This window comes from Sceloporus occidentalis, unplaced genomic scaffold (assembly GCF_023333645.1).
Source record: "Sceloporus occidentalis isolate IW3139 unplaced genomic scaffold, rSceOcc1.0.p SCAF_5, whole genome shotgun sequence".
Classification (NCBI taxonomy): Eukaryota; Metazoa; Chordata; class Lepidosauria; order Squamata; family Phrynosomatidae; genus Sceloporus; species Sceloporus occidentalis.
The window spans coordinates 69317611-69461789 of record NW_028316985.1 but is presented as its reverse complement, the minus strand read 5'-3'; the positions used below and the strand labels follow the sequence as shown (position 1 = coordinate 69461789).

Here is a 144179-nt window from a genome sequence, read left to right as displayed (position 1 = left end):
TCTCTATACACACACACACACAACATGATGATAGTAGTTTTATACCACTATAACTACTATTTTAGGATTTCCCAAACTTGTAGCACTACCAAGCAACGTATCCCAGGCTTCTGAAGTAAGGTGCTCTTTAGAGAGAAGTACCATTTCATGCTACACTACTATAGCACTTTGATACCACTTTAGTTGCCATGATTCCATTCTATGGAATCCTCCAATCTGCAGTTTCATGCGGTACTTAGAATTCTCCACCAGAGAACTCTAGTACTTTCCCAAACTACAAATCTCAGGATGTAGCTATGTCAGTTAAAGTGGAATCAAAAAGCTATAGCTGTGTAATGTGAAAGGAGCCCAGGAGCCTAATTACCTTCCATTTCTATAATCTTGCTCTTTGTAACTTTGAGCATTTTTTGGCCAAGGGAAGAAAAAGACCACTCTGTTTGGCCACACAGGCTTCTTGTCCTCTTCCACTCATTTCTTCCCCAAAAGATAAAAAAAAAAAAAATTCAATTACTATCATCCCTCTAGAAGAAGAGAGAATTACTTTGATACTTGGAACAAAACTGCTGCCATGAGCCAGCACCTAAACCAGTTTGGGTTTTAATACTCTGGGAAAGACTAAGAAAATAATATCCCTTAGCATATGACTGGGAAAATTGTGTCTTGTAAATGAAAAACAACTTAGATTTCTTCTCTTGTTCTTGTAATTCTAGAAACTCTGGGTTAGAATAAATTAAAATTTATTTAAACAATTAAGTCATCACAGTCTTATTTTAATGTGTCATATAACCCATTCTTGTTTTCTTCTTTACTTTATGATAGTCCTAAAACTTTCACTAGTAAAACGGCACCCAGCAAAAGGCATAATGAAAACTGTTACATTCCAAAATATGTTCAAGTAATTAATAATTGAAGAGAATGATACAGAACTGAACAGTTTGCATTACACAATTCCAGCTAGCTAAATGCATATTGCTACTGCTTAGCAACTTCCATATCAACATATTGGAAGAATTGTTTCTACTGGATCATCATATGCCAAAGGATATGAATTAACAATGTTTCATTAATACTGCAACTCAATAATAGTCCAATCTTACATATCTAGAATGTGGAGTAAGTGGCACTCGGTTTGGCTTGCTCCTGTGTAAATGTGTACAACTGTGCATACACTGAATAAAAAGCTTGGGCCCAAACAGACAGGCCAAAATAAAGCTGCTTCAGGTCATTTTGGAGGTATGCTATTTAAATGACATACGCATCTTAAGAGTCCAGAAGCTGCACCAGAGCTGCGCTCCAGTCCTTAAGACTGGAGCGTGGCTTTGGGGTGGCTTCCGGCCTCTTAGGACACATGCACCATTTAAACAGCATGCCTCCAAAGGGATCCAAAGCAGCTTTATTTTGGCCTGCCTATTTAGGCCCCTTATGTATCTAGTTCAAATTAGGTGCCATTTGACTGCTTTCCAATATTCACTTCTGCCATAAACATTCTAAGGTTAAGCATGTCATTACTAAGATAGAAACAAAGGCGGGTTACAGACGGCTGCTTGCTCCGTGCGGGAACGCAGCAGCCACACCGCGCGGCTCCCGCACGGACCGAAAAAGAAGCTCCAAAATGGAGCTTCTTTGGCGGGTTACAGACCGCCAAAAAATACATAGTGACTACGTATTAGGGTTAGGAAGGTGCGGTGCTTCCGCACCCCCCTAACCCTAATATGTAGTCACTACGTATTTTTTGGCGGCGGCCGTTCCAGATGGCCGCCGCCATGTTTACATCTTGGACGCATAGCATCCAGATGTGGCGCGGCGCCTATGACGTCGTGAGTGCGCCAGCGGCGCCTCGCAGTGTCATAGCTGCGCCACGGAAAGAAGCTCCATTTTGGAGCTTCTTTTTTACTCCGTAACGGAGCCGCGCGGTTTGGCTGCAGCGGCTCCCTCACGGAGCAAACAGCGGCAGCAGCAGATCGCTGCAAAGTGGCGGTTTATAACCCGCCTTTAAGCGGCGCCTCTATGACGTCGCGAGGCGCCAGGGGCGGACTCGCGACGTCATAGATGCCACGACACGTGCGGACGCACAGCGTCAATACGTAAATATGGCGGCGGCCATGTGGAACGGTCGCCGCCATATTGTACGTACAGAATACGTACTAGGGTTAGGGGGGTGCAGAAGCACCGCCCCTTCCTAACCCTAGTACGTATTCATTACGTACTAAATGGCGGTGTGTAACCTGCCATATATAGGCAAAATATTCAATGTCTTGACTATAGTTTCCTTCCTTAACACAAGACATCATAAATACAAAAAAAATATTATATCTAGGTTAAAGTATTTAAAATAAATCTGCACACCCTCTAACATTTCACAGATGAAAACCAGGACACCAGATGTAGATAAGCTTCACCAGAATGGACTGGATGGCAAAAATCATTAATAAGGAGAACATACAAGTTAGGAAAGGCTTTAGCAATTTGCCTTTGCCATTGTCTACTAGGAGGGGCACCATTCTGCCTCCTTCACTCCTCTTCCCATTGCTAAGTCAAGTGAGTGAAAACTTGTTTTGTACTTTTGTACGTTTGTACTTTGAACTCATTTTGCACCAATGGAAGTAAATTGAGGTTGTTGTTGTATGCCTCTAAGTCATTTTTGACTTATAGTGACCCTAAGGTGAACCTATTATGATAGGGTTTTCTTGGCAAGATTTATTCAGAGGGGGTTTGCCATTGCCATCAGCTTCCCAAGGCCGCCCAGTGGGTTTTTCTCCTCGAGCAGAGATTTGATCCCTGATCTCCAGGGTAGTTTGAGTGTTGGACTAGGTCTCTGGAGACCAGGGTTCGATTCCCAACTTCGGCATGAAAATTATTAGGTGACCTTGGACATGCCACATGCTCTCAGCCTCAGGGGAAGGTGATGGCAAATCTCCTCTGAACAAATCTTGCCAAAAAAAACCCTTGATAAGGCTGCCTTAGAGTAGCCATAAGTTGGAAACAACTTGAAGGCACACGCCAACTTCAACAACAAAGGTCACAGAATTAAAGGAATGCATTGGGGCCCTCTTTTCCTGTGACTGCAGCAAGCTGACCTGGTGGGTGGTACAGTTCGGCTGCCTTCCAGACACTGAGCTCCTCTGGGCTAATCAGCTTTGATATTTGATTCCCAACGATGAGAATAGCGGAGGTGGAAAGGATGAGCTAAATCCTTTTCTGTTCCACTGCCTAAGGATTTAAGAACACCCACCATGTCTCCAAGTCTCAGGACTATCCTGCTTTGGCTACCCATTTCCTACAGTATAGATATGGGTGAATTTATGTGTATGTATTTTAATCACTTTTGTATTCTGTTTTGATGACCTTAATGGAAAGCAATGATTAAACATGAACCACACCAAAAATAAATTGAAAATGAATGAAATGAAATTTATTATTACGGTCGATGATATAGTATATCTTGATTTCAGTAAGGCCTTTGACAAGGTTTCCCATGACATTCTTGCAAACAAGCTTGTAAAATGTGGGCTAGACAAAGTAACTGTTACATGGATTTGTAATTGGTTGACCAGCCGAACCCAAAGGGTGCTCAACAATGGCTCTTTTTCAGCCTGGAGAGAAGTGACAAGTGGGGTCCAACAGGGCTCTGTCCTGGGCCCAGTGTTATTCAACATCTTTATCAATGACCTGGATGACAGAATTGGGAGCATACTTATCAAATTTGCAGATGACACCAAATTAGGAGGAATAGCTAATACTCCAGAGGACAGGATCAACATTCAAACTGATCTGAATAGACTAGAAAGCTGGGCCAAAGCTAACAAAATGAAATTCAACACAGAGAAATGTAAGGTACTGCACTTAGGGCAGAAAAATGAAATGCACAGATATAGGATGGGGGACACCTGGCTGAATGAAACTACATGTGAAAGGGATCTGGGAGTCCAAGTTGACCACAAGTTGAACATGAGTCAACAGTGCGATGCGGCAGCTAAAAAGGCCAATGCAATTTTAGGCTGCATCAATAAAAGTATAGTGTCTAGATCAAGAGAAGTAATAGTGCCACTGTATTCTGCTCTGGTCAGGCCCCACCTGGAATATTGTGTCCAGTTCTGGGCACCACAATTCAAAAAGGACATTGAAAAACTGGAGCGTGTCCAAAGGAGGGCGACTAAAATGGTGAAAGGTCTGGAAACCTTGCCCTAAGAGGAATGACTCAGGGAGCTGGGGATGTTTAGCCTGGACAAGAGAAGGTTAAGAGGTGATATAATAGCCCTGTTTAAATATTTGAAAGGATGTCATATTGAGGAGGGAGCAAGCTTGTTTTCTGCTGCTCCAGAGAACAGGACCCGGAACAATGGATGCAAGCTACAGGAAAAGAGATTCCACCTCAACATTAGGAAGTAAGGGCTGTTCGACAGTGGAACGCACTCCCTCGGAGTGTCGTGGAGTCTCCTTCCTTGGAGGTCTTTAAGCAGAGGCTGGATGGCCATCTATTGGGGATGCTTTGATTGGATTTCCTGCATGGCAGGGGGTTGGACTGGATGGCCCGTGCGGTCTCTTCCAACTCTATGATTCTATATGATTCTATAACCAGCATAAAATAATATAAAACAGTACAATATTATTAAAAATGAAGGCCCTGTCCAGACTGGCCTGAAAAGCCAGCCTGGGGGCAGAGTTGAGACATAGCGTCCTGATGACACGCACCCGACTCCGACTCCCCAGGGTGCCCTGATGCCGCACACCATTCCTGATGGTGCACAGCATCATGATGTGCCTCTGGCACTGTGTCCAGATGACGCAGCGCTGAAGGGGCGCCATATAGCCGCACTGCTGCAGCTATGGCACCCTGTCGAGGGTGCAAAAAGGAGTCACTTTTTGCAGCTCCTTTTTGCACCCTTGGAAGGCTGGATCAGGGCTGTGGCGTGAGGCTGACACGGCCCCAATCCAGCTGAAAATGGGGTGGCTAGAGGCTGCCCCTTCAGGGTAATATTGACTGTATCGTAGTGGAAGTAGCAATACTAATATTAGTAAGAACAAAAGTATAACAAGTAATAACCATGTGGTTATCCTAAAGCTTAATGAACAAATATGTGCCTAGCATAGTGGACTATTCTGAAATAATAAATGGAATACTAATCAAGGCATAATAGAAGACAAACAGTTTATAGGAAAAAATTAGAAGAAATATAAAATATGAAATCCAAACTTAGTGTAACATTTTATTATTATTATTATTATTATTATTATTAACCTTTATTTATAAAGTGCTGTAAATTTACACAGCATACTGACATTTCTCATCATCCCTACCTTTTTGAGAAATTGTATCTTTCTTTCAAAGCAAGTTGTATGTACTGTGCTTTCCTGAATAAAAACAATCTTAAAGGTTCTTATTATAAATTCTCCACTACCAGTGATTTTTTTTATCATGCTTTAATATTATTTTAGAAGACAGATTCTAGGTACAATGAATCTAGCTGGGCTTCTTATATCTAATACTAAAGAGTTTGTGTGATGCAGTTCTAGTAGCTGAATTCAATATACTGGTATGGAAAATCTAGTTTGTCAATGTCCTGTGCTCATCACCGTAGTGAAGTTAGTGATTCGTATTCTTTCAATAAAGACATTATAAATCTCAGATAATGTAAGGTCATCCAGAGTCCCCTTAAGACAACAATTCATGTTTATATAGTCATCATCTGGGTTTAATTTCAAAACTAATCCTTTAGGCACCAGAGAGACTGCAGTGGAAAACAACAACACAATAAACAGGTTCCAAGAAAAACACTCAGAAAAACATATGAAAGATTGCAATCATCTGGGTTTTTTATGGCAAGGAAATCATTGTAGTATTACATACAAATCAATTTTTAAAAAGATTACCAAAGAGAGAACCAATCCATTACAGAATTACCATATCAAACTATAATTTTGGACTGAAGCTCATAGATAGATAGATAGATAGATAGATAGATAGATAGATAGATAGACTAACACCCCAGCATTAATTTGAATTTTGAACAAGATGTAAATAGAGTCATAAGGCCTGTCACAATTATTTCAAAACAGTAGGTGGTGATTTTATTTTTTAAATCCTAAAAAAAAAAAAAAAAAGGAAAATGAGAAAATAAATAATAATAAATAATAAAATTTTTATTTATATACCGCCCTTCCAACAGATCAGGGCGGTTTACAACAGATTAAAAACAATACAGTAAAACAATAAATCCATACAATAATCCCATAAAAACAAAGACAGAAAAGCCCCGGATTAGCCGATCCCTTTGCCAGTGCGGAGGAAAGAGGCCTAGAGGACTTTAGTCAGGGAATGCGATCCCAAACAGGAAGGTCTTTAAATCCCGTCTAAATTGGGCCAGGGAGGTGGCTGAGCGGAGCTCTATGGGCAGCGTGTTCCAAAGGGCCGGGGCGGCGATGGAAAATGTCCTCCTAGTAGTGGAGACAAACCTCACCCCGGGAACCCTAAGTAATTGCTGCCCAGATGTTCTGAGGGTGTGGGGCGGAATGTATGGGGAGAGGCGGTCCTTCAGGTATCCTGGGCCCAAGCCATTTAGGGCTTTATAGGTCATCACCAACACCTTATATTGCGCCCGGAAGCGAATGGGCAGCCAATGGAGATCTTTTAGCACCGGAGTTATATGGCTGGCCCTGGAAGTACCAGTGACCAGCCTGGCTGCCATGTTCTGCACCATTTGTAGCTTCCGGGTTTGGTATAAGGGTTGCCCCATGTAGAGTACATTGCAGAAGTCCAGTCTCGAGGTTACCAGAGCATGTACCACAGTTTCAAGGTCCCTCTGGGCCAGGTATGGGCGCAGCTGGCGAATAAGCCGAAGCTGATGACAGGTGCTCTTGACCGTCGCATTCACCTGAGTAGTCAGGCAAAGGGACGAGTCAAGAAGCACCCCCAGACTGCGCACAGAGTCCTTCACAGGGAGCGTGACCCCGTTCAGGACAGGTGGAACCACCGCCATTCCTGGACCAGGTGAACCTATCACGAGTACCTCCGTTTTCTCTGGATTCAGCTTGAGTCGGTTTTCCCTCATCCAGCCCATTACTGACTCCAGACAGGCCACGAGAGGAGAGACGCCATCCTCAGTCACTGCATCAGTCGGAGACATAGAGAAGATTATTTGGGTGTCATCAGCGTACTGATAACCCCGCGCCCCATGTCTCCGGATAATCTCTCCCAGCGGTTTCATGTAAATGTTAAATAGCATGGGAGACAGAATGGCTCCTTGAGGGACCCCAGTTTTAAGGGCCCTCTCATCGGAGCACACGTCTCCCAGCTGCACCATCTGGGACCTTCCAGAGAGATAGGAGCGGAACCACTGGAGCGCAGTGCCACCGACTCCTACCTCTGCTAGACGCCCCAGAAGGATACCATGGTCTATGGTATCAAAAGCCGCTGAGATGTCCAAGAGCACCAGCAGGGACACGCTTCCCCTGTCGATGCCCAGACGGAGATCATCGACCAAGGCGACCATGGCCGTCTCAACCCCGTAACCCACCCGAAAGCCAGTTTGAAACACAACAGTTCTCCTGAAAATAGGAACATCTGTAGGAACATCAGACTGGAAAGCCTCCACTGAGCCTAGAAGTTAAACATATATCCCCCACAAAACTAATTGAAAGGGCATGTCTTTCCAGAAACTACTTAGGTAGTCTTCACTTCATACCACTATAGTACACTTCAGATAATTTTCTATTCTACTTCTTCTTGGCTGCTATCTGATAACCCAAGTATAAACAAAGTACCACAGATCTTAGTAAAGCTGGAGTTTTACCTTTTAGCAAATAATGTAACATGAGGGCTAATTGTACCATGCCTTAAACTCCCACAGCCCTTCCTTCGGCTCTTTTTTCCAACATAGTGTCACTACATTTTGGACTGCAGTTCTCATCATCTACAGACAGCACACTCAATAGTTGAGCTGATGGGACTTGGAGACAATATTTGGAGAGTCTCAGCTAGGAAACATTGCTCCATGCTGTCAGGAGGAATACCAATCAGGCTGGTCACACCACTAGGCAGAATGAGATAGCCCATCTGGGTTCTCATGAAAGAAGAGCAAGTCATTAATTGCTTGGTTTTTTGTGGCTTTTCTGGCTATGTGGCCATGTTCTGGAAGAATTTATTCCTGACATTTTGCTGGGATCTTCAGAGGGTGGTGGCATGGAAGTAAGCGGGATATATATACTATGTGAGCCTTGTCTGGGAGGAAATGATTTACAGGTTAATCTGAGTGTTTATTATTGAATGGCAGGGCCTCAGGGTGGGAGGATATGCAGGAGAATATGTGTGTATATTTAATTAGCAATCCATTGTCTGCGGGGGGAAACCCCCTGACCCTGGATAGTGTTCATTTGCATGTGTTGAGTCTTGATTTTGGTATTTTTCAGGACTGGTAGCCAAACTTTGTTTACTTTCAGGGTGTCTTCTTTCCTATTGAAGTTGTCCAGGGCTTTGTAAATCAGGGAATATCATCTGTTTCTCAAGCAGCAAAACATCTTAGGCTATCCCTTATGCCCAGATTGGTGAAAGTGACTGCATCAGTCACGTACTGATCCTGATCCCCATGTTTCAGCCCCTAAAGTTCCTAGGAAGCCCTCAAAGTTTCCTGAGCCCCAATATTTTTATTATGAAACTCAGGCCAGTTTTACCAAATTGGTCCCCTATATGCGCCCCTCCCCATTACAAACTCTACAAAACCTCTACCACAACAAGAACAATGAAAAATTGTGCATTTTGACTAAAAACCAAAATTGGAAATGACACTATATCACTTCTGTTGTGCAGCCCATTGAGAGGGTCCTAGAGGGAATGGACCCGTCCCCTTCACAGGTGCTCACCCCTACCTCATGCTAGTAGGTCCCTCAAGATAAGACTCATCCTCAGAAATTTATTAACCATCCACTGTTGCTGTATCTCTTCTGTTTATTTGGCGAGTGATCCCTAAAAGATGGGTTGAAAATTTCATAATTGTATACAATGCTCCCTGTTACAATGAGGAGTAAGGACCGAGACAGACTGCCCAAAAACAATGGTCTGCAGGTGCCCGTTTTAACTCCAGAGAGATGTCGCAGCTGCCAAACAGCATGACATTCCTTCTGGGTTCTTCTTGAAGCACCCAGGTTACATCGCAAATGCGCCACTGGCGCACTTATGACATAACTGATGCACAGCGATGTGTGGACGCTACACGTCCCTTACGTCAAAATGGCGGTGCCCATGTGGACAAGACACTGCCATCAGGCCACTGCCATTACATACTAGGGTTCTGGACTGTGCAGTTGCTGTGCGGTCCGGAACCCTAATACCACTGCCGCCACACCTCTTTTGGCCCATCTGTCTCGGGCCTAAGTCTGATTTCCAAGAACCGATTGGATGCAGTGACTCATCACGGGAAGTTACAGAGAAGATTTAATACACATTTCTTTAAAAGAAAAAAAACTTTTTGCTTATATTTCTGTAGCAGAGGTCTGGAATGGCATGAGTCAAAAGAAAAATAAATAAAATAAAAATACTGAAAGGCATGCTGGGTAAGGTATATGTCAGGGAGGTGTGCTTAAAGGGGACTCAGGAAGAGAGCAAGAAAGTAGCAGCATCCCGAGTCATGCAATTCCAATATGCCCAATATTGAGACTCTGAACCCAGTTTTTGTTTTTTACTGATGCTATTGTTGCAAGAATTGGGCTTGTGCGGTAAAGCCCTGGGGGCCAAGGAGATTGTCCAAACATTCAATTCAACGATGGCAGTCTTCGCATAGGACCAACCTAATTTTTATGGAGGAGCACATGCGTAAAGCAATCTCTTTTTTAAAAAAAATTCAAGATAAGGAGCGAGTTAGGATTGCTCCAAGGCAATATACTGTAGACTTCTAAAGAGTATTCACTAAATCTTTCACCCTTGATGAGAAGAATCAACAAACATAGCAAGGTTTTGTTTGTTTGTTTGCCTCCTGAGTGACAGTAACATGATGATAACTTTTTCCCCTGTCAATTTCCCTGCCATGTCTGCTTGAGGCCTCTATGCAAAACTAGTCTTTTCATTTTTTTTTTCAGCCCCATACAACAAGCACAGATGAGCACAGTTGTGTTTTCAAAAGACAAAAACAACCCCTCTGAAGCATATTACTCCAGTGCTTTGCAACTGATACAAAACTCATTTGCACAATTTATGCAAACATTCATTTCACAAATGCAAATACTTTTGTGAAAAAGGCTGGAAAATATTTTGTGGCATTACTTGAAACGGATTTTTAAAAATTAGCTTTTTCCTGTGAGAATGAGAAGGATTTGCATCTCTAATCTGCTATATATGCTCCCCATTCTTGAGTCAATATGCCTAGTTCAGAAGGCTAGTCAAATTTTTGTCAGACCTGAAGCAGAAACCCCCTTTCCCTAGCAGTTAAAGATGCTCTCCCTAGCAGAGTGCCTTTCCCTGGCAATTAAAACAATAATATATGAAATAATTAAAAATTTGCTGCCCTTTCATAATAGCCAAAACCAGCTGCCTGAGAGATCCACTTCTCTCTGGGCCAGTCCACACAATGAAAATTATCCTGGTACAATGTGAATAGAATGTAATCTGGCCATAAATGATTCAAACATATGTGCCCTATTGCGGGTAGAGCAAAAAAAGTCCTCACACTCTGAAGAAAAAAGAATCAGTTTTTACCAATTTATACAAAAGTATGTACATTATCACACATGTGAATGACCAATTATTTGCATGGCAGCACATTTTGGCTGAGGGTGGGCAGATAGGTGTTTCTTTACCCCACTTCCAAAGATGATGGGAATTTCAGTAGTTAAAGGTCTCTGGCTAGGGGAGAAATATGAAATGCTTCTTCAACTCAACATCTCCCTCCTCCTCTTCCTCCTCCTCCTCCTCCTCCTCCTCCTCCCCCCCCCCCCCCCGCCGCCACTCTCCAAGTTGCAGACTGCAACTCCAGAAATATATGGTAATTGGTAGGTATAAATTCATGTGAATAATATGAACTAATTAATCTTAAAGAAATTATGTTTTCATACGGGCTTTATATGTTGTCTCTATACCACAATTATAGTAAATCTGTTTTTGTCTATTTTTCAATAGCCCCTGAAAAAGGCCAATTGGTGATAAGGCCAAAACGCATTGGGCTTTTTAAAAAATAAAAGTTTTTGGACCATCACGCAGCACATGGAACTTTGTGTCTTTTCATCATTCTCCTATGCATTTTGTTTGACCTCAGCACTTATCAGTCTTATCCAGTATAGATAATGGGGAGGAATGCTAGCAGCTGTACCCCAAGAACATCTGGAGAACTACATGATTCCTACAGTATTAGAAGCCAAAGATGAAAGAAAACAGTCAGGCCATATTTTTCTTCTTTTGCTTTGATGGAAAAAGAACAACAACACATCTGCCAGCCATTCTGGACTCTCCTTGAGACTCTGGCTATAGAGGTTGTCATGATAAGCTCCATTATTTCATCAGTTATTATATCTGACAAGTATATAAGAGCAGAACACAACACAATTTTACCAGATCACAAAATGTAACCAGGCTAAGTAATCAAAAAGTAGTATGGTTTGCTGAAAAGAATTGCAAACATTACTATTCAAATGCCAATGAGTAATTATTGCAGGTGCAGTTTTAAAACTAACAATTTACATCCCAAATTCCCAAAAGCAACTAAAATAATTGTTACTTGAAAAATCGAATGCTGTAAGCTACTGAACTAAGGTACAAAATACTTCTGTCTAACTCATAGCTGCCTAAACATATGTACCAGTACACAAGCCAGCAGTATGAGCCAGAACGTGAACATCTGATACTGTTTCTTTATCATTCAGTGGATCTATATGACTTTTAATTATAAAATAACTAAAAATTTACAATTATGTCTCTAAAGACATGACATTACGAGAGGACTGATATCTTTCATTCAGTTACTACTGTCATGTAATGTATTTATGACTGAAAAGGGAGTTTACTAAAAGTAACTAATTTATAACTAGTTACTTCCAATACTTTCCCATGTCCTTATCTAATGCTGTCTATAAATACAGCATAATCTTTTCTTATCTAAAAACTGACACTGATAAGTTTCAGTTATGATGCACTACTGGGTAACACAAAAGAGAATGTACTTGAAGCACAGTCTGTGACAGGCAATAACCCTTCCTCTGGCTTTGAAAAAAAAGATGGTAATCTGTAAAAATCTAAAACATCATAAGGAAGTGGATCAACAAAGCCCTTAAATTTAACCAAGATATCTGCATTAGTCTTTTGCTATACCAAAGCAATAAGGCAAGCAGCATCCAGCAGTTATCATATATTTAATTTCTGGCAGTTTTCCTCTTAAAGTATATCAAGTCATAGATAGTAGCCACTAAACCCTCAGTTTTGTAAAGTAATAAAAGTGATTATGAATGAGAGTGCAATATAAAAATAGAAGCATTGGAGGTGGACGTAATGCGAGAAGCAAGAACTCTCCAAATCACTTAGAAGTGTATGGTTGTCTCATATAGTCAAAGATGTTTTTATGGCACTTCACCTATAAAATAAAGTGATTGCACTATAGGTATCTCTACACGGCTCAAAAGAAACACAGAAATATTCTGGCTGCCCTTACAATGAACTCTTCCTCCTGGAATCAGAAAGTATTTCTTGTGTTTCAACAACAGCTTACAATACTTCACCTTGGATATCTGTGAGGGAATGTTATGTGTGTTAAGGTTAGAGCTTCTTCCTTGTTGAGCATGGTTTTAAAAAGAGATGCAATCCAGGTATCACCTGGGTAAACCTGCTGTCTTCCTAGCTTCACAAGCAAAGATAGCAAAAAGCCCCACTCAAGATTTACTACTTTGAAGTACCATATTTATGCCAGCTCTATACTACAAACTATTTTGCTTTTATAAGTATAGTTCCTCTATTCTAGGAATTATGATGAGCAGAACATTCTCTCCCATGGAAGTATAATTCCCAAAGTTCCCAGAGAAAAGAGAATTATTGTTAAAGCAAACAAAGCTTTATCTTATCTTCCCTAATATGCTATTCTTCGGATGTGCGTGACTGCAACTTCCAGTATCTTCCAGACATCAATATAGCTGTTCTCTGGGAGGGGATATGTCCACTTTTATAAAAGTATGGGTTGGGATCGTAGAGGCCTCAATGAACTAAAGGGACAAGATCCCATCTGATCTTGGAAGCTACTCAGGGTTAACTCTGGTTAGTACTTGGATGGGAGACTCCCAACCAATACCAGGTGCTTTAGGCTATATTTCAGAGGCATGAATTAGCAAAACCACCCCTGAGGACACCTTGCCTAAGAAAACCCTATGAAATTTATGGATTCTCCATAAGTCAACAGGGAACTTGAAGGCACAGACAAACAGGGATTCTTGCTATTGCTGCTGGCATGGAAACCTGTCAAAACTTATGGAGAACAAAAAAACTGTCTTAGTGGCGAAAGCTCAGACACACATTTCAGCAAGCATAGAATGCAGCTTCAATAACAAGGAATAACATTCAATAAAATAATACATTACAGTACATTGTTTGCACCACTGAAGGATTACACTGCCCAATTACTGTTAATCAAGTCAGTCCAGACAATTTGTACACTGAAGTATATTGAGCAAAAAACTGGATTTAAAAAAGCTATTGTTTGAAGCTACAACATTATAGTACAGCAACCATCCAGTAAAAAGTAGTCAAGATTACTTTAAACACATTTTTCATATTGATCCGCCAACACAACAACATTCAAGCAAGCACCAATATTTCCATCAAAAAAAGAAGAACTGAAAAAAAGTAACAGCAAAATACTCTGAGGTATCCATTTTGTTAGTACGAAAGTATGTATTAAATACAAACATATTTTTAATGTCATAACACAGAACATTTCCATAACTTAGTTTTTTGTAGTGTTACAGGGGAATTTCCTGCAGGGATTTGTAAATTATGGTGGTACGATGATTAAATGCTGGTACTACAGCCACAACATTTTAAGTTCGAGCCTAGAGGAGTGCTCCAAGGTCCACTCAGCCTTCCATCCTTTCATAGGTCGGTAAAATGAGTACCCAGATTTTTAGGGGAAATTGGCTAATAACACAGATTGTAAACCACTTAGAGAGTGCTAGTTCACTGATACGTGGTATAGAAATATCCTTTTGCTATATGCTTCATTTTTTTAAAAACTGTGGTTAGAGTTCTTTCACATACCTACAGACATTTATCTTACATATCTGCACACATTTTGCTTTCCCATTGTACAAAGCATGTACATAAGGTTAGTGGCCATGTGAATGTAGAGGTTTTTTTCCTGAACGTTTTCAATTTCACATTTTACAAACGACTGTGGATAAACAATGGAAGTATTAAAACATTAGACTACTGTATATATACAACAACATTGTGATCACCACTGAGAAGAATGGCCAATATTATTTCTTAATTTGTCTGTAACTTAAGCTGATAACCATTGGTTTTGACATGCTGCAACAGAGAGAAGACATAAAATCAACATTTAGAATATTCCATCCCTGCATGAATATTAACTGGTCTGATTCATTGATGCTTGCCTAATGACTTGCTCTCTACTAGAGTCATAACTTAGTAATCAACCTTTTGGAAAAATATATCCACATTAGAAGAACTCTCCCCTTTAAAAGGAACTCTTCCTTAATCTATTTCCTCTACTCATAATTTGACTAATGAAGTCAGCTTCTTAGCAGACCATTTTGTTAATTGACAAAAATACTGCTGAGTCCAGGAAATGTCACTAATTTTGATCATCTGTTCTGTTGCCATCATCAGGACACTTAAATAACTTACTCTTCATTCCTTCATTTTCTGTCACTGTTGATAGATAAGGCACTCTAATAGCCTTAAAGATGTTCCTATGGTTTCTTCACTAATGACTGTCTACCAGCATGAATATCTGCCATTAATAATACTGGTTTATACTTTCATGCTAATTTTAATTTACTGTTTGGTTTTGTGCAGTTCCAGCAACTGCATTTTGCAAGCAAACTGTCTGTATAGCATTTTATGAAATAGTTTTCATTCATCTCTTATACGTCCAAACATAAAATGTATTTTTTGCAAATCTTTACAGCTGAACCAAGATAACAATGTAGCTTCTGGTTTTTCAATCTGCTGCATGTGGATGATGCTACAAAAAAGGAAAGCCTTCAACATAAGAAACTCCACTGCATACCAAGGCAGTACATTCTACCACCAAACAGCTCTTGCTTTCCTTTAGTTCTTCGTAATAATTAGTCATAAACAACTTTCTTGCCATTGTAATCTCATTTTTTGTCCTTTGAAGCAGCATAAAACAAATGTTTCTGTGGAAGAGAAAGGCAACGAAGATGTTTGGAACCTCTGTGTGAACAAAAATACATTAAATAAAATATTTTTATATGTTGTGAGTCATATACACAAGTTAACAATGTGATGCGGTAGCACATGAGTCAACAGTGTGATGCGGCAGCTAAAAAGGCCAATGTAATTTTAGGCTGTCTAGATAAAGGGAAGTAATAGTGCCACTCTATTCTGCTTTGGTCATGTTTCACCTGGAATACTGTGTCCAGTTCTGGGCACCACAATTAAAAAAGGACATTGGGAAACTGGAGCATGTCCAGAGGAGGGTGACCAAAATGGTGAAGGGTTTGGAAACCATGCTTAGGGAACTGGGTATGTTTCACCTGAAGAAGAGACGGTTAAGAGTTGATATGATAGCCCTGTTTAAATATTTGAAGGTATGTCATACTGAAGATGGAGAAAGCCTTTTTTCTGCTGTTCCAGAGAATAGGACACAGAACAATAGATGCAAACTACAGGAAAAGAGATTCAACCTCAACATTAGGAAGAACCTCCTGACAATAAGCTGTTTGACAGTGGAACACATTCCATCCAAGTGTGGTAGGGTCTCCTTCTTTGGAGGTTTTTAAACAGAGGCTGGATGGCCATCTGTTAAGGGTGCTTTGATTGTGAGTTCCTGCATGGCAGGGGGTTGGACTGGATGGCCCTTGAGGTTTCTTACAACTCTATAATTCTGTGATTCTGTGCCAACTGAAGTGGGGCACGTCCGCATTTAGATATAAAGGGTGTCACAAGGGTAAAAAGTATGAGAACCACTGTGTTACAGCAAGACATTTTTATAATCAAACAAAACCTAATATTTTAGATTTAAGGCAGGCACTTTTGGTTGAGCTTAGAAATAAACCTATTATACAATTTCATGTCCCCATATATAAATCTTTCAGTGTTTATAAATCACGCTTCTTCCTTATAGGTATGCAAACAATATGCAATGGATACAACCCAAACTAATCATAGACTGAAATCTTATTGGGGCATAAAGCCAGTGTAAATACAGTTGCACAAGAAGTTATGCTTTTAAAAAAAGAGGTGCATAGTCCCTAGTGCAGCCAATTACTGTATATACTCATGTATAAGTCTAGAAATTTTGACTAAAATAACTTGAGTCAAATAACCTGAGTCGACTTATCCACGAATCAATGTAAATACTGTACTTTAACGCTTATCAAAAAAGGAACTCTCCCCTGGCGAAAGGCAAGAGTGTTGTCTGTCCTGGAAGCACTGACCTCCCTCTGTTCTCTTATCCATCCAACCTTTAGTGTGAGCACAGTTATCCTGCTGGAATATTATAAGTTCTTTGGCATTGTTTCCCTTTGCTTCATCCTTTAGATCCTTTGTTGTGTGGCCCTAAGCTTTACCCTCAACTTATCCATGAGTCATATCAAAATCCAAAATTTTGGCCCCAGCACCTTTCTTCAACTTATACCTGAGATCAACTTATAGTCAAGTATATAAAGTATGTTGCAAGCAAGTACACTCGTGTGTTCTTCAGCTTCAGGTCTCCACACCACTGATTATTTTCTTACATTCCTGTTTCCATGGAATTGGCTAGAACTTCTTTCTTTCAACTACATATTGTTCCTTAGCAAGCTTTCCTAGAATTTATCTCCCCATCCACATCATGCAGTCTCTTTTGATGTTTTGTGTTGCAGAGCTGCATCCTTGTTGCCACAATTTTCTGTCTCTTCCGCTTTTAAATTTGACTCTCAAAGCATCCTATCTAATATGATCTCTGAAACTAAGCAGGATCAGGTCAGCTTAGCATCTGGAAGGGAGACCCCCAGAGAATACCAAGTGCTGTGGGCTTTGAGTCTCTATGTTGGGAGAAAGGCGGGATATAATAAAATAAAATACTGTAACAATAATAACATATTCAGAGGAAGGCAATAGCAAAATATATTTTACTATTCCTTGTCTAAGAAAACTCTATGAAATTCATAGTGTTACCATAGGTTAACAGTTGACTTGAAGGCACCTGCTAATGCTATTACTCATTCTCCATATTCAGGTTTATCTGTCTTGGTCCACTGCTATTTTTCCTTCTTACTTCTTCTGTTTCTTAGTCCCAAATGATAGTTTTACAATTCTGGTTTAGTAAGAAGATACCACTACCTGGTATGACCTCTACTAGAAAAAGTCATCAACTAAGCTCCCTTCAAGTATTATATGATTTGAAAATAGGGTCTTTGTGAATTTCATTTTATCTTCATTGCAAAGTTAACCAATGAGATCTATACCTCCTGGATTAAATATGCTCATTGGAATGCTGCAATCTTTCAAATGTGCTTTCCTGAATTTTGTGATACAGTACTAAGTTCAAAAAGCACTGTGTATTTCATGAAAATACACTGAATAACCTAAATGTTAAAACATATTTAAATATGTGTTTTGTGTGGATTTTTTAAAAGTTCTAGGATGGAGTTGATTTATGAAGTAGTGGAATGGACATGGGCTAGGATCCTGATTTGCACATGTGCACCTAGGCTGGCAGAAACATATTTTCCTGCCTTCTGCTCCCCATAGCAGCTCCATGAAAATGCTACATAATGGGTCAAGGAACAGAATGGAACATGCTAGGGTTAGATAGACTCTCAAAAATATAGTGGAAATAACTTCTATGAGTAGTGCCCTTTCAACCACAGAACACAGATTCTGGATCCAAATGATAGGCTAGAAATTTTTATATTTCATTTATTAAGTTTGCATCCTTCCCTTCCAACAAGACTCACAATATAGGTTAAAATAAAGTCCAGCTAAAATCCTAATAATAAAAAACAGAAACCATTAAGTCTATTAAAATGGTAATATATAACAGTTTAAACACATTAAAAGCATAAAAATAAAGGTTTTTAAAATGAACACACCAATTTAAAAAACTGTTCTCCCACAGCCAGTTAACTCAAGCTTGTCTAAGCAAAAAGGTCTTTGCCCGCCAGCAGAAAGAAAACACAAGAGAAGACCAATCAAGCCTCATGGGAGAGGGAATTCCACAGACATGGAGCAGCCAGCAGGAAAGATCTCTGGTGTGTTCACTAAGAACAAAGAAAAAAACTTCCTTTAACGATCTTAAAACTCAAGCGGATGATATAGAAAGATAAGCTACTTTTTAATATATTTTCTTTATTAAATTTAAAATCAAATTAATACATTATTTTCCATGTTTTACATGATTTGTAATATCCACTGTTTACACCTTCTTTCATCACCATCTTTTCAACAAAGAAAAAGTATACATTGTTTACATGTTCATATACTTCCTTATATTTGATAATTCCCATTTTAAATATCTTTCAAACTCAATTGTATCCTTTGACAAACTTTCTCTATTATATGAGACCAACCAATTAATTACTCTTTGCTCTAATCCATTTAACTACGACCCAATGCTTCTTTTCTTATTTTTTTTATAGTTTTCTTTCTTGAATCTTACAGATATTTATAAAATTTCCCTTCATAACCCAAATTTTGTTCAAATGTTTTAAAATTGGACCCCATTCTTTTTCTATTTTTTGTCTATCTTTTATTTATTAATATCATTAATTTATCCATCTCTCTTAATTCACTATTTTTTTGTAACCAATCTTCTATACTTCTATATGGCACATACTCCAGTTTCATTTTCCCCCCGAATAACACTCTTGCCATTGTCACTAAATATAGGTCTATTCTCCAATACTTATTCCCTCTCTCTTTGACTGGAAAGGAAGTCATAATAAGTAAATATACAGTTGCCCCTCCATTTTCACAGACTTGAGATCTGCGGGTTTGATTATTCATGGAGGGGCAACCTCTATTAAAGTTAATGGTGGATGTGCCCATAACACATCCACATGGCCGCACGGAGGAGCACGCGGCCATTCAAAGCTATAGGGCTTGAATATATGTAAATTTCCAAATTCACAGGGGCTCCGGAACTTATCCCCCATGAATTTGGAGGGAGGACAGTATTTCTGGAATAAAAGGATAATGTATCTTCAATATTTCTTGCATTTAAATTATTTTTAACCAATTTTCCCACTTTGGAGCAGTTCCACCACGTATGATCATATAAGCCTATCTCTCCGTGACATTTCCAACACTTATTTGCCCTGAATTTATATATTTTAGCTAATCTCAGTGGTGTATAATAGAAGATAAGGTCGTTCAGATAGTCTGGATTCAAACTGTACATGGCTTTACATGTCATAACTACAACTTTAAATTTTACCCAAAAATGGAGCAGATGTCAATGAAGCTGTTGCAACAAGAGAGACAACAAGATCTGTGCACTCTAACTGGCTCTTCTCAGCAATCTGGCTACAGTATGTTGTGCCTGCTGAAGTTTCCAAGTAGTTTCCAAATCCAAATGGGATATAATCAAGGCCATAATCCAAACAGGATGTAATCAAGGCATGAGTCAACATAACCACATCTCACATTTCCAAGAAGAGGTGCAAGTGGCACATTAGTTTTGGTTGGGCAAACTCACTCCTGACCACCACTGAAACTGGATATCCAGCATAGGACGGAGTCCAGTTATACACTGAAGTGGTGAATTTGAGGTTTCAAGGATATTGTAACCCCTCCAGCACAGAATTATTCATGATTCCTTTATCTGTCTTTCATCTAATCAAGTGCACCTCTGTCTTGCCTATAATAAGCTTCAATTTGCTTGCCTTTCTTCTCTCTGTTACTGACAGCAGGCACTGGTTTAGTAGCTTGGAATTAGATGAAAAGGAAAGTTGGTGTCATCAGTGTACTGGAGACACCTAACCCCAAACCTCCAGGCAACCTCTCCCAGCAGTTTCATTCCTACTTTAAATATGATGTGGTACAGAACTGAGCCCTGAGGAACCCCAGAGGCCAAGAGCCAAGGTGTCAAACAGGCATACACAGCACTACCTTGTGGATTCACTCATGCAAGAAGGTCTAGAACCACTGGAAAACAGTGTCCCAAGTTCCATGGTCTGTGATATGCAATTCCAGCAAAACCAACAAGGACACACTTTCCTTGTCTTGTGTCTGGTGCAGGTCATTCACCAAGGCAATAGAACCTGTCTCCTCCCCATAATCAGAAGCCACAAACCAGAAACCAGACTGAAATGGATCTAGACAGTTCAACACATCCAGGGGTCTTTGGAGTAGGGATTCCACTATGCACACTAAAACCTTGCACAAGAACAGGATATTGGAGACTGGCCAATAATAATTCAGTATTCAGAGGTTCAGGGAGGATTTTCTTCCCCCCAAGAACAACTTCTTCATAGCCTGTTTTAGGCAGGACATGCTGTAGAAATAAAACGACCCATCTATTCATCATCGAAATAGCAATGGGACTTAGCTATTGATCCCATCCTTTCCATCCTATACTTCTCCTTGCCTTGGCCCTTCACATTTCTATAATGAGCAATGGCTTCTGAGCAGAGAAGCCCATGTATGCAGACTAGGAATGAAGAATTTACAGGCCTCCAGATGTCTGCTCTGTCAGTTCTAGCCAATATAGTCAATACTCAGGTAAAATGAAAGTTCAGCAAGATCTGGAAGAGCACAGGTTCCTCGTCCCAGATTTAGACCCTAAATTCTAATGGAAAGTCTATGCATGTGTCAGAGGGTTTCTTGTGTGTGAAGGAAGGGCAGTAAAGGACACATTTAAGTTACTTATGATCTATAAATATACAACTAGAAGTTTCTGCATAAATCTTAGTCTGAGACCAAATACAAGGGACACCCACTTAACTGGAAATAAATTGTCCCTTTCCATTTTTATTTCTTATTTTGTATTCTGTAGATTGTACTGTTAGTTTCAAGTAGTAATTTCAGAGCAAAAATAATGGCTGTTTTTGCTTACAAAATGAAACTAAAGCCATTTAATAAGAGTTGACAGGCAATTTTTCATGAAAGTGTGGCATGATGAAAGCAGCCATTTATGCTTACACTCAAGAAACCATAAATACAATAAGAATTATGTACTTGCTTGAGAATTTAAGTACTACAGATACTCAGATTTTATTAACAAAGACATAAGAGCCATTTTAATAAAACTGGAAAAATTATGGTTATATTCATCCCAACAGTGCAATTAAAGAAGAAAGCAATAGGAATGTGCTCAGACTGGTTGCTGTAATGCCGTGTTGAATGGAAAAGTTAAAAGTTGGAATTGTTTTTTCTCTTTAAGATCAAAGATCTAAATCCAATTGTTAACTCCAACCAGAGTTGACTCTTTGAATTGACAATAAAAAGATTAGTCAATACTTATGTAAGTTTTATTGATTCAGTGGGTCTAATCTAGTTGGGAATAACAATCATAATTAGGTCAGAATGTTTAAACTGCTTGTGAAAACATAAGCAGTGTTTGAGGGATCCTACAAGACTCCTTAGACAAAGCTGTTGCCTCAATTCCTGTTGTATCACTTAGTTTTGTTTGCTTTCCAAGCAAGTGCGAAGTTCTCGGTTGGTTTTCTCATCACTACCAAAAGCATTTCTACCTGCCCTCTTACAAAATGACTGTGTTATTAGGTAGCAATGATATCAGGCTCACTGGATTATCCCCAGCCTTCACAGATGTAATATAAAATCATGTATTCACATGTACATGCACAAAGGTCTTTCCCACACTATCAGAAAGTCTGAAAATGTAGAGGCCTGATTGTATGAATGTTCTAAGGAGAAGTGCAGCTGAACACATCAAAGTTGGGAGGAGGGGAAATTTCTGTGATCCAACTCTCCCTACCCTTCCTCTTCCATCCTAGCCTTTTTCATACATTACAACAGCAGTGGTTAAAAATGAGATAATGAATGGCAGCCTGCCAGGCTATGTTTTAAATGGGTGCAGTACTAGCCATTGTGCAATGCAGATTGTGCTCAGGTTGAAGGAGAATCTGAAGCTTCCTTGGATTTATTAAATTCCATTCATGGCATCATGAAACCTCATGGTTTGGTTGGCTGTTTTTCATCTGAAAACAGGAGGAAAGTAGAACCACACACATAATAAAGAAGAAGAGCAGTGATGTAATTTGCTTATAAGACATGATGACATATCTGCTCCCCCTCCCCTTAGCTTTTCAAGTTCCCTCCATATTTAGGCGAAATCCTCATAATGGTACTGATGGGGTGCATGGATTTTTCCAACTATGACAGTATGATGAGCTATCCATGTTATTATGCAAAGTAGGGGGTCTTGGTGTAGAATGTACAATTAAGACCTATTAGTTTTACAGACAAAGTGGTCCTGGTGGAGATAAATATTGCTAGAGCTAGTTGCTGATATGGGCTGAAAAAGCTGCTTGCATTTTTTGCATCATCCTTGGAGACTTGGCTGTGAAGACTATCCCCATGAAAAACTGAAGTCCCAGCATTTCCCACAACACCACAGAAGGGAGCAATCTTCACTTGGTAGAGATCTGTAGTTACACCTATCTCCCTTCTCCCAGCAACATCGCCTTTGTCACTCACTCACTTTATCAGGGACAGAACCCAGAATTTGAATTACTAATCAGGGAGGCCCACAAACAATACAACTTTACTATAATTCATATCCAGTGTACTCCAGTATAAAGTCCACTGTATTACTACCTTTTCAATGTTGCTTTGTAACACATACAGGGGTATGTATTTCAAACGCCTAGCCATGTTAAGCAGTCTTTGGATGAAGTGGGCTGTAGTCTGCAAAAATTCATGCCAAATAAAATGTGGAGGGTTTTTTATGTGACACAAAGTTCTCGAACAGACAGGCCAAAATAAAGCTGCTTTGGGTCACTTTGAAGGTATGCTGATTAAATAACACACACATCTTAAGAGGCCAGAAGCTGTGCCAAAGCTATGCTCCAGTCCTTACATGTCCAAAGTGACCCAAAGCAGCCTTACTTTGGCCTGTCTGTTCAGGCCCAAAGACACCTTTGTTTTTGAATAAAGATGCTGTTTTAATTCTTATAAAAAGAAATTACTAAGTACCTGCCAGCGGGATCTCACTTATAACTGGAACCCAACACTTTAAAATATAATGCCTGAAGAAAATCCCATTTATTTTAAGGAAACTTACTTCCAAGTATGTTTACAAAGAGAATTTATTCAAATTCCAGCTCGACTAGGAATCGTTCATTTCATTGTATCTCACTGCTATGTCAATGGCATAAAACAACATATTGATGTTCATATATAGCTCCTGTTGTTGTTGTTGTTTGTTATTGTGTGCTTTCAAGTCATTTCCTATTTATGGTGACCCTAAGGGGTTTTCTCAGCAAAATTAATTCAGACAAAGTTTGTAATTGCCTTCCTCAGAGGTTGACTGAGCGTAACGTGCCCAATTACTAAGTCATGCAGTGGGTTTCCATGGCTGAGTAGAGATTTGAACCCTCATTTCCAGCCATAGTCCAATACTCAAACCACTGCACCATGCTGCATCTCTCATATAGTTCCTCCTACTTTTCTTTACTGTACTTTAAGGCAATGAAATGGACTGCTTCGGTGGCTGGTGGACTCTCCTGTTTTACAGGTCTTTCAATGGAGGTTGGATGAGCATCTTTCCTGTTTGGTGGAGTGTTGGACTGGGTGGCCTTTGTAAGCCCTTAACACTCTATGATTCTATGAATCTAAGGCAGAAGAAATGAAGTATAAGATTTCTGTCCTGTCAAGGGAATGTGGATGCTAATTGCCATCTTTGGATAATTATCTGTTTTTCTCATACATTTGTTTACTGTATATAATGCAGAAACTCTTAACATGTTTTCTGTGACAGTCTCTTTCAATAAATTATAGCAATGGCTTGAAAGCAGCTCATGATGATTAATGTTTCCCCTTCTGTTCAATCTTTGTGGCTATCCCATGGCTGAATACCTCCATGCATTCTCTTTCTAGTTACCTGCTGCTCTGAGTGTACCTTCTTTCATTCCTGCCTTGTCTTCTGCCTTCCTTACACTGGTGGACTTTCAGGCTTGCTCCTAGTACATCATGCCTGTCAAGTGCTGGCAGAAATGTCCCTCTGAAGCTGCCATGTGCATACTGTTAAGAGAATGCGCTATTTTACTATTCCCCCAACATAGTCAGGTATGGACTTGGACAAATGAGTCATTTGCATAATTTCTGCTCAAAGCATAGCAATGTTAGCATAGCAAAAGATCTCTTTTGTTCTACTTGCAATTGCTAATCACAGAGATTTGAATTACTTGCTGCCCTCATCACAATATTAATAAATGAGAGGACTAATCGTATGTCTGTGTTTCCTCTCGTTCAATTCTTTGAGGGCAAATTCCTCTGAGGCTGAGAGAGTATGTATTGAGCATGATCACCCAATGGATTTCCATGGGCAAGTGGGGATTTGCACCCTGGCCTCCCAGAATGCTAATCCAATTCTCAAACCACAACACCATGCTGGCTGGTTAAAATACCAAGAGAAAACTGAATGAAATTCTCACTTGTCTTCCCTGTGGGTTTTCCTGAATGTTAGGAAACTCATTTTTTGAGTTGGGATCAATTTATTAATATTATTACCATTCCTAACATAGACACCATGTTTTGCAGTTATGTTTTGTTGTTTTGCAAGCAAGCAATTCTCAGGAAAAGATTAACTAAGGGCCTAAACAGACAGGCCAAAATAAAGCTGCTTCGGGTCACTTTGAAGGTATGCCATTTAAATGACACACGCATCTTAAGATACGAGAAGCTGCACCAATGCTGCATTCCAATCCTTAGGACTGGAGTATGGCTTTGGTGTGACTTCCAGCCTCTTAGGATGCATGCAGCATATAACAGCATACCTCCAAAGTGACCCAAAGCAGCTTTATTTTGGCCTGTCTGTACTGGCTCAAAGTTTCTCTTTAAAGTGCCCCCCCCCCCCCCACACACACACATCTCCTCACTGTTTATGGAAAGAAGTTTAAAAGATATGCAAAAAACTTTGATTATGTATCAGCAAAGTCTGAGAATACAAACTTGATTTTAAAAAGCACCTATAGCATCACCAAATAAAAACAAACTTTTTTTAAAGCAAAAATGGCATTTTTATGTATCTGCTTCACCAGTCAGAAGTACTGTATTTTCTGGTGTATAAGACTACTTTTTAACCCAGGAAAATTTTCTCAAAAGTCGGGGTTCGTCTTATACGCCGGGTGTTGTCTTATAGGGCTGAAACTTCCAAGCCAGACTGGAGAATCTGCGGTCGCTGCATATGGTGGGGGGAGCTCAAAAATGGCTGTGGCCACATACTCTCCATATGTGGTGACCATATGAAAGCAGCAAGGGCAGCGCTGTACAAGTATGGTAGAAGAAAATCTTGGAGACAGGGAGGGGTGGGCAGGCAGGGAGAGCTGACCAATCCAAGCAGGCTTTGTATACAACAAGTTTTCCTGCTAAGTACCTGCATGTCATAAGCATTTGAATTAAAATTACCATGTTGAAATCAAATCTGATTTTGTTAAATTTTTATTTGGTGTGCGTTGGGATATACTCATCTTATATGGCGAGTATATCCCAAACTCTATATTTTAACTGGAAAAGTTGGGGGTCGTCTTATACGCCCAGTCATCTTATATGCTGGAAAATACGGTAATCAAAGCACAAAAATGTTTGGGCAAAGATAAGAGATATATTGTAGAAAGAGAAATAAGAAATTATGAATAGTGTAATTTTGTGCACCAAGTTGCTTCTTTACTTGTTGTGTTTGAAGTGACTTGTGCAATGAAATCATTCTTTTAGGTAATTTTACTGTGTTTTATTTGCTATCTGTCAGTAGTGAGCATACAGCCTTGTTGTGTGCTGGCAGTGAAATAAGCTGGTTGTTTTTTACTACGGAATTCAGCTGGGGTTTCAAAATACTAAATGACACCTAAACAAACCATAATTTCAACATAAACCCCATAAATTAATTGTCTGAATCCTTGCCAATTTTGGCAAGCCTTGATTTTAAATAAATAAATAAATAAATAAGATTTTTTTTTCTCCTTCTGCCATCTCTTTTGGGGAAAGATCAACACCTTTCAGATACACATGTCTCTTTTTTTCATAGAAGTTAAAATGTTAGGCACATCTTCCTAAAATCTAATCAAAGCCACGACTCATCACTGATTTTTTTCTAACTCTTTTTGGGTTAGGTTTTTATTATCCAATACTTCTGTAAGTACAGTCACCCCTGCCAATTCGCAGGGGATCCATCCTGGACCACCCCGCGAATCATAAAAATCACCAATACTGGAGCCCCATTGATTACAACGGAGGTGCACTCCCACACACAGTGCTACAGCATGCCTTAGGCGCACGCGCCATTATGTCCCTCCTGGCTTGCCATCTGCAAAAGATAGGGAGCAAGCTTGTTTTCTGCTGCTCCAGAGAACAGGACCCAGACCAATGGATGCAAACTGCAGGAAAAGGGATTCCACCTCAACATTAGGAGGAACTTCCTGGCAATAAGGACTGTTCAACAGTGGAACACACTCCCTCTGCATGTAGTGGAGTCTCCTTCCTTTAAGCAGAGGCTGGATGGCCATCTGTCGGGTATGCTTTGATTGAGAGTTCCTGCATGGCAGGGGGTTGGACTGGATGGCCCTTGTGGTCTCTTCCAACTCTGTGATTCTACAATGCTATGATTCTATGATTCTATGAATAGCTACTGAAGTTAGCTGAAATTTGTGAAATGGACAAATTAACAGCTAGATTAAATAATAAATATTATTGAATATTATTGAAAAATAATGGAATACCATTGTAGAATTTTGCAAAAAGAAATGGGAAATTTAAACAAATAAATATATAAGGGAAGAATTACTATTAGGAGCTATGCTTAATAGATTTCAAGCTGTTGAGATTATGAAAAGACAGAAGAATCAGAAGTTGTGAATATAGAGCTAAATAAATGTTCTATGAAACCAGATGTAGTAGAAACTTAGAAGAAGTTTAAGTGGAAGTGGAAGGGTTTTTTTCCCCACACACGGTTAATTTTCAGATATGTATATTGTATTCTATATGTAAAGCTGTCAATTTGAATCTGTACAGATTGGTTTCTATTAATTAAAAAAAAAACCTTAAAAACAAACAAATAAACATGGGCACAGCTCCCTCTGTAGTTTGTTTCTTCCTAAACAAACCAGAGAAAGAATCCAGGATTTGTTTTAGATTCCCTTCTTAGTTTTGTAGGAGAGACAACCCAGGATGGGAGCTGCATGTACATTTGGAGAGCACACAAAAGAAAGCTCCATGATTTATTTAGCTGCTCCCGTTTCAAGTGGGAACAATCAAACAGAATGCATCAACATACTGCTTGTAACTGGCAATCTCAGGTTCCCACAGAGGTCTGGTTTGATGTGTCATCCAAACCAGTCCAGTGTTTAGCTCCCCAGTGCTCTGAGGCAATTTAATATAGTTTTCTCTTTCACAACAGCTATTGGCCTATTTAACATTATTTGGCTAATCCAGTCACTGAAGTTTTCTACAGCAAATGAAGCAACACAAACTACCTAAAATTGTTTTGTATACTTTAGAAGAAATATGGATGCTATACTATTGTGGGGGGGGGGGGGGGGGGGGGCGGTGTCAAGATTTTAATTAAGTATGTCACATTTAACCAATGTGTCTGAATACGCTGCTGGTCTGCTGCTGCATATAGGGTTTATGTTCTGATATCTTCTGTAGTTTCCTATACAGTACTAGTTATTTATAGTTATAGATATCTACACATTCAACAAAAATAACATGTGCAATAGTACCAGGATTAGTTCTCCAGCTATTCCAATGTTGTCTATAGTTTACTGTTCAGAGACATAGTCGTGTTAGTTTAGAACGTTAGCAAACAAAGAAATTCTGTAGTATCTTTGAGATTAACTGTGCAAAAGATGTTGTAGCATAAGCTTTCATAGACCTGGTTTCCTGCTGTTAACAAAGAACCAAACAGAAAAAATCTGTAGTCAGAAAAATGAGCAGAACAGCATGGTATAAAGCCCACACTGCCCTCAGAGATGCAAAATGCAGTAATTAAAATGGACTCTTGAAAAGGCATTAAAGCTTATGGACTATCCTGCAGTTTCTTAGAAAGAAAATGTAATACAGACTTCTTTTCTTTTCTAGTAAGCCAGATGATTTTTTAAAAAGTGGTCAACTATATTCTCAGTTCTGCTTTTGTTCCAGAAAGCCTAGTTTCTTTTGATTGCCATTTTTAAAATGTTTACTGATTTTGCCAAGGAAAGAGAGCTTTTCCCCAGTGTTATTCGTATGCCTGATACAAGAGCTAATACAAGGGTGGGTAGCGTCAGAGGGGGAATGCATTTTCCCGCTGTTGTTACCAAATTTAGCACCATCACTGCCATTTCCACTGCGGCCACACACCAACCCCCCCCCCCCAAAAAAAAACAACAACCCATGATTGCAGTGGGAAAAGAGAGCGGAGATGATAGCAGTGCCATTTCTACTTTAAGACCCATGTAATCAAAGGCTGACAGACTGTATCTCTCCGTCTGTCCAGACTCTGAGATCCTTTGGAGAGGCCTGTTTCCTAATTTCACTACATTCACAGGCATGGCTGGTATACACATGAGAGAGGTTCTTCTTGGTAGCTAACCCTTGGCCCTAAAAATCCCTTCCCAGGGAGGCAAGAATGGCCCCGTTCCTGCTGTCCTTCCATTGGCAGGCAAATACTTTTTTTATTTTAAACAGACTTTTGATAACTGAAGGTTTATTTGGTTTTTTTTAAAAAAGGATACTGTGTTGTTTTAAAACTGCTTTTTATTATTTTTAATAGTATGTTTTATATTGTTTCATATTACAAATAGCTTAGTTCTGTTTTAAAGTCGATCTTCAGTGCTGGAGAACAGTGCTGAGAATACAGTGGACAGCCAAAAAGACCAACAAGTCAGTCCTTGAACAGATCAAGCCTGAAATCTCCCCAAAAACAAGATGATCAAGTTGAGGCTGTCGTGCTTTGGCCACATCATGAGAAGGCAAGACTGACTCATTAGAAAATATAATAATGCTAGGAAAGTAAGAAGGCTGTAGAAAGAAAGGAAGACCACAAGTTAGATTTATGTTTTTGTATGTTTTAACTGCAATTTTTATTTTTAAATTGAAAGCTGCTTTCAGTTCCAATTTTGGAAAAAAGTGGGATAAAAACAACAACAACAACAACAATAATAATAATAGATGGACCCTATTAGGGAGGTAATGGATATGAATTTGCAAGCTCTAAGGAGAGCAGCGGAAAATAGAGAATCTTAGGAGCTTATTGTTAAGTGTTACATAGTTTTCTGACTTCTAAAAGGTGCCAGTGGAGTGCAGCTGGGGCCCATACTGAGGGCAGCCAGTGATTCCGTGGCAATTTACTATGCAATAATGATGCTGTTGTTGTATTTGTTCTTTGTGTTGATCCAATTTCCCAATCTTGTTCTGGGGGTAATTTGTAAAATCCTGTTCTGAAGGCAATAAGTAACATAATGCAGTTCTCTATAGAACATGGCCTTGCCAAATTATCTCAACCCATAGAAAAGCAATGTTAAAAGGAGAAAAAATTATATCTACTACAACAAAGCAACACACTCACATAATATGATTCAAGCAGTACAAATCCTGTGGCATTGTACTTCATACCTCTCCTCCTGCATTACATTGTTAAATGTATGATATAGTTAGTGTGGCAAAACAAGATGGGTTTTTAAACAAACCAACGTGATCTTCCTGGAACAAGCACCGGAAGTAGTCTGCTTAAATCTCCTGGGGAATTCTGAGGGAGGAACTAGCTGGCCACATCCCCAACCTGCCCACATCCCACCCAACCATGTGATTCTCACGGAAGGAAGTGAGATCAGAGTTCCACACACACACAAAACTACTGTTTGGAAGCACAAGAGATAGCCATTAACAGATTATTTTCAAGAGGCAAAAATTTGGATTTGCCACAACGGTAAATGGTATGACAATATGACACCAGGATACATGGTATCATGCAGTATGGTGGGTTTGCTGCCAGTGCTGTTGCATCAGCATGCCATCATACTGTTGTAATGCGATAAAGCTCATAGACTTGGTGTACTTGCTCAGATGCAGATCCATGAGACCCATTTGTGGTAACAGGGTGAATAACTATCTGTGGCCAATGGCAATGCTATAATTCCTCTTTATTCACCAGAGAATCATGGGATATTTGCAACGTCGCCCGACATCATGTGATAATCTTTGCCAAATCATGCAATATTGATGGGAGCATCCTGCTATGCTCCCGCATTTTCCCCCAGTGTGATAAAATTCTATTTCTCCAAAGGGCTGTCCACTCAAGTCAATAGACTATTTTCCTCCTGGGCTCATGTGATCCTGTTTGGACAACACAGACCAAAACCCTGGGGTCAGGATCAGGCTGGAAACTGTCAAACCAGATATTGATCCAGTGGATCTGGCCTGATCCTGGGATAAACTTCCCTTAACATGGTTCAATTTGACTCCCACTTTGCTGTGGATTTTCCTGGAAACTCTACTGCAAATCCCAACCATTTAAATGGCCCCCACACATCTTTCTGTGCTATTGCTCCTACTGGCATATTCCCTATCGCTGTATCTGATGTGGAAATGGGTGCCTGACCCTTTTGGTACAGCCAGGCACTCCATTTTTGCATCAGATGCAGCGATGTAAGGCTTCCCAGTAGGAGCAACAATGCCAATAGGTACAGAGCACACACTGATAGTGGCTCCCTGCACTGGTACAGGAACGGGCATGTAAACACCCTCCTGTCCCTGTGCCAGCCTGGGGACCAGCCTGAGTAAGCACCTCAGCCTGAATAACATGGGTTCAGCCCATGCTTTCCTGGTCCATTTGCTCATGGCCCAAATGATAAGACAAGGTCTTCTCAAGCTCTTCTCAAGCTCTTCTCAGATTGTTCCCATTACAAATGGGAATGAAAAAGAGGACATTTTTCATCAGTAGAAAAACAGTTGTGCAGCTCTCTCAGAACCATCAGAAATCAGAGAAGTGTCTTTAGAAATGAAAACTGTATTTATATGCTGGGAATACAGCACTCTAATGTGAGACTGATACACATTAAGTAGAATGCTTTGTGAAATAAAAGTCAGCATTTATGCTTTACTAATCTGTATGCAAAATGATTCCTACTCTCACTAAATCTTCACATTCCATTTTGTTTTCCCATCAAAGGCTCCAAAATCCATTATTTGTGATTAGCAGCTCAAGGCACAAGTCATGCCCAATTCTAATTTGCTTATTAATAGTGAGAAATGGATTCAAAAGCAATAGCTTTTGTGAAAACTCTACTCACAACTGAACTAGCCATAGAAGCTAATGCACAGTAAAAGAGTGGTGCCCACAGACAAAGCAAAGTAGTGCAACTGGTTCTTTCAATGCCAAATCAAGAAGAAGAAGAAGAAAAACCCTCTTTGTACTGTTTATTCTTTTTCAATCTCGCATTCTTTAAAAAGTGTTTTAATACATATTTTTATACTCGGGGCCAAAAGCAATCCTTTCAAAGCCAGTTCACCAAAGAAAATAATGACAAAACTGGTTTAAAGTGAAACAAAACTTTCATAGTAAGGGACATCTAACAGTAAAATAGTAAAAATTGTTAAAGTTACAACTTAAAAGCCCATACCAGCATCTTCATCAATTAAAATCAGATATAAACATCCAGGTCTTTTGAGCCTACTTATAATGGATCGACAAGGGAGCTAAATGTATCTTTGCCTTGAATTCTGCTTTAACAGCAGAATGATATAATGAAGAAATCAAGCAAAAGGATGCACTGGGAAATGTTCAGACATAAAAGGAATATGAAACATCTGGGGGAGATAAACCATATATGTGCTTTTTGGTTAACTGACTGTGTTACCGTGTTTTGTTTTAGAATGAATTGTGAGGGAATTGTAGCTTCTGCTGGGGAATTAGAACAGAGAAGATTACAGTGTTTAAAGGTCAGCTAGGTAGGCGAACAAATAGCTGTTCTCTGACACAGTTGCTAAAGAAAGGGAGAGAGAGATATTACTGGCTTATATAGTACAAGTACTGAAAGAGGGGCAGAGAAGAAGACAACCAATTTATTTCAGCATAGGTTTTTTTGTGTCTACAGCCCATTTCTTCAGATGCAAGCAATGTGCAAATGTTAAAGTCACTGCTCAGTGTGAGAGATGATGGTGGAGCCCAGCTGTAGGTGATAGATCTCAAGTTTTCTTCCCCTCATCTTTGAGCAATTGCCATTCTGCTACTCTTAGAAGGTGTACAGTCAGTTCAGACCAATAGAATGAAAGCAAAAATACATTTTAGAAGCTGAGGTTATGATTACTGGAAAATTACATTAGTAAATGCCCAGGAACTTTTAAAAAGTAAAAGTATGTTTCTTTGACAAGGTTGTCGTCGTGTCCAATTGTAGAGGGTGGTGGTCATCTCCATTACTAAGCCCAATAGTCATCATTGTCAAAGACAGCTCTGTGATCATATGGCCAGCATGGTTGCACAGAATGCTGTTACCCTCCCACCAAAGTGGTACCTATTTATCTACTTCCATTTTTACATGCTTTCAAACTGCTAGGTTTGCAGAAGCTGGGACTAGTGATGGGAGCTCACTCCATCATGCAGGGCTTGCAATCATCAGAGTCAGTATCTTAAATGCTGAGCCACCGTGTTTTGTCTTTATGGAAAATTTTATGGCAAAACAATTTCTTCTGTTTATTGACATATCATAATCACCAATAATCATTCAGCACGCACCTATGCCAAACAGAGGTCTAACATTTCTTACGCCCTGATTAGTGGGCTGCAATTAGCAGAAAAGCTATAAGTCTGTGATGGAGCAAATGCTTTGCATACCAAAGATCCCCTGCAACTCCAGGTAGAGCTAAGCAAGAGATATTGTCAGTCAGCACAGACAATATTGAGCTGAATGACTAAGAAGATTATCACATTACCTTTGCTCCTGGCATAGATGTGGGATGTAACTTTAAGAAAGTGGATCTTATTGCATTCACCCGTTGCCGGGCTGCTGGCAGCCTGTTTGCAACCCAGGCATCTGCTGCAGCTGTTCAAGAACTGTTCATGAAAAGATGGTGGAAAAGCCTGGAGAAACCGGGTTGCAAATGGACTGTCTGCTGCCCAGCAATGGGCGAATGTGATAAGTTCTCCCATCTATACTGGGAGCAATCTCCTAATGCTCTGGCTTGGTATATGGCAGCTTCTTATGCTACCAGATCTCAAACTGCAATCCTGAAAGCACTTACTAGAGAGTAAATACCAAAGCAGCATACAGTAGATCCACCCCTTATGTGGGGGAATCCATTCCGGACCCTTCTAAGTAAGGGGAATCATGCATATGCTCAATTTCCCATTCAAAATAATGGGGAGCACTCCCATGGTGCGCCCCATTGTTTTGATTGGAGCTTGCCTTCCGGGTGAATTCAAGTCCATGTAAGGCAAGCCCGCATCAGGGGCGGGCCAGCTGTATTTCCAAGTAAGCATGCTTTGGGTTATGCTGTTGTGTGTATTGCACAGTGTTGCCAATCACCCTTGAAGAGAATCCCCGGATTGGTTCCCTGGAATGGTGCCAAATTACCCGGAAGGCGGGTAGGACTTCTGGTTCAGGGTGCAAGGCACTATGGGAAGGCCTAAAGGCGGTGTGACGGGTAGTTTTCCATCCGGACTTCCTGAGCACTTTCTATTGGCCACTGTTAGGGTGGAAGGTTGAAATTCCCTGGAAACTCCCCAGAAATTTTGCAACCACGGAAATGACACAGAAAGAAATTAAATTCCCCCGTTTCTGGGGAATTGCCCAGAAATTGGCAAGCCTGGTATTGCATGGTGGATGGAGTAGCTGCTAATGGGAAATAGCGAATTAATGATTCATCAAAAAATATACCAGAACAGTTCTGTATTAGCTTCTCTGTGCTGATTTTGGCATTTTTTAAGGAACTCAAAGTTTTATTTAATTGCCATGCAATGTTATCCCACACCTGGCTGCTAAGGAAATACATCCCCATTCATGATCAGATTCTGGGTCTAAGATCCCAGTGGAAGGAGAAATTAAAACTACAGGCTCATCATCTGTGCTTTTATGAGATAGTATGATTTTAATGTCACTGTAGCCAGAGCAGAATATTTGACATTGGACATGCAAATATACAGAGTGGTATCCCAGTCTTTCTGTCATTTCAGTTCAGGAACTGATCAGTAAACGGTTCCAGTTATATCTGATTTAACCAGGAGAAAGGGCATGCATACATTTAAGTGATACTAGCAATGTTCCATCTCAGTGAAACTGACAACAAGAAATACGATTTCAGCAATTCAAACTTTTGGTACATGGGCTGTAGCTTCTTAAAATATAAATTGGTTCAGTTGCTCTGCTCTTATTCCATCCTCTTTATAGTAGTAATATTTGTCAGTGCCACAGAAAAATCACAGCTTCAATACTTCAAGGAAGTGAAACAATACATTTATGCCAGCAGATGGCAAGAAATATACACAGTATAGATAATAACATTTCATATTCACAGATGAAACCTATAAAGGCACATTCAATTATCAGTCCCTTGCCCCCATCCAAATTCTTGAAGCATTTTTCCTACTGTCTTGGATGCAGTTCTAAAATGTTGTGAGCATATAAATGTGTCTTTTGATCCAATACAAAAAACAAAACAAAACAAAACAAAACCAAGAAGCCCACTGAGTGTGAGGTACAGGTATTTACAATTCTTTTGAAGAATATGTCAACAGTAGGCTCTGATAGACAAGAATACCTTTTCTCTATTTATTTTATTTATTTAGAAAGATTTGTTTTAATTTCATATGAAAGATATGCAAGGTGGCTTAGAAAATCATAAAAATACCATGTAAAACTTCCTGGTAAACTAAATGCAGCTCCTGTCACTAGTCCCAGCTTCTGCCAACTTAGCAGTTCGAAAGCATGTAAATGAAGTAGATAGTACCACTTCAGTGTGAAGGTAACAGCATTCGGTGCAGTCATGCTGGCCACATGACCACCAGATTCATCTTTGGACAACGCTGGCTATTCGGCTTAGTAACGGGGATAATTACTGCCCCTTACAGTCGGTTATGACTAGACATTCCTATCAAGGGGACTATCTTTACTTTTTACCTAAATTAAATACATATTTTAAAACGGAAGAGAAGCAAGATTACAACTGCAGAATCTTCAACAATGGGTCACATTTACACCAGCACCAAAATGCTTATTGAAACAAAAAGGTTTAGTTTGTTCTCCAGAATGTTAGCTGCAATGGAACCAAGTGGATCTCAGTTATTAAGTGTCACTGCAGGAAAACCCTGTCTCTTATCTTCATCAGAGAGCATCATGTCAGATGTTGTGTTTAACATTCATTTAACTTCGTTTCTATGCTGCCTTTCTCCCTGGAAGGGACCCAAGGGAGCTTACAAGATAAAAACATAACACACACACCCTAATAAGACACCCAGTCATGATTTTTAAAAAGCTTGCCTGAATAAAAATGTTTTTACTTGCCGGTGAAAGGCAAGGAGTGAGGTGGCCTGTCTAGACTCATGCAGAAGGGTGTTCCAGAGGATGGGAACAGCCACCAAGAAGACTCTCTCTTGTGTCCTCTCCAAGCGAGCCTGGAATGGTAACAGGACTGAGAGAAAGCCTTCTCCTGATGATCTTAGGTCTCTAGCAGGTTTGTATGGGGAATACGGACTCTGAAATAGGCTGGACCTAAGCCATGTAGGGTTTTATAGGTCATGACCAGCACTTTGAATTTTCCCCAGCAACAAACCAGTACCCAGTGAAGCTGTTTCAACAAGAGAGTTATATGCTCGCTATAACTGACCATGGTAAGCATTCTAGTTGTGGCATTGTGAATCCACTGAAGTTTCTGGACAGGTTCCAAAAGCAGCCCCACATAGAGCATGTTACAGTAGTCTAAATGGAATGTAATCAAGGCATGTGTCACCATAGACAGATCTGGTGTCAAGGAACAGGCATAGATGGTGCACTAGTTTTACCTGTGCAAATGCACTTCTAGCCATTACTGAGACCATTGCATCCAGGCTCAGAGTTGAGTCCAGGAGAGTTTAGAAGGGGGAAACAAGATAATCTGTCTATTATATAGCAATAGCAATAGCTGTATATGAGAATGCACTATACCATTGCCTCCACTAGATGTCAGAGACATATAGCAATTTTTTTAAAAGCATGAAAAATGCCTATAATACCACCACCACCGCCCCCACCACTGCAGCATTATCCTGCAAAGCAACTTAGGAAGGGCCTGACTAGTGGTGGAGATAAAGGGACACCTATGAGGTCCTCTCTATCTTCTCCAATACTCTTTCTGATTCTTGTCACCTTTCCCTCTGCAGAGTTTCAGATTTGTATTCACCCTATGTGCCATTTTGTGTTACACAAATCATGCACAAACATTTCTGAATACAGTCAGTCCTCTGTGTGTATGGATTCTGCATCTATGGATTCCACCATCCACAGCTTGACACCTCTCCCCAATCAAACAGAAAGCCTTGATTTTATCATTTTATATAAGGGACACAATTTTATTAACCAATGTATTATATAATGGTACTTGAACATCCACTGATTTTGGTATTCCTGGAACCAAACCTCACTGAATACCAAGAGCCCACTATACTTAAAAAACAAAACAAAAACAGAGTATCACAAAGTAGTAAAAGTTCCAAAACCAAAACAAAGTGGTGTAGTGCCAAATTATGTCTCTTTCTCTAGACCAATTTTTATTCCAAAACTACAATGAGTGGTTAAAAAAAATTGTCCAGTATAGGAACATTAGCTAAAACAAAAAAGCATGCTTCCTTTGGGAATAAAACCAATACCGTGGCACTTTGGCACTTTAATTTGTCTCACTGGAAAGAAAGAAAATGAAAGAAATTAATTCTGTATGTATATGTGATATTTTTTTTAAAATGTTGAAAAATAGTTTTGAATGTGTTTTATTAATTTCCAAAAGATAAGCCAGACAGATGCAATATAACATTGGGTGGGGGGGTTGGATTACAGCCAAGGTAAAAAGTGTTCATGAATCACTAAAATACACCTCTTGTAATAGGATCAATTCACACTGTGACTAGACAGTTTCGTACAGACGCTATTTTTATGCCTCCTGCATGTATAGTCCTAACAAGATCCAAAGCAGAGGCCACTCTGTCTTCTTCTTCACCTCAAGGTAAAACCTTGTGCAAAAGTTCTCTATCTTTTAAGCTCTATTTAAGCTCCACGTTAAGATCCTAAGTGGAGATTAAGTGATATATAAATGACTTAGCTATAAGTCTCCATTGCCTTAACATTCTCAGCCTCATTTTATGCTCTTTCAAATATGTATGTGCGTGTGTGCATTGTCTACCATGCAGCCTTATATATATTTACTGAAAAGCAAATCCCATTGAGATCAGTAAGCGTACAGGATGACACCTTAAATGTTTCAGAAAATCAGGATTCAAATCTACATTCAGCCACAGAAACCCACTGGGTTAGCAGGGGCTACTGACACTCTCAGCTTTAGAGGAAGGCAATGACAAGTCTCCTCTGAAGAAATTTTGCTAAGAAAACCCTAAGATAGGGTTGTCATAAGTTGGCACTGAGTTGAAGGAACATAACAACATCAACAAGTATTAATATAACTTATAATATCTCTGAGGGAGTATTATTATTATTATAGTAATTAATATGAGGGTAACCATTATTTGACTCTGCTCAGTACCTGTCATTTAAACTTGTAACACTTAATTGACTTTCCTTGGGCAAAAAAAGTCATTTTAAATATGAGACAAATGTATTAATAAAAGCAAAGGTAGGAAAACATTTTTTAAAAATCTAGGAGCATAATTCTGAATAGAACAATCTAGAGACTACACTGCAGTATGTAAGAATAAAGGATATAAGACAGAGCCAGAGCAGAATAAACAAGACAAATTAGGAAATGTTTGGTCATTTCCCCAACAAACAAGGTACAACTCAGTTCTAGCTATACCAATGGAGGTGTAAGCTGCAGGGGAATAGCTTCCCAGATGGCAAACCAAAGCTCAGTTAAGAGATGGAAAACTTCATTTTGGACTGCAAGTCCCAGAATCCCTTAGTACTATGTGAGAGATTCTGCATATTAAATATTTTTTTAAAAGACTGATCATTTCTTAATAGAGCTGTACACGAAGGATAACATAATTGGCACTGTAAACCTAGGGCAACAGAGTGTATAGGTGAAATGCTTAGTTGGTGGTCAAAACATTGGTCAGTAATAATTTTTAACCCTGGAAATTAGACAGGAGCAAACCAGATTGCTCCTGTCCTTAACCTATGGTATTTACACAGTTGGGGGGAGATGATCAGACGTCTGTGCGCTTATCCCGTTCTTCTCCTGTCCATAAAGAGTAATGGACCCATCATTTGGTATTAACGGAAACTCCCACTAATACTAAATGATGGGTCCATTACTCTTTACGGATGGGAGAAGAGCGGGATAAGCACACGAGGGTATGATAATCCTCCTCCTGATCATACGAATACAACAGGTTAAGGATGGGATAAAGACACTTTGCCCCTCTGTGTGATCATCTCCCCCTGGTTTTTTGAATTTTCCAGTGTCCATAAGCATGGAAATTCATCTAACAAATGAAATTGCAATGAAATTCAGCAATGACATTTACTTACGGTAAGTACTAACTACAAAAGTGTAATACGAAACTGTAATTGTACCCAGTTTGCTGGATAGCTTAAGTTTGTTGCACAATAATTTAAGTAAACATTTCATATTAGAATCGTGCTATTTCTACATTCAAGCACTTTAACCAGATTTATTAGTATTATTTTAGAACATTTGTTTGGCATTTGAAATACCCAGAAACAGAGACAAATGACATGTTCTGGTTTCCTAGAGTAATTGCTATATGGTAGAGAGGTTGTGAAAGACATCTGGGGGACATAATGACATATGTATTTTGTTTTCTTTCTGGATGTTATGTTCCAGTACCCACATCTGCAGAGCACTTTGCCAAACTGTTCAATCTAGCCTGGTTTTGACAGCTCTGAATGGCAGCAGCTTTCCGGGGTTTCGGATAGGGTTATTTTCTAGCATTATATGGAGACCCCCCTGGTTTTCTTTAGCTTTCTCTCATCGAAGTGCTGATTGACATTGATTAGTTTCTCAAATAAGAAAAAACTTGGTGAGTTCAGGCCTTTCTTCTTCCACTCGGCCATATTTTGGGAGCAACATAGCGGTCAGTGGGGCCATTCATCCCAACAAGACTCTTTGCATCTTCTCCGCTGGAAACACACTCAGCCTGACTCTGGAGTATAGCCGTGAGTGTGGCAAAATGAAGACACAGCCCCTCAAATGTGTGTGTGTGTGGGGGGGAAGAAAACCTTGGGGTTTTCCTTCAGGTCTCAGTTTTCTAGCATTACAGGGAGCAAGGCATTGGAAATGGTTCACACCTAGAATGTTTGTATTTTCTGTGTTTGCACAACAAACTGGAAAGCAGACTCTGCTGAATCAGATGGAAGAGAGAGCGAGGAATGAGATGTTCTGCCTGAAGTACAAGATAAAACAAAGTCTGGCAAGTGACTTAAAATTTCTTCAGCAATTCTTTAATAATTCATCACACAACTCCCTGAGCAGAGTATGCAATGGGATTTTGAAGCACCTTTGAGGCCGAGGCTGAATCTCACTGCAGGAATAAAGCAACTTGACATCGCTTTGACTGCCCTGGCACAATGCCATTCTGTGAATTTGGGAGACATTTAGCTTTCCCTGTCAGAGATCTCTGGTGCCTCCACCAAACTACAACTCCCAGAATTCCATAAAATGGAGCCATGGCAGTTAAAGCAGTGTCAAACTGGATTATTGCTGCAGTATGGGAGCCTTACTGAAAGAAATGCGGTTCTATCATAAGCTTAGACTTGCACTACCTCCTCAGAATATGTGAGATGAAGGTGGAATCTGCACTGCAGAAATAATCCAGGTTGACCCCACTTTAATGACCGTGGCTCAATGCTATGGAATTCTGGGAACTGGAGCTTTGTGAGATATTTAGCCTTCTCTGTCAGAGAGCTCTAGTGCCAAAACAAACTACAAATCCCAGATTCCATAGCATGGAGCCATGGCAATTAAAGTGCTGTCAAACTGCATTATTTCGGCACACGTTTAGACTCCTCAGAAGAAGCAAGAAGACCAAAGTCTACAAAGCTTATGCCACAAGTGTCTATCTTTCTTTCGCTCAAGTGCAGTGATTCCCAAACTCTGGTCCTCCATTTTTTTTGGACTTCAGCTCCCAGAAGCCTCAGCCACGTCGGCCAATGGCCTGGGATTCTGGGAAATGAAGTTCAAACAAATTTTTACAGGCCAAAATTTCACTAAGAACAGTGGTTCCCCAAACTGTGGGATACAAATAAATATAATAATAATGATTTCAAAAGGGCGCATGCGCAATCCTCCTCTCTCTCACCCTCACACACATATATATGAAACAGCCGAGGAGGACTGCGCATGCGCCTTTTGAATCCAAGCCCCTGGCACCGCCAGGAGTTGCTTGGAGAAGCGCATGCGTAATACCAACTCCGGTGACGCCGTTGCCCTGGATGCCCCGGCTGCCGTGGCTCCGGAGTAGACGAGAGAGAGAGAGAGAGAGCGCATGCGCGGTCAATCCCTCTCGGTCCCTCTCTCTCTCTCTCTCTCTCGTGCGCGCGCGCTCAGTCAGTCCCTCTCTCTGCGTCTCTCGCGCGCGCGCTGAGCGAGGAGGATGAAGAAGATGAAGAAGATCCTGGGGCTGCGAGGGAAGAGGAGGGGGAGGGAGCCCCTGCAGCCATGGCAGACCCCTTCAGGCGGAGGAGGCGGAGGGGCGAAGGCGGCCTCCCTCCCGGGCTCAGGCGGCTACCAGGTCCGAAGCAAAGACCTGGGCAAGCTGCACCGGGCGGCCGCCGAAGGGGACCTGGGCGAGCTCCGTCACCTGCTGCAGAAGCACGACCTGGACGAGCAGGACAGAGAGGGCAGGTGAGGAAGGAGGGCTCCTGCATTTCGACACTGGGCCGTCCAGTCCAAGCACATTCTGCCATGCAGGAACTCTCACTCAAAGCATCCCCATTGACAGATGGCCATCCAGCCTCTGCTTAAAGACCTCCAAGGAGGGAGGCTCCACTACACTCCGAGGAAGGAGTGTGTTCCATTGTCGAACAGCCCTTACTCTCAGGAAGTTCCTCAAGACTACCTGGGAAAAGGATTTAGGAATCCTAGTGGACTGCAAGGTGGACATGAGTCAACAGTGTGATGCGGCAGGTAACAAGGCCAATGCAATTCTAGGCTGCATCAATAGAAGTATAGTGTCTAGATCAAGAGAAGTAATAGTGCCACTATATTCTGCTCTGGTCAGGCCCCACCTGACCAAATATTGTGTCCAGTTCTGGTGGCTGCGGCTTCCCATCGGAGGAAATTAAGCTGCCGGCAGGCCACCTTTTTCAGGTGGTCTGTCCTGTACCTTAGGGAACTGGGGATGTTTAGCCTGGAGAAGAGAAGCTTAAGAGGTGATATGATAGCCCTGTTTAAATATTTGAAGGGATGTCATATTGAGGAGGGAGCAAGCTTGTTTTCTGCTGCTCCAGAGACTAGGACCCGGAGCAATGGATGCAAGCTCCAGGAAAAGAGATCCCACTTCAATATTAGGAGGAACTTCCTGAGAGTAAGGGCTGTTCGAGAGTGGAACACACTCCTTCCTCAGAGTGCAGTGGAGTCTCCTTCCTTGGAGGTCTTTAAACAGAGGCTGGATGGCCATCTGCTGGGGATGCTTTGATTGAGATTTCCTGCATGGCAGAATGGGGTTGGACTCTTCCAACTCTATGATTCTAACAACATAATCGTCTAAGCTTCTACACACACACACAGCATTCAGAGCCTTCACTGCCAAAGAGTGCTGGGGCCTCTGTTGTGTATTTTCACATTGTTTCAGAATGAGAGCAACCCTAAGGTGAACCTACTATGGCAAGTTTATTCAGAAGAGGTTTGTTGATGTTGTTGTTGTTATTATTATTATTATATTTATTTGTATTCTGCTTCCCCTGCAAATTGGGACTCAAAGCAGCGTACACTTTAAAAACACAATACAGTTAAAAACCTACAAAAGTGACAAAATGGAATTAAACTAGCACAATATTAAAACAGATGTCTTTTAAAAAACAGAATACAATAAAATTGATAAAAGCACTTAAAAAGCATACACTTTAGAACAGTACAACATCCAAGCCTGTTCTTTAAAAATCTTCTGTTTCAAATGCCTGTCTGAATAGGAAGGTCTTAACCTGCTGATGGAAGGACATCCTGGCCTCTCTGTGAAGGAAGTTCCAGAGTCTGGGGGCAGCCACCAAGAAGGCCCTCTCTCCCATCCCCAGCAACTGTGCTTGTGCTTGTGCCTTTGCCTTTATCTGAGGCTGAGCAAGTGTGACTTGCCCAAGGTCACCCAGTGGGTTTCCATGGCCAAGCAGGGAATCAAACTCTGGTCTCCAGAGCCATAGTCCAGTGCTCAGACCACTGCGCCATGCTGCTTCCTCACACAACTGCAGCCCAGGAGTCTTAGAATGAAAACATGGCCATAAAAGTGGTCTCAAACTGCATTAGATGCATTCCTTGTGTTCTCACAGACAGCTCCCTGCATTCCCTCTGCTTCATTCTCTCCTTGGGTTAGGATTGTGGCAGTGGGGGTGGTTTTGGCAGAGGGTCCCATTGGGTTTCTCCTCCTCATGGGTAGAGTGGGTTTGTCTCTCAGCCCTATGCTTGGGAAGTGTTTGAACACACCTGTCGAGTTGCTTGGTATGGGAGGGCAGGATGCTGGGGCAGCCAGGATTGCCTCTTCTGTCAAGCAACACTGTTTGCCTATAGATGTCAGTGGATCTGGCTATTTCACATGGCTCCTGACTACATGGGGTGCTAGCTGATGCGACCTGTTAAGCTCCTCAGGTGTGCTTTTCATAAGTTATCGATACTTTACCACTGAATAAGATACCATATGCTTTACTCTCTTCCTTGCATTCAACCCTTCAAGGAGATCAGGCCAGTGATTATTATCCCAAGATGTCCTTGCTCCAGCTCTGCTTAAGCTGGTAGATAGTAGTGATAGTAGTGACAGTTCTAAAGATGAACAAAGAATAGGAACCTGGGCCTCGTAGTCTAGATCGGACACCTTGCCTCACTGTATCACATTTGTCCTGTTGCTTTTGAAGATGCCTTTAATTCCACAAACAAAAGTAGAACTGAATGGAGGGCCATTTCCTGTACTTTATGGTCAAATGCAACTAAAATGGAAATCAAATGGGGTGGGGGGGAGAGCCAAACTAGAAAGTCATTATGAGCACCTCAGGGAAAACATACAATGCTCAGCTTCTCTTTCCCTTTTTCTAGAGGGTCTCTTCTACTGTTCCCACAATCCAGGTTATCAACCACTAGCTGGGCTACAGAGATCACTGTTTCTCTGCAAGGAAGCTACACCCACTCCACTGCTGTGATCCTGATCAAGATAGCTGAATTCTGCTTTGGGATTGCTGACAAAAGTACAGGGGGTGGGGGAGAAGAGGCTTTCAGCTGGATGTATTGATTCTGATAGATATTAAGGTAAAAGGTGTTGCATATGTTGTGTGTTTTCTGCCCCATCCATCAGAGCCCCAGTCACCACCAGAGCTACACATGTGGCCTGTGAATGGGAGTTCTGCAGAAGCCAGTGTAATTTCCTCTCCATTTCCTGCAGTAGATGGTAGGTTAATCTTAATCTTGGGGTTAATTTTAGCCTATCCCAACTCTGGGTTGTTGTGAGGATAAAATGAGAGAGCCCAGGTTTGTGCTGACTGATAAAAGTCAAATAACCCTAAAGTAAAAACAGTATTATTCTGCATTATTGATTGAATTTAATCACATTCCTTCCAGAACACCTTTGCATTTTGCTTGCGCCAATGGATGTACAGATATTGTTACTTTTTTAGTGGACAACAAATGCCAGATAAATATCTACGATAGTGATAAAAGATCTCCACTGATGAAGGTATGTATGAGACATAATACTGGAACTTTGCAAGCGGCACGTCTGACAGAAAGTGTCAATTTAATACAATTCCTATCAGCATAATAAATTACAATAAATTATAACCAAACACTTTCAAGACAAGATACTTATATTATGTTGAATTATGCTGTGACAGGGTTAATTATTTGGATGCATTAACGTATTTTTTGGCCTAACTTCTTCTTTTTAAATGTTATAGGCTGTGCAGTGCCAGCAAGAATTTTGTGCTATTTACCTGCTTGAGCATGGAGCAGATCCTAATCTTGGGGATGCATACAATAATACTGCCCTCCACTTTGCTGCTTCTAGTTCTAGCATATCTATAGCACAGCATCTCCTTGAACATAGAGCTCATATTGAAGCACATAATAAGGTAAGGTACCATTTCCTTTAAGGTCAAGAAAGAAAGTCACAACAACTTTGGCCTGTTACAGACAGCCAAAATAAAGCTGCTTCGAGTCACAGTGGAGGTATTCTGTTTCAATGATGCATGCGTCCTAAGAGTCCAGAAGTTGCACCAAAGCCACGCTCCAGCCCTAAGGACTGGAGCGTGGCTTTGGTGTGGCTTCTAGACTCTTAGGACGCATGCATCATTGAAACACTATACCTCCACTGTGACTCGAAGCAGCTTTATTTTGGCTGTCTGTAACAGGCCTTTGTTTCTGTAGGGTTTTTTATTTTTGAAGTTGAAAAAGTTTAAGAAGAAAAATATTACTTGATACACTGGCCATGTTCACATATAAATAATAATCCAAAAGTCATATACTAAAATGTATATCTACTGATAAGCCTCCTTGGTGATAAATTCACTGCTTTCACTCTACATCTGCCTGTTTCCCCCATTGTATCACTGCTAGCCATAGGACTCACCCTCATGAAAAATATGCTTTTAATATTTTACATGGGTTAGTTACACTACTAGACATGATACATCAGCTTTAGCTATAATAAACAGAATTAATATTTTAAAAATAACACATTTTTATTTGAACAAAGAACATACTTCATGAAATTGAAGCACGCTTTGTGTGAAGTGGCCTTGGCATTGCTTATGCCGTTTATTAATGGTTGTGAGATTGTGAGTAACTCTATTTTTTATTTTAAAATGCAATTTGTACAATGTTCTATACTATCTCTTGTTTTACTTAGAATCTTTCTTTTAAAAAAATAGCCATATATATTCTTGCATGTTAATCTCATTTTGCTCCTTAAATAGAAAATAGGAAAATATGTGTGGATAAACACTGTGTCCTCTAATTTGTTTTTATTCTTATAGGATGGGAGTACACCTCTAATTGTGGCTGTAGCTGAAAATAATCGTGAAATGGTAGAGTTTCTTCTTAAAAAAGGAGCATCTGTACATGCTACTGATAAGTCAGGAAGGTACAGCTTGATTTATTTACTTTATCCTTCCCTCAAAATTTTAGGACTGTTTCTCAAGTAGTCTGTTGCCATTCATTACTATGAAAAAATGAGAAGAACATAGCGTGGAAATTGCTATTTCTTAGCTGGAAGTACTCATTATTAATTAATTGCAGTTCCATATTCCTCTCACTGTAAGTAAACTTTGGGGCCAGGTTTAACATTGCCATTGTGCACATCTACTCAGAAGAAAATATGATAGAGTTCAGTGGAACTTTTTTCCACAGAAGAGTGTGTGGAATTGCTGCTTAAATCCTTCTTCTGGCTCTAGAGGGGTGGCACAGAGAAGGGTGGAAATCATGTGGTTCTCCAGGTGTTTTTGGACTGTGAGTCCCTGCAGCTGTAGGCAGCATAGTCTGTAGTGAGGAATACTTTGGCGGGTTACAGACCGCCCATTTGGGGCGGGCTGCACCCGCCCCTTTCCCCGGTGTATCGGGGCCTCAGTGGCTAGAACGGCAGCCTCTGAGGCCCCGATCTGCCACTTTTCAGGCTGCGAGGAAGCGGCAAAACGCCGCTTCCCCGCAGCCTGAAAAGAGGTGTCCCTGGGGCTTCAAGCCCCAAGGACAACCCGCGGCGGCGGGGAGGAGGAGAAAGGGGCTGCTTGGCCCCTTTCTCCTTTGGTCCGCTGGGTGCAGCTGTGTGAAGGCTGCGCCCAGTGGACCAAACCAGGAAGGAGCTCCGAAACGGAGCTCCTTCCTGCTCCGCGGTAAGGGCGCACTAGGCGCCCTGGCGCGGAGCGAGGACGTCACTTCTGCGCCGCCCCGTATAGAGGCGGCGTGGTCATGACGTCCTCATGGCGGCGGCCGTGTGGAACGGCCACCGGCATTTTGTGCGTGCGGAGCGCGCACTAGGGTTAGGGGGGTGCGGAAGCACCGCCCCTTTCTAAACCTAGTGCGCGCTCCGCACGCACAAAACAGCCTGTGTGTAACGGGTCCTAGAATTGCAGTTCTTAATCTTTTGCAGGGTCACATTATTCATGACACTGACATAGACCACACATGATTCTGTGGAGGAACTGTTGTAAGATCAGAGCTATTGAATCTTGGGCTGGGGGTTAAACTGGATGGCCCTTGTGGTCTCTTCCAGTTCTATGATTCTGTGTTTCAAAAGTTGCTTAATTTTAAGCGTGGTAAAAAGGAGCTCACTCCCATCCTGTTTTAAAAAATAGTTGGCTGAACTACGGTAAAGGCAGGCAGTTTGTACTTGCTTCAAGCAAACAAAATATCATAGAGTGAAGCTGCTTGCCACAATTTGATGACTAAAGTTTGTGGATGATTTGAGGAAAATGAACATTCTGAAAGCAGACTTTTGAGAACAGTGTAATATGCTCTTAACGGTTCCACCATTCTTGCTTCAGCATCAGTACAATGTAGTGTTCTACTTTAGCTGACATGGCTTAGGCTGAATCTGCATTGCAGAAATGCACTTTGTCACTGCTTTAACTACAGTGGCTCCATCCTATGGAAGCCTGGAATTTGTATTTTTGTGGCACTAGAGCTTTTTGACAGGGAAGACTAAATATCTCATAAAGCTATAAATCCCAGAATTCCATAACATTGAGCCATAGCAGTTAAAGTGGTGTCAGACTGCATTAATTTTGCAGTGTAGATGTATCCTTATGTTCCTGATAAGCTGAACATAAAAGCTCTTAATATGAGCTATTGCTAATTTAGTAATTATCTTCTAATTACCAATAACATTTTATATATGGTTCTAGTGATCCAAAATGCATTTTATTTATAGTTCCAAAAGAGAGAAGATTATCCACTACTGTATTTATGAACCTGTCATTTTCTCTATGCTCGAAAAAATCAGTATGAAAAGAGCCAATAGGTCATGAAATTTTCTTCAATCCAAACTCTGCTTATAAGTGTGAGGCTGCCCACAGTAACTTTCACAAGGAGTGGAGAGTCTTATTTGAAATCCTCTTACAAGGACTGAACAGTATTATTTATGATAATATGTCAGGCACAGAGTTCTGGCTCTTAAGTATCCAAGGTATCCAATGGTTAGTTCAGTTCTCTGGAATGTAGCATACTTCACATGCATTAGTTTACCATGGCCAACAATCATGGATGATGGAAGCTTTCAATTCATAATGTGTATTTGTTTTTCATAGAAGAACTTAGAAAAACACAGAACAACCGAATGTTTATTGTTTGTTGTTCATAAAACAACAACAAATTACCTTTTTAAAAGGTGTTTTCATTTGTAGAAGTGTTCCGTCTTGTTAAACTTATTAATATTCTTGATTACATCTTAAATACAGAGCCTAGGTAATTTTGCATGAAATTCAAATGCAAACAGCCCATTCCTGAAAGTGAACATTGATGCAATAGTCATGCTTCAACCAAATATATTAGAATACAGTATCCCCTCCCAATTCATGACTTGCACATGTTTTAAGTCTCATAGAAAATAATGGGCCATACCACCATTTTATTAATGGGTGCTTGTCCCTCCCGTGAAGAGCAAGACCACGGATTCCAAGTGCGCGAAAAGGGAGGGGAAACTGTATTATCAAAGTGTGCTCTGCTCTAATTTTTGCAATAACAAATTATGGTATTTGAACCTTGAAGTATTAAAGCAGCTGCAGTGAATGATCTGGGCTAAATGAGTGGATCATATAGTCATTCTGTTTTCTATTTCTGTTTCAGAACTCCATTGCTGATTGCTGCCGCTAATAAAAAACGTGATTTAACAAATGTTCTCCTCTTTCATGGATCAGATGTTTCCCATAAAGATGAAAGTGGATGGTCAGCAAGGGATTATGCTCTGCTTAGTGATGATCCTATGTAAGATTTTATTTCTAAAGTTGAAAAAATGTATTTGTAGGATTACCAAACAACCCAAAATCTGAATTTGTGGTAGGAGTTCTAAAAAGTCTCTTTGAATGTCCCCAAGTGAGAAATGAATAGCTAGAGTATTGCCAATTCAGCCTAAGTAAAAGAATACAAAAATAGATCAGTTGGCATGTGAGGATAGATCTCCACAGATTCCTGCAAAAGACCTTTTTTCTTAGAGTGCTACTGAACCTTATTGTATTCTTGCTTTTAAAAAATGTCACAGTGTTTTGTAAAGTATTCTTTTTCCCTCCCTTTTAGCCTTCTTCAATATATAGCTGATTATTCCAGGCATAGAGATAGAGAAGAGGATTCTCTTGATGACCAAAACGTCCTGTCTATATTGAGCAGCCCAGGCAAAGTAAGAGATACTGGTATAACCTTGGGTGCTCCTGCTACCAACAGAGAAGGTATGGATTTATATTCTAAGTCCCAAGGTGTGCTTTTCTGGTTTAAACCAAAGAGTGAGCTAGTCCATTATGTCTTCTTTTCCCTTAGTGATAGGCTAGATATCTGTGCAGAGCGCACAGTCAATACATTAGGGGAATAGCACTTTGCTGCGGTTATCCCCAGCATTGTGTCCAAGAGAACAGTGTAACTGAAACTGGAGTTCCAGGTGACTATTGTGATAGGTGGTGATTGATAGCCCTCGATAGACCAGTCAATTAGAGTTATAAAACACATAGTTATTGTAATAGGAACCCAATGTGAAGAGTGAGGGCAGGGGGGCTTCTGCTAAATTCAGAACAGATGGTTCTCAGGCATGTCAAATGCTACATGGTATGGCTATTTTGCGTTTCCCAAGTTAATATCCTATTTTAATCATTTAGTCTTTTTGTCCTGGAAGTCCTAAATATTCCAGAATGAGAAAAAAAACAAACCAGTATCTGGAAAAAAAGAATGACCTCTTTGAATGAATGATTGTTTTTTTAGTGCATATTGTTTTCTTTTTATTTTCAGTGCAGTCATGACATTGAGTAACTTCTTTTTTGTTCTTATACATAAGTATATTTGTAAATGTTTTCTGAATTCACTTTTTTTTATCTGTTCCTTTCATGCTTTGTCCTGAATAGATAGGGAGGGGCAGCAGTCATTCAACCAGGCAGCAGGAGATTCAGGGAGAGGTATAATTGTCTCTTAAGAGTCAAGTTTGTAATAGTTTGCTTAGATAGTTTTAGTTGTTTTAATTGAGAGAGCTTGCTTTGGTTTGTGTGTACTGCTTTTATGTGTGCGTAGTATGTAGTTTTACTTCAACCCTGGAGGGCAATTTGTTGCCAGTAAATGCTGAAATCTGAGGGTTAGATTGGGGTATGGGAGTGAAAGCAGGACTGACACTACTGCATATGGGGAAGGACTTAAATTTCTTCCCAGGGCTACAGTTCTGTCAAAACTGCTCCTCAGAAGCTACTGCTTGACTTGGAAGTACTGTAAATGGACAGCTGCTCTTTGACTGGGGATTTCATATTTATATAGGAACTCAAAAACTGAAAATAATCAGGATTTAATGAATAGAATAATGTATTCAAAATATATACTGTACAACACAAGGGATACCTAGTATATGTTAGAATTGTAAACAGCATCTTGGGACATTTTACCATATATAGTGTATTTGTGAGAAAGCTAAAAGATTTTGGATCTTTATACATGCTGTAATATAAATGATTCTGAAGCAGAATATTCAACTGAGATCTGAATTATTTCTGCTGGGACTGATGGAAGACCAGATGGAGAAGAAACATGGAAGACTATGGCGATATATGACTATGGCAGCATGTTTTACATGCAGAAATAGAAAAATACTGAAATTACAACAAAAGAGAACTGGTAACATTGGCAACATTTTTGAAAGAATGGAAGCCTCTGGTTGACCTTTTGGAGAAAAATGGAGGGTTAATTGTAGGGTTTGATATACAGTGCGTCTGTGTCATACGCGAGCATGCTTCATGTGGCTTTCAGGGAGGGAGAAGGGGTGGCACGTCCCATAGGAATGAATGGGGCGTGCGCCCATGGCGTGCGTGCATCGCTGTACCACTGCGTGAACGAGCCCCATTCATTTAAATGGGGCTTGAGCATAGGTGGTATTTGCTTTACACGGGGGAGTCCGGAGCGGATCCCCAGCGTAAAGTAAGGGCACACTGTAGTTAATTGCAGGGTTTGATATAGTGATTGGAGAAGTGAGACCGAGATACTAAGATTTACCATATATGCTCGACCATAACTTGACTTCATGTGTAAGTCAAGGGCAGGTTTGGAAGCCAAAATTATGGGTTTTGATATGACCTATGGTTAAGTAGAGGGTGAATCCTAGGGACTTGTAACAAATGATATAAAGGATGCAGCAAAGGAAAACAATGCCAAAGAACTTACAAAATTCCAACAGGCATAACTGTTTGCGTTCACCTTAAAGGCTGGATAGATCAGAGAACACAGGGAGGTCAGTGCTTCCAGGACAGATAGTGCCAGTAATAGGGATTCCACCTAAATCTCAGGAGGAGCTTCCTGACAGTAAGAGCCTTTCGACAGTGGAATATGCTGCTTCAGAGTGTGGTGGAGCCTCCTTCTTTGATGGGTTTTAAACAGAGGCTGGATGACCAACTGTTGGGCTTTGATTGGTGTTACTACATGTCAGGGGTTTCCATTCTATGACTCCTGTGGTCTCTTCCAACTCTGTGATTCTACCTCAGTTATACACTTCCCCTCATTATTGAATAGGAGCAATATTCTCTTCATATATATACCAATGATGCAAATGGAAGAACAATACTGATTAGTAAGTAAAGACAGAACTCAGAATTTATTCTGCTTGCTTTCTCCTCTGGGCTTTGTCTCTACCTGCTGGTCAGAACAATTCTACCTGCATTATTTGTATATATGAAGTATAACTTCCATGCATGGTCTTCTCTGTCTGTCTGTCTGTCTGTCTGTCCCTGTCTTTCTCTTTTTCTTGTACAGGTGCTTTCTTCTTATTTCGATACTGTGTTACTATGTTACTTACAGTACATGTTATTTTTGGTTCTTCTATCATTGTGTTAGTTACGCTGTAGCCTTGCTTGTGAGAAAATTGCTCCTGATAAGTGATTAAGGAACTTTATGTATCATTGATGTACAGATTTGTTTTCAGAGCTAGTTGCTGTAAATATTTGTTGTACTCTGAAGAAGATCCTTTTAGTCAAAATATATATTCTGTGGAAATCCACTGTGTTATATATGTGTTTTGATTGTATTATTTCATACAGTATGTTGTATATGTTATGCATTATACATACATTTTGATTATAATATTCTGTATACTGTATGTGTTTTGAATACATTATTCTATTCATACAGTCCTACTTGGTGGTTTTTGTTTTTTTTTGACACCTTGGTGCTTTATTGTGATTCCTTTCCAATACCTGTCCGTGTGTGTGTGTGTGTGTGTGTGTGTGTGTGTGTAGGATCTCTGACATATGTTACTATGTGTACCATAGCTAATCATATAGCACCACTGACTATACATTTATATACTGTTTTCTAAATGGTGACACTTTTTCACCAAACCTTACACAATAAGAATATGTATTTCATCTCTAAATTTCCAAAATTTTGTAAAGGTACTAATTATATACAAAAGTGCATGAAGCAGCTATTTTTAATTTTTTTTAGAAATTTATCTCCAGACTTGTAATGATTTTATAAAATAGTGCTTTGACTTAAAAAGTCCTGTAGCATAAAAGTTTCTTGCACATACTGTACTATTTGCTTGCTGGTTATTATCTTGATTTTGCTTTCTCTTTTTCATGTATTCTGAACACAGTTGTAGATGACCATTCCTCTGGAGATTCAGTAAGGTAAGACTGTAGTCTTTTTACTTCATTAATCTTTCTTAAACTAGAGTATGGTGTAGTTTGAATGTTGTACCGTAACTCTGGAGACCAGAATTTGGTGTAGTTTGAGTGTTGTACTGCCACCCCTTCCAGCATTTTACAGCCATAAAGCCTAGCACAGCTCATCATTTGGGACAACTCTGACTGTGACTGATGGATCTCTTCTAGAGAATCCCACACAGCCTTCGCAGACTGTTTGTCAAACACTCTGTTTATCTCTCCCAGCTCAATAGTCAGCAAAATTGTGGCTCTGGCTTTTGCATCGTCCGCAGCTTCTGCAGCAGTACCTGTGTGCTGGATGACGTCCCAAAGCCCCTCTCGTATCAAAAGAGACTGGCAGTAATACCGCCAACTCGAGTAGTTGGTATCATTTAGCTTGGGAAACTTCACCCCCTCCATGGCTAAACAGCTTTGGATCTTGCTTCCCAGCTCTCACCGCTGCGTGCACTCAAACAGCAAACACAGAGATCTTCAGCACTCACCACCTGCTGGCTTCAGAAATGACTGGAGACCAACAACTGCACCTCACAGACTGGAACTTCTGGAACCTCAGGCACTTCTGGGCCCATAACCATTGTTAGCACAACTACTGGGTCCAACAACCACTGTCAGCAACTCAAACGAGTCCTGTGGTTAAATCAGACCTTTGAACAGAGCAAGCCGGCAATATTCAACAGAAACGTGGTTCCAGAGCCAGATGAGATAACAGCAGCTGGATGTCTTCCAGGAACTGAAGCAATGCAGGAACCTCCGGGGACACACAGCAAACCGATGCCAGACTTCTGCTGATAAATGACCAGAGAAGCCAAGTCTCCCGAAGTGCTCTTTATTCACAGTGCTATAATACAGATATAGATCTCCAAAATGCATACCAACTCCTACTACAAACCCACAAGCTATCACTTGCAACCCCTGGGTTTATATGGACTCCAGACCATGTGGTCTCCCAAACCCAGTGAGTTCAGGTGTGTAACCATGACAAGTGTCCCCTGTGTAATCCAGACACATTGTTTCATCATCCATGGCTACGTGCATCTAGACACCAAAGTGTCCTTGAGCCAATGAGCATCAGCTGTGCTAATCAACCTTGTCCTTCTGCTGAATGCTCATGGTCAAACACACACACATCAAGCATTTCCCTGTGTACTGTGTTTTAACCCTTGAGACTCTAACAGGAGACCCACTAGATATTCTTGGGCATGTCACATTCTCTGACTCTCAGAGGAAGGCAAAGATTTCTCTGAAGAAATCTTGCAAAGAAAACCCCACGATAGGGTCACCATAAGTTAAAAATAACTTAAGGGTTCACAAAAACCAGAAAAAGTATTTATTCTTATATTTTCTGTTAATTTTAAGAGTTTCTGAACAAATGGATGATGACACATGGCAGTCTTCAGAAGAGGAAGAATTAGACTTCAGCCCTAAGGTAAAGTTTTTCATTATGCAGGTTCTAAACTGACAGATTTGAGGCACCAGCTATGATGGTACACTTTGGGAAGGAGGGAAATAGTCCAGTCTGAGACCACTTTAACTGTCCTGTCTCAGTGCTAGTGAATACTGGGAATTGTAGCTTATTGTGGCATCAGAGTTCTCTGACAGAGAAGGCTAAATGTCTCACAAAGCTACAGCTCCCAGAATTTCCTATCATTGAGCCAGGACAGTTAAAGCGGTCTCAGACTGGCTTATTTCTGCAGTGTGTTTTTGAACTTTATTGTGCCATCTGTAGCTTTTTAGGAATGTAATACAGTCTGGATGTTCCTTCTATGGAGTCTAATAATTTGAATGCTGTCTGAAATGTGCTCTGATTTTTTAAAGAATGGAAGGTACTGTACTTTCAAGAGGTTTTTGCCTGCAATATGTATAAATATTTCAAGGACCCTAGAAACTGAATACTCAAAACAGGATTCAGTTCAGATGCTTTTGGTGTTTACAGCTTTTTGTGCTCAAGATTTTGTAGTGAATTTGTATTAACTTCTTTGTGTTGATAAGTAGGCTTTATACTATACGTTTTGGATCAGTGGGCAGTATTGGTGTATAATCAAGAAGTTCAAAGTACACATTTTCAGTTGCAATGCTAAGTGATACTGGGTCCATCATTTTCTTTCATCTTTATTTCATAGGCTACATGCCTAAATACCTGTCTGATCTTGGAAGCTAAGTACGCTCAGCCCTGATCAGTACTTGGATGGGAAACCACCAATGAATACTAAGTGATACAGCCTATATTTCAGAGGCAAAACCATCTCTGAGTGTTCCTTGCCTAAGAAAACCGTATGAAATTCATGGGGTCACCATAAGTCCACAGGCCACTTGAAGGCCTGTGTGCGTGCACACACAGACATAAACACACAGAGGATAAAATGTGCATAATGGACAGAATTGCTGGATGCTATTTCTATAGGGAAATCTTAATGTGATTAAATGTGTATTTCCAGAAACCACCAAAACCAAGTTTGGCTCACCTAATGAATGTTTCCCAGCAATTGAAGAAAAGCTGTAAGTTGTTTAAAACTGATTTATTATTGTATGGCTTGCTTATATGAAAACTGTGGATTTGAATTGTTTTCTTCTGTTCTTAATTGTGTGTGTTTTGTATTTTGATGTAGTAGATGTGAAAAGTAGCATTATGAGAACAGAACATATAGCAAGTTCACAACACAATAAATCAGACTGTGAAGCTGAAGATGACAATGTGTCCCTTCCTAAGCCTTTGTTCCAAGTTAAATCCTTTCCTCAGCCTATCCATTCCTCACCTGGCTCCTTTTCCAAATGTTCCCAGATGACTTCTCACTTGAACTCTAAGCAGGTAATAACTTTTGATTCCAAAATTTCAATCAGTCATTTGTTTTATCTTGTGTATTTTTTTTACCCACATATTGCTCTGTGAAGACAATGAAAATGAGCGTAATCAGTCATTAAAAGAAAATATCAAAGCAGAATCTCAAAAAAATATTAATCCTAATAAGCAAGAATTGCATAACCCAAATGATTCTTCTGAAAGTAATGGGGAGGAAGAAATTGATGAGGGAGCGGAGGAGGTGGAAGAAGAGGAGGAGGAGGAGGAAGAAGAAGAAGAAGAAGAAGAAGAAGAAGAAGAAGGAAGTGAGGAGGAGGAAGATGAAGAAGGGGAAGAAGAAGGAGAGATGGAAGAAGATTTCAGTGAAGAAAGGGAAGATGAAAACATGGTAGTAAGCCAGGACAAGATAAAAAATGAAGAGGAAGAATACTTTGAAAAATCAGAAAAGAGAGGAACTCTTGAACATAATGAACAGGAGCTGGAAGGAACTATTTCTAACAGTAATTGTAAAACAGGTAAATTACAAGATGAAGAAATGCACGAATCTGATGATGTGCCGATGTCTTTTATTGCTGAGCAATATGAACATTCACATGAAAAGGTGAATTGTGAACTAATGAATCATTCATTTCAAAAGGAAAATAGTTATGAACATGATGATCAGTGTCAGAATCCAAATGTCTTCCAGGACACTGACGGAAATAACAAAATTGAAGATGACAGCCAGAAAGGATTTCACAAAAATGTTACTTCTTCATTTGAGACTTTTGAAGGAACAGTGTTAGCAGAAGCTGCAGTTTCAGCTCTCCTAAATAGCCATCATAACAATTGTATGGATTCAAATCTAGGTGATAGTATTGAAAATGATGATGGTTCTGACTCAGAGGCAGAACTTAAAAGTAGCAAAACTAAAGAACAGAATTCTGAAAACACTAATTTTGTGGATTATCAAAATGTTGAAGAAAAACAATGTATGGATATGAAAGAACTTCAAGAAACCCTAAATGAATCACTGGTATACAAAAATGAAAAAACTGAGGAAGAAGATCTGAAAGCTGTTCAACAGGATATCAGTGTAAGTGAATCTAATATGATGGAGAAATTTTATTTAGTTATACCCCACTCTTCAGCCAAAAAGGCTCTCAGAGCAGTTTACAGATTGTTAATTTGGCAGTTCCCTGTCCTCAGGCCTACAGTCTAAAAAGACATGACACAAAAAGAGAAGGGAATGGCAGTGGGGGAAAGGGATCCATTTAGTAAAAGGTAAAGTTTTACTAAACTAAATAATAAGAGTGTAATAAAATCCCTAATTCATACAATTATATTTCTCTCACACAATTATGTTATATTAAGGCTAGTTAACTAATAAGACAATACTTGATAGTGCTTTGCTGGTGCTAAAAAAGTAGCCACACTTGCACCAGGTTTGTTCCAGGCACAATTCAAGGTGTTGGTTTTATCTGTAAAGCTCTGCTTGGTTTGTAATGGGAATCTTTGAAGGACCACTTCATACGAACACGCATTCAGCCTTTATAGCTTGCTTCTGTGATACTTATGTGATACTTCTGCCTTTACTTATTTTATAATTATAGAAGGTGAACTGCATACAAGTACTTATTATACAGTAAAACAATTGTCAGTATTTATTATTGGTTAAGAAAATAAAGGGAGTAACCAGAACTGCTGAAATATTTTCCCATTTTCTACAGTATGCATTCATATTTTAAAAACAGTCTTTTTCTATACTGATCCTATTGTACTGATTCTGAAGTGAAGAATGTAAGATGGAAAGGCATAATACTACCTTTGGGAACACAGTGGACTAGAAATGTTGTTTATAGCACAATCCTATACATGCTTACTCAGAAGTGAGTATTGTGTTCAGTAGGGTTTACTCCTCAGTATGTAAGTACAGTGGTACCCCGGGTTACGAATTTAATTCGTTCCGCCGCCGCTTTCGTAACCCGGAAACTTTCGCTAGCCGAAAAGCCCATAGGCGCTAATAGCGAAAGCCGCGATTCCGTGTGAAATCGCGCCGAAAAGCACCAAAAAATTTTTCGTAACCCAAAATAACCTTCGTAACCCGGAAATGTTTTTTTCAATTGATTTTTTTCGTAACCCGGAAATTTCGTAAGGCGGCGCATTCGTATCCCGGGGTACCACTGTAATGGTAATATTGTCCTACATTGTAGAAAACATATCTGAAGATGGATTAATTACCATATAAATGATTGACGTGGTTCCTTACGTTAGGTTGAATCAGAAAAAGAAGAAGAGGAAGAGGAAGAAGATAGTGAAGAGGAAGATGGAAAAAATTCAGATGTTATGGATAAAAAATTGCCTTGTAATGAAAGTTCTCAAAATTGGAATGCTTCACAAGATGCTGTTATTAGAAAGGGTATATACATATACTTTTACTAAATCTGTTGCACAAAGTAGAAATTTATACTTGGTTCCTGCTCAGGCAACAGCATAGAGGGGAAAAAAGGGACAAGATAGAATAGATAAAACACAATATAGTGCAACACAAGGCAAGATTTAGCTGCCTTAAATCCCATTTCGGGAGAAAGACAGGATATAAATCCCATAAAATAAAATAAATAAATATTAAAAATAGAATTTAAAACATTAAATATAAAGTATCTACAACAGAGTAATAAAAAAACCATACGTTGGTAATGCTTTAATACTAAGACAGCATCCTATGCCAACACGCTATTGTTGTCACACACAAGCTAGTTATCATACCTGTAATCCCAGGAAATTGGTGAGCAAAAAGGTATCAGTGTAAAACCCTTCTGATCTCCCAGATGTATTTTGTAAAATTAGGGGCGAAACAGTTTGATCTGTTCAATTGGATTTCAGTGTCTGAATAGAAACTAAAACTTTAGATTTATCATAATGAATTGCCAACTATTCAGTATTGCAATAGAAGTCCAGACAGTTGTCTTAGATGACAATGAGAGAAGTGCTGCATCATAAAGTGTTAAAGAGTAGAAGAGATAAGGACCTAATTGGCAACCTAGGTTGCAGAAATTTTTCTTGCAGAAAGTGTCTTAACCAAGAAAGTAATATAAAGATTGGACACAGTAGGGAGAATAACACAGCCTTAGTTTACTCCAATATGTGTTGGTATTAATCTAGTCAAATGATCTTCCTGATTATATTTCATTCACATATAGGTTTTAGCATAAAGACGGTCAGTATTGGTGGACTCAGGTTTATGCAGTAGTTTGTCTTGAGAACTTACCAAATGCAGTCTTAAAGCTTATAAAAGCTGTGTAAAATGTCCCTCAGTAGGGGAAGAATATTCTTTGCTGATGTTTAGTTGTGTTTTTGACATTTTCAGTCCATATTACTGGTAAATATTTGCAGTTCATTAGCTCATATTCTAGCAATACTGAACTGCAGTAAATTTGCTGCAGAATATCAGGATGTTAGCAGATACAGTCCTCCATTCATAGCCACAGGGGATCTATTCTGGGGGGGCTTGTGGATAAAAAAAAGCGGGATCTTGAGTCCCATTGTGCTTAATGGTGGCTACATGCACACATGCCTATTGAATTAAATGGGATTTCTAAATCTGCAGATGGCAAGATATCAAGAGCCCACTGTACTTTTTTTCTGTTTGTGAATCAATACAACTCTAATATTGCTAGCCTTTACACATTTACTCATAGCTAAGTTCCACTAGCTAAAATATGTATAGGATTATAATGTAACATACTGTGTTTAAAAATTGGCTAGGAATGTGATAAACTGCATTATTCACATTTCTTCATAAATCAAGTGTTTATGAAGAAAGGTCAATGGCTATTAAACTGCCACCCCAGGAAGAAATGGTTTGCTATGGGATTGTTCCTGTGTTCCATTTCAGTGGTCTTGTGCAGTCTAGGTTGTTATCTTAGAGTAAACTGCTTTCAACAGTTCCATGGCTTCCATTTGCTGTCTGCTTGCTTAATTTCTTTTTCATTGTGTATGCCTTAGTGAGCTGTTGGCCCTTTACTGCTAGGAAAGGGAAGAATGAATGAAACACACCCTAGAACTAAACTGGATGAGGCAATGAATGAGTGGCAAAAAAAGGCAAAGCCATACAGTCAAGCATAGTATGGGTGATGCAGTAACTTTTAAATTCAGGTTGAGTCTCCCTTATCCAAAATGCTTGGGACCAGAGGTGCTTGGTGTTTCAGAATTTTTAGGATTTTGGAATATTTGTGCATACATAATGAAATACCTTGAAGATAATAATAATAATAATAATAATAATAATAATAATAATAATAATGTTTATTTATATACCGCTTTTCCAAATTAGATCAAAGCGGTGTACAACAGGAAGTACAATACAATATCCAAAGTCAAAATAAAACATAACAGGCCTCTCTCCCCCTCAAGATGGTGGTCAGAAGGAGGGCTCTTTGTCTTTCCAGGCCAGGCCTCTCTCCCCCTCCAGATGGTGGTTGGAAGGATCCAAGTCTAAACACAAAATTGATTTATGTCTAATATACACCTTAGACATCTAGGCTGAAGACATTCAGGGGTAGCTATGCTGGCCATTTAACAAACAGAAGCAAAAATCCTTCAGTGATATATTTACTTTCATCTAGGCTGTATGTAATTTTATACACAATATAGTTTTGAGCATGAAACAAAGCTTGTGTACATTGAACCATCAGAAAACAAAGGTGTCACCATCTCAGTTACCTGTGTGGATTTTGAAATTCTGGATAAGGGAAACTCAACCTATAGCTGCTTCTAAAGCTGGCATGTGTTCTTTGCAGTCAAACTTGATTTTCACTCTTTGAAAAATGACAATTGGATATTTTGTTATGAAAATATAATAAATCTTTTATTTTCTAGCTACAGCTGCAGTAGGAATGGATGGAGAGGAGAAGGAGAAGAAGGGTGCAGAATCTCCATGGGATTCAGAGGTAGGTTATGTTTTTATTGGTATGCAATGGGGTTTTGAGGAAAATACTTCTGTTTTAAGCCTCCTGGCTTTTATTGTTTATTATCAGTTGCTTTTTAAAATCTATCCTTTGGTAAACAGATCTTGAAAGATTATTTGTGTTACAAATGTACATTCTTTCTATTAAAGATTTAAATTTGTATTTCTTTGGGAAATGTGACCAATAGTACAATAGGCCCTCAGCGTCCATGGATTCTGCATCCATGGATTCAACCATCCACAGCTTGAAAATATGACCCCTCCCCCAAAAAAGAAAATCCCAGAAGCAAACCTTGGTTTTACCATTCTACATAAGAGAAACCATCTTACAACCCCATTGTATATAATGAGACTTGCCCATCCATAGATTTTAGTATCCACGTGGGGACATGGAACCAAAGGGCCCATTGTATTGGATCTCACAAGTGAGTAATAAAATTCTCAAGGTAGAAGCTGAATAAGTAGTCCCACACCCACAGGATCTAGAAAAGAAACAAGTGTAGTCTTCTTTATAAAACGTAAGGTACCTTTATAAAATATATAAAGTGTGCATTGTCAAACACATAGTCTAATGAAAGAGGGACAGAAGAAGAGGAAAATGACTGCAGGTTAAAGCAGTGCAGGAGGAGAGTGCTTATAGAAGAACAAACAGTAAATATGCAGACATGCAAACTAGCAATAAATATAGGTATGCAACTGTTGTTAACTCTAGCAGCATCTGTTTTGTGATTTTATTTTCCAATAGTGTATTACTGAAAGCCCCAAAAAGTCAGCTGCCAGTTCCTTGCCAGCATCTCCTGCCAAAATTATGACATGCATGCACAGTATTACAGAAGAGCCATATGAAAGTAAGTTTTTCATAAAAGTTTTCCAGCCTACTTTATGTCTGTTTTGTACAACATTCATTACATAAGATATGTTACAAATTAACCAACTCTTTGAAAATCAAAGACAATCATCTAGATAATGTGTAGAATGTTAGGTATTCTGTATCGATACTGTCTTTATAGTTACGGTTGGCACTTGACTTTCACAGCTTTGGCACTTGTGAATTTGATTATTTGCGAGTATCTTGCCTTGTGCACTCTTCCCTCCTGGGCTTTTCCTAAGGGAGCAGGGGGGAAAGCCCAGTGGGAGGGAACAGCCGGGAAAGGTGTGCATGTGCTTCTCTTACCCCTCCTCCAGTGCCTTAGACAGCTAATACAAGCTCTCTGAGGCACTGGAAGGGAGGTGGGGAACTTGCATGCCCTCTTCTCTTGCCCCTCTTCTGATGTCTCAGCTCAGGCAAGCTCTCTGAGGCATCAGAGGAGGGGCAAGAGACGTGCCCGTACAAGCAATTCCCCCGCCTCCCTTCCAATGCTTCAGAGAACTTGTCTGAGCTGTCTAAAGCATCAGAGGAGGGATGAGAGAAGCAAGCACCCAAGTCCCTCGCCTCCCTTGGATGCCTCAGAGAGCTTGCCTGAGCTCTCTGAGACATTGGAAGGGAAGAGAGGCAAGCGCACATGTACACTCTTTTTGCCCCTCCCATGCCTTATTCATGGATTTTTCACTGTCATGGGGGTCTCACGATCCCAACCCCCATGAAAGTCAAGGGCCGGCTGTAGTTCTCTTTGTTTATGAAACTGTCTGTTCAAGAAGCCATAGATACTTCTAGTTTAAAATCTTTTAGTTAAAACATTTGGGCACAAATTTCCTTAGAGGTTTCACTCTGTTGCATGGAGTTTACTCTCACTAAGTTTGCAGGTGGTAGATGGTACTTTTTTATTTCTAATATGGGAACAGGTTTCAAAGGTATTGAGTGCAACAAATGGCTACTGAAAATTACAGTGCATTATTATTAATATCACCGATTTGTTTCTTTTGATGTTCTAGGGAAATCAGAGGATATAAAGGTAAGCAGGGCTCTGTAATTATATTAACTTCAATGTGTTAATTTAAATATTGTGGGCTTTTTTAGTTTCCCAGGGGAATCTGTTAGCCCTAAACATATCTAAATCTACCTCCTCCTCTTTGATATTAGAGTTGCTATAAAACCTGCTTCTCTGATCCTAATTTGGACGCCATTATGTGAAAGCGAGCAGGTCACATCGGCTAGCTTAGGAGTTGCCAAGAGGAATTGTTTTCTGGACATGTCAGAGGAGGTGAAGGAAAGCCTAGCTATGAGACAATAGGATGGCTTCAGTAAGAGTAAACAACTCCATCTACTTTATGTCATCCTGCTACATGAATACACCCATTCACACCTGCATGCTACACCTTTGGAAGACTCAACTGCAAAGTGTCACTCAGGCATATCAAATATTTGGACCATTTGGGCACATCAACTCTCTGGATTTTGCCCAGGGTACAAATTTCCTATTCATTAAGGAACTTTTCCTTTGTTTAGTTGGATTAGCTTGGTTTGCAGGCAGAGATGCTGCTGGTTTTTGCCTTGCCAGACCCCTGTTTTGCTCACCAAATTCTGGTGACCTCGGGAGTGATAGAGTTCCCTTTTTCCTGTCCCGTAACATCATGAAGAGGAGCAGCTTCCAAAAAGGTGTCATATCTTGGTTAGAAGCCCTTACTCTATTCCAACTTAACACCTTTATTTCTTAGTTCTTATGTGCTTGTGTGAGTGATTGTTAAGAGTGTGTTGGTTTTCCTCTTTGAAATAAACTATAATTCATTGAGGATTTGCCTCTGTGGTCCTTTGTGCCTCCAACCTTGGTATACATAAGGATGATTCCAGGGCTGTGTAACACGGCCAGTAATTTGAGCTAATATTTAATTCCCCTAAGAATGAGCTGACATTAAGGAATAGCTCCTGTCATGGTTACATTTCACAGAGTATTCTGATGGTGCCTTCTACTGGAGCACATAGACATAGCTAATAAACTTGTTTCTTCAGGGAAAGGAGCCACCCAGTATTCCTAGACCAGCCCTGCTAGTAATGACTGAGGTTTTTGGAGCTCCTAAAAGCCTAACTCAATACTGCTGGTTTTCTTTTCCTCCCCCGCCCTCTTTCCCTCTAGATTTTCACTCTCTCCCTGCTTTCCCTCCCAGCCAAGAGTATTACAACTAAATGAGGAACAGCTGAAATCTGAGGAACAGGGAACCATACCACATCTACCTAAGATGCTAAATCTCTCTTTCCTTAGAGCCCATCTAAGGGGCTGTACAAACAGCCCATCTGTGCCGCCCCTGGAAGTGCTGGGTTGGATATGTAGCAGCCACATGCCATGCCCTCACCCGGTGCAAATAGAACCTGGGAAATGCGGCTCCTATTTGCACCCTAGAAGGGGCGCCATAAGGGCCGTGGCATGGCCTTATGACGCCCCACGTGCGCAGTGCCGTTTGGACTCTGCTCACAATGGACGTCATCACGGCATGTGCTGTCTGAATGGGCATACGCCAAGATGGCGCCCAGGTGGTGGACTAGGGTTTCTGACCTTGTAAACACTCAGCCCTTATCTAGTCCTTGTCCACGTACAGGCCAGCATAAAGTGCTAGTCTGTACACCTCCTAAGTTCTCTTCTCATAGTTAACCTCCTTGATAGAAGTACAGAGTAGACCAATAGAATAAAGGTTAACCTAGTTCATATATTAGCAAGTTAACTTTATGTGCAACCCAGTAAGGTGATGGAGCAGCTTAAGCTTTTAGTGGCTGTCTCTTCCCATGTAATTTTCCCTACTTGTAGGTCCAAGGATTTTTACAGAAGGGTCAAGATTTTTCTCTGTAAAAACTTTGAAGCTTCAGCTTCAACATTTATGGCTTTTGCCATGAATTTGGGGTTTTCTTTCCCCTGACCTGTCTTGACTTGGGCAAAGGAAATAGTGGTCACAGACTCTACGCTCAAGTCATTCATAAATTAGCCAAAGAAGATAATGAGTTCATTCTTTTATGCTTTCAAATCCAATGCAGTAGTCATAGCTACCAATACACTTGTGAACATCTGGTGGCGATACTAGGATTTCCTACACACACACCAGGTTTCAAGGATAACCTTCTTTTGGGGAGTCACATTGTTTGGTGGACGTTTGGGAACTGCTCTGGTGGAGAACAAAGACAAATCTAAGGCCAATCTGACCAAAGGGGAAATGGCAGCCCTAGTTTTCCTTCCAGTTGCACAAATTCAGTTCTAATTCACACTCAGTGTGGTGGGGTTATAGTTCAAGATGGAACCATGGCTCCTAAATTACCTTTCAGTTTTAGCATTGCCTTTTTCACTGCCTACAAATACAACAAGAAGATAGTTTTTGTTAGCTATTGATACGCTGTTATGCCGCATCCGTGAGGCAGTTCCCTATGGATTATTTCTTTTCTGCAATTAGGGACTGAAGTACTCCTGGTGCTCCAACTCACTCTGAAAGGACTGAGTAGTGCCCTCTCCTAGGAGTTTATCAAGTGCCGTTGCCCAAGTGTCATGCCACAAGCACTTCTAAACTGGAACAGAAGTGTTATCGCCATGGAATTGTCAGGGAAGCTGCCCTTTTCTTATTAACGGATTAATCCATTAATAATAAGAAAAGGGCTTTCCCGCTGATGATTCCATGGCGATAACTCTTCTGTTTCACTTTAGAAGTGCCAGGCATGATCACACTGGTGACGCTTCCGCCCCATTTTGATGATGTTTGGGCAATGGAAGCGTGATATTTAGAGCTCTGTGTGATAAGCCCCCTAGAGCAGGAAGTAGATAAGTTCTACAACCATACTTCAGAAGCAAGCATCTCCCCAAAGTATGGAATAACCTTTATGAGTCTTCCTAGAAAGCAGACATTCTCTGTAAAAAACCTCAGTTTTTCATTCTATTTCTTGGTTTTTGTTGTTACAGCCAGAAACTGCCAGCACAATCCTGCAACATGATGCTACTTCTTCTCATGTTTTAAAGCATATAGAGAGCAAAGAAAAGCAAAAATCAGGTAATCCTTGGTAAAATGACTTTTGCTTGGATGGAAGGAAATTTGTTTTTACCTTTTTTTCCAGTCAAAACAATTGATTTTTTTTCTCCTTTCAGATTTAATGGAAGAACTTGGTTTCGATGATGCAGATGATATTGAAGGTTCTTGGACATTTTTATTTCTATTTTTGTCCTTTGTGTAGAAAGTTAGGCATGACAACAAATACTTAACCACTGGTGAAATAAGTACATAAAACCACTGTACTCCCCTCCCCCAGAAATGTACAGATATTACAGATTATGCTAGCTAAATTTTATATCTCTAAAGAAAAGACAGCCAGCAGGACCTCCATAAGTCTCTGTCCAAATATGATCACTGAAATCCCTAAATGGATTTTGCAAAGACAAATTTTAGTTCATATTACAAAGATGTAAAAGTTCTACTTAGCTATTTCTAACAGACTCTAAGTCTTCCTGTTTATTGAGTTTAAAATATATTGTTATAGGGATGAAGCAAAGAGGCAGCTTGGAGTGGCCTGTGGCCACTCCAGCCACAATCAGCCCCCAGTCAGCCCAGGAGTGCAGTGACTGGAGGGTCTGCTTTTGAAGCATGTTGCCACAGTGCTCCCAAACAAGCTCCTGGCAAGGAGCGGTTTTTTGCTGCTTCTTTTGCCGGCAGTTTCAAGCTGCTTCAGACAGCCGTAGAGTGGCTTCCAGCCACGGTGGGGGTGTGTGTCATATAAATGTCACGTCCCCAAAGTGGCTGGAAGCCACTCTGTTTGGCCTATCTGTTTTGGCCCATAGTTTGCATTCTAAAGCATGTACTGTACATGTGTGGATCTGTTTGCTCTCTTTGTTTTTGATGTCCTGATTTCAGATGCATCTGACTGGGATTCTACCAGCCTTTCAATTAAGAGTGTTCCCTGTGCTAAACTGTATGATGTCTTAATGATGGGAGAGCATACATCTCCATTACAGTTAGGAAAATCTGCTTGTATAAATGAAAACTCTGTTCTTTCAAGAGCACAACAACTGTGTGATGGTCTGACAACAGTTGCATCAAAAGGTAGCTGACATCACTCTTTATATACCTTATATACTTATCTGTAAATCTGAAAATTTATGCCCAAAGATTGACCCCAAAATCCCAGGTCAACTTATTTCCGATCGCTATGGAAATGTGATAGTAGCTCTTTCAGATTTCCCAATGCGGTGCAGAAAGGAGTTTAGCAAGAAAGAGCCAAGCAGAAAGAGTCCTGGGTGATTGATTGATATTGCTGTTTTTTTAAGAGTCCCCCTCCTGCCCGCGCGTCTGGATGAAACCAAACCTGAAACGAAGAAGAGTCTCTTGTCATATGCACACATACACACACTGAAGGAGCCACCAAGTTTTACCCTTGACCTATCCATGAGTCATGGCAAAATCCATAATTTTGTCACCAAAACCTGACCTCAACTTATACGTGAGGTCAACTTTTAGTTGAGTATATATAGTAATCAAAATCTGCTTGTACACTAAGAAGATACCAGTATTTGGCTCATGTGTACAACCCAGCTGTTTTTAGTAAAACCTTCTAAAAGTTGGGGATTGCAACTTAACTTTGCGCTGGTTGTTTTTATCTGGTGAAGTGAACCTGATGTGAGGGAGGTCAAGTGGTAGAATGGATAGAATGGAGTAAGTGTGATGGATTGCCAGGGAGATGGGAGACAATGCAATGAAGTGGGGAGCTAGGACAGTATGGTAGGCAGTTGGAGAGGGAGAGAGGGAAAAGCATTAGAAGTTCTGGTAAAATAGCTGTAGCCTTAATTTTACTTTAAACATGTAATACTGGGCTGAAAATACATCTCTTATTCTCCATAAATATGTTGGTTCTCTATTTAGAAAATTGTCTTTTTTTTAAGGGATTCAGGTGTACACTTTGTATTCAGACACGATCTGTGTGGCTCAACTTAAAATTCTCTCTCTCCCAAAGATATATTTTAATATTACACCCTGTTGAAATAGTCATTTAAGTGAAAGTTATTTTTTAAAAAATATCTGATTAACTTTGTCTCTTCCCAGCACATTTATTTAGGAAAGTATTTATATACTGTGCTATAGTTTAAGATCGTAGAACAATGTACAGTCAGTCAAACATCATTTAAAATTATTTTCAAGCCCCAGTTTATTACAGTTCTAAATAATTCAAGATAAAATGATGGTTGGAAATCTTCAAGGGGAGGAAACCTGACTGTTGAGTGAAGCAGAATGATAGTTGACTATTTTTATTAGAAATCAGAATCTTACAGTGTGGTATTCAAACACAAATATGTTCATCCAATATTTTTACAGGCCAGCAGGGTGTTGAACAAAACAATACTGGAGAACTAGAAAGGGATGAAAACAAGGTATGTAGATTAAAAATTGCCTTTAACTATGAGTATCAAATACTGTTTTGCAGTTGAAACAAACATTAATTTAATTATTCAGTTATGCACGGACTTTAAAACAAAGTTGAATGCACAGATTTGATGTCTTTCTAGTCTCTAATTTGTTGTTTTGCTCTGTGAATATATTAAATAATTCCATACTCTCCAATACCTTCCTTATATGTCTAGGAGCAGCACTGATACCGTACATGTAGAAACATGACTTAGCTATGAGTTTCCTAATATTCCAGGAAGGCTGAAGTGGTTGAGTAGTTTTTAACTGAATTAGAATCATCTTGAAATCTTTGGTTGCTGTGGTCTTAGCACCTTTATAAAAGTTTTCCTCTGTGGAGGAATAGAGGAAGAGTTGGGTGAAATGCTAGTTTATTTTTGAAAATATCTGTAAAAGTTGATAATACAGGAATATACACAATTTACTTACTACTTTGTGTAGTATCCTACAGGATATGAACGGAGTAGAGAAAGGGCATGAAAAGCCATGCCACCAGTACTATCAGAATGGTCTGTCTTTATCTGTGTGATAGTAATATGGCAATTGTTGAGTAATTCAGAATACTCCTGCAGTATAATATATGCTTTTGTGATTTTTTTGTCTTAAATTGCCAAGATATTCTGCAGTTAATTACAGCAACAGTTCTACAAAAAGAAGTTGATTCAACAGTGTTTATAGTCTATATATATGTTATCACATATTTTAAAACATAGTATAACATTTTCTGTAATTTTGAAATAACTGATAATATCTCTTTCATGTATAGCTACTTACTGTATGTACTCATGTATAAGTCTAGAAATTTTAGTCAAAAAATTGACCAAAAAAAACTTGGGTTGACTTATCCACAGGTCAATGTAAATACTATACTTTAACTCTTATATAAAATAAGAGCCATCCCTTTTCTCTAAATACTGTAGAGTGATAAAAGGCAAGAGCTTAGTCCATCCTGGGAACAACAAAAAGAAGCATGGATCCCCTCTACTCTCTAATAATAATAATAATAATAATAATAATAATAATAATAATAATAATTTGTTTTATTTATATACCGCTATTCCAAAGCTCATAGCGGTGAACAGCAAGTAAGCTAATTTGCCCCCAACAGTCTGGGTACTCATTTTAGTGACCTTGGAAGGATGCAAGCCTGAGTCGAGCTTGGACCCTTTTGCTGGTCTTGAACTCGCAACCTTGTGGTTTTGAGTGAATGGCTGCAGTACAGGCATTTAACCACTGCGCCACCAGGGCTCTAATCCATCCAGCCTTTAGGATGAGCACAAACAATTATGCCTGCCAGAATTTTCTAAGTTCTTTGGTATCATTTTCCTTTGTATCATCCTTTACATCCTTTGTTACATGCCCCTAAGTCTTACCCTCAACTTATCCACAGGTCATATCAAAATCCATAATTTTGGCCCCAAAACCTGCCCTCGAATTATACATGAGGTAGACTTATAGGCGAGTATATACGGTATACATATCTCTTATGCATAAGTAGTATAAGAAAATGCACCAATTTGAATAAGAAATAGAAATTATTTGTCTCCCACTCCATCGTATAACTAGGATCACTTCTGAGAAATTTAGGGATTCCTCTACTGACAAATTGCAAGTCTCTGCTGACAGGTATCTTTTGCAGTTTTCTCCATAGAGATGGCTCTGGGAAGTAATGTGGCAGATACTGCCACCAAAACTATCCTACTTAAGACATGAAACCCTCAGCTTGCACAGAGACATTTGTTGCACAATCTAGTTGGGAGTAGTTCCAAGGAAGTTTACTTCCTTGTAGACCACATCGAACAACTAATTATACCAACAAAACAACTCATCTTAAGTAGAGAATCTTCTGTGGTTCTGTAGACCCAGGAGTAATAATAACTCTTTACTAAGAGGGTGCCCCGCATGTCTCCATAGGCATCTTGGTACATGCGACTTGCATTGATCCCAATAATTGCAACCTTTTCCAGTGTGTTTGGATGGAAAGTGCAGGCCTGGTAGCCATAGCAATGCTGTATAGGCCTAAATTGAGTTGGAACCTGTAATCCCTAACCAGCACAAAACATCAGATTTTCTGACTACTACAGGCTAATTTGTAGGTCATAATGGCGCATTACAGACCGCCGAGAAGTGGCGGTCTGTCGCCGCCGGCGGTTGCAGCATCCAGGAACCGCAGCAGCCAAACTGCATGGTTCCTGGATGCTGCAAATAAGGAGCGTGAAAATCGCACTCCTTCCTCGGTGCCAGAAGAGATGCCGCGAGGCGCTAGTCACGCACTTGCAGCGTCACTTCTGGGGTGCAACATGCGGACGCAGAGCGTCCACTACGTCAAGATGGCGGCGGCCGTGTGGAATGGCCGCCGCCATCTTGTATGGACTCGATCCGTAATAGGGGTAAGTGCGTGCGTAGCTGCCCGTGTGTAATGGGCCAATATCTCAGAAGATGGTACAGGAGTGAATGACTGTTGTCTAACCTACTCAGCCCTTGTGTCTGTACAATAAAATTATTATTATTATTATTATTATTATTATTATTATTATTATTATTATTTTCCTGCCTCTCCCAGGTGGATCGAGGTGGGATCACAACCCAGTATAAAATACAATACAAGAAATGGAAACCTATATAGGAAATACAGAAACGTTGAGAAACCATCCAGTTTTTGTTTAAACATAATAAGCTCCGTATCAAGTGTTAGTATTTGACAGATTATGTGTCTTGAAGAAGGCAGGAAATGAGCTCCAGCAGCAAAATAATCCTAAGTAATTAATACTTAGTTGAAAAAAGCAATCATATCCTGTTATTTCTTACTGTTAATAACACTTAAAGGTTGAGTCTCCCTTATCTGAAATGCTTGAGACCAGAAGTGTTTCGAATTTTGGATTTTTTCAGATTTTGAAATATTTGCATATATATAATATATTTTGGAGATAGGACACATGTTTAAACATGAAATTCATTTATGTTTCATATACACCATATACACATACCTGAAAGTAATTTTATATACAGTATTTTTAATTTTGTGAATGAACCAAAGATTGTGTGTACCTTGAACCATCAGAAAGCAAAGGTCTCACTGTTTCAGCCACCCATGAAAACAGTTTTGGTTTTTGGAATATTTTGGATTTCAAAATTCCAGATAGGGGAGATTGTATCTGTTACAAGATATTGTAAACAATTTTTATTACTCCTTAAGATAACAGAATAATTTCTTTATGAATTTCTAGCATAATTTTAACATGATGGTTATTGTTTGTTAATTTCTCTTTATTCATACTTGCTTGTAAAAGGATAAAAGTGAAATAGATACACACAACTCCTTAGAAAACCTATCACCTGAAACACAGACAGACCAGTCAGAGGTTCCATATGTTTGTGATGAAAAGAAAATTGGAGCAGTAATTCACAGTGAGGAACCAAACAATGAAAGCAGTCATTTTGATTCAACAATCTGGGAAGAAAGATATGAAAAAATGTGGGTTGCAAATGAAAAAAGGGAAGTCAAATCACATTTTAAGAGTATTACTGCAGAACTAAAGCAGATGTTTGGTGAAATCAGTAAAAATGAGAAAAAAAGTAATACTCCTGTTGAAGGACAATCTGAAGATGGCTTCAGTAGTTTCTCAGAGGGTATAAAAGAATCACCACCACCTCATCTGTCTAAAGCTACAGTTGATACACCAGGAGAGGGTGATATTAGACAGTTGAAGCCTGTCAGTTCAGAAGAGAAAATAAATACTGAAAACTCAGTTTTTTATCCTCAAAAAAATGAGAAACCAAATGTCAAAATGGATCTGAAAACAAACAATGAGGTATTGCCTAACAATGCAGAAGAAGCAGGAGTAAATGTAAATGAAGTAAAAGGCGACAATAAATATATACAACTGGAAAAAATTATGAGTGGGAATATCATAGCTTCAGAAAAATATCCTGATTATTCCCCACTGCCCAGTAGTAGAGACACTTCAAATACATTTTGTAAAAGAACATTTTTCAGCCATCCAACTGCTGATCGTGGGGGTGCAAATGTGGAAAGTGAAGAAACTCTGCCCTATTTTAATAATGGTGTCAGAAGCTGTAAATATTCTGATACTCAGTCTGGAAATCAAGTGAAATATTCTGTGGAAACCTGCTGTATACCATCAAAAAAACAACTGGATGAAGAATTAGAATGTGATGTTGCAAGATTTAAGAATGAGGTAGGAATGCTACAGATAGCGTTCCTGGCTTTGGAGAGAGAAAAGGCCCAACTACAAAAAGAGGTAGAGAAGTATTTGCTGCTTTCCATTCTTTGGTCTTTCTCCAACCTCAGGCATCCTGTTCATTTCAGCTCTTCAGCATTTATTGTAAAGCCTTTTTTTTTTTTTATGTTCTGGCTTTATGCTATGCTTCCAATATAAATCAGGAAGGAAAAGTTTTTATGTTTTTTCTTCTGATCTGTATCAGGTAGTAATTTTAATATACAGAATTCAGAAATTCTAACACAAAAATATTTCAAGTAATTCTTGTTTTATATAGGTGCAATTCCATAAGACATGAACTGCACCTATTTATGAACTGACTATAAATTTGGTCCAAAATGTGAAGCTGGTGTCTGAACAGGGTATTTATTGACTTTTCCATTTATTCTCATTCTTGCTTATCACTGTTCACTTTGCTGTGTGAAACATTTCATTTTTGTTTAATTTTTTAATGGTATACTTGATCACTTTTGTCAATAATATATGTTCTATTTATAATTCAAATGTTTGTGTTCCTAAACCGTTTTCTCTTTCACTAATAGACATTTCCCCCATTACCTTCTTTATTCTTTCTTTCTTTCTTTCTTTCTTTCTTTCTTTTTTTTTTTTACAATACTAACTCTTACTAACCTAAACTTTAGTAGTGAGTAGTTTCTTTTCAATAGTAGAAGTGTTTTTCTTGTGCTCTGGACTGATAAGCAAAATAAAAAATAAAAAATAAGTAAAAGACAAAAAACCACAACCAATAATTCTTTGTGATTATTGGCATTTTTATTTGCTTTCTGATAAATATAGTAAATATTTTTTTCTAGGTGGAAGATGAAAAAAGAAAGCAGGGGCTGGAAGCTGAAGGGAAAAAAGAAACTGTTGTAAACCCTGGAAAAACGGTGGATGAAGAAACTGAACAGAAAACCAAACAAATGCCTACAGTGGATGAAAACCAGTATATTAAAACGGAAGATGACAAGACAGAAGAAAACCAAGTTATAAACAGGATTTCCTCACCAGAAAGAAAGCGGTTTATGCCAATTTCATATCAGGAGTGAGTATAAACAGTTATATCAATCCACATCTGTTTCTATGCAGATCAACTTATCTAAAAAAAAATTGCAGTCTCTTAACATACTTCCTTCTGCTAAAGCTTTGTTTTAATGGTTGTTAACAGCTTGCCTAAGACATCCAGTATTTATATTACTGTACTACATATATTGTATGGGAAAGAATATAGGCAGCTGTCTAATATCAGGTCAGAACACTAGGCCATCTAACTTAGTCTTGTCTGTGCCAGGGTGGGAATCATGTTGTCCTCCAGATATTGGGATTATTCTGTTTTTGTAGTCAGCAGACCAGAAGACGATGTGGCTGGGTGTGTTTTGGGTGGAATCTGAGGATGGCTCCTGGTTTCCACCATCACTGTTCCCTCTCACTACAATTTTCAATGGGCTATGTAGGCAGTAGTATGTCAGATTGCCCCTGCAGACTATCTGGAGTGTCCCATGTATAGGATTTTAGTTTTAATATGTATCCCTTGGTCTTACACATAGTCAGCACTTTTGAAAGGATGTTGTGTCAAAAAGGTACCTGTTCGCCTCCTTTCAAGCATGTTATGTGGGGCCTGTTTGTTTTCTTTCAACTTGTGACAGACATGAAACTGAGGTATTTTTGGATTTTTGGATAATTATTTTTTGGAAGAAAAAAAAGAGCTTCCAACTATCCCTCTGCCAGCACATACAAAGTATGGAGTATTGGAGTAGGTCAATCCCTGTTTTAAACACATACACATACACACACTGAAAAAGAGGCAACTGGAAATAGATGGTGGGATGGGGAAAGAGCCTTACGTTTAAAAAGATAATTATTTCATCAGAAAAATAAGAAGAGAAGGAAAAAGATATTTCCTTTCAGAGTGCACTTTACCTTTTTTTCTTGGCATGGAGAGAAGAACCTCCCACTTTAGGGAAGGCTGAACTAGACTAATATAGCTGCCACTTTGTACTACCGAAATTGAGTGTCATTTAGTTTTATTGAAGTAGGGAAATTTCCCTTGGCACCAAAGAGGAAAAAAAGCATAGTACACTGCATCAAGAGGCAAGGAGGCCTAGTTTTCTTCCATCTTTATGAAGAAACAAGTGCCGTTTTAAAAATGCAAGACAATTTATTTCTTTTCCTTTGCATTTCCAGAGCATTGTGTAAGCAGGTGAATTGGCAATTGTGCTATTGAGTTACAGTGGGGTAGCTGTGTCTATATATCTCCCAGTTATTTTCTCTCAAAGGTTTCCCTGGTGGGTTACAGACCACCCGTTTGGGGCGGGCTGCACCCGCCCCTTTCCCCGGTGTATTGGGGCCTCAGCTGCCAGACCGGCAGCCTCCGAGGCCCCGATCCGCCGCTTTGCAGGCTGCGGGGAAGCGTCAAAACGCTGCTTCACCGCAGCCTGGAAAGGGGTGTCCTTGGGGCTTCAAGCCCCAAGGACACCCCACGGCAGCGGGGAGGAGGAGAAAGGGGCCACTTGGCCCCTTTCTCCCTTGCTTCGCTGTGCGCAGCCGTCTGAAGGCTGCACCCAGCGACGCAAACCAGGAAGAAGCTCCGAAATGGAGCTCCTTCTTGCTCCGCGCAAGGGGCGCATTAAGCGCCCTCGCGCGGAGGGATAGTGTCACGTCCGCACTGCCTCGTTTGGAGGCAGCGCGTTTGTGACGCCATCATGGCGGTGGCCATGTGGAACAGCCGCTGCCATTTTGTGCGCACGGAGCGTGTATTAGGGTTAGGGGGTGCGGAAGCACCGCCCCTTCCTAACCCTAGTACGCGCTCTGCGCGTACTTTAATGGCGGTCTGTAACCCGCTCCTGTTCAGCAAAAGTCTGGCACACTTTCTCCACCCCTGATCCTATTACCCCTTGTTTTCCATGGCTCTAGAAGCTAGGATTCAAACTACAGTAAAAGAGATTCCACCCAAATCTCAGGAGGAGCTTTCTGATGGTCAGAACTGTTCAACAGTAGAATATGCTACCTCAGAGTGTGGTGAAGTTTCCTTCTTTGGAGGTTGGATGGCCAATGTATGCTTTGATTGTACATTCTTGAATAGAAGGAGGTTGGACTGGATGGCCCTTGTGATCTCTTTTAATTCTATTATTCTATGTTAAGGGCAATGTTTGTCTGATTATGGCAGGGAAGTCCAAAACTCAATATGTTTCTGACAAACAGTGAAAGTTCAGAGATATGCAGGAGCGCAAAAGTGAGAACCTTCTTTCTTTCAGTTATCTGCCTTGGTTCCCATGTCAGGAGAATGGCAGGATTTAAATCAGATAAATAGAAATGGATGCATCAAACATTGAAATTAAAGCTCATGATGTGGAAAGGGGGGGTCCTTAGAAAAGAACAAAAAAAGGGGATCTCTATCTCTTAAAAAGGATCCATGTGAAAAAGAGCTTAAAGTAGAAACGAGAAAAGGATCCAGGAATAGCCATGTTGGACATATAGCAAATCCAATAACAACAAAAACCCACCAAACAGTGGTACCTTTATCGGACCAACCAAAATGCACAATATATATGTTGCAAGCTTTCAAGGCTACACTGCTTCTTCATCAGACAAGATGTTAAAAACCATACAGGAGGAAAAAATTAAAGGTGTTAGTCAGAGACCTGCATTTTGCTATCTTTGTTCTCAGTTCAGATTGTATGGAGGGATATTTCACAAAAAAGATGCTTCCTTGTTGCAAATGGATATTAAATTTCCTTGACTTTGATAATCTCCCAGTAGCCACATGGCCAGAAGGAGGAGGTTTCAGCCTGCAAGCAATACCCTCCATACAATCTCAACTGAGAATAAAGATAGCAAAATGCAGGCCTATGACTAACATCTTCAACTTTTTTCCTATATGGTTTTTAACACCATGCCTGATGAAGAAGCTAGTGTAGCTTTGAAGGCTTGCAACATGTATATTGTACAAGAGAAAAGGAAACAATTTCTTTGCATGTCAGACATGCCATTCCTATTGTTCAGTGTTCTTTTTGATCAGGCATACACTTCAATTTTAGGATTAACAATATAGCAGCTTCACTAGGTAAATACAGTTGCCCCTTTGTTTTCACGAAGTATCCATTTTGGACCACCACCACCACCCCCGCAAATACAGGAAATCACCACTATTCGAGCCCCATTGGCTTGAATGACAGTTCGTGGCCATGGGATGCACCTCATTTTGTCCCCCTCTGTTTGCTGCCTGAGAATGGGCGAGGGATGCAGACTCCAAGTGGAGTCCAAATGACTGTACTCCAATCTTTTTCCTTCATTTCTAAAAGGTTTAGACCACAACAGGAATGGATAACTGTTAATATTTGTGAGCCTTTCTTAATTCTAAAACAACTAACAGAAGCCTGGAAATGTGGCAAGGGGAGTTGAGGAATGAATAGGGGGAGGGGGTGCTAAGTGGCACTGGGGACCATAAAATGACCTTGACTTTCTGCACTTCTGGCTTAAAACATAAACTAGTGGAGCTGAAAAGTATAAAGCTTGTTAGTAGTGTGTAGCTGTTCTCCGTACTACCTATAGAGTCCTGATGGCACAGTGGTCAAATGCCTGTACTGCAGCCACTCACAACCATAAGGTTGCAAGTTCAATCCTAGCCAAGGAGGCTCAAGCTTGACTCAGGCTGGCATCCTTCCGAGGTCGCTAAAATGAGTTCCCAGCTTGTTGGGGGCATTTAGCTTACACTTTGTAAACTGCTTAGGAAGTGCTTAAGTGCACTGATAAGCGGTATAGAAATGTACTTGCTATTGCTATTGCTGTACCCACTTTTCCAGTGTGCTTACTGCCATTGACATTCCTCAGCATGGTAAAATGAGCACTACAAACCTGGAAGTGCAGCTTTCCTTTAAAATAAGGTACAGTACACCTGCGTCATACGTCATATGCAGCTTTCAGCATACACTGAAAGCCGCACCAGAAAAGCCCTGGTGTGCCCCGGATGAAGTAATGGGTGCACGCGCCATGCCACACTCCAGCATACGCTAATTTCCCTTATGTAGTTGGGTCCGGAATGGAAAGGGCTCACTTTATATATTCATCTTGTTTTAACTTAGAAGTACATTGTTTAAAAAGTCAATGTACTTTAAGACCCTCTGGTGGCATGGTGTCTACACGTTGCATGCTGGTGGAGTGTCTTGAAGCTGCCCTGGGGCTGCAGTGAAGCTGGAAAAGGTGGTCCTTTCCCAGCCCAAATAGGAGCAGATTTCTTCCACTCCTACTTGGGCCAGGTTCAAGGCAGATTGGGGCAGCCACATGTGTTTGCCAGAGCCCCAATATGTCTTCGGCAGGGATGGCTCCAAGCCTCCCCTTCCTGGCCATCTGCTCCAGCCCATAGTCATAATGCACTATACTCTCACGGGCGAGGGACATTACTCAATCCTGGAACATGCTGTTGGCTACATATGCCATTGCATGTTTCCAGCAGCAGACTTTTTAAACATGCAATGGTATCTGTAGCCAGCAGCATGAGTGGAAGAGATCTGCTTCTATTTGGGCTGGGAAAGGACTACCTTTTCCGGCTCCACTGCAACCCCAGGGCAGCTTCAAGATACTCCACCAGTGTGCAGCATGTAAACAATGCGCCACCAGAGCATCTTGAAGCCACCCATGTCTAGGCAGCTGGTCGGCTTCTGGGCTTCTTCCAGGCAGTTTCGGAGTATGCAGCATGTAAACACCATGCTCCCAAGATGCCCAGGAGCAGACATCAATGGTATATTTGGCCCTAAGATACTGTAGAATAAAATCTTTATTCAATATATTTATATTTCCTTAAGTTCTTGTTTTTTTTTAAAAAAAAGATAAAATTCTTAAAATCTGCCTCTTTGAAAGAACCTCTGAACCTCTTTTTATTCCAGTCAGAATTATAACTGTAGATTCTGCTTAAGATTCCTTTCTAAATGCATACTGTTGTGTCTCATTATATCATTCCCATTACCAAGATACTGATCCTTACACTTCTATTCAGTATGATTTAGATCCAGTTTTCCTAAAGATCTTAAACCCAGCAAGCCATCAGAAATTCCTTCCTGTAAATACTTTCGCCATCCTTCTTTTTGTTGTAGTTTCATTCTTCCTTAGTAAAAGATGATTATTTATTTATTTATTTATTTATTTATTTATTTATATCCCACCCCTCTATGTAACGTAGTCCATATTTGCTAGCATGAGTTTGTTTTCTTCTGCTTTGGCCACATTCGCTTTTCTGGTTTAGCATTTTTAGAGGTAGCTTTGTGCTTTGCTGTTTCTCAATTGCTCTATTTTTGTTTCATTTCAGTAAAAATCTTTTTGCCAGTGGAAAAGATGTAAGAAAAAGTGGAAATAAAAAAACAGTTTTGAAACAAAGAGTTACTGAGGAATTCACTGATGACAGCAGTTTGAGTGAAGCATCTCTGGAAGAAGAGAGGTGTGGATAATCATGATTTAAAAATAAATTCAAGTTGATTTTTAGCACTTATTTATGTATTTAAAGAGTTGCCTTATGAGGAATAAGCTAGTAGTGCATTTAAATGAGCATTATGAACAACGTTTTAAAAGATGATATTCCAGATAAGTAAAAAGGCTAAAATCTAGTTAATAGTTCCAGACAGAGTAGATCCATTGAATCTACTGTTGAAAGTGAAATCAATATTTATGTAAAACCCACTGCTTCAGTGGGTCTATGATAAATGGGATTAGCTGTTGGATTTAGGAGTTAAGTGATACATTTTTATTATAAATATTCTGAATCACATATATATTAAAAGAGTCGTCTTTGGGATTATTTAAGAAAAGGATCTTGGAATATTGCTAAACAAACACAAATTATATTGGTTTAAGGTAGGTGAAATGTATTGGGAATTATGAGGAAAGGGGTTGAAAATGATTGTTAGATTAGCTTTGTTAGCTATAACTGCAAAAGTATGACAGGCAGAGGTTTCTTGCATCCATGTTCTCAGCAATTTTTGGAAAAAATATTTATTTTAATCCTCTAGTTGGCTTTCATGTATGTATGTACAATTCTGTACAAAACTGGAAGTGATAGGAGAGATGTAGTCAAGCCAGGTGATGGAGTTTCTGCCTTTGGAGGTTTTAAACAGAGGCTGGATGGCCATCCATCAGGGTGCTTTGATTGTGTATTCCTGCATGGCAAAATGGGTTTGACTGGATGGTCCTTGAGGCTCTTCAAACTCTATGATTCTGTGTGTAATTATGTTGGCCAGATCATGGTGGGTCAGTGATATCTAATGCATGCCACTGGTTCAGTCTTCCCTAACTTGATATTCTCTAGATGTTTTGGAAAACAACTTCCATCATCACCATTGCTCATGATTGGTTGGAGGGTGATGATATTTTCAATCCAGTTGAACCTAAGTGCATAACTGGAATATATTTGGTGTATTATGTGTAATGGCCAGGTGAAGTATTGTATACTGTATATACTCAGGTATAAGCCTAGAAATTTAAGTCAAAAAATTGACCCCAAAAACCTTAGTTGACTTATCCATGGGTCAATGTAGGTATTGTACCTTAAGTCTTATTAAAAAACAGGAACTGTCCCCTGGTGAAAGGCAATCTGTCATGGAAGCACTGACCTCCCTCTACTCTCTTATCCATCCAGCCTTTAGTGTGAGCACAGACAGTTATGCCTGCTGGGATTTTGTAAATTCTTTTATCGTTGTTTTGCTTTGCTTTATCTTTTAGATCCTTTGTGATATGTCCCTAAGTTTTACCCGCGATTTATCCATGGGTCATATCAAAATCCATAATTTTGCCTCCCCAAAACCTGCCCTCGACTTATACATGAGGTCGACTTATAGTCGAATATATACAGTAGTCTGTCCAGAATGTTGAGCAATTTATGGATATCTATAGATATTTTAAGAAAATATTCTGCATACAGTCTAGGTTGTATCTTAGTGCTGCTTTTTCTAGTGCATGACAGATTTGGCATGTAAGGCCTAAACATCAACAGCACAGAAGTTTTGTACATTTTCAATGTCAATGAAATTGACTAGAAATACTGTTGTATTATCAACATTTTTTTTCTTTATTTTCTAGACGTGCAGCCAAACCTCTGAATGAAAAGAAAAAGGTATTGTAAAATATTTGATTTAACTTCTGAACACATGTACAGAAGTGTGACAATTGTATTTTTACCAAATTTTGAAGCAAAAAAACCCACAGTGGCTCAGTTCAAGTATGACATGATTGGTCAAGTTTATTAACCATCCTTTGAGCCAGTGTCTAGATTGACAAATGATGGTTAGTAATTAACAGGCAAATGGTATAATGGCCAGGTGCATTTTGCATATCTGCTGGATGAAATATGGTTGGAGATGTTAGAAGACCTTCTGGCATAGTGGCAATGAAAATCTGATCAGTACTCCCAGAAGGGTGCCAAGCTGGCAAATTCTCTGTTGTTCTGCTACTTAGGCATAACCAATCATTTTTAATGTAGAAACACTTGTCATGTCATTTTCTCAGAAAGTCAGAATGCTTTTGCAGGAACTTCTAGATACTTTTTACAACTGGAAGCAAGCTAAACCATGGTAAGCTTATATATTTGCAGCCAGATCATGATTTACATCTAAACAGGAGCCTTCTTTATATGATGAAGAAAGTGGGGCATACCCTTAGTAGAATGATGATAGATACAGGGGCAGACCTGCTTTTTTCTCTCATTGTATTTAGTCCACACATTGAGTTGATCAGCATGAAAACAGGTTACAAATCATGTTTTCATATGACACCTGAATTAAGACAGTGCCACACTCTTGTAATCTGAATTATGGGTTAATTTATTTAAATTATTTAATTATTAATAAAGAATCCAGTTCTAAACTAATTAATTATTTGCTGTTAATACTTACCAATTTATGAATCATTAATTGTTTAACCTTAAATAATTGTTTATTAAATTTCTTAAATCCTTCATGCCAAAGACCCTTTATACATTGTATGGATTAAAAATTAATTATAGATGGGGGGGAGGAGATATAATGGTGCTTTACTCTGCTTGATATATATTGTTTCACAGATCCAGAGAAGAATGGGTATTACAGTTGATTTTGATGATTTAACACAGTCTTCAGATACAGCTACAGAGGATCTTGAATTGCCTGCTACAATCACCAAAGAAGCTATGATATTGATAGAGCAACTTAGTTCGGATAGTAAAGGTGAACTCACTGTTTTCCAAACATAATGATTTTGTTCTGAAAGCAATATGAATAATAAGAATGTATGAGTGGAATCTCTTAGTAACTTACGCAGATAAAATCACCAGTTATGCCAACATGGATACTTATGTAAGAAGTGAATCAATTTTAAAAAGCTGTTGTTTGTAGTGTTGCATAGAAATTAACAATGCAGAAAATGAAGGTCAAACATTTCCACCAGTTGGTGCCTTTCCTCTTCTCTGTCCCTAAACAGTACTTTCATCATGATCTATTTTTAAAATATGTCATATTAATAATAATAAATAAATAAAATAATAAAAATTTTATTTATATACCGCTTTTCTAAAAAATCAAAGCGGTTAACAACAAGTGCAATTCACAACAATAAAACAACATCAAACATTAAAAACATCTACATCATCTCATAAGCAACAATAACATCAATAGCAATAAAAACCAAAACACATGACAGCTCAACAATGCTGTCTGGAGGAGAAGGGGAGCATCACAGGAGTCAGGGTATGCCTGCTCGAAAAGGTGTGTTTTCAACCCCTTCTTGAAGCGGTCTAAGGAGGTGGCCGAGCGGAGCTCGTAGGGAAGTGAGTTCCAGAGTTTTGGGGCCGAGCTGGAGAAGGCCCTCTGGGTGGTGGTAGCCAATCTGACCTCTGGAACCTTCAATAAATGCTTCCCGGCAGACCTGAGTGCAGGGCGGATTGTATGGGGAGAGGCGGTCCTCTAAGTACCTTGGGCCCAAGCCATTTAGGGCTTTATAGGTGATAACCAACACCTTGTATTGCGCCCAGAAGCGAATAGGCAGCCAATGAAGGTCTTTAAGGACCAGTGTTATGTGACTGGCCCTGGATGTGCCAGTGACCAGTCTTGCTGCCATATTCTGCACCAATTGCAGCTTCCGGGTATGGTACAAGGGTTGCCCCATGTAGAGCACATTACAGAAATCTAAGTGAGAGGTTACCAGAGCATGTACCACAGTTTCAAGGTCCCTTTGGCCCAGGTAGGGTCGCAGTTGGCGTATCAACTGAAGTTGATAGCAAGCACTTCTGACCGTCGCATCCATGTAGTCTCAGAGTCTCCCCAGCAAAAAAGATTGGCCCAAAATTTGTCAAAATGACAACTGGAAGTGATATGAACTCACTTCTAGTATATTAAAATATCAGATACACAGTGGAGAAAATTGGTCCCCACCCTCTCCACCATTGCCCAGCCCTGTAAGTAAATTCTGGACTGTTAGCTATGCATGGTGGAAACAGAAGTCCAAGACATCCTAGACCTAAGGGCTGCCTGATACACGGTAAAATTAGAGTACTAGTTACTAAAACTATAAGTTAAGAAACTCATAATGTGTTTAATGGATTTGCAGATGTATGAAATTACTGCAAACAGTAGTCATGTAATATAACACTTTATATGCATTAGAGGAAGGACTTGCAAAATGACAATTCAGAAAACATGAAGAGCAGAATACAGGGAAAGAAGACAAATGCAGTGTGGAAAGTCAGGCAAGGATGATCATAATTATAGCTCTAGTAACAAATTCTCTAAAATCACATTCTATTTTTTTCTTTTTACTCTACAAATCCCATTCTCTTCTTTCATTTTGACTATGATCAAATGTTATTGATATTCCTTTGCAGCACAGTTCACTTTAGCTCCTCTGTCTCACATGTAATTTATTTATTTTAATTTTTATTAAAATATTTATATCCAGCCTTATACCTGAAGATCTCAGGATGGCTTAGAATAAAATCAATTTACAGGAATAAATAACCTTTTTGTTGTTCTTTTACTTGTAATAATTGGAGAGTGATGGCACTACTGTATATAAATTGATGATGATGATTTAAAAATATGTTAAATAATTTATTTATTAAAAACCAGACAATTTAAAGCCAGCTAAAACAATTTAAAATAGTACCAAAATGTGCAATCTGGAAGGAATCAGTTATTTAATAAAAAAAAACATGTTTTGACCAGACTGTGAAATGATATCAGTGTTGTTGCCAATTGGACCTCCAAGGAAAGGTATTCCACAACAGGGTGCCACTGCAGAGAAGGCCCTCTTCCATGTTCTCCCACAGTATATTATCTCTACCACTAGAATGCAGAGGAGGCTCCCTCCAATAGACCTTAATTCTCAGGTCTATTGATATTTTGCATATATAAAGTGAGGCCCTTCCTTGGGACTTCTACTCATCTCACAGCTGGCACTACTGGTGAGGACTTCAACCTACCCCTCCTCTTCTACAAAATGTGAGGGCTTCTACTCAGTCCCACCTCTGATACCAAATATGAGGAGCTCTTGTCCCACAACTATGACATAAAATGTGGGGACCTTCTAGATGCTCTTGTGGTTCATGTGCGAGACTTCATTTAATCCCACACTTGAATAACTTCTGCCACCACAGAAATCATGTGTCTGAAACCAAGCATTCCAATATTTATGTAGTGTTCTCAGAGGAACAAATGTATAATCAAAAATAATTTATAATGCATCTAAATCTTGACTAAACCTAACTATTTAACTCTAACTCACAGCACTCATGTTCCTAACTGACCTCAGTCTAACTAACCTCTCCCTCTCTCTGATCCTGACTTATTCCTAACATCTCACTTTCATATTCCTAATGTCAACACACACCTTTCTCTCTCATTCTGTCTGACTTACACACCAACATTTTAAAAATCCCATCATTCAGCCAATCATCAGTCACTCCCACATTCCATGATCTCATCTGCACTCAACAGATCCTTACCTTATTACATATACATTCATAACTATTTTACCTTAATTTCTCTAATAAATACAACAACTATTTTTTACAAAGGTCCATAGCATTATATGCTCTCTCAAATATCAAGGTTTGGGGCTTTAAATGTTATCACCACCAACTTGAATTCAGACTGGAACTGTATCAGCAAGCAAGTACAAGATTAATCCTTTATGTGTACTGAAAACAACACATGTTGGCTTCTCACACTAAATCTCTGGTATCTTTTGTAATGCATGAAAAGACCATTACCTGAATCTCAAAATATTTATAGTGTACTACACATATGTTGTTACTGAAGTTTCTGTGTGCATGATTCCCTGGTTTGATGTAGTGTTGGCAAAAATACAAGTACTTCAACAACATGTGTGCAGATCTACTCTAAACATCATAGTGATTTTTATTTATCAGGAATTCTATCTGTCCTTCACCCCTCAGGAACATAGCTACTATGTTGTCTTTCCAAATAAAACAGAAACTATAGCAGGATTTCAGATGTCATTTCCGTGTTGGCCTTTCAAATAAAATACACTGGTGCCTCGGGTTACGAAATTAATTCGTTCCGCCATTCCTTTCGTAACCCGAAAATTTCGTAACCCGGAAAGCCTATAGCTGCACTTTGCAGCATTTGAATTTCGCGCTGAAATGAATTTCGTAACCCGAAAAATATTTCGTAACCCGAAACAGTTTTTGCCAATCCAACTTTTTCGTATCCCGGAAATTTCGTAACCCGATCATTTCGTATCCCGAGGCACCAGTGTACTAATATTTGTACAATGTTTTTGAGTAAGTTCCTTAATGTGACAATATTTTTCCAAAACAGATTCTGTAAACATCTTAAAACTAAGAAATATTTTCCATGGATATGAACGCTTAATTGAACATGAAAAAGGATGCTATACTCATCTCTCAGGAAAAGTGAAAAAACTTGAGAATGAAAAAAAGGAGCAGCAGAGAATACTAGAAGAAATGAGAGAGTTGAAATCTATACTGGATCAGCAGCAACTAGAACGAGAAAGTGATATCAGCAGCCTCAAGTAAGAACTCCATTCTAGTAAAAGGTTTGCTGCTTTTTAAAAAATATGAAAAGGGGACTGAAAATAAATTGACACAGCAATATTGATATTTTGCTATTAATTTAGAGCTGGTCTGTTTCACCCCTAACTTCCCTCCTTCCACTTTTTTCTGTCTGTCTGATAACTATTCACACTGACTTAATTCTGCCCATCTCCCATTTAGTCATTCTTCAATAAGGTTCATTACAATATGATGTGACTGTACTGTGCAAGGATGTAAACATAAAAACAGGAATGAGGAACAAGTCCTCCACATACTTTTTGGATGACCACTCCCATAAATTCTTACTCTTGACTGTGCTGGCTGAGACTCTTGGCTGGCTAACAGTATCTAAAAATCATAGGTTCTAGCTGCTAACCCCAGTATTCTTATGTTTCCAACATAACCCAGGGCTGATTTTGTTTGCAAACCATGTGTGTGATGAAATGAACAGTCTTAAACATATCTCTTCCATCATTCTCTTCAGCATGCCAGGTCTCATCCTCAGTGTCTGCACTTCTAGACTCCCCATTTTATAGATTTCCAGTCATATGATTGCCGTTACATGTAGTTCTATATGTATAGACCATTATGTGGTCATGGGAATCTAATACAAAGATAGTGGGAGCAGTTCTAATACATAACCATATTTAATGGTTAAATCCCAGGTTTTCTTTGAAACAAGAGGAGGAAAAGAGAATGAGTGCTGAAATGCTGTATGAAAAAACCCAAGAACAGCTAAGGAAGAAAGAAGAGCAATACTGTAAACAAGTGGAGGAAAAGCAACAGATTGAATTAATGCTGAGAGGTTCAGAAATGGAGCTGAGAACATTGAGAAATCAACTGAAACAGGTTAGATTAAATTAGCACAGATTGTCATTAAAGGATTTGTAGTAATGGCTCTCTTCTTCCCTCCCAGATGAACTTGGAATGTGATACTGTGTTTACTGATAATTAAGTACCATCTATTCCAGTATGACTTACTTCTGTGTAAATATTGGGACTTAATACTCAGAAACACAGGGGCGAAACAGATGGACCGTGGCAGGAAGTGGAAAAGATCCACTCCTTTTTGGACCGCCTTAGGTGGCCTCAGCACAGCTTCTTCATGGGTTGGGGGCATGCGTCATGTATTCGCCACACAGCCAAACCACAGGGAAGCCAGCTTTTTAAGTCTGTCTGTTTCAGGCCATAAATGTATTTGTAAACAATTTAGAATTAAATGTGGGGGTGGGGTGGAATCAGTACTTGAATTCTGCTAAAGGAGCTGGTTTGGGTGTATCTCTTTGGTATCTTCTACTCTGTTTCTATTTCTGTCTGCCAAGCTGTTGTCTGTCTGGCTAGAGATTCAGTAATGTTATCTTCCAGACAGGATCTCTCTAACCTCCCTGTTTGGCTCAACACACACACCCTTGACACACATATCACACATGGTGTGGTCAGATACTCACTTCGATGAATCAGAGTTCCCACCCACCCTCGATGGTCGTTCTCATCTATTCTCCTCACCTGCAGGCTAGTTTCCATTGCTAAACTGGTCTTGCCATCTCATTTCCATATCCAATGGCTATGTCTTGGTCCACAAACGACCATCATTAAAACTGAAGTTTCTACTTCATTGCCATACTCAAAGGATTTTGAATTTGAATTGACATTCTCAGATACCAATGGCTTCCACTCCACCAAAAGCATCTGAGGAAGTAGACTGAAGTCTATGAAAGCTCATGCTGCCAACTTCTTTCTTTCAATTAGTCTCTAAGGTGCTACAAGATCTCTCTATTATACTGATATATTTCATGGACTCCAGTCAACTTCAGAACATGCATCTGATGAAGTGGACTGGAGTCCATGAAACCTCATTATGAAATACGTATACCCTTCTGAAAACTGTTAGACTCTGTGTGTGTCCAATATTTTTTTTTGTCCAAGTCCAACAGCCTTCATAACTGCTTTAAAACTTAACACATATCCAAGGCAGTGTCAAGATCAAAAAGAGCACATGCTCCAAGGTGGTTTCTCCTGACTCATTCCCTGCTGAAGTTACTAGTAAGAGTCATAAAGGAGGGCTTGATCCTGTATCTTTTGGATGGACAGCTTGATAGAATAGTGACAGAGCATCTGCTACAAAGGAAATGCCATGGCTCAAGCCTGGAAACCCTGATCCATAGATGTTCTGATCTGGCATGCAAGAAGCTCGGCATTTTTCACATTAGAGATAAGACTTTTCTCTGCCCTAGTAGTGAAGGGGGCTCTTCTCCTAACACTGCCCCTGTCAGTACTGGGAAACAGAAGAGGGCTTGCTTCTGTTCTCCAGATCTCCTATTCTTGTTTCAGTGCTGACAGAGGTTACTTGTTTCAGCTACTGGGACAGGAAAAGGACTTCTCTCTAGTCTGCAACAGATTTGCAGAAAGATTTCTAGTAGTTAAGAAAAGCATGAATGGTGTGATGGCCACACCTAGTTGGAGTGCTGGCCACATCTTTGCTTGCTTGTGGCCCCAAATACTCCCAGTTTCTAGTTTAGGTCTAACCTGCTTCTTTGTTTTTCAGTGTCCAAAATGGATATATAAAAGCAATGAGCAAATGTCTGAAAATACCTGTCCAGAATTAAGGGATTGGCAATATCATAGGTTTCTACTCAGGAAACCACTGGGAATTTCTTTTCTTTTCTGTTGAGTGATTCCTTGTCCAGGCATTTGACATACTCTTTCCTTTTGACATACTCTTTCCTTTTGTGTACCCCAACTCAGGTTTCATTTTGTATCAAGCACTGATAATAATAGTGATGAGGAATGGCTTAGTTGCTTATTTACTACCTACTAAACTAATTGACTCTTAGTTGAGCTTGTTAATATTTTCAAATATGGGAATGTTGGGAATGACTATGAAAAACATTGACCTCAAAAACTGTGTTGTGTGGCCATTGTGCATCTGCAAGGGCCACTTGTTTTAGAATGAAGCCTGTTATATGCAACAGATTTTCTCGTAGAAGTGTTGTCAGCAGGTTTCTCCAAAATGCTTGTTTTCCCCATGTCTCTACCAGCTGTCAACACTACCATTGACTTCACTGCATTTTTAAATTATTTTTTGAGATGGAAGGGAGATCAGGGTGATTTCTATTTCCATGCCTGGGGGGGGGGGGGGGGACTTTATAAAAGACAGTACTCTTTCTTTACCAGTCCTTCCTATCCAGAAATCCTAGCTATTACTGTTAAATAAATTACTGTTCCTCCCTTCAGTTTGCGAATGATGGGTACTTATTGTTAATATTCATTCAAAACTTGCAAAAAGGAAATGTTCAAAGCCAGACATGCGGTGCTTTTTGGTTAGAGACACAGGAGGCCTCTGGGCTCTTACTAGTGACTTGTTTATTCTTGTCTCTATTTCTGCTCTTCTGTGCTGGGTGTGATCTGGGGAACTGGGGAGGAGACTAGAAGCAGAGTAGTTTAAGCTCTAATTGGTGTTGTGTCAATCCTGGCTAGCTGTAAGTGGACAATGGGACACAATCCAGCCATCTATGTCTCTACTGACGTCTAAAATGAGACTTTATAGTAAGGAATGAGTTCATCATTTCATTCCCTTTTTCCCCACCATTTTTCTCTTCACCATACATGTGTGTGTGTGTGTTTCTGTATTTATTTATTTATTTGCCAGTGCAGGCACAAAAGTGTATGCTGTCTTATAAGGTGTCTTGGGCATTTTGGTTGGCTATTCATTTTTAGATGTTGTTATAGGTTGAAGAAGAACGCAATGAAATACAGCAACAACTATCTCAAGAACAAAATGTCCGAGTTCTACAAGAAGGTATTTTGAATACCCATCTCTGGAGAAAGAAAGAGTTAGAAAAAGAATCAAATAAAGTAACAGCAAAACACTCAGAGGTATCTGTTTTGTTAGTAATAAAATGTGTTAAACACAAGCATTGTTGTTGTTTTGTAATTTCCTCACATAGAACAGAACAGAATAGAACAGAAACGTAGGTGGTTTCTGTAGTGTAATTTCTTGCAGGAATGTGTAAATTGTGAGTTTGCATTCTTTAACATCATATATATATATATATATATATATATATATATATATGATCTTTTAAAAAAAACAGAGTAGTTGGGGTTCTTTGACATAGGGGCGAAACAGACCGCCCCAAAGGCTTCAAGCTGCCCCGACAAAACTGTATTGGGGCCACGGCAACTGCATGCTGCAGGCCAATCCACCTTTCTGCCAGTTGAACAGGAAGCAGAAAAGAGGCACTCCTTTTTGCGCCAGCAGAAAGCTGGCTTTTTCACCCCACTATGGTGGGAAGCTGGCTTTAAGGTACTCTGGTGGCATGTAACGTATAAATACTGTGCCACTGTCTTGGGGGCATACATTGTCTAGCCAGCTTTTTATGCCGGTCTGTTCCTGCCCACATAGTTTAGAATGTAGTTTTCAGTATGTATAGTGCAGGTATATGCTCAAAATGTAATATGTTAAAAGAGACTATATTTAAATTAAAGCATTGACATTTAATTTAATTCATTTGTGAAAGGATGAAAAGGTTAGGGAAAGAGGTAAACTTAGAAAGAGAATCCATAATGCACACATTATGACATCTACAATGTAGTTCTTCAAGTATGATTAGGAAAAGAAAATTGAAGACTTCTGAGCCAGTTTTAATTAACTGTGTTTTTTGCTTGTGAATCACAGATGAGTGACAATTATGACCAAGAAAAAGAACTGTTACACAAAAATCAAATGCTACAAGATGAACTTGCTGTATTACGTTTAGAGCTTGACCGCATAAGAGTTCAGCATCAGGAGGAAGAAAGTAAATATTTAGAAGAAAATGAAGCTTTGAAAGAAAAAACAGACGAACTTAAAAAAGAATTGAAACTGAATGAAGATGCTTTGACTCAAACAGTTTTTCAATACAACGGTCAGATAAATGTATCAAAAACAGAGGCTGCAATGATAACATCCAAATTAGAACATATGAAAGAACATAAAGAAAGACTAGAAGTGGAACTTGATTCATTTCGTTCTCGTTTGAGTTCTGCTGTTCAAGAACTTGAACGGTGCCAGACATCAAAAAATGATGTTGAACGAGTGCTGCAACGAGAGCGGGATGAATGGATTCGTTTAAAAGACAAGCTGAATCATGATATATGTACTCTACGAGAAACTAACACCACCATGTCTCAGCAGTTAACTAAAGCTGAAAGTAAAGCTAATGGTCTAGAAAACGAACTCCACCATGTAACACACAGTCTCAGAGAAAAGACCTTGCTCTTAGAAAGTTGTCAAAGGGATCTGAGTCAGGCCCAATGTCAAGTGAAAGAACTTGAAAATGCACGGCAGGCTGAGAAGGATCAAATGAACAAATACATTGTAAAACAGGATTCTATGCAAGAACGATTAGCACAGCTCCAAAGTGAAAATCTTTTACTTCGTCAACAGTTTGAAGATTTTCAAAATAAGAGCATTATTAAAGAAAAGGTAGTGACTGATGTCCAAGATAAATTCAGTGATATTTTTAGTAAACTGCGAGTCGATACTGAAAAGCAAGTGCAGCTGGTGGAAGAAAGAAATAAAGAATTAGTTACAAAATGTAATAATCTAAGGGAACAAATTCTTAAATATGAAGCAGAAAAAGCTGATAGAGAGGTAAGTACAATACATCCCACCAGTGCATCTTTAAGCATTGAAATACTAGTGATGTAATTACTTTTTAAGTAGCAGAGCTCAGGTTGTGTCCAGACTGAACATGGGAGATAATGATATTCCCTAACTTCACCTTCACATAGACATCATCCTCAAGTGTTACCATTTTTGATGGTGCACTATGTAAGATGGTAGCATGTATTGATTTTGTATGTAAAATACTATGCAAAGTAATTTTCTAGATCTATACAATTTGTGTAGATAGCTATCTCGCTGTCCACTTTATAGTGAGTACCATGTATTGTCCATAGTTTCAGCTGACATTAATTGTGAAAGATGTATATCCATTTTGAACAGTATTTGTGTTTTAACACTCTTGAGAGAGGATGTTTGTGCACAAGCCCCGGCTCTATTTAGAGCAAAATAGTTGTGTTTAATTTGTACTGCCTATACTTCTATGAAAATTCTTTTGTCAGAGTACAATAAGGCAACTACAACAAGAACTCGCAGATTCTCTTAAAAAGCAGTCCATGACAGAAGCTTCACTAGAAGTTTCAACACGTTATCGTATTGACTTAGAAGAAGATAAACAGCAACTTCAAAAGGAAATAGAGAGAATGAAAGCCAAGGTATGGTTGGAATAATTAATTAAGTACTGACTGATTTACAATCTGCTGCTTGAAGTTGTTTTGTAAATACTGCTTGTTTTGGTGGTATAACTTAATAACACCCAGCGTTCAATGCCACAGAGCTTCCCCACTGCCCCCTATATCCATAAAATTGGCTAAAGAGAATCATGCATCAGGATCAGATGCAAAATTTCATCGTTTCACCAGAATATCTTGTTTCTCATACTTCATTGCAGCTTATTTTATAGTACCTGGAAAAAAAGCAGGTGGGCATTTGCATTGATAATAAATTCTTTTAGCCAGCAGTATTGTACATGTGTTGTTTTGTTGTTACAGCTCCAAGAATCAGAAGAGCAGTATTTTCAGTCAGAAAGATGTGTTCATAACTTTAAAAATGCTTTGGATGCTAAGGAACATGAAGCAAGTGTGGCATCTCAGAAATTAAAAGACCTACTGGTAGCATCATCAGGAGCAAATAATGCTATAAAACAATTGGAAGAGCATGTACAGAGGTAATACAATATTCCCCATGTCATTAAATTGTATATGTTAGTATGAGACAGACATGGAAAAAATAAATAAAAATATAATGTATAGTACTGAAGTAATATGTTATGGAGATTAACAAAAATATGTAAATTAAGTACAATTTAACTGCATTGTGTGCTGTTCTGATACTTTTGGTATGTGACCTGTTTTAAGGCTTGAAATAGAAAATGCAAGATTAGAAGCAACAACCAACCAACAGACCAATCGAATTGAGATACTTCAGAAAGACCTGCACAATAATTCCTCTGTAAGTCAGACTTAATATTGTTGGGACAGTTGATAGGTACGATTTTATCCATTTGACTCTTTTAATTTATCCTACATTTTAAAACTTAAAATTTCTGGGGCAAAGTAATGTCTGGAATACTTTTGAATAAATTTTTCTATAACTTCAGGTTTGAAGGGTTCCTTTACCCATGTAAAACTCCTTCCTTAGAGAAATGAGGATAGCTACCTTCTTACTGCCTTTCCACTTTTTATTCTGATAGACTTTTATAAATTGACTGAAATGGGACTCTTAATGGTATGTGGTCTTATTGATTTGTACCCATCTGTTTTTAATGGATTTTTGAATTGTTTTATTTCTATGATTATTAAATTATATTTTAAAATAACATTGATATTTTGTAGGCTACCTTGAAGGCGTCAAGTATTAGGGAAAAGGAGTAATATAAATTAATAAAATAACTATAAAATAATAATATTTTGAAAGTGTACCTTTCATGGAATTCTTACAGACCTATTTTTGTTTATTATTTTGGATACAGGTTCACAATCATCTTGAGGAACTGATAACTGGCCTACAAACAGCAAAAATCAATTTGGAGGAGCAACTAAGTCAACAGGTATACTAAAAATTTCTGATATATTGATAAATTTGTCTGTGATTTAGATATGTTTGTAATACTGAAGTAGAAAAAGGATTTTTTAAGATAAGGGAAATTGGCATTCACGAGATGGCCGGAGGAGCAATGCCCTATGCATGGGTTTTCCCTCATGCCAACCGGGTCTGTAGGAGTTAATGTTATTTTCGTGTTTCTTCTGTTAAACTCCTGCCCTCCCCAGCCAGTTTATTTAATCCTGCATTACTGAGTGGTCACATTTTGTCTCCTCAGCAACATTTATATAGTAGACAGGATTAAAAAATGGATGCAAATAGAGAAGAAGAGGATATACAAAAAAGAAAGAAAGAGAAGGAAAACAGAAATAAAATCAACATTTTACCTTTTAAAAGATAGAGAATCATCCAAAAGTCAAGGAACAACTAAAATAGCTTCTTGGATGGCCGCCAAAACATGAGTGTCTGTAGAAGTTGGAGTTGACAATTTGAAAAAAGTTTTTATGGAAACCAGTGAGAGTGAGTTGGAAGAAATATGCCCACTAGCAAGTCAGAGAGCTTCTGCAGAAAAGTGAAATAAAATAACTGCGAAATTGCCAAGAAGAGATACAGAGGTTAAGAAGAAAAACAAGGACCGACTTACCTCTAATGACAGAAATCATCCTCTCTTCCTGGTAAAAAAAGGGGGGAATTGGACCAAAATTACAAACGGCCAATTGCAGCCGCCATCTTGCCAAGCACAGTTATATTCAGAAGGGAGGGGCTGCCTCTCACCATGCACAGTACAAATTACAACAGAAACAGCTGTTTCTAAGTGTGCAGGCGCAGAGGAAACAGCTGCCTAACCAGTGGTGACCTCTCGCAATCCCATGGGGAGGACCTCAATAGCAAAAGCCTCCCCATGCACAGGTTCTATTTCTCCGTGAGTGCAAGATGAAGCATATGATAGGAAGAATGGTCCCAAATGTGAGTATTTTCCTCAGTCAAAGGTAACATAAATAACAGTTTACGCAACTTTTGGGGAAAAAAGTATGATGATATGCCACAAATTACAAGACAGAGCATAGAAATTGAGGATGATGAGGTAGAACCTCAGGAATTTAATGATACATCTTTAACAATAGCTTTAAGGAAGATAATAAATGAAGAATTGCATTCTATTATGGCAAGTCACCATCAACAAGATATTCTTTCACAGGTGCCAAGAGTAAAAACTATACATAACAGACAGAAGGAAATTAATTCTCAACATAATATGATGGAAGAGTTATAGTTTAATTTTAATAAATTTATGCAGGCTCAAGGAAAGCAATGTCTTATGGAAATTAAGACAGAAAGAGAAAATCAAAGGAAGTTCATGAAGAAATACGACATGTATTTTAAAAAATCTAAACATTTACATCAGAAAGACATTGATCTCGATCAAGATTCGGGTCAGGAGGACGTAATAGATAACATAGACGAGAACATGACTGACTTTACGACGACACACAATTTAAACGTTTAGGGTTGGATCCACAGAATAAAGAGGATAACAGGTCTGAAAACATAGCTTCAGTACTAAAGGAAAAAAACCCAAAAAGTACAGATATGGCATTACCAGAATTATTTAAAGATCTAGTTCAAACGGAGCAGCTTTGACTTCACAAAGGCTGCAAAGATCAACAAACAAATTATATTCCTTTGACAGATCAAGTACAGATTTCTTAAAAGCCCCATTGATTGATGCCCAAAAGAAGGGGACACAATGTTGAAAGAATCTGATAAACAAGGGGCAGATAATGCTTTGAGGAAAGCACATGATTTCTCTGATCAGGCAATTAGAATTTCTGCAGCAGAATCAACATTTGTGAGGGCAGTCATTCTCTAGATAAGGGAACTGTATACTCTTGATAAAATGGATGCAAATATTTTGCATAAACCACTAGAAAGAATTCAAAAGGCCTTGGAATATATTGTTGATGCAGGACATGGTGCTGTGGCTTTTATGGCTAGAGGCATGACTGTAACTACTATTCCAAGATGTTCCCTATGATTACGTCATTGGGAGGTGGATCACAAGTCTAGAAATAAGCTTGCTTTCTTACCATTTAAAAGAGGATTATCGTTTGGAGAAACAGCATTACAAAAAGTATTAGTGGAAAATTCCTGCCTACAATATAAAAGAAAAAACAGAAAGGGAGTTTTTTTCGATGAAGAAACTATTCTTTTTGAGGGCCTAGGAATACTGAAAGATAAAATAACAATAGATGGCAGAGATGGTAGCCCAGAACATTTACACAGAACAGACATTGACTTACAACAGGATTCAGGAAGACATAATAGGTCACATAGATAATGATATGACTGAATCCTCGGATCAGGATGAAGACAAGGAACCTGATTCAGACAGACTTTACGACAATACACAATTTAAACATTTACTTAGAAGAGTTGAGATGACTCTAGGATTAGGACTGGATTCACAGGATAGAGAAGATGACGGATCTGAAAAATTAGCATCAGTAATCAGAAAGAAACAGCCACAAAGTACAGATATAATCTTGCCAGTATTATTTAAAAATCTAGTTCAAACGTAATGGGGAGCATCTTTGACTTCATGAAGACTACAAGGGTTAACAAACAAATTATATTCCATCCTTTGTGTCACTGACACACAAGGGGAATTATCAGCAGGCTCAGGAGAACTTGTAGATTTGTAGAAGTAACAAGCAAACTTGAAAAGGAACTGCTCCCAGGAAATTGAAACGTGTGTGCAGGAGGGTGGAGGAAGGGACAGAGTAGGGACATAGGCATATTTATCCCTTCATAGATAGGAATACTTACCTGTTTTGTTTAGCATCCCAGCTGGAAAAGAGTTATGAAAGTGCTGTGGCAATGGATGATCAACCATCCAAGCAGGGGTTCCCTGGCATCTCTTCTTAGATGGAAGGCTGCTGACAGCAAGGAAGGGATCTATATCTGCTTGTAGGATAGATGAGAATGCAAAGATTTTTTAAGTGATGGGACTTGGTTCTGAAGTATTTAAAGGAACTTCAGCAAGTTCCTTCAAATACTTTGGGATGCAGCTCATCTAGTTCCGTAGAGTTGGATTTATTCAGGTTAACTAAGTGATTCCTGACTAACTCCTTAGCAATCTTGATTTTCTAATATGGAACCCTTGCCAAGGGCTCTGCTGATGCATGGAAGCACACAGTCCCTTTGGCATGGGGGCAAGGCGACCTGAAGCAAAATAGCTATTGAGCAGTTCTGCCGTTTTGTTTAATGTGTTAGCATTTCACCATTCTTGCTGTGTAGTGGTCCCATGAAAACCATGGAAAAGACTAGATTTTCAAGCTGCACACTCATTTAAATGGAACATGTATAAGAAATGGGAAAATTTAGAAATCACCAAAGAGGAATTCAAACCAGGATGGATGACGAAGGAACTTTCAACTGAGCTAAGTTTTAAACGGAACATGTATAAGAAATGGAAAAGGAGGGAAATCACCAAAGAGGAATACAAACAAATAGTGATCACATGTAGGGGTAAAGTCAGAAAAGCTAAAGCGCAGAATGAACAACAAAAAGGGCTTTTTTGGATATGTCCACACCAAAAGGAAGAATAAGGAAATGGTAAGGCCTCTGCGTGGAGAAGACAGCAAAATGCTAACAGAGGGCAGAGAAATGGCAGAATTACTCAACACCTTCTTTGTTTCAGTCTTCTCAGAAAAGGCAAAGGGTGCTCAACCTGAGGAAAATGGATCAGAGGACGGAATAGGGGAATTTCAGCACAGAATAAGTAAGGAGATAGTACAGGAATACCTGGCTAATCTAAATGAATATAAGTCTCTAGGACGAGACTAACTGCATCCAAGAATATTAAAAGAACTGGCTAATGTAATATCAGAGCCATTGGCAATAATATTTGAGAACTCCTGGAGAACAGGAGAAGTCCCAGCAGACTGGAGGAGGGCAAACGTTGTTCCCATCTTCAAAAAGGGGGAAAAGGAGGATCCCAACAATTATCGTCCAGTTAGTCTGACATCAATACCAGGAAAGATTCTAAAGCAGATCATTAAACAGAGATTGTGTAAACATCTAGAAGGCAATTCCATAAACACAAAAAGTCAACATGGGTTTCAGAGAAAGAAGTCATGCCAGACAAATCTGATCTCTTTCTTTGATAAAATTACCACCTTGCTAAATGAAGGGAATGCTGTGGATATAGTATATCTTGATTTTAGTAAGGTCTTTGACAGGGTTCCCCATTACATTCTTGCAGACAAGCTAGTGAAATGTGGGCTAGACAAAGTAACTGTTACATGGATTTGTAATTGGTTGGCTGGCTGAACCCAAAGGGTGCTCAACAATGACTCCTTTTCATCCTGGAGAGAAGTGACCAGTGGGGTCCCACAGGGTTCTGTCATGGCCCCAGTACTATTCAACATCTTTATCAATGACTTGCATGAAAGAATTGGGGGCATACTTATCAAATTTGCAGATGACACCAAATTAGGAGGAGTAGCTAATACCCCAGAGGACAGGATCAAAATTCAAAATGACCTCAATAGATTAGAAACCTGGGCCAAAGCTAACAAAATGAATTTCAACACGGAGAAATGTAAGGTATTTTACTTAGGGTGGAAAAATGAAATGCACAGATATAGGATGGGGCATACCTGGCTGAATGAAACTACATGTGAAAGGGATCTAGGAGTTCCAGTAGACCATAAGTTGAACATAAGTCAACAGTGCGATGCGGCAGCTAACAAGGCCAATGCGATTTTAGGCTACATCAATAGAAGTATAGTGTCTAGATCAAGGGAAGTAATACTGCCACTCTATTCTGATTTGGTCAGGCCCCACCTGGAATACTGTGTCCAGTTCTGGGCCCTACAGTTTAAAAAGGATGTTGAGAAACTGGAGCGTGTCCAAAGGAGGGCGAGTAAAATGGTGAAGGGTCTGGAAACCATGCCCTATGAGGAACGACTTAGGGAGTTGGGTATGTTTAGCCTGGAGAAGAGAAGGTTAAGAGGTGATATGATATCCCTGTTTAAATACTTGAAAGGATGTCACATTGAGGAGGGAGTTAGCTTGTTTTCTGCTGCTCCAGAGACTAGGACCCGGAGCAATGGATGCAAGCTACAGGAAAAGAGATACCACCTCAACATTAGGAGGAACTTCCTGACAGTAAGGGCTGTTGGCAGTGGAACACACTAACTCAGAGGGTAGTGGAGTCTCCTTCCTTGGAGGTTTTTATCACACGTATATGCTTTTATCACACGTATATTATAGGTTGGCCCTGTTAACGTTTTGTAATAATGTTACCAACTCTAATTACTTCCTCTACACACAGGTAATTTTAAACAGTGACTGTTCAGTCTTGATGAAGATGACTTCCAGGCAATTTTTGATCCCTCATCACCCTCAATACCTTATTTATCTATTTAATATCCTACATTTCTCCTTCTACAAGACTTAAGAGTTATAGCTTTCTAGTAGTTTGTCATTTATTGTTTACCATATTTATTGGCTGCTTAGAAAACAAGTTGTCTAGGTGGCATGCAGTCATTTTAAAAACAATACAGTGCGCCTGCATCATACGCAGCTTCCAGCATATGCTGGAAGCTGCACTAGAAAGGCGTCTCCTGCGCCCCGTAAGAAACAATGGGTCATGCACCGGGTGCACGCTGCGGGAATGAGCCCCATTGTTTCTAATGGGGCTTGAGTTTACGCAGTATTTCCCTTATACGGCAGGGTCCAGAACGGATCCTCCGCATAAGGGAAGGGCCAACTGTACAATAATGCAACAAAAATCTAATAAAATCTGATAAATAAGCGAGCATAGCCAAGGGTTTACCAATCAAAAATATTTGGGTGGGGTAATGTTAAAACCCCTGAAGTGTCATAAGGATTAAAACAGATATCTTAAAAGGCCAGGGAGAACAGGCCTTTAATCTCTGTAGTTCTATGTAAATTCTGTCTAGTTATTTTGAGGATTTCCTCTGTTTTGTTTTGTTTGTAACCTAAAGGCAATTTTCTTAGGCCCAGAAGCAAACTATGCTCTCAGCAACTGCACAAGGTACTCATAATATGTGGGAAGAGGAAATGAAGTCAAGATCAAAACTTGGAGTTCGCCTTACTGAACTTGACAGGGAAAAGACAGAACTAATGGCTCAAGTAAGTCCTGCGGGAATGCAGTATGTATGCCTAATTGAGGTGGGGGCATCCACATTTCCTTTTCAGTTCCTATTCATGTCTGGGGCAGTGACATCATCAATATTTTTCCTTTGCTAATACTCTGAGTGTACAGTGGTACCTCGGGATACGAAATACCCAGGTTACGAAATTTTCAGGATACGAAAAAAAATAATTTAAAAAAAATTTTCCGGGTTAAGAAAGTTTTTTCGGGTTACGAAAAAACTTTTGGTGCTTTTCGGCGCGATTTCACACGGAATCGCGGCTTTTCCCCATTAGCGCCTATGGGGATTCGGCTTGAGAAAGCCTTTCGGGTTACGAAATTGACAGCGGAACGAATTAATTTCGTAACCCGAGGCACCACTGTACTCTGTAACCAGCTCAGAAGGGAAAGGAAAAAGTTTTAAAGGCAAACAAACTCCAGGTTGTTACTATCGTAGTTCTATTACATTTAAATTAGTTGTGTTTTCACATTTATTAATGTCTTTTCCAGAGTGTTTTGGTATTGGTTTTGTGTTTGTTTGTTTGTTTGTTTTAATGGGGCAAGGATGGTTCATGATTTTACTTATGAATAAAAGAGGTTGTAATTCTACTAATTTCTGATATTCTGTGAAGCTTTTTTAAAATAGTTTTTGTGGGGTTTGGGGCTATGTGGCCATGTTCTAGAGGAGTTTGTTTCTGACATTTCGCCAGCATCTGTGGCTGGTATCTTCAGAGAATGCTGGCATGAAAGTGAGTGGGGTATATATATGTGTGACCCTGGGTTGGGAGAAGTGATTTCCATGTTAATCTGTTTATTGTTCTGTTGTTGAATGGCAAAGCCTCAGAATGGGAGGATATGCAAAGAGGATTTGTGTCTGTTTAATTAGAGATCCATTGTTTTCTGGGAAAACCCCAGACCCTGGGTGGTTTTCATTTGCATTTGCTGGGTCTTGATTTTAGTGTATTTCAGAACTGGTAGCCAAACTTTGCTAACTTTGAGGGTTTCTTCTTTCCTGTTGAAGTTATCCAATGTCCAGGTGCTTGTGGATTTCAGTGGTTTCCCTGTGTATTCTGACCACAGAAAGTTGTCAGTGTTTTCAAATAGCATTTTATGCCCAGAATGGTTTATAACATGTTCTGCTACTGCTGATTTTTCTGGCTGACCCAGTCTGAATGTCTGTCATGTTCCTTGATTCGTGTTTTTTCCCCACTCTCCAATTGCCAGACTGATTGAGGAAGTAACAGTCCAAATCTGGGTTAGCACCTAACATTTTCTGTTATGTTCTTTCTTTGGTGTTTGGTATACAAAAACTATGCACCCAGTTGATATATTTTAAACCTTGGTGATAAATGTACATTGCTGTGTAAACCTTCATATTCTTTTTATCAGTTGGAGAATGAAAGGAAAAAAATAAAGAAGTTAGTAGAGTTAAAACAATCGGTGGAAACACGGCTAGATCAAGAAATGAAGAGAAACAGTGAATTACAAAAAGAATGCAGTGGGTAAGGAGAATGTCATTGTTCAAAAAATAATAACGAAATGTTTCTCTTTATAGAAATGCAGTATTATTTTTTTGCATAGTTAGATTACATATGTAGTTTACCATTTAGAGTAAATAGTAAATGGTTTATATACAATATATGCTATCAAGTCCATCCACAATATAATACAATATAAGGATAAGCCTAATCCCAGTTGACAGTTTCTGTCTGAAACAATGGATTTAATGGAGGTGTTGATTTACCATTTAACAGTTGATGCAGTGTGTTCATTCTAGTTGGACTTTGGCCTGAATAAGTAGTGAAGAACTTAGAATAAAGTTGTAAGAAGGTGTCTGAAGCTCACCTACTGTATAAGTCTAAAAATTTTAGTCAAAGAATAGTCCAAAAAACCTGAGTTAACGTGTCCATGGGTCACTGTAATTATTAAAGTACTATAATTACAGTGACCCATGGACACGCTAACTCAGGTTAACTCAACTCTTATCAAAAAAGGAACCATCCCCTTCTCTGAGTAGAGGGATGAAAGGCAATAGCTTAATCTGTCCTGGAAGAACCTAAAAGAAATACCAACTCCTTCTGCAGCACCGCTTCTGACCTTTTTGAATGCCTGGGCAGGAAAATAGAGACAATGGCAGTTCTTCCTAAGCTCTTCCCCTCAAAGGGGCGCTGAGAGAAAGTGGGCTTTGAAGGATTTGAATAAACTTTTCTAGGTTATAATTAGGCAAAGTTACCATGTTAAAGTTAAAACTACAATCACTGCTAATGTAGTCTTTGCTCTGCCTTTTCGTCCTTTTTTTGATGTGTGTGTTTTCTTAGCCTCACCACTGCCTAGTTGCCTCCCCCACACACTGCACAGCCATCATTTACCATAGTTCCCTCCTCATCCATACAGCCTTTAGTGTGAGCACAAACAGGTGTGCCGGCTGGAATTTTGTAAGTTGTTTGGCACTGTTTGCCTTTACTTTATCCTTCAGATCCTTTGTTACGTGTTCCTCAATTTATCTGTGGGTCATATCAAAAACATAGGCTTGGCCCCAAAACCTACCCTTGACTTTATACATGAGGTCAGCTGATAGTTGAGTATCGTAAGTTTTTTCTCTCTCAGACTGCATATTTTAGATAGTGGGTTTCCATTATTGAAAAGGCTTACTCGCCTTATTGTATGCAAAATAACAGTAAGGCATCCTCTATTTTACATATATTTAGCATTATCATGTTGAAAACAGTCATGTATATAAAAGCCAGGTCCATAGCATCTTAAGTTCTTCTCCTGGCTTTTAAGGTACTGCATCCTCTTGACCTGTAGTGGATGTGTACAGCACAAGGATAGGTAATGCCCATACATTGAATCCAGGTCTCTTGTTAGCAAGCAGCAAGGCTGCTGTTGCAAGTAAAGATGAAGGAGACAGCATCAGAGACTATGGGAACTGGGGAGTGTAATTATTCCTTGTCATTTGTGAACCTTATTGTCATTGGCAAAGGACAGAATGATTAGCTGTAGCTCCCTTCAATTACTTTAGTATTCAAATGAATGTGTACTTAACTAGGTAATTAGCACATTTACGTATGGTATGAAAATAATCAAGTCCATTAGCATTTGCGCTAACTTATGTATCCATAGTTTAGTAAATATAGTATCCTCTAAAAGGAACAACTTACTCTACATTTTCTTCTTTGTTCAGTCATAGTGACATCTTTGTGAGTGGAGTAAAAAGAATCTGTAGAATATTTAAACAATTGAAGTAATATCTTAATCCAACTTTTTTCATCAGTGTTATCTTTATATTTATAATGTTTACTTCACAGAATTAAAAAACTTCTGAAAACTACTAAAAAGAAACTAAAAGAGTATGAGAATGGAGAGAGTTTATCTCAGTCTAACTTCCATGGAGAAATAAAGAAAAGATATTCAGAAATCGACATTGAAGTTGGAAAGCTAACAAAGAAGGTACCTGTATGGTCAAGCTTTTGCATTAATGCTATTACAGTACTATATTAATACAACTCTTATTTCCTTGTATAAATATAAAGGATCTACCATTGTCCTGTACAGTGGGAAATCTGGGATATAAGATAAATAAATAATAGTTCTATCATTTCTGTAATAGTCTTTTTTAAATAAGTTAACAGTTCTGATCTACTTGAAGAGCCAGCATGGTATAGTGGTTTGAACATTGGTCCATGACTTCGGAGACCAGCATTCGAATCTCCGCTTAGTCATGAAAACCTACTGGGTAACCTTGGTCAAGTAACATGTGAATCACATAGCAATGATTAGTAAGGGTTTTTTTTGTTTGGGTTTTTTTTTAATGATCTGATGCTCCAATCCATTAGGCTTCCATGTGTACCCCAAAGACAGGTATGTGAATGAGGCAAAAGAGCACCATCTCTTTCTTTTCTTAGCACGGTTTTTCATGATGTTTAGTAAATGCTACTGCCATTTGCAGTCATCAGTAAAGTCACTTCAGAAGAATCACAGAACTCACAATGCCATTTCCTTCGAGCTTTTTATCCCACTTGAGACTACCTGCATAATCTGACAGTACTCCTATTCTCCTTGTCAGAAGAGGTCCTTTAGATAGGTAAAATAGTGTTGCAGCTTTTATAAGAAATCATCTCCTAAGTCTCAGCAACATTACCATCTGTTTAATAAATAAATAAATACCATAACTCCTTTACCATCTTTTACAGGCTGCCTCAAATACCATGTCAACACTAGGCACAACAATAACAGTAACATCTGGTCATTACCATAATAAAGAAAGAGCATGCAATATAATTTAATTTGCTTCTTCCTTTGGGGGCTTTTTGTCAACTCAGGCCTGAAGCAGACAGGCCAAAAGGATTGCACTGGAACTGCAGTGATCGATCCAGGCCACCACTGTGGTCCTGAACCAGTCCGCCAGAAGGAGCAGATTATATCCGCTCCTTTTTGGCCTGGTTCATCTTGCTTGGCGTGGCTTCCAGCCGCGTTCGGGGCATGCATTGTCTGAATGCCACATCCCTAACATATCCATATCTACAGTGCGCCCGCGCCATACGCGGCCTTGAGCATATGTGCTCAAGCCGCGGCGTGCGCGCGGGGCGGAAGGGGTGGCACGTCCCATTCAATTGAATGGGCACGCGCCCGTTGCGCCCCGCGCACACCCGCACCACCGCACACAACCTCCATTGTTTCCAATGGGGCTCGAGCATAGGCGGAATTCGCCTTACGCGGAGGGATCCGGAACGGATCCCCCGCGTAAGGCGAGGATGCACTGTATTTATCTTTTTTGATTTTAACATTTTAAAGAGGTTCTAAAGCAAAGGTAAAAAACAGTCCATAAAAAATATTGGATTGACAGAAGATGTTTACAGTCATCAGACACTTCTACAAAGAGAAGTTGTAGGAGACCATTATACCATTCCCCATATGCCCATCCCTAAATCTGCTCTGGAATCTAGGACTGAAAGTGGCTTCAAGAGAAATGACAAATAAATTAAAATCTCCCACTACCATCACTATGTCTGTATCCAAGCCCTTTTAGTGAATGAAGGGATACCATTTTCAATAAATTCCATTATCCATTAAAATGAGGGCTACTTAATTGTGAAAGTTGGATTTTAACTGATTGATAAACATACATTTGAGGGGGGGAAAACAACAGTTCTGAAGCACCATATGATGCAGGGGATATTATTTTACTGTTGCATGACCTTTATATAGGTTTGATTTATTCCAAAGAGGAATTAGAGCCCTGTTTTCAGTTCAGTATTTCTCATTTGTTCAGGTTGATGAACTGTCTCACAACCTGGGGATCGAGTCAACAAGATGCACTCAGTTGGAGTCTACAAATCATGAACTTTATGAACAGTTGTCTTCTATGAAGATGCTTCACAAGAATCATGAAAAACTGGAGAGAAGCAAACAGCAGCTGGAAGAAGAAATTGTTAACCTCAAACAGCACATACAGGGTAATGTGATAGACCTCAACCAAATGGAACAGTACAAGAGAGATATTGAAGAGCGAGCTAGACAAGAAGTAAGGCAAAAACTGGAAGAAGTCAATTTGTTTTTGCAGGTAAACATTAATATGTTTAAGATTATTGGTTACATTTATACATCAGATTACAGAGCCTAGAGATCAGTTAACACTGATTAAGCTTTGTTGTTATCCTTTAGTGTTTTTTAACACTCAACCTGAGGAAGAGAACTTCTAAATGTAATAACACAAGTTTTTGTGTCCTAGACACAGGCAGCCTCACAAGAAGCCTTGGAACAGATAAGAGCTACCAACAATGCTTCCTTGAGAAGTCAGCTGGAAAACAGAATTAGAGACTTGGAATCTGAGCTGACAAAACTGAAAAGCAGTCAGCAAGATAACATGTTACAAAAAGAGTCCACACACACAGAACTGGAAAGATATAAGGAGCTGTACTCAGAAGAACTAAAAATGAGGAAGTCTTTAAGAAGCAAATTGGATCGGTAAGACTAAGAAGTCTCCTGACAAGTCTGCTTTCCTGTTGCATTTTTTGCACTTTTATCACATTGTCACTGTTAGGTCAGTTAATATCCAGCATGAAAAGGAAAGAAAATGTTTACCACAAAACATTTACTTGAACAACTTCAAAAACTAAATCTGTAGCTACTGTAATCATTGTAAGCATCTCCCAGATATTGATAGCAGCAGTTTCTTGGAAGAAAAAAATCTGCATTTTCAATAATGTGTTTAGTGAAAGAACATGGGCACAGAAACCCCTACTAACACTACACCTATTTTTAGTAAAGATGTAAATTGTGAGGTATACTGATGGTCTGTGGATTTCTTATTCTAGTCATATCATCTAATGCTGAACTTGATACTTCTGTGCCATCAGATAGAAAGTAAAATGATGCCACTCAGTAAGTAATGCAGAAGTGAGCATAGTGTGCCCCTTCACCTACACTTTTGTGGTTTCTGAACTCCCCAGTCCCCAGCAGTCCCCCAGAGCCTTCAGATCTTCTCTCCCCATTTAAAATATTTTGGTGTGACATTTGAATAGTTTTTATCCCTGCACCTACAGAAAGCCTCCCAAAGTGTAAAAATGTCCCCAAATGTCTCCTATTTTTCTTCTGCAGTCCCTATTGCAATATTGAGTGTGATGGTAGAGGAAATTATTTGTAGTGGCTTAGTGTGGTGTTGGGGGGTAAGAGATTTGGCCTCTGTTCTTCATATCATTGCCCATCCTTATAGTAAAGGTTTCTGCACACTTGGAAGGATTTTCCAGACATACAGAAAAATACTAATCGCTATATTATTATTTGAGAGAGAGAGAGAGAGAGAGAGAGAAAGCAGAACAGCTAGTGGATATGTAAAATTTAAGAGGCATAGATTCTTTAGCATGTCACTTACAGGATAAAGCTATGGTTTCTTCTTGATCTTACTTTCTATTTGTTCTTACTGTATACTGTAAGTTAGGATAAAGGTTGAAATATGCACACTGTGAAGACTGTGTTTCCCAAATATAACACTTACTCTGAGTCCAGAAAATGTTTTTAAACAATTTTGACCTTCTCAGAGATGAACTAATTAGGAGTTTCCTTCAATCCTAAACAAGCTCCCTGGCAAGAAATAAGATGTGAATAGTTCCATTCAGGGAAAGTGGATATATTTAGCTCTCCTGATCCCATGGATTTTCCCATCCATGGGACCAGGGGAGGTAAATATATCCACCTTCCCTGAATATAACTATTCAGGTTCAAAATATCCCCTGATCATGAAGTTTATTTAGTCCCAGATCACAACCATCTCCTGTGGCCCTGGTAACACAGAGAATATTGAGTAATTTATCCTTTCCATTAGGAGAAGGATTCCTCTGACTTTTCCCTTATACTACTGAACTTGATAGTCTTGCGTCCATCAAAAGGGCAGCAAAATAGGGCCACCCATAAGATAGTGAATACTTGGACAGTTTGCCTGGTTGCATATGTTTGTAAATTAAAGGGAAAAAACAGAATGGCTTTAGGATTACAGGTTGAATCTACTTTATCTGGAAATATGAAATCTGGAATACTCCAGTTCCAGAATCCCCCACAGATGGAAAAAAAACACTCAAATCCCATGAGTCCAAGGGTTTTTACATGCATATGTGGTGGGATTGTCCATGTGTTCAGAAGTGAAGAGATAAGAGAGATTAATAAACTTATAGGCAAGGATGTTCATCTGAGCAAAGAGAATTGTATAACTTTAAATTTCCATGAATCTGGAAATGAATTACAAGGTCTTTGTTCTTGGCTGACTGGAAGCCTGGACAACAACACTTCTGAGGGAAAAGGAGGTTGGAGATACAACACAGTATTTTGTTGTGGGCTCTCACTAGTTAAAAAGTTGTATCCATTCTTTTATAATGATGTATCAATCAACTTTTTATCTGCTGTTGGATTTTTCACAGAGCTAATGAGAAACTATCAGAAGCCAATGCTGAACTCTACTATGAACGCCAGAGGAGCAGATCATTACTTGCCAACGGTTTTTTAGGTGGAAACCTTTCTACAAGTCCTGTCTTAGAAACTGTTCAGTTTGGAAACCTTGGCTGCAATTTAGCATTAACTAGACCTCTTAGCCTTGGAGGAGAATTTGTGAACCCAACCAGAAGCCCATTAACCTCAAAAAACAGAGTGGAGACTTACTTGGCAAAGGTTAGTAACCACCAGTATCATTCTAAGCTGCCTTTTAAGCTATGATCTTTGGTCATGTTCACCTTAACGGCCATATCAGTTCAACAAATGCTAAGTCCTTAAAATACTTCACTCCTATGCTGCTCCTTTAAGATACAAACATAAGGAATAATGAATAACACCAATTCCTCTTTTCAAAGACAAACGATACATCCTAACAAATTAGTTTTAAAGGCGGTGTTACAATAGTTAGGCCTCTGGGGGCAGTTCAGACACTGCTACCTACTCTTGGTTGGTAATTACCAAAATTACACATATATACCCGTACTTATCCTAGGGAAAATACACCTTGCACAGAAAAAGCAGAAACAAACAAAGCAGCTAATACACATACCTCACATAGAAATAAATACTAGACAACAGACCCACACATGTACAACACACCACTTCCTCTAGTCTCCCATCTCTGAATGCTCCCTAACTTAGCTTTTTCCTCTTCATTGGCTTCTGAGCATATAGTCACCCCTCCATTTTTGTGCGGGATCTGTTCTGGACCCACCACCACCACCACCTACAAAAACAGAAAATTGCCGATACTGGAGTCCCTGTTGACTCCAGTGACGGTGCTCCAGCATGCCGCCACTGCATACATGCCTTGGGCGTGCACCCCATTATGTCACCTTGTTTGCCCCTCACATATTTCCAAGGGACGCAGACTTCAAGTCTGCAAAAAAGGAGGGGCAACAGTACTTCAAAAGGAAGGCTTGAACTTCAGCAGTTCATATTATTGTTGTCTATGAGGCATTCTTTGAAATAAAGATGGTGCAAGAAGCTGGTGCTTTGCTTAATGGCATGCAGTGTCAGCATTTAAAACACACACAGAAAATAAGGAGTTGCAGGGATCCTCGAAGGCACTGTGATGGGAATGCCAAGCTTATGTTGTTATGAGCAACATAACTGTTGAAATAGCTTGTCCAGATAACATTTTCGAATTCTGTGTTCCTTATGTTTTTATGAGCCACATATGGCTTATATTAGACAAAGGTTTTCTAATTGTAAAAATCTGTCTCTGTTTTTAGATCTGTTTGGGTGACATGCCCAATTTGAAACTTTCAGCATAAAATGTGGTCTGAACTGCATCTGCATTCTTCTCCCACCAAAAAAGTTTTATTTTCAGTAGGACTTATTTTGCTATTTAAATAGGTAAACAGTGTGAGTTTAGTAATTCTCTATTGGTGGAGAAGGAGCCATTCTGTATGGCTTAACAAGAAATCAAATGACTTGGGCATTGCACAGTGAGCTCTATCTCTTCCCTGAATTTTTTCCCCTTGTCATGCCCTTGTCAGGTCATTCTTGCTTTTCTCCCTCAGGCTTATATTTAAGGTTCTCTTTTTCATCTATTAAGTTTTTTTTTAAAAGTCTCTATCTTATTCCTCTTTGGCTGTATCCACATTGCAGAAATAATCCTGGTTCACACCACTTTAACTGTTGTGGCTCAATACTGTGGAATTCTGGGAACTGTAGTTGAATGGGGCACTAGAGCTCTCTGACAGGGAAGACTAAATGTCTCCCATCTAATTTTTCAGTACTGTTGACACTGACTTGACAAGCTGTTGGCCTTAATGTTGTGCCTTCAAAATGCAGTTTGCCTTAGCCTGTTGTTTTAGGTCAAGAAGAACTAGTAGTATAGCTGGTAGCTCTGACAGTGGGGTGGTGATGTATCTTTTCTGATTATTAGTCTGAGCTTTAAAGAATCTATCCAAAGTGCTGACTCTATTTGAGGGATAGTGTTCAGCATCTAGAATGGTCTCTTTAAATTCTGAACTAAAAACCAGAGCACATTCAGGATGGCACATAGGAGCACTCCACCAGTAATGGATTAAAGCCCATGTGGCAACCAACCATGGAGGAGTCAAAAAAAATTTTTTTATTATGTTTGTTAAAACTCCTTCCCTTCCCAGTCAGTTTTTAATTCTACCTGTCTGCCAGCCCAACATAGAATCCCTTCCCTGCCAAGTCAGTGGCATTTTCTAAGCATAGTAAGGATAATAGAAACAGAAAGTAAGTAAAATAACGATATTAAGAAATAGCATGGAGCAAATAATCCAGGATGGTGAAAGAAAACAAACCGCAGGGGGAAAAATGAGGCAAGTAACATCCCACTGATAGTGGTCAAGCAGATTGGGCAAAACGAGAACAAATTCTGAAGCTACTCACATAGCCACTACCCAGCATGTCTCTGGCGAGGGAAAATGATTGGAAATATAAACAGGTTTTAAAGAGCTATTTTTAACTTCAAGAAAAAGCAAGACAGAAGAAATAAGAATAAAAGATGAAAAAGTGGGAGAACACAAGTAAGAGATGAAATTGAAGGAACAGGAGTTAGCAAAATCAGTTCAAATTAAGAAGGGGGGGTTAAAACCAGTTAAAACTTGGCCTCGGGAATCAGAGGAGGAAATGTGAAGCCATCAAAGTGGCTGGTCAAGGATGCCATACTGAAACAGTGAGTTCAAAGGTGAGAGGAGCAGCTATCTCATCACCTAGCAAACAGTAACCACTAATTGCAACAAATCAGGGCATCGATTGTAAGGATAAAAAAGAGATAAGAGAAATGCCAGATTATTGGTCTCAGGATTCAGTATATTCAGGCTCATCGGTATAACACAATAATAGCTACCAAATTATATAGCTATCCATTAGTAAAAAAAAATCCTATTCAGTAACTGAAGACATGACAGTCTTTTGTGTCTCCTATCATTGTCTGCACATGAAAGCCTATCTTGGGTTATCAACCAAAAGTAACAGAATCCTCAAAAATAGGGCAGAAAATTTCATGCAGAAGGTTTTTCCATATGATTTTTCCTAAACAACATGCACTGGGCTTCATCCACATGATACGCGCCAAATGTTAGTTGAGCAGCTAACTAGGTGGGGGGAAGGTAAATTCAACAAATTAAGATTAATGTTTTGGCCTATAGTTCCATCATCCATGATCATTGGTCATATACTTGGGGCCATCTAAAAACAAGTTGGGGATAGTGGGTGTTGTAAACAAAAAATATTTGAAGGAGACCATATTGGGAAAGCTGATCTGCACAATGCACAGGTAGCATGTACATTGTGCAATTTTCTGGGTAGCATGAAGGCTACTTGGAAGGGTTAAAGTGGATGCTGTGGGTAGGAGAGGATGGAAAAGACTGCTTTTGCCAGGCCATTTGCATACACCTGTATGTAGCTCCAACCCAGAGTTTCATGTCTGATAGTAAACTATAGTTACCCCTCCATTTTCGCAGACATGAAGTCCATGTTCTCGATTATTCATGGAGGGGCGAGCCCCATTGGGTAAAATGGTGCATGGCCATTTAAGCCAATGGGACTTGAATATATTTTCACCGGGGGAAGGGGGTCTTGAACAGATCCCCGTGAAAACGGAGGAGCGACTGTATACCCCATGAAAATTTCATTTGAGAGGGTATCTGCTATTGCAAGCAATACTGAATCTACACAGATATTTTAAGTGGACTCACTTTTTCGAAACCCAATTCATCCATGTTTAAAAAGAGTTTAAAATGCATTAATAAAGATCACTTCTATCATTCAATTCTAAAATATTAATACAAGTATTTATCATATGGCAGTGCTTCTCAAACTTTTTTCTTCTGTGATCCCCTTTAAATCTACATGGAGAAGCCATACCTCCCCCAGCCCTGATCATTATTGTACTGCTTCTGTTATTTTTGCCATCTTCATCATTCTTTGATTTTTTTATTATTATTAATTTTTTAGCTGATAGAATATTCTATTACATATTCGGACTTGGTCCTCTTCTTCTATTAGTCATGGTGTAATCCTGTTCAAATCCCAGAGACCGGGATCAATCTCATTGATTTTAATAGAAAAGTTTAACTATTTTTTCCAGATTGTTCTTTTTTTAAGTCTTGCAGTTAAATTCTTTGTAGGTTTCCTCAGAAGTAAGTAACACTAAATTTAGTGAGACATACTACTACATGTAAATGGCTTACATACCTGGCATAGATCCAAATATACTTATTTTATAGATAAAGCCTTCCTTTCTATCACTGTCTATCACTTATAAACTGGTCTTCATTTATCTTTCTTCAAGAACATTATACTTATATGGCTTGTTCTTTACTTCTTCAGCTCCTTGATCAAAAGTCTATTTCTTCCTTCTCTTCTCTGCAACCACATACTTGACAAGGTGTGTAGTCAGCATTGCTTAATGCCATGTGATTCATTGTTCAGTACAATTATGATGATTTTGTGACAGATCAATTAAAAAATTGTACTTTATCCTAAAAGTTTAGGATTGAGCTAATACAAACTACAAACTATTCTACATGGCTAGAACAATTCTGTAAATCTCTCAAACTGTACTTTTCTTTTTATATTGTATATTAACTGCATAACATTGATTAAAATGTAACTATAGTTATAGTCTTGACTCCAACTGTTAGCTCTGACATACTTTCTTCTAGTTATTTCTCTATCACCTCCCAGCCCATAGAGGCTCCAGAAGCAGTGACCGAGTAAAAACAATTAAATGACTAAAGGAATAAATGGATCAGCATATCTGCTGATTTTACTGTTTAGCACTTGATTCAGCGAGTTGACTTTGATTGGCAGTACCAATGAAATTTGGGCCAGTGTCATTTATGAACTTTACTTAATTTCTAATTTGACATTTTAGTTAGAAGCTCCTACTTTAGAGGAGGTTGTCAACAATTCTTTAAAATCAGCTGAATATTGAAAGAAGTCAGAAATTACCTTGAGCAAGTTTCAAGTGTGTCCCTCAAAACCCTGGTTGTGTGGCCTTTGTCCTGGCTGTCGGAGAGAGAATTGAGAGTAAGGCCATGCTAGTTTGAAATTCCTAAAATTGCTCGACTTAGAATATTGTGAGTAAAGTCCAGTGTACGTTGTTCAGGAGCAATGTAGAAGAAGCTTCTACAAAATAAATAAATAAAATTCTGCCTTTTTTAGGGGTTTTTTTTTTTTGCACGATACAAATTTCATTTTACTATATACTGTCACATAGTTTTCTCATAAAACATTGCCATTAAATGTGTTACTCAAGGATACCATGGAAAATAGTATCAAAATGATATTGAAATAAAAATTTAATACTAAACCTAACATACTATTTTCTGTGATGTTAATATTATGCAGGGGATAATAGGGATTTTTACATATTTTGTTTTATAGCTAATGTCAGCATAATCTAAATGTAATTTCAGATGCAAATGGAATTGGAAAAAAACATCGCCAAAGAGCTAGACCAAGGTATGTTAGTAAACTGCATGCTAGAAATTTGCAAACTCGTTTCTGTGGAATCATTCCTACAAAAAACAATAGCAGTAATAATACACAAGGTTTTATTCTAAAATATTTTTTTTCAGTTTTCAAACTAGATGCAAGAAATATAAAATGTTTACTAAAGGCCTATTTTAATTAATTTTATTAGTTTAAAAAAATTAAAGGGAGACACCATGAGTTACCATTCCACTATGCAATTGTGTTTAGTGTGACGTGAGCATCCACCAATATTAGTACCACAGGGGGTTCTGGAACCAAACACCTATGGATACCAAAGGCCCTCTGTATTGGAGAGGGGCACTGGAGCCCACAAATTGGGTCAAAGAAACCAAATTGAGTACCTTTGCCTTGTCTTGGAGAGCCAGTGTGGTATAATGGTTCAAGTGTGGAATTACATCTCTTGAGATCCAGGTTCAAATCTGCACTTGATCATGGAAATCCACTGGGTGTCCTTGGACAAGTCACTCTCTGAGTCTCGGAGAGGGCAACAAATCTTGCCAAGAAAACCACATGATAGGTTCATTTTAAGGTCCCCATAAATCAGAAATGACTTGAAGACACACAACAACAACAACAACAACACACCTTGTGTTGGAAGGAACAAACCCTCAGGTAGACATATATTGCCATGCTTTGCATCAAGCATTCTGTTGTCCTTTAATTAATTATATTCCTAGTTTGTTTTTATTTTTAAACTCTAATGCAGACTTTTAGGTTTAACTTTATGTAATAATATATGACTTCTCAAATTGAGTTGATCAAATGTGGGAACATGGTATACACTGCACCTAGGTAACATTCACATCTTAGCCCTGGGTTCAATTCCCAGCACAGCCATGAAACTCACTGGGTGACCTTGGGCAAGTCACATGCTAAACTCAGCCTCAGGGGAAGGCAGTGGCAAACCTTTGAACAAATCTTGTCGAGAAAATCCTATGACAGGTTTACTTTAGGGTTGACATAGCTTGGAAATGACTTGAAGGCATACAACAAGGTGTGTATACTATATGTTTTGTCTTCAAAATAAAAATCTAACCTGCTAAAGTAAAATCTCACTCTATTTTCAAATAGTGGGAGAGGTTTTGTTTCAAAAATTTCCAGAAAGTCCACACCATATCTTACAATGCCAATCCCTTGGACTTGTTCATTGTGCAAATAACATATGCTGGCAGGTTTAACTCAAATAAATCTATTTGATGTCACTTCTCTAATAAGTACATTTTTTGCAAACACATTGCCGGACAGTTCTCACATTTGCAGTTCATACTTTCAGAACAAAATAAGTAGATTTTTAGTAAAAGTCCTGCCAAAATAGTTTCCTTTATGGTTATTTGTTGCCTCTTAAATAGCTGCTTATTTTTCTGTCAAACTGGTGGGAACCTACCTATAAACTTCTTGTGTTTTCCAGCAAAAGCTGAACTTGATGTTGGGTCAGCTAGAGTCTCCCCAATAGGAGCTGTTGACGGATCTTCTAAAAGCCCAAATGCACAACAAGATCAAGTATCCAAGGCTACACAACAATATCTTGATGTTTTAAAGAAAAACTATTTGATTTGAATATTTTTTAATGAAAACGTGCTGGTGTAACATTGCTGTATTACTTCACAATGGATAAAATGAACCAAATGTGAAATCTTTTATTTTATAGTTTTGAATTACGTTTGAATTACATTATAAACATATCAGGCACATGGCACTTATATCTGGAAAAATATTGCACAGCTGTATAGTCTTTTTATTATTATTTCTAATGAGAGCCATAATGCCTTCTTTAACAACTATATACTAAACTATGTTGTACAGAACTGCCAATGTTATGTGTTCTAGATAGGTCAAGTCCTTAACTGTTATATGTAGATTTGAAATCAAAAGAATTTTGTGAAAAGTTTAGCATATATTTGGTACTTTGTACTTTTCAAATGGATTACCATATAGACAGGTAGTATTTGAAATCTTCTGGTACATTTTCTTTGCTGTACCTTCTTCACTCCACTGACATTGAACTTTTCTACTTCTTGTCAATAGATGTTTGGCACTGGAGTCCAACATTTAAAGTTCAACATTATTGTTTTCAGTGCATACGACCACATGCATGTCATGCCTCTATTAGGGGCAATGAGACTTGAGGTCCCACATTCTTTCATATCCATGGTGGTCTGGAATGGATCACACATGGATATGAATGTCCAATTGTATACAGTGCCAGTGATCTCAATGTAGCAACATAAAACACTATCTTTATTCCATTAAATGCCCTTATATTGTTATAACTGTGGCATAGACCAATAGTACTCAGCAAACATGTAAAACACTATACTTTCTTCTTTCTTCTTTTTTTCTGCCTTTTTGTTTACTTCTTTGAAATAAAATACTTTTAGATTGCAGGGAACTGTCAAACTGACAGTTTGTAAGTTGCTCAGGGAGATGTTTAAGGATGAGGTGTAAATACTTTCAATGTTACCTTAGATTGTTGGCAGTCAATATTGTTCAGTTTAGCAAACATTCAAATACAGTTATTTGTCGGGATTAACTTTTTTCTTTATGAACCTTCTAGGCCCTTTAATCTTACAGTTGAATTGTTGAGCGGTTCCTTGAGATTGCAAGATTTTAAACTTTCCCTACATAACAACAGAAGGGAAAAATCAGTTTCCAGAATGGTTCCTGGGGGAAATTGCCCCAGATTTCAAGGAGAAATGATGAGTCAAGATTCTTCACATAAGCAAAATGAAAGTCTACTGTATATACTCATGTATAAGTCTAGAAATTTTAGTCAAAAAATTGACCCAAAAACCTAGGTTGACTTATCCATTGGTCGATGTAAATTCTATATTTTAACTCTTACTAAAAAGGGAACCATCCCCTGGTGAAAGGCAAGAGAGCAATTTGCCCTGGAAGCACTGACCTCCCTCTATTCTCTCTTCCATCCAGCCTTTAGTGTGAGCCAAAACAGTTATGCTTGTCATAATTTTGTAGGTTGTTTGGCATTGTTTTCCTTTGCTTCATCATTTAGATCCATTGTTGCATGTCCCAAAGTTTCACCCTCGACTTATCCAAGGGTCATATGAAAATCCATAATTTTGCCCCCTAAACCTGCCCTCGACTTATACATGAGGTGGACTTATAGTTGAGTATATATGGTAAATAGTGTATCTGAGGTATCAAAGTCTAGACATTAATTTCCAATGATGCATAAGAGATATATCCTAACCATTTAGAAATTGTTATAATCAAGCTTTTGTTGCAGCGATTACTGTACAAGCTGCTTGCTTAAGAAAAGTATCTTCAAGCAGTTCTGTAATCCACTGCGCTAAAAAGACATGACTTGAAAGCCACATGCCACATATTTTTGAAATTATCTGTCCTAAAGTATATTTAAACCAAAGAAAAACTAGGCACACATCTTTACAAAATTAAGTTATACAAGGCCTGAGACAGAGGGCCAAAAGGTACAGCTTCCAGATGCTTCAGGGGCATGGTGTGCAGATGACACACACACCTGATGCAGTCAGAATGCTCTGAAGTCGTCTAAGGCGGCCTGGCAAAAGGAGCAGCAAAAGTCTACCTGCTGGCAGCCCTTTGAGACTGCAGTGGTGGCCTGCTTTCAGAGAGGGCCTTGTGATTGCCATCAGATCAGGGGCCAATCGAGGCCCCTCCAAGCCACCAGTCTGCTTTACCCCTAAGTTAGCTGTTTGGGAGGAAGTTTATCATTTGTGTCAAAAGATCTCTGACAGATAATTCTAAACAGCCGTTAACCTTTCATACGCATTTAATGTTATGGTGTCAATGGACTGGAGAGAGCCCTCTGTCCAGTCCATCTGATCCCATCCAGCTTCAGAGAGAGTCAGACCCAGTTTCATCAGGCGTAGCCTGGACTAAGAAGGAGAGTCCCTCCCTCCAGTCCATCTGCCATGGTCCAGGTTTCAGAGGGAGAGAAGAACTGTGAAGTCAAAGGCTTTCAAGATGCCAGCCACAAATGCTGGCGAAATGTCAGGAATAAACCCTTCTAGAACATGGCCACATAGCCCGAAAAACCCACAAAAAATATGAAGAGAAGAACTGCTGGACCTGATCCCCTTCCCCACTGCCATTCCCTTCCTTTTTGTCATGTCTTTTTAGATTGTAAGCCGGAGGACAGGGAACTGTAATACTCCAAATAAATAAATCTCTTTTAAGATATGCCATTTTTTTTTAAGGAACAGTGACCTTTTAGGGGTTTTTGATAAATAGCTGAATGCTACAAGCATGAGTGCAAAAACACATACTTAGTCCAGTATTAAAAATCAACAAAAATGAAGATTCTTTTAAGGAAGGAGAGAGAATACCTGGCATGCAGTGGATTGCAGAACTGCTTGAAGATATTTTCGTTAAGCAAGCAGTTTGTACAGTAACTAGTGCAACAAAAGCTCGATTACAACAATTTCTGAATGGTTAGCATAATTCACCAACTTCACAGGCAGCCTTCTTCGGAAGGAAAAAAAAGCTTTTTAAGTACATAATAAACTGACTATCAGCCAGGGAGCTCTTTGTGTACAAAAGCCTTCCCTCTGGACAGATAACCACTATCAGTCATGACTCCAGCAGCTACATCCACCAGCATTGTCCACTAAGTGGAGCAAGGAGGCTAGTGGTTTCCTTTCTAAGCAGGCAGAAAAGCTTAGGCACTTTCCCACTTGGATGGAGAACAGCAACAACCATTTTGCCTGAGCAGCACAGGGCACATTTCACAGGAATTGTAAAAGGAAGAACTCTCCACCCTATTTTTTTTTCTAACTGGGCGCCAGAACAGATGGTCCTTAAAAGACACACCTTCAGGGCATCATCAGGACGCAGCGTTTACAGGCCATTGTGATAACACCTGAAAGCCGGGTGGCCACCCAGACATAGGGAGCTTCAAGAGGCTCTGGCAGTGCAGCATTTAGACTCCGCAGAGCTTCTTGAAGCCACCATGGGGTCATGCACAGCCACTAAAGGGGGATTTTCCATGGCTCAGAAAGGAGCATCTTTGCTGCTCCTTTCTGGAGCGGCTTCAAGGCAGATTGGGGCTACAGCGTGTGGTTGCCACAGCTCCAGTGTCTTCGGAAGGGACAGCTTCAAGCTGGTCTGTTTCTTCTCTATATCATCAGTTAGTTCAAAAGCCCCCTTTTCTGAAATATCAGAAAAAATTATCACCCTTCTCTAATAAGTCTCAAATTCGTTCTTTTCCACCCTTTCTAAGGGAAAAGGGTAGAAACGTGTATATTAGCAGCACAGCAATGCCTGCATGTGTACCAGCTTTTGCCCGTTATCCCTATTTCACCAATCCCAGTGGGCACCAAGTGCTCACATGACTCTCCCATCAACTTCACCTTCCTATCCTTTCAGCCTCCTGATCTTGCCTGTCTACTACTACCAGTCTTGCCACTACTCTCTACTCTTCTTCCACCTCATTATCTACAAGAACACAAGGTGCAGGATTTGGGCTACCATTTTGTGAGGCCACATATAACATGAGTAGAATAGGTATGCTGTTTTGCTGAGTTGTATCTTCTGGGTATTTTCGTTTTTAAGAAATTCTATAGATTGTTCATATGTATTTTAAAATACCTTTTGTAATTACTGATGTTTTGTATGTGTTTTAATATCCCCTGGTTGTAACGTTTTGTAAGACATCTTCAGTCCAGTATTGGAGAAAAAGGCAGGTTATAAATTATTAAAATAACTGGAAAAAATTGAAGTTACTATGAAAGGTGTGTGGTGTTATTTGTTATCACAACGTTGTTGTTATAACATATTTATACTTTTGCAATAGGAGTGGGGGAACAAAATTATAAATAAGTATTTCCATTCTCCTTGGAGGAAGGAGAAACTTTGTACCTTGTAACCAAGCATTGTGCGACCGAGTGAGCTCCTGTCACCAGTTCTAGTTTCTGCCAGTCATGTAAAAGTGCAAGTACATAAATAGGTACCACTTCGGTGGGAAGGTAACAGCATTCTCTGCAGTCATGCTGTCCACATAACCACAGAGTCATCTTGTGACAGCGCTGCCCCTTCAGCTTTGTAATGAAGATGAGTACCGCTCCCTACTTCACAATCATGTCAAAGGGGAAACCTTTACCTTTTTACCTTAATATATCTTGCTTTTCTTAATGCAAGATTATTAATCTATGATATAAAGTATCTAAATTTAACTTTACTGTTCTATCAATGAACTAAACACATTTCTGATTTAATGGTCACTTGTAGAACACAAGGTGAACTTGCTTAGGATCAGCCTATTAAATGTGCCCAAGCAAAGTCATGTGAACCCCAATGTATACAAGACTGATGTAAAAGCTACTGGTCTTTGGATGTGTTGTGGATTTTAAAAAACTTCACAAATCTTCAATAAAATGGGCACTTTAATATACATATCAAACAGTAACTTTCAAAATAAAAAAGTATCCCCCTGTCAGGTTGTTACACATAACTTGTAAAAAATAGCCATGCCAGTGTATAAATAGTTCTGTACAGCTGGAGGTTTAAGAAGTCCTTCTACATCCTTTTCGAACTCAATGTACTACTGAGTTCAAGGGTTCTGCTCGAATATTCCCCAGGTCAAGTGCTGAGTCTGTCTCTTCGTCAATTTCTCCAATTACGGCACTGAAAAAGAAATTGATTTATTTGCTATAGGTGAAATAAGTTTCAAAGCAAACTTGGTAACAATGGCAGAAGATTTTTGTCAATCTAACATTGTCTGTCAATTCTGTTTAATATTGCACACAAGGTTTTGGCAGTTATCCTGAAAGATGAACATCAAAATGAAACATGTAGATAGCTTTCATTACACATGGAAAGTACAGTACAATTCAACTATGCTTTCCACGTACTAGCAAATACATCACTATATGACACATAGGAATGAATTCTGAGCAAAAGGCTTGGCTACTCTGGTAGCCTTCCCTTAGAGTATCTCCTTCCACAGTTGGAGGTATAAAGTATGTGAAACTTTATAGTTTACCAATTCACTATGTGTGGGGTAGGGGAAAGGGCAGTGGGGAAAAGAGCAACTGCTTGGCTTCTATGTACTTGCAATGTTTCATATTAATACAAGAATTAAGTCTGAAATTATGCATCGACCAGCTGCACAGAAAGTCCTAACAAAGATGCCTACATTGTATAACAATAACTAGCTTTCAAACCTACCTGAAACCTTTAGATAGATGAGTTTCTACTGCAGCTCAAATTACACTAACAAAAACAGAAAGCGGAGAAAAAGGCAAACTTACACATTATCGCCTCTTACAATGTATAATCCTAATACTACTTGTTCTACTCCTTGTGAAGAGCTGAACACCCGTTCATGGCTTTCATCCAAAATCAAGTTGATGGTCTGGTCAAAGCCCTTGAGAGTTCCCTTAAAAAAATTAAAGAGAGATTTCAAATTCTTTCATTCATCTTATCCCCTAAACATACCCTAAATATATCATACCATTTAACACCAATTAGAAAGCTTTAAATACTACAACATTTACCAACAATCATATAGCTTCAAATAGCATGCTCAGGCCCGTTCCGAACGGCCCTTTGCGGCGCCCCCGTCACGTGCTAGGGGTAGGCCGAGGACCTAGCGTCCATACCAGCCTCACCCCTAGCATGTGACGGGGGCGTAAAAATGGCCGCGCCCTATACACACGGGCACAGCCATTTTTATGTGCTGGATAGCATCACGAAAATGACGTGTCAAGTGCGCCATTGGCGCCTCGTCACATCATTTCCGCAACGCAAGAAGCGCCATTTTGGAGCTTCTTTTTAGCTGCGCCGGGAAGCCTCACGGTTTGGCCGCTGGGGCTTCTCGACACAGCTAATGACGGCGCAGGCAGAGCGCCGCTTTTCGGCGCTCTGTAACACGCCTGTTAAGCAGATTGTCCTGAACTAAATCTTCAGAGGTACTTCTTGCACTAAATAATACCATGTTATCAGCACAATTATATTTCCCTTTGAGATTCTGGGGGGGGGGGGGGGGAGGTTCTACTTATCCCAACCACTGCCACCAAATGTGTGGACTCCCACAAATCCCATCTCTGTTACCAATTTGTGGGAGCATCCACTTACCCCGCTACTACAGTATCAAATGTGGGGGCCTAGATGTTCTCGTGGTCCTTGTGTGAACTTTATTTGTCCATCTCCCCACAAGACACCAAAACCCTTGATTAACTGCTGCCGCCACCACAGACACCGTGTGTCTGAATGCAACACTTTTAAAGAATGGAAAATAAGGTTAGAAGAAAAATAAACCCTGATTTGCAAGGAAAACAGTTACCATATATATATATATATATATATATATATATCTCACAATTTTGTATATAAACAGGTTCATCCTCTCAAGAGCCAAAGTTTGGTACTCTTACAAGTCACAGATGTTTTGTGTACTGTATACTGCAAGTCAAGAAATTTATGCCCAAAATTGACCCTAAAATCCTCGGTCAACTTATATATGAGTCAATACTGTAATACAACCCCGTGTGTCTCAGCACTGACTTTTGAAAGAGCTGTCAGGCAAGTGTGTGTGTGAGAGAGAGAAAGAGAGAGAAAGAGGTGATTCCCTTCCCAGTCTGATGTTAAAGGCTTCTCTCCCCACCAAACCCATCAGCTTCTTTCCCTTCCCAATCTGTTGTTCAAGGCTTCTCCTCCAACACCAGGGAAGTGGTGTTAGATGGTGGGGAGAAGTCCAGAGAAGGAGGGACAGAAGTGGTGCTTTCCCCTAAATATTACCCTCAACTAACCTACAGATCATATCAAAATCTATGACTTTGACCCTAAAACCTTCCCTGGACTTATATACGAGATCAACATGTAGGAGAGTACATATGGTAAGTGATGTGTAATTTCCCCCCCACAGATGTCTTTGTATCAATGGCTGTTACAGAACAAACAACTTTGCAAAAGGATGTTTATATTTCTTACCACAATCATTCGACCATCTGAAGTTATTACAGCAACAGTACCTGAGACTCAAGTTAAAGAACAGCCATAACAAAGGCGCTTTAATAACTTAGATGCATTTGCTCTGCCTATTCTTGTATCCACAAAACAGCCTCTTCTAGCTCCCTTCTTCCTCATTAAGAACTGTCATCCTCACTATTCGTTTTCACTACAAACGTAACCATATAAAATGATTTAAACAGGAGATAGTGACAGCCAAATCATCATGGAGACAGTTCTAATGATGTATGACTGCTTGTGGGCTGACAGGGCCTCTGGCTCCCATGCCCTTCGTGTCGAAGCTGTGATGGCCAGGAGGGACCCCTTCCAGCGCAGGTGCTTCAGAGAAGACTCCCCTAGGAACCTAGCACCCTCAGGACCATATGTAGGTCCCAGGAGAGGTATACTACACTTTAAGCAGAACAGGTAACAACTGTTGCTTGAGGGGTCTCCACATGTGTGGATGGGATGCCATCCTGACTCCTTGCATATGTGGCAACAGTGAGGAGATAGCAACCTGTCCATGACTGTGTTAATCTAAGGCTCCAGCCAATGCCTTCCTGGGAGAATTCCAATAAGGAGAAGGCTCTCAGGTAGTCCTAGAGGTCTTCCATGTTGTCTATGCATCAGTGCTTCCCAGGCTATTTGTTTTGAATTTTACTGAGATTTTAAATGTTTTCGTCAGTGAGCCACCTTGGGTCCCTATGGAGAAAAAGGTGGCATACAAATTAAATAAATATTTGATCTGAGGGACCAGCAATCGTTCCCCTTCCATCCTGGGAGCTCAACAGGGAGTAGCAGGCCTGGAATAGGGGCTGCCACTTCAACTAACACTGGTCTAGTGAGTCAGAGGAGTATCTTGCTCACTTGGGGTTGCCATAATTCTCTTCCACAAAAGCATAGGGGAGAAGATTGGGCACATTATCAACAACCCCCCCCCAAAAAAAAAACCCCAAAACACACACACAACATTTTGACGTTTAACACTGTTTTATTGCATATCCCTTTGCATACTGATATTCCACCCAAACTAATATGACTATGGTTGAACCTGCACTGCAGAATTAACGCACTTTGACACTACTTTAAGTGCCATGGCTCAGTGCTATGAAATCCTGGGATACGTAGTTTGTTGCAGCACCAGACCTCCCTGACAGGCTACATAGCTCACAAAATGATAAATCCCAGAATTCCATACCACTGAGCCATGGCCGTTAAAGCAGTGTCAAACTTCAATGCGAATTAAAACTATGCCTCTGAATTCTAGCTGCTTGGAAGAATTTACCAAAGGTGGGCTTTTTTTCTTAAAGGTTGGGGAAAGGTTGGGAGAAGAGAAGCTCTCAAACAGCTGCTAGAGTAAGAGGGAGAAAGCATATCCAGGGGTAGGTGAGACATTTAGAGAGATATTTAGCCTTCTCTATCAAAGAACCCTGGCACCACAGCAAACTACATTTCCCAGAGGTCCACAGCACTGAGCCATGACAGTTAAAGCGGTGTCAGACTGGATTATTTCTGTGGTGTGAATGAAGCCTGAGGCAAACTTCAGTCTCTCTCTCTCTCTCTCTCTCTCTCTATATATATATATATATATATATATATATATATGGTCCAAATGTCACTGCAGAAATAATGCAGTTTGAAACTGCTTTAACTACCCTGGCTCAGTGCTATGGAATTACGGGAACTGTAGTTTTGTGAGACCTTTAGCCTTCTCTGTCAGAGAGAGTGAGAGCTCAGATGCCACAATAAAGTACAATAGATTTCCTAGCACTGAGCCAGAGGCAGTTAAAATGGTCTCAAACCGGATTATTTCTGCAGTGTGTGTGTGTGTTTTGGAGCTGTAGTTTTGTTATGAGACCTTTCACTTTCTGTCAAAAGAGAGCTCTGGTAAAACAATAAGTTAAAATCCTTAGAGGAGTCTCTAGCACTGAGCCAGGGCCGGTAAAGCGGTCTCAAAGTGGTTTATTTGTGCAACGTATTTTGGACATCCTCACATATATACATATACACACACTGCTTTCCTAAAGAGACAGCAGTGCCATTTTCGTTTTGTTTTCCCGCCCAATTTTAAATAGCAACGGCTCCCAACAGAACGTTAACGGCTCAGTCGTTCTTGCTGCGCGCGCGCGCAAAGGCTGACGGGAAAGAGCAACGGTTACACAGACACGCCCCTCTCTCTCTCTCTCTCTCTCTCCCCCACACACACACACACTCTTCATCATCCCCGCCTCGCCTCCCCTCCTCGACCCAACAAAAGCCACCCCACGCGCCATCTTCTTTCCCATGACTCTAGTCAGAGCCCCTTTAAAAACTCTCTCCTAACCAAGGATACGGTTGATGTAATTTTCTAGCGCGGAGGTCATGGCGACGACAACGTTAGCGGCCTCTGCTTTCTGGAACTTTGACCCTGAACGTTACCAAACAAGAACGCTTTTCCTCAACAGGCCCCTCGTCTTCTTGCGTGGTTGATGATGGCCTAGTGTAGCCCCATTGCGCATGCGCCAAAGGGAAAGGCTATGTTTAGACAGGGGTGGCGCTACTACTGTCATGGCGTTGTCGTCAGAGGCTGCGTCCACATTGGGGAAATAACTCGGTTTGGCGCCGCTTTAAGTCTTTTGTGGCTCAATGCTATGGAATTCTGGGAGTTGGAGTTTGGGCCAGAATTCCATAGCATTGAGCCACAAAAGACTTAAAGCGGCGCCAAACCGGGTTATTTCCCTAATGTGGACGCAGCTCCTAGTCTAACACTCAAAGCACTACACCACACTGGAGAGAATCCCCCCAAACAGCGTTGTTGTTGTTTTTAATTTATAAACCTAAAACAACAACAGCAACAATACTGGCTGTTACTCATGTTTTGGAGTGAGAGGGCGCCACAAGAAAGCGTTTGTAAAACAGTCCGTTAGTTTAAAAGCCTGTGGAGAACTCAAAAGGTGCTCTTGGATCTGCCTTTCCCGCTTTTTCCCCCTCTCCTGTAAAGTTACAACAAAAGTCTAAAACGCTCAATCCAGATTGAGGCCGATTTAACTGCCCTGGCTCGGTCCTAGGGAATCCTGGGAACTGTAGTGTGGTGACACTTCTCTGTCAGAGAGCTCTGGAGCCACAATAAACTACAATTCCCAGGATTCCCTAGCACTGAGCCGGGGAAGTTAAAGCAGACTCAAGCTGGATTGTTTCTGCAGTGTGTTTTAGACCAAAGGCCACACCTGCACTGCAGAAATAATTCGGTTTGACACCACTTTAATGGCCATGAGTTTGTTGGTGCCACAGCAAACTACAGTTCCCAGAATTCTGTAGCCTTGAGCCATGCCCATCAAAGTGGTGCCAAACTGGATTATTTCTGCAGTGCGGATGCATCCTAAAGTCAAATGTGGACTATAAAGAACCCTGATTTCTGGATCTCAAGAGAAGTTACTTTTCTGTTGCTAAAGGAGCTGAAATTTCATTGCCTGTCTTTTATTATCCTTTTTGTCCCAAGAAGAAGAGGGTGGTCTTTGCTTGCATCGAAACCCCTCAATACCATTTTCACTGACAACAGAGAAACGTCTGGGACAGAAAGTTGGATCCTAACATCATCGCCTTTTCCCTTTCCTGTATGATTTTCAACATCTTGGCCTGATGAAGAAGCCAGTGTAGCTCTGAAAGCTTGCATGGTGTATTGGGTGCTTTGGAGTTGTCCCATAAAGAGGATGGTCGCTTGTGGGTTTTGGACTCTGGAGTGTTCTATATCTGCCTTCACTCTTTATTTCCAGCTTCTGCTACATTACAATCCTAAATTAAAGGGTCTCCAAACTGTGCTCGCTTTAAGAGATTTTGGACTTCAGCTCCCAGAAGCCTCAGCCACGTTGGCCAATAGTCTGGGATTCTGGGAGCTGAAGTCCAAAACCCTTTAAAGAGCACAATTTGGGGACCACTGTGTGTAGGCTGCAGGTCTTTTTCCTACTTCAAGGACATTTTTTCATATTATAATATTTATTATATTATTCGTATATTACATATACGAAATAACATTAATTCTTTATTTATATATTTATAAACAACACATTCCAGTTTGATAAGTCTGCTTGCATCAAATGATTTTAGAAATATATCTTCATATTCAACTTGTGAATTAATTGATTTATACTCTATATCTCATTGAATTATATCTAAGATAAAATTATAAATCTAAGACAAACATAAAAAATCACATAAACAAACATAACATATTTTTAGAACATAAATATCACTTCCTCTTAAAGAGGTATTTAAACACTCGGAAATCACCAGCCTTGGACACTCTACATTAATAGCTCTATATGTCCTGTTATGGCCGGATATGATTGGTCGCCTGGAGTAGGAACACATGTAGATAGAGAGAAGGGCGGGGCGGGGATGGGAGGAGGATATCCCTACTGCGCATGTCCGTAGCAGTGCTATTTAAGCCATTGCCTTCTGGCTGGAGCGTGGTTATTCATTGTTCAGATCTTGGGTGGCTTGCGTTAGGTAGAGTTTAGTGCTGCAACCTGACTCAGTGCTAGGACCTAGTTACTTAAAGACAGTTTGGAATTGGTTAGTGGAGGGCTGAGGCTTAACTTTATTGGTTAATTATTAAACAATGAATATTTAATAATTATTTAAATTATAATTACTTAGTTAATTATTTAAGAAATTATTTAAATTTAAAGCAATTATTTAAATTACAATCTCAGCATTAAGCCTGCTCCAGAATTAAGTTCTTCATGTTATATTTATTTATATCCCTCCTCATTTTGGGAGTCAAGTCAGCTTAAATACATCATGCCAAAATGAACTGTGTGATTTTGCTAATATTAATATATTAAAAGGATCAACAGGAGATATAGACAGCATAGCACATTATGGAAGGCTTTTTCACTCAAAGCAAGCAGTCCTAAAAAAATTGCTGAAAGGGGAAAAAAGCCAAAAAATAGCAAGGGGAACGGCAGTCTCGCAAATCCCAAACATAAACTTGAGTTAGCTGGTTAGCAAATTAAATTAATATGTTCCTCTTTCCTATTTCTGTATAGGAACAAAACCCTATTGAACACAGTAATATTTACTTCAGGTTAGAATGCCTGATTTATAGTGCAAATGTCAGTAAAATGTAAGATAACGTCTAGAATCCTTATGGGGAGAGAGTTGCATACAATGATATCGCACGATTTGAGGTTTATTTCTTAATATTAAATTATTAATATTCAAGGAAACTTTAACTGAGATCAGTAGATTCTCTTTGTCTAACAAAGAGGTATCAAGTGTTAGGTACAGAATATAATTCTATGTCTGTGAGAGATAGCTGGTTGGGATATTCCTGCCTATATATGAGGGATTGTTTTCTGTCTTTTTGCCATACCTTATTTTATATTATATATATAATGTATGACTCTAAATATAGGAATGAAGTACCAGTGGATATAAAAGAAGCTGGGAGGCTGTCGTTTCTTTCCTGGGCTAATTTGAGTGACACATGTTCTAGCCTGTTGCTTTGCAAACCAACAATTAAAACTTGTTCTTGTTTTAACCCTCTAACTCTTTGCTTACTGAACGAGAGGGAATAATTTGCCTTTTTCTAGTTGGTAACACAGAACCTGGGAGCAGCCACAACAAAGGGCCACTCCTGTTTCCAACCAGCTGCACCTGTGAGGGTAATAGAGAAAAGGCCCTGCTCAGGAGACAAAGGCAGGCTCCTGGTGGAGAGAGTACAGTCATCTATTAGGAAATAGATTTGCAATGTTCGGAGTTCTAACTATCCAGTGTACAACCAGAAGTGTGGTTGTTTAAGATATTAGCAAAACTGCTTGCATTGTATCAGTTTCTGGAGCCTGGGGAAATTCAAGTCAAATTTTAGATTGTAAGCCTGCAGGCAGGGAACTGTCTGGTTAAAAATAATAATAAATGTAAGCCGCCCTGATAGCCATTAGGGCTGAAGGGCGGGATATAAATACCTAAATAAATAAATAAAGTCAAACCTTTTTATTAAACAGTAGTTCCAGTGGGGTGAATGGGGTTAAGCAGCTCTGTAAGTCTTAAAATCTAATCCTCTAGGTAAGACTTTAGGATTTCTAACCTTCGTTCTGAGAATTGGTTCTTTTAAAAATACAAGATAAATTTCCGCGTGGAATTAACTGTTTAAAAATGCCCTCCCAAACGTAAATTTGTATTCGATTGTAAACAAATTAACTTAAGATGTTTATCTTTTCCTAGTAACTTTCCTATTTCTGTCTAGGAGCAAAACCCCATTGAATATAGTAATATTAACTTCAGGTTGGAATTCCTGGTTTATGGTGTAAATGTCAATAAAACATGATATACTTCTAGAATACAGATACTCCTAGAATACAGGCTCCCTGGTTAGTGGGGAAAATAAGTTGGCTCCTGCAATGCTTTCATGAAGTATCAAGTCTGCTTTTACTACAGGAATACTTACCCTGCATGTGTTCTGAAAGCTGACATATTTAAGTTTCTGTTATGTCACATTTTTATTTTTAAATCAAATTTAAATTGAATTAAATTTTGCTACCTTAGTTGTTCATACAATCAAAAATCCACCAAACAGTGATACCTTTATTGGACAATCAAAATGCACAAGATACACATTGCAAGCTTTCAAAGCTCAGCAGGCTTTTTCGTCAGGCAAGGTGTTAAAAACCATACAGGAGGGGAAGAAATAGAGATGTTAGTCACGGGCCTGCATTTTGCTGTTTCTGTTATCCATTCAGATGATACGGAGGCTGGCACCTCCTCCTCCTGGCCATGTCCCTACTGGGAGATTCTTAAAGTCCAGAAATATAACATCCATTTGCCTCACAAAAAGACATTTCCTTTGCAATCCAGTGTGTCTCCATATTAATTGTTCATTGTTACCATGAGTAGGGTTCAAATACAGTGACTTATTCAGGAAACCTCTTCCCACATTAGCTGATAAATTTTAAAATGGCTTTCTGTATTTATTGCACCAGTGGAAGAATCCAGATTATATAATCTAAATCGTATTACTTATACGAAGAGACAAGAACATTTTAAAAAAAGCTGTAGCAAGGCATTTCAGCTTCCATTTTTTTCAGTTACAAAGTATGCTGTACCCAAGGTGGCAATTACAGCATACAAATGATAGAATATTCCAGTGTGGATAAATAATGCTAGGGCTGTCTTGTAGGTTTTGGCCATGGAGTACAATGGGGCCTTGATATCTGCTGGGGTTTTGTTCCAGGTGTTCTTGAAGACTGTTGCCATGGCTACAGTTAATCCAGCTGTAATGGGGTCTTCTGCTTTTCCCACCTTTAATGTCTTTTCCATTGAGTCATGTCTCATAATCTATCCAAAGGATCATAGAGTCCTAGATCTGGAAGAGACCACAAGGGCCATCCAGTCCAAGTGACATGCAGGAACACACAATCAAAGCACTCCAAAGAAGGAGACTCTGCCATTCTTTGAGGCAGCATGTTCCACTGATGAATAGCTATTACTGACAGGAAGTTCTTCCTCACGTTTAGGTAGAATATTTTCCTGTAAGCTTGAATCGGTTGCTCCATGTCCTAGTCTCTGGAGCAGCAGAAAACAAGCTTGTTCCATCCTCAGTGCGGTGTTACGTGCCTTCAAGTCATTTCCAATTTATGGCAACCTTAAACCTATCGTGGGGTTTCCTTGTTCAGAAGAGGATTACCAAGTTGGCGAAGGAAAAAGCCAACTACCAGTGCAGTCTGGGGACAAACCAACCCATATGTAGCTAAACAATATTGTAGCAGCAGGGAAAGAAAAACCACAAAAGCAAAATACCAGCTGTCAGTATTGACAATACTCTGACACACTTTTCAAACACAAAATGAGACTCAGTCGTAGTGGTTCATCCAAAGTTCTGGAGGCTTTATCTTCAGTTACGATGTGTAATAATACAATATATACACTCCGACTTCTCTCTATCAACCCACCTAACTCACACATGACCAGTCTCTTGGCTCATTTGTATAGGTTGATGGTTCTCAACCTCTCTACACATACCCAGCGCCGTAAGCTGCTTCAGTTTAGTTACTGACCTTTTCTGTCAGAATTCAGGCTTGATTTGCTCATTTGTCCTTTTAGCCATCCGTGGTAACAACAGAACCCATTGTGGAGTCGAAGGCTTTCATGGCCAGCATCCATGGTTTTTTGTGGGGGTTTTGGACTATGTGGCCATGTTCTAGAAGAGTTTCTTCCTGACATTTCGCCAGCATCTGTGGCAGGCATCTTCATTTGTCTTTTTAGCAGTCCGTGGTATCAACAGAACTCTCCTCCATGTATTGAATGAGTTGATCCTCACCCTGTAAGATCTCATCAGTCTCTGACTTTCACAGCTATTCATAGAAATTTGAAATATAGACAGGTCTTGATTTATGTTGGGTTTGCATTCCTGGACTCATGTAAATTTGAGGCTATCTTAAATGGGGATGAGCAAGTTCTATAGAGAATCATTGGAGACAGGGGATGCAGAACTTGGAAAACTTATTTGAAATAGAAAAATATTTTATTTCTTATAGGTTGCTTTTATTTTTATGAAATTAGGTGTTCTGAACAAATGTCATTGATGCTTAATCTATCATGCTTAATGCTATCATAGGGATCCACCCCATTATGGCATCCCACTGCCCTTGACATCACCAGGGGTTGTCCCTACATCTCAAATTTTGGGGTGCTCCTGAAAAAACCTTGTCAAGCATGTATAGGTGTGTAGACTACATATGTCAAATCCCTCTTCAGATTGCCATATGAATGTATGCATAGTTTTGAACAGTATAAGCTGTTCCACCCACTGTTCTAATAAGAATCTCAGCTCAGTTATATGCATGCCACACTACCATTTTACTAATTAGAAGCCAGCACAAGGAGAGTATTTGTGTTATGGGACCATTTACACTAGCAGGATTGTAAGTTTCATTTAAGTTAACATTTGTTTTTACAAGGGGATATGAGAAACAAATTATCAATACATTATCTTTAGTAATTACTAACCACAGTATCAGAGGAATTTAGCAGAAGCTCTTTGGTTTAATTCTCAATCTAATGACCCCAGTTATCCCACATTCAATTTCTGAATTCACATTGTAACCAATAAATATGCTGTTCTTTTAAATGTAATTTTTTAAAAAATGGCTTTCCCCATCCATTTCTACTCGTAAGCTGAAATAAAATTTCCAGTGAATGATACTAGTCAAAATCAATCTGTCTCTTCCATTTGAATGAAAGATAAGGAAAACTCATTTGCTTTAATGGTATATTTATCTTACTGTTCAGTATGGTAAGGAAGTAAGCCTTTCTGGTAATCAAAGATCCAGTAAAACAAATTACCTTTACCATGAAACAGTTTATGCCTTTTCCTTTATAAATCTCTAGGGAAGGATATTTGCTCCCACTGAATAAATGAAATTAAATACAGCTGATATTTTTTTACTGAAACTTTCTTCAGTTGCATAGCTTTTAGAGCAATTTTTTTATTTTGCTAAATTAATATTGAGTGAACTAACACAATACAGGCCTTAAAATGCTGACTTTTTAGTGATTAAAGTAGCTGCTGATGTAGCTGAATTTTTGATTGAGATTACAATGTGTGATTGATTTTAACATACTCATCGTTTTACTGAAAAATAGTTTTCCTTGCTCATTCAAGTTTTTGTGAGACATTAAACAACCACATTAGTAAGAGATAAACCAGATGAAATGCCTGGGAAACTTACCTTTTGTCTATCAAATTGTTAAAGCTGAGAAGACTCAAAAGAGTACTACAAGATGTGTTGACTAAACATTGAACTATAAGAGGGCATTAACTGTTTATTTCCAATTTTAATAAGTCTGTTATTGTCCCACTCATCTAGTTACACTACTCTTTAAGTGACCTCAGAGTCAAAGTTAGTATAGCTATGGATTACGGCAAGGTTTTTAATATTTCCTTAAGACAAAAGGAAGAATATACAACAATGACAATTCTATTATCTTACCGATGTATGGCAGCTATGGAGAAGGGATGGGTGGATCCCAGAACTTCCAGCACAATGTCAAGAAGAGATCCCTGACATCTGTTAGCAAGCTTTTCCTCTATTCAAAATATGGTAAATTGGGTGCAATGATTTCCACATATTTCCACATATTTATAAAGAGAACAAAATCAATTTTAACAATTTCATGTCTGTTTAAAGAAAAAAGGCATCGGCAAACATTCCCTCCTGTAATTATTACAACAGTATCAGTTTCTGTACAGGATAATCCAGCTCATCTTGACCAAAGAGCATTCTATATGCACCACAGAAATAATCTGGAAATTGGAAGTAACACATGAACCACTTTTGAGGGAAGGATTGGGCCTTGATGATGTATGTATACATATTTAAATGTCTCAGCATCCATGAGCTTTGTACTTGGAAGGCAAAGAGTCCCCCCTCCAAATGTTGCAAGACTGATTAGAATGACAACTGGAAATGATGGGATCAAAGTCAGACTGGGAAGGGAAGCTGATAATCACTGCTCCAACATAAATCTGCAGTCATGACTCAAAACATCAATCTACTTAGGATAAGTGATGCATCTATATAACTTAATTTGATTATTCTTTTCCCTGCACAAGTGAGGAAGGTGTGTCTAGTCTCTGTAGAGGAGAGGCATGCAAACCTCACCCACCTCGGCTTTAATTCATGCCAGTGATGAAAGCCAAAAGAATGGAAGAGATTACAACCACATACAAATGTTTGATGACGATCAATGGAGTGTTTGATGTCTGTGTGAGTAGGGAAAAAGTTGGGATAATATGAAGTAGAAAATGTAATACATTTTTCTGGAGCTACGTCATACGGGCTACCTTTTGTCTGAACTGTGCCGTCTTAGTAATAACTTATCAATTACAACATTATTTATATTTCTTATCATTATATCTTGTTTTTCTGGAAAAAGATCTTTCCAAGGCACAGCTTAAAATGTAAAACCAACATAACATACCTTTAAAAAAAATCCCAGCAAACAATATTCAGTGTGTAACACGTTTAGATCTTCCCACAAGAGAGCTGACAGCATACATTTTTCCTCTTTTTTAATTTAATTTCAAAATAATTCCCTAAATCAGTCTTCCTTTCCATGTACTACAATGCAGTGGTCTGCGTTAGTAGGTAGTATTTTTGTGAAAAGAAACATGCAGCCACTTAGATTCAAAGCAGTATTTTCGAGAGACACACTTGGTTCAAGAATTCAGTGCTTTTTTTACCAGCTGGAAATCTCTTCTGAAGTCACATTTGTGCTGCTAAAAATATATCCTAATGTTACCAGAAAACTTAGGCTCGAAGCTGAGCTACATATTTAATCAACATACTAGCATGTGGAAGGTCTTTTGAGGTAGGTCCCCCTGAGGAAATTGTGCTGTTCCTTTTCAGCAAGGGAGATTGTAAGGAGGAAAGTAAGGCAATACAATATGCAGCAGATGTAACTAAAAATGACCTCTTTTGCCAGAACATAAAAATAGTCCTAACTTTTCTAGATATATTTCTCTGTATCAGACTGTTTAACACTAATTGATTGCTAGCTGTGCTGAAGGTCAACAGAAAACAGGAGTTATCACATGGAGACCATATGTGCCACCAACCCATTAGTACTGGAAGATGCAGTACTTTTGATTAGTGAGAATTACAGTGGTCTCCACCTGGGTTACTTCTCCATTGCTGATGCAGCCTGCAGAAACTCTGGCGGGTTACATGTCTTGAAGGTGTCTTCCCCTGAATACGGAGCCTCCAGACCGCCCGCCCCGGGGGCGTGGCTAAGGTGGATGGGGCTTCCACACTGGGGGTAGTGAAGATGCCTCACCTGGGGCCGTTTCTTACCCGCAGCTTCCATACCGCTGCCTTGCAGGATGCTGCAAAGAGAGAGGCAGCTTCCACATGGGCAGCCAAAAACGCGGCTTTTTTCTTTCTTTTGCCATCTGGCGGATGCGCAGCTGCGGCGGTCAGCACCGGCGGCAGAAAGCGTATGTGCACATTTAAAGCGCCCAGGCCCCTTTAAACTTTTTCCCCCGCCCTACCCAAGAACAAAGGTGGCCTCCTGCCAGCTGGTGATCAGCTGGTGTTGGCATCCTTGTCCACTTGCACGTTGCCAGTGTCACCAGCATCATGGATGCCTCCTCTCCTTTGGTCCCCGTGCTCTTGCTGAATCTGCAATGCATAGCCACAGCTGTCGCCGCTGCCACCGCTGTCCCCCTGCCATCCCCCATCACCTCCCTTGTACATATGTAAATATTTAAAGTTTTAGCATTTTTTTTGTTAGGTGAAAATGGCGCAGGAATGTGTGTAGGGGTTCACTTTAAATTCCAAACTTTCCACAATTCTAGCAGCGCATGCGTACATGTTGCTCTAGGGTTAGGGTTATGAGCATTAAAATAGAGTGCAGCTGTGCTGCAGCTTCCACATCTGCATGGCATCTGACGCTCTAATTAGAGCCTCGGTGCAAACTGCGCATGTTCCAGGACCCCGACTCATTATGCGACGCAGCAGACACGGAGCTTTTAAATGGGCAACTTAAATTAGCGGCGTAACAATTCTGGCGTACCGGTGCAGCAGCTTATATACGGAGATGTGCATGTACGCCGCTTCTCAAAAAGAAGCGGAAAAAAGCAGCACCTTTTTAATGCCGCTTCTTCCTGCTTGGGGCGTGCAGGCGGCGCATTCATGACGGCATTCAGGTAAGGGCCGTCTAAAGGCTATACCTTCATGATGTCATGAGCACACCCCTTTTTGCCCGTCTGTAACCTGCCTCACATACAGAGAAAGAGAAACCAATCTGTCCTCACACTCATGATTATCAACTGAAAAACCAATAGTAAAATGATGTACTCTCCTCTCTCCCTCCCTATTACATGGGAACCATCCTACTCACCAACAGCTGATGATGATCTCTCACCTACACCAGGCCATCAGGTAAGGTGATGGTTGGCCCTGCGGTGCCAAAGTAGGCAGCCTACAGCTCTTGGGTTCATTCTTTTTCCTAAACTGAGAAGGAATGAATACTGAGACATACTGTCCAAATACCCTCAAGTATTTTAGGTTGGGCGCTCTGCCATATAATAGTTTGTATGACCTATTTACAATATGGCAAGCTGTCCTTGTGGCTTCTCCCCGTAAACTAGCTGGTGCATCAGAATCCTCCAGCATACAGTCCCTGATCTGATTAATCATCCCTATCCTGCGTTCAGCCAAACCATCTTCTGCAGGACAGCCAGGCTTTGTGGTCTTATGCTAGATTCCCTTCTGCACAAACCACTGCTGCAAATTGTTACAGAGGAATTCCCCACCTCTGTCACAAAAGTGCCCACTTTGTAGAGAAACTCCCTCTCAATGGAATTCACCCATTTCTTGATCATATCAGCAGCCTCGCTTTAGGTTTTGAGCATTACAACATAAGAAAACCAGGTATGCCTATCCACAATCAGTAGAGTAAACTTGTTACTCCCTCCACTCGTTATTTGATGTGGCTCTGACAAGTATGTGTGTACCACCTGAAAAGGCCTTTGGGTTACGCATTTGCTCACCATTGCCACAGGGTAAGCTTTGACTTTCACCTTCTTACAGATAGCACAGTCAAGATAACAATTACAGTTCTTTACCCTGAACTCTGGGCATATCTTTTCCAAGTTTCTCAAACCTTTGAAACTTAAGTGGCCCATAACTCGATAGAAGTAATGTGCACAACCATCATGCAATGGCTTGTTTGTTACATTCCCACACGGCACCTGTGCCACCATGTGGTAAATATGGTTTTTCTTTACAGCTTTACCATACACCGCCCCATCTTTGGATACAATCCCTTCATCCCCTTTGAAAAGGATTTCATACCCATCAGTAGTAAGAGAAGCCACACTTACAAGGCTATTTAGCAGTTTGGTGCACACAGTACATTATGAAATACCTTTTTCAAACCTGGGATTAACACAACAGTGTCCACTGGTGCTGGCTTTGGGCTCTGTAGCTCATCCCTATTAGGGGTCATGTGGTGAGAACACCCACTGTCCAAAATCCAGAACAGACTGGTCCTTTTTCCCACTCACAACTCCCTCCACAGAAGTAGCAAAACTCCCTCCCATCCTGGGGCTCAAGCAAGGACGTTGGTTGGCTGGTTGTCGTCTCCACCTGGTCGCTCCTTTGAATCTCTTCTCGAAGTCTCTCCTCTGTACTTCCTCCAGGATCCTCGATGCAGCAAGGTCCGCTTTTAAATCAGCCTCGGCTGATTTAATGTCCTGCATTTTCTTTACACAAGCACAGACTCGCCTTCCTGTTGCTTGCAACCGTATAGCCTTCTGCTACAGAGCATTTTAGACAAAGCTCCAGCTGGCTGATTAATGCATTCCAGTGCTTTCCACACATCAAACGCTGACCTCTTATTTCTGATGTGGTTCAGCTGGCTTGGCTCTACAGCTAAAACAATTGTTGCTCTAGCCTTTTCATCATTAGATAACTGATCCTCATCATCTGGGTCTGGCTGTTTCTTTACATAGTCCCATAAGTCCTGCTTTATCAGCAAAGCTTTCATGTAGACTTTCCAAGAAGAATAATTTTTGTCATTTAATTTTTCAAATCTGATGGCCGTTTCCATGTTGCGCTGAGTCGGCGACTTAAACAGATGCAAGCAAACACACCAAACAGACTGCTAACAGCCCGGGCTGGCTGCCAGTTATCTCCAAACACAATTAAACTTCAAAAAACAAATTGATAAGAGCAGAGTCCGTGAGTAGACACACTTAACTCACTCCTCTCCAGGACTTTTTCTCTTCAGCTCTCCAGTAAGCCAAAGACAGCTCACCAATTGCAGAACTAAATCTCCCACAGCCTCCCACAGCTTTCCACGTGGATACTGGGCCCATAACCCTTGTTAGGGCATAGAGAGACACGCTGTGTCCACTACGACCACGTGCAGAGTTGATCCACGTTGACAGGATGCCAAAGAGAAGGGTTTCGGAGAGATGTCTGCAAAAGGAATTCAGGCCAAAAAGAAAAAACTTACTCACAGCAAACGGCCTTGAGCTCCCGGCTTACCAAAATAAAGACAGATGCACTGCAAGCCTTCACTCAACACGAGGGCTTTTAATCTTTGTTGCAAGTATTTACAAATATATACAGAGTATCGGACAGCCATCTCGTATACTCACAAATCTTCTCTAAACCAACAAAATGCTCCGCTAACCACCAACCACAACAAACTCACACAGGAGATAAACACCATCTCCTTTTTATAGGTGGTCATCTGTGCAGTCACATGATATCATTCCACCAATGAAACATTGATGGCTACATCCCTAGTGCATATTGCATCAGATATCCCATGATGCACATCCCTAAATGCTGACTCGTGCACACCTGCCACTGGAGCTGTAATTACCTATACTGCAGCTCCACTTTGTGGCCACATCCATGTCATTTCCTGACAATAGTATGCCCAATCTCTTGTGCCCATTTTATCATGCTAGATGTTATCTCTTCATGTTCTAATTCTCGTGACAGAAGTACTTTGTAAAACTTAGCAATCTTACCTTTATCTTTGTCCCAAATTATTTTATCTATTTTAGACCTGTTACAGACAGCCAAAATAAAGCTGCTTCGAGTCACAGTGGAGGTATGGTGTTTCAATGATGCATGCGTCCTAAGAGTCCAGAAGCCACACCAAAGCCACGCTCCAGTCCTTAGGGCTGGAGCATGGCTTTGGTGCAACTTCTGGACTCTTAGGACGCATGCATCATTCAAATACCATACCTCCACTGTGACTCGAAGCAGCTTTATTTTGGCTGTCTGTAACAGGCCTCATTTTCCCTGTTCTCAAAGCCTTCTTTAACTAAATCATATTTGAATTTTGATTTTATTTGTAAATAACCAAACCATTGAATTTTTTTACTCTCCTTCTCCAATTCCTCTTTAGATTTTATCTCAATCTTTTCATTCTCATTTACTTCTAACAAATCCTTATACCTTAGCCATTTTTTATTTTCTTCCCATCTGCTAAAAAAAGCCACTTGGGTAGAGATCCACATTGGTATTTTTTGGTAGAATCTTGCTTTAACTGCATTCCAAATTTTTAACAAAGCTTTACAAATAAAATAGTTTATGAAATCCTTATTGACCAATTGTTTTTGATACCATATGAATGCATGCCATCCGAATCTTATATTTGATGATTCAATATTCAACAAATTTGTATTTTCAACCTTAATCCAATCCTGCAACCATAATAATCCACATGCCCAAAATATAATTTCAAATATGGTAATGCACTTCTTCCTTTATTTTAATTATTATTATTTTTTAGTATTTGGTTCTATAAACCGCAAATAGCTTTCACATTATAGCAGTTGTGCAAATAAAGCAAATTTTGAATGAAATTATAACAAATTCACGATATTTTCCCATGAATGACTGAATGCTGTCATTCTCTTTCTTTTCAGATTAATAGCGGATTGCGCACTGTTGTGGGAACCTTAAAAGCCTGGATTTTCTCTCACTAAGTCCACCAGCTTGACAGAGCAGAGACGACAAAAGGACCCAGAAAGCTGAGAATCCAAAAACTGTTTATTTGCCAGCAGTCCTCAGTGGAAATCCAAGTTCCAAATACTGAGGCTCAGAACAAAAGAATATGGCTGTTTATATAGTAGTTCAAACAAGGAGGTCCCTAACATACATTCTATTGGCTGATTCAAGGTTCAAACGTACAAAACTTTTCTTGCAATCAGAGCAAAGATACATGAATACGTTAAAATATACTTTAGACACATTTGGAATATTCCATCACCTTTATCACTATGTGTTGCTTTCTCATTAAAGGATGTTATTCTCAATTGTTTTAATAATAATAATAATAAAATTTTTATTTATATACCGCTTTTCTAAAAATCAAAGCGGTTAACAGCATGTGCATATACAATATAAAACCATCAAAATACAAAACATCAAAACACCAACTACAACAATAAAATCACATCTCATGCCAGCTCAACAGTGCTGACGAGGGGGGGAGCACATCGGGAGTCAGGGGTATGCCTGCTCGAAGAGGTGTGTTTTTAACCCCTTCTTAAATTGGTTCAGTGAGGTGGCCGAGCGGAGCTCATCGGGAAGCGAGTTCCAGAGGTTAGGGGCCAAGGTAGAGAAGGCCCTCCTGGTGGTAGTAACTAATCTGACCTCCGGAACTCTTAACAATTGCTTCCCGGTTGATCTCAGTGTGCGGGGCGGATTGTACGGAGAGAGGCGGTCCTCCAAGTACCCTGGGCCCAAGCCATTTAGGGCTTTATAGGTAATAACCAACACCTTGTATTGCGCCCGGAAGCGAATAGGCAGCCAGTGAAGGTCTTTAAGGACCGGTGTTATGTGGCTGGTCCTAGGTGCATTAGTGACCAGTCTAGCCGCCATATTCTGCACCAATTGCAGCTTCCGGGTATGGTACAAGGGTTGCCCCATGTAGAGCGCATTGCAGAAATCCAATCTAGAGGTTACCAGAGCATGTACTACCGTTTCAAGGTCCCCCTGGCCCAGGTAGGGACGCAGCTGGCGTATCAGCCTAAGCTGATAACAGGTGCTCCTGACCGTCGCATCCACCTGAGATGTAAGGTGGAGCGACAAATCAAGGAGCACCCCAAACTGCGTACTGAGTCCTTCACGGGAAGCGTGATCCCATTTAGAACAGGTGGAATCACCGCTATCCCCGGGCCAGGGGAACCTATCACGAGTACTTCCATTTTCTCTGGATTCAGGCTGAGTCTGTTTTCCCTCATCCAGCCCATTACTGACTCCAGACAGGCAACGAGAGGAGAGATGCCATCCTTGGTCACTGAGTCAGTCGGAGACATAGAGAAGACTATTTGGGTGTCATCAGTGTACTGATAACCCCGCGCCCCATGCCTCCGGATGATCTCTCCCAGCGGTTTCATGTAAATGTTGAAGAGCATGGGGGACAGAATGGCTCCTTGAGGGACCCCAGATGAAAGGGCCCTCTTGCCGGAGCACACGTCCCCCAGCTGCACCATCTGGAACCTCCCAGAGAGATAGGATCGGAACCACTGGAGCGCAGTGCCTCCGATTCCCAGCTCCACTAGGCGCTCCAGAAGGATACCATGGTCTATGGTATCGAACGCCGCTGAGATGTCCAAAAGCACTAACAGGGACACGCTACTCCTGTCCATGCCCAGCCAGAGATCATCGACCAGGGAGACCATAGCAGTCTCAACCCCGTAACCTGCCCGAAAACCAGTTTGAAATGGGTCTAGATAATCCATTTCATCCAAGATCGATTGAAGCTGGATTGCAACTGCCCTCTCAATCACCTTCCCCAAAAACGGCAATAGCGATACTGGCCGATAATTGTTATGCATCAGGGGGTCAAGGGAGGGCTTTTTTAGCAGGGGTTTTACAATGGCCAATTTCAAGCTAGATGGAAATTGCCCATCCCTCAATGATGTGTTAATTATACGGTGTAACATGGAAGTTACTGCCGTTCCCTCCTGAGCCGCTAGCCATGAGGGACAGGGATCGAGGGAGCAAGTTGTCTTCCTAACACTTCTAAGGATCTTGTCCACATCATCGGTATCTACAGACTCAAAGTGATCCAGTATAATCGAGTCCACGGAGGCTCTGGATACCTCTGCTCTGGTTTCTGCACTAATACTGGCGTCAAGACCTTCCCTTATCCGAGAGGTTTTATCCGCGAAGAAGTTGTTAAATTGGTCACAGCAGGCCTTAGATGGTTCTAAAATAGGGTTCAGGGCAGGGGGGAGCCGGGTAAGCTCCCTCACTACCCTGAACAGCTCTGCTGGACGCGACTCCGCAGACGTGATACATGCACCAAAGAACGAGTTCTTTGCTGCATCTATCGCCTCTCCGTAGTCCTCCAAAAGACGGTCTAGGAGAGCCTTGTCGGGTTAGCACTGGTGTGCCCGCCAGTCACGCTCTAGCCATCGCAGCACCTGCTTCCATGCCCGGAGATCTTCCGTGTACCAGGGCTTCTTTTTGGAAGCAGGCCTAAGAGGGCGCTTGGGAGCGATACTGTGTATACCCCTGGAGAGATCGATGTCCCAGATGTTAGTCAGGGCATCAACAGAATCGCCATCATTCCCAACCATATACCCCTCTAGGGCTTCCTGGAACCTTTTGAGGTCCATCAGCCTTCGAGGGTGGACCATTCTAATGGATCCGCCACCCCCGGGAGGGATCTCGGTAGATGCCTTGATTTTTGCCTCCACCAGGAAATGATCCGTCCATGACAGGGCGGAAATATTAGTTATTTCCGCCGACGGAATTTCCATGTCCGTACAAAATACCATATCAAGTGTATTACCCGCCGAATGCGTAGGCCCCGAGACCAGTTGTGACAGGCCCATGGCTGTCATGGTATCCATGAATTCCCGAGCCGCACCGGATGGAATCTGGTTGGCCGCAAAGGGAATGTTGAGATCCCCCAGGACCAAAAGCCTGGGGGATTCCAGCACTAGCGCCGAGACCAACTGTGTCAGCTCGTTAAGGAAGTCTGTTAGCGCACGGGGTGGTCGATAGACCAACAGAATCCCTAGACTGTCACTGGCCTTCAGGGTCAGGTAAATACACTCAATATAGGAAGTTTGACAGACATGGTTCCTGGATAGAGACAAGGTGTTTTTATGAATCAAAGCAACAACCCCCGCCCACCTAACCTGGTCTGGTCCTTCACTGAGTACCTGGCAGGTAGGGCCTGAGCCCACACAGCTTCCCCTTCAGGCCCAAGCCAGGTCTCAGTAATGCAAGCCAGGTCGCAGTTGTTATCTTCAAGCAGGTCGTAGATAATGTGGATCTTGTTCTTAATAGACCTGTCATTGCACAGGAGCAGAGACAGGGTTTGTGGAATGGTTGGGATGACCCTTTCAAAGAAGCCAGATGCCTTGATTAGCCTTCAAAGATCAACTTGTCTCTAAACATTTCTACTGCAAATCCTTTTCAGCATTTTTCTCTCTCATAAGGCCTTGGCTCCAAAATCTAATTTCTGTGTATCCTCAGTGCAACCATTTTCTATAAATCTATTGTGGGGGTATTAATCATTAAAATCCATCCATCTCAGCATGACGAAGATTTCCATTTTTCCATGTCTCTTTTCACCTGATTCCATAGTTTCTTGTAGTTATTTTTGAAGAGATCAGTATTGTTCAAAGTAATATCAATACCTAAATACCTTGCCTTCTTTACTATGTTATAACCATATTTATTTAACAATTCTGTTTCTTCAATTTTATGTTTTTTGTTATTATATTTGTTTTGGCTTCATTAATCCTGATATGTTTTTGAATTCTTTTAATTCAGATTTTAGGTTGTCGATACTTAATAGCGGGTTTTCCAAAAAAAAGTTAAATCATCTGCAAATGCGAGGACTTTAAATTCCTCCCCTTTATTTTTAACTCCTTGTATATTTTTATTCATTTTAATTTTTTTAATCAATAGTTATAATAATGGGGATAAATGGCATCCTTGTCTAGTTCCTTGTTTTATTTTTAATGGCTTGATTTTTTCCTTATTTATTATTAAGCATGCCTCCTGGTATATCACTTTTTTCCAGTTTTGAAAACTTTCTCCTTTCCCTATTTTTGCTAAGATCTTAAATATCAAATTCCAATTGACCTTGTCAAATGACTTTTCCGTGTCTGCCAGGATTATAGGTAGTTCTTTGTCTTTCTTATATATAAAAAGTTCAGTTAAATCTATCATTGTTCTTATGTTTTTTCTTAAATGTCTTTTAGGAGGAAATCCATTTTGTTCCTCTCCTATCCAATTTTGAAGAATATTTTTAAATCTATTTGCTAATATGGCCTAAAATATTTTATAATCTGAATTTAGTAGCGAAATCGGCCTATAATTTTTTTTTATATCTTGTGGGTTTTTCTCCGATTTTAAAATTAATGAAATATTAGCTTCTCTCCATGTTTTTGGAAATTTATTTTCTCTTAATGGATTCATCATTTTTTACTGTTGATTTATTAGTTGGTATTCTAATATCTTGTAATAGAAAGTCCATCAGGACCAGGAGTTTTCCCATTTTTTAATTCTTTTATGGCCTGTTTAATTTCTTGCTTTGTGATTGGCTGTTCTAGTAGGCCAGTCTGATCCTTTGTTATATATGTTAACTCAATCTTATCTAAAAAAATTGTTCCCTGATCCTCCTTTATTTCTTTCTCTTCATATAGTTTTGTATAGTATTTGTAGAAATTTTCTCTTATCTTTTCTTGATTTGTTATTTTTCCATCTACTTTAATTTTCATTAAATTCTTTTCTCTTTCTTTTTTTATTTTATTATGATAACCATCTCCCTGTTTTGTTTGCATTTTCAAAATATTGTTTTGTATATTTCATTTTCAATTCTAATTCTTCTGCTAAACACATCGAGATTTGTGTTTGTAAAAATTTTATTTCTTTAGCCACTTCTAAACTTTTTGGGTCTTTTTTAAAAGATTTTTCTTTTTCCTTGATTGCCTCGCTAATTTTGGTGATTTTTTTAAATTTCTTTTTTTCCTCAATTGAATATTTTCTTGGATAAAGACTCCCCTCATTGACAGCTTTACTTGCTTCCCAAACTATAATATCATCTCCCCTTTTCCCAAGTTCTCTTTAAAATAATTTTCTAATGTTTTTACTCTTTATAATTTCTTTCTTTTTCAATAAATTCTTGTTAAGACTCCATGAAAATGCTTGAAACCCCCCCCCCCCCCCCATTTTTAATTCTGCTGAAATTGGGTTGTGATCACATATAGCTTTTGGTAAAGATCCCATTTTAATTATATTTTTCACTCATGATTTGGAAATAAAAAAAAATATCTAATCTAGATAGAGATGTATGTCTATTAGAATAAAAGGTAAAGTCTTTTTCATCTCCATGTTTCAATCTCCAAATATCGATCAGCTCCAAATTATCGATCATGTTATTGAAACTATTTGGTAATTTCCCTTGATTCTTCTTTATTGTTTTGTCTGATTTTCTATGTATTAGAAGGTTCACCATCCAATCACCCATCATTAGAATGTTACCATAATTTAAATCTAAAATTTCTTTTGTTAACCTCAAATAAAATTTTTCTTTCTCTTCCAATGGTCCATATACTCCTACCAGTAATACTTTTTGGGTTTCAATTTTTATCTCTACCCCTATGTAATTCCCTTCTTTTTCATTCAATATTTCTGAGGATGGTATATTTGTATTTATATATATATCACTACACACCTTTTTTGTCTTAGTAGTCAAGACAAATTCTTTTTTCCTCTTTATTGGGCCATTCATATCTTCAACGTTCCAAGAGATTATTTTAAAATTCATTTTTTTTTAGTATTGTACTAGTTTAATTTTCAGGAAGAAATAACTTCTGATGCTTATCTTATGTGCTGTTTGTTTCTCCCTCTCCCTCTTCACTTTCTTCTGGGTTCCTCAGATCTTTGTCCTTCTCTTCTTGGTCTTCCTCTTCTGTGATATCATTTGAGTTTTCTGTTTCATAAGTCTTTTACTTTACTCAGGGAGTTAATCCTTTGTCTTTTCTTTCTATAAGTAAAGGAGACCCCCTCCGGTAATTCCCATCTATATGGGATATTATGTCTTCTCAACGATACTGTCAGGAATTTATAATCTGTTCTTTTTTTTCAAAATCCTTTCAAGGATGTCTTTTCAGAATCATGAGTTCTTCTTTGTCCACTACTAGTCTTTTTTCATAGCTTTTTTTCTAGAACTGTTTCCTTTGTTTTAGTTTGTACGAAATAAATCGAGATGTCTCTTGTAAGATTCCTCTCTCGTGTGATTCTTGAATTGATCCTGAAGATCTTAATCAATTTCTCTTGAAAATTCTGCACTGGGCACTTCTACAAAGTTGGCTAAAATTGGGACTAGATAATTGTATAGATCTTCATTCTGTAATTCTCTAAGTCCTCTTACTTTTAAGCATTGTTCTCTTGCTTTAAGATCTGATAATGCTCTTAAGTCTTTTCCTCTCTATTAAAATATATTTTAAAAAAATAAAAAATAGGGGAGTGAGGTGAATAATATACAATCTGAAGGATGTAGCTGCAGCAGCCACTTTGGAATACTGTTTGCATGCCTTAGAAAGAAAATCTGCTTGACAGAGTGTCCCCAAGAGTATTGTATTTGTCTTCAGGGATCTTCAGTTAGCAAACAC

At 39.6% G+C, this 144179-nt stretch overlaps 2 protein-coding genes across 2 annotated transcripts; one reads left to right on the top strand and one right to left on the bottom strand.

Annotated features, from left to right (window-relative positions):
- The first annotated feature begins 41026 nt into the window (after nt 1-41026).
- Nucleotides 41027-117777, top strand: ANKRD26 (ankyrin repeat domain 26). Its single transcript, XM_089524349.1, has 40 exons — nt 41027-41311; nt 44225-44339; nt 44560-44733; nt 45637-45743; nt 48440-48577; nt 48887-49035; nt 49699-49749; nt 52422-52455; nt 53848-53917; nt 54927-54987; nt 55381-56363; nt 57542-57686; nt 60149-60219; nt 60982-61084; nt 62109-62128; nt 65048-65135; nt 65231-65275; nt 65991-66179; nt 67446-67501; nt 70826-71797; nt 72589-72818; nt 78075-78203; nt 79838-79871; nt 80817-80958; nt 84568-84781; nt 85469-85652; nt 88533-88679; nt 89482-90438; nt 90912-91064; nt 91401-91576; nt 91767-91860; nt 92381-92458; nt 98479-98613; nt 100004-100116; nt 101923-102064; nt 103887-104177; nt 104346-104581; nt 106528-106774; nt 112006-112051; nt 113493-117777. The coding sequence occupies exons 1-40, from the start codon at nt 41061-41063 to the stop codon at nt 113639-113641; spliced, it is 7719 nt and encodes a 2572-aa protein (XP_089380475.1). The 5' UTR covers nt 41027-41060; the 3' UTR covers nt 113642-117777.
- Nucleotides 117778-118443: 666 nt separating this feature from the next.
- LSM8 (LSM8 homolog, U6 small nuclear RNA associated) lies at nt 118444-123548 on the bottom strand. The gene is made up of 4 exons (XM_089524348.1): nt 123360-123548; nt 121010-121050; nt 119329-119456; nt 118444-118702 (listed from the first exon to the last, which is right to left on the bottom strand). Exons 1-4 carry the CDS (start codon nt 123388-123390, stop codon nt 118612-118614), a joined length of 291 nt encoding a protein of 96 aa, XP_089380474.1. The 5' UTR covers nt 123391-123548; the 3' UTR covers nt 118444-118611.
- Between the last annotated feature and the right edge of the window lie 20631 nt (nt 123549-144179).

What these genes read in the sequence shown, in the direction of transcription:
- ANKRD26 (XM_089524349.1), top strand. Translation starts at nt 41,061, where the DNA reads ATGAAGAAGATGAAGAAGATCCTGGGGCTGCGAGGGAAGAGGAGGGGG. An exon ending in AATTAGACTTCAGCCCTAAG is followed by an intron (nt 53,918 to 54,926) that starts GTAAAGTTTTTC and finishes GTGTATTTCCAG; the next exon opens with AAACCACCAAAACCAAGTTT. An exon ending in GCATCTCTGGAAGAAGAGAG is followed by an intron (nt 78,204 to 79,837) that starts GTGTGGATAATC and finishes TTTATTTTCTAG; the next exon opens with ACGTGCAGCCAAACCTCTGA.
- LSM8 (XM_089524348.1), bottom strand. Translation starts at nt 123,390, where the DNA reads ATGACCTCCGCGCTAGAAAATTACATCAACC. An exon ending in GCTAGAAAATTACATCAACC is followed by an intron (nt 121,051 to 123,359) that starts GTATCCTTGGTT and finishes CTTGAGTCTCAG; the next exon opens with GTACTGTTGCTGTAATAACT. An exon ending in CAGATGGTCGAATGATTGTG is followed by an intron (nt 119,457 to 121,009) that starts GTAAGAAATATA and finishes AATTTTTTTAAG; the next exon opens with GGAACTCTCAAGGGCTTTGA.